Below are 144,179 nucleotides of genomic sequence, written 5' to 3' on the forward strand. Positions count from 1 at the left end.
TTTGGCAAGGAGACTCTAGCTGATATAGATGTCAAAGAAATTGTAGCAGAGGTTGGCTGACCTGTTTAGGCTGCTGATACTTTTTTATCTGAGACGGTAAGCCTTGCACTGAGTGATCATTGTTCAAAAAATTAATGGTATCCTTACCCGAAGATTCACACTGCAAGTAGGTAGCAGATGCATCTGTTCGCTGAAATAAGATGTTAGGCTTTACTAGAGGTATTACCAAGGTATATGTACCCAGAGGATACCAGATTACCTTAAAATTAAGTAGTTGATTACCCTAGAGTTCGTGTGCTTTCTTCTTTTCTAATTGTTCTCCTGACATCCTTTTGGCCCTATGCTGATCTATTTGTTTTTTTTTGTCTGAGCATGGAAGAGGATTATGTTATATGTGCGTTAATATGTCAAAGATGCACACTTCCAAGCTGGAAATATCATGAAATCTTGTTTTAATTGGATCTAATTAAATCACGTCATTTATAGCAATCAATTAATTCACATAATTTCATACACATGCCATTTTCTATATTTCTCAGAAAATTTTGTATGTAAGACTTAGCATTGATTCTAGACAATTAATCCATGTACGAGATAAAGAAAGTTTTTTGAGCTGCTTATTTCGCAAAATAGGGTTACGTGTTACTATGTAGAAATTACCTCCAACTCCGTTGAAGTTTGAAAGGAAGGATCCCTGTAATGAGTAAGACTTGTGTAGACTAGGACGTGATGAAAGTGGGTTACCAGTATAGGATGTTGTCTCTTGGAATTTGTCTACTTCAAGAAATCAGCTCTGTCACTTTGGGTTGAACTATTTTCTTCCAAGGACTAACTCCTTGAATGAAAAGGTCAGAAATGTGTAGTAGTTCATTATCGGCTTCATATATTAATCTCTTTGAGGATGAAGTTGCTTAGGTTTGGATAATCTGTTCAATTGGTTTGTCTAGGTCTTAACTGACTGTAACTCGACTAGTTAAACAGAATTGCAAAATGTTGTCGGTTGTATTACATGAATACTGAAATGTCAAACTAATAAGTATGATAGACCTACCAAAAAACTACTAGTAATAAGTATAATAGTCTTCAGATGTTGTTTTTGAGCTCTCTAAACTTTTGAAGATGTCTCCATCTTGCCATACAACGTATACAAAGGACATATATTTCTTTCCTAACCTCAGTTTCCTCTATCGCTGTTCTTTGGTCCAGTATATTTACTCATCTTCCATCATAAATGTTTTGTTGTTTCATGATGATTTCTGCTGCATTACCACGATTTGAATTTGACTTCAGGGACGAGCAAAATATTATGATGAGTCAATAGTAGGCAGCGGGATACTAGAGCAAAGGTCTACAACGGATTAAGCTGATTTGCCTAGGGGATTCCAGAGTTAACTTGAGCATCAAACTGCTGCAATTTTAACTTTGATGCAACTAAATTGAGGTGCTAATCTCTAACGTAAAATCTTGATGAGGGTATTGTTGCTGCAGAACGAATATTTGGGTACAGATCAAATGTTTGTATGAAGCTATTTTGAAGTTATCAAATAACCCAAGGAAAAAAGAATGAGAAATCTTTTTTTGCATCTTCCAAAAAATGGGAGTTGTCTTGTAGCATTATTTTTCCTTGTGGATGAACAAAATCTTGTTTTTCCAATGTGGAGTTGCTCTGTATCATTGAATTTGTTATAGGTATCGAATCTCTTTAATCAAAGGAATTAGAGAATGTTATTACATTTAATTCTTTTGCTCAACTATGTGCGTGCAATGATGCAACTATTAACCCAAATTTGTTTAGATTCAGGATATTTAAGATCTCTATTGGGTTCAAACCTTCTTTATGTTGGAATAAAAAAGGACCTGCAAAAATAATATTCATAGTAGTAGTGATAAATGCGGAACATTAAGTTATGGTTAATCAATAAGAATAAAACGAAACAATAATGACATCAAAATTTTACGTGGAAACTCTTTTAAATGAGGGAAAAACCATGGATCAGGAGGAGCAAATGATATCACTATAACAAAGAATTTTACAATGTGTAGTCATGAGTATAAATACTCCAAAGACCACTACACACTCAAAAGAAATAACACTCTTTTGATTTTGTCACCTTACTATCATATCGCTCACACTTATTTTTCTTCACAGATTATTTTCTTACTGTCTATAATATATCTCACTTTGCCCTCTAATACTCAGTATAGTTGTCTGAGAATTGGTGGGTCAAACAAATGAGTTGAATAGCTCTATTTATAAAAGTGAAGTGATCATTTCTTTCTTCCTTGCATTTAATTTAGCCGATGCCAAATTCAACCATTTGCTGCCTGCCACTTTGAAAAATTACAGATCTTGCTCATCTATGAAAAGGAAGATTTTTCTCAAATTATGGGGCTGGACTATACAAATGTTTATTGAGACGAGTCTGAAGCCTATCAATCTGTATGATATTAATTGCAAGTTTTGGGAGTTTAATCCAATATCCACAAAAATCCTATCACTTATAATATATTTTGTTTTATACCTTATCGAAAAAAAAAAACATCACAATTTCAAGTCTCTGAAAGTAGTCCTGACCCAGTTATTCCGCATTTTTATCAAATAGTAAATATAACTATTATTTAGTCTTACATAATGCATGATATGCACCTTGAGAATATTAGCTTTAACTGTAGGAAATAATTATTTAATCAATATAAACTTTTAGCGGAGAGTGCAAAGTCTATAAGAGTATTAATTGATGTGTAGACCATTTCAAGTCAAAAATTCAAAATAAAAAATAAAAAAAATGATTTGTGTGTTTTCACAAGAATGTTTCAAGTCAAAAATCCTTTAAAATTTTGGTGGTTACCTTTTGGAGTTTATATATCTTTTGCTCCCTTACCTCAATATTTCATGAAGTTCATATTGATATCAAAGCCATTTATAAATGTGCAATTTTGTAGATCAAATAGTAAATATAACTATTATGCAGTCCTACATAATGTCAGATATGTACTTTGAGAATATTGACTTTAACAGTAGGAAATAATTATTTAATCAATTTAAAGAGAGAAAAGTTTATAATCATATTAATTGGTGTATAGACTTTGACAAAAATATTTAGAAGATAAAACTCAGAAAAGAGTATTGATTGGATAACTTGATAAGAATATTTCAAGTTGAAAATTCATTAAATTTTTTGTTCGTTTATATACTTTTCGCTCTCCTGGCCTATCTCAATTTTTTCTGAAGTCCATATTCATTGGTATCAGAGCCGTCTATGGTTGTGTAGTGTTGTGGATTGTTATGATCCTAATTGCAAGGAATTTTTGGATATCAAAATGTCATTATGAGATTTTATTGTAGCCTTTATATAGCTTAGGAAAATCTCGCTCCAACATCTAGCTTTTAGTATATGATTCTTATAAACTCTTAAGGTTCATATCTCACTCAATTGTATGTCAAATTGTTGATTATGGTCCAAATTAATTTAATAGATCTAAAAAGTTGGTTATAAATACCCTCCTTGAAGATGTTTTTAGTACTGATTGATCAGTGTTGGGAAATTTGTTTCATTTAATTTGTGTTCACAAGTCAATTATTGTTTAATTGATTAAATTGTAAACTTGTAATGAAGACCACCGGAACAATACCAAATTTCATATGCGAAATACAAAGACACCCAATTCTTATATGATGAGGGAAAGTGAAGTCTAGAAGGACAAATCGATATTGAACTTACTTAAATTTAGAAAAACTTACCACACCTGATATTTATCATGGTTATATACTAATAAAATTGAGGTCTTAAGCAAAAAAAGAGTTGAAGTGAGAATACGGATTAATAATTTATGATGAATTGATAACGGTTTATTAGAGATTCATATACCATTTTCTAAGTTGGTGTAAATATAAAGTGTGAGTAAGCTTTTCATCCAAAAGTTTGATTGAAATTTGTAAAAAGTAAAAAAGTTTTTATCTCGAAGGTAGTGTCATTGCCTTGTTAGTGGAGTTTTGTCATTGAATAAAAGAACGAGGAAAGCAAAAGAAAGAATAAGAAGTAGCACCACTCTTCTTTAGCTGTTACATCATTTTAGGCCACAGAGATATTTTAAGTAGAACAAAAAGGGCTAGGTACTGTTGGTCCACTCTTTTAAATCAAATAAATGAATTGATTAGTCTATGTTATGAATTTGAAAGTTCACGGAAAAGGTTTTGCTTTTCAAAATTCTTTTTTCTTCTTTTTCATCCACGAATCTAGTCAATCTCTTTCTCTAGCTATTAGTGCTTATTAGATGAAAAAAGAGTTAATTAAAAGGATTATCACGTCTAATCATAGAAGATAACCGGACCATTAATGGTTGCGGCGGTCCCGGTAAAATGGTAAGTATCCGTTCGCGTTCATTCTTAACCGGAAGTTCCGAGTTCGAGTATTATATATGAAATCATCACTCTTCAAAGTGAAACTTTTCAATGCGAATCTGAATTAGTTGAGCCCCAAAGTGAATATCGAGACTTCATATGTTCAATGCCTTCAATATTCTGGAAAAAAAAAAAAGTTCCACGTATTCTAGCCTAATCTTAGGATGAACCTCGAAAGACACTAGACAACGGACAAAGGGTATGCCGTAAATATCAATTAGTTGAGATTAAGATTTAGCCATATTAGCACAATTCTTTAGGTTCAATCTTGGCCAAGAGGTTTTTAGTCTTTATCAAAAACTGAATATACTTCTAGTGCTGAAAAAATTACAATAACAATAACATACTCAGTGTAATCTCACAAGTGTTGAAAAAACTAATAATATATAATATTGGATGGAGAGGAGCTAGACAACGATCAAGTATCAAGACTAATAATATGGATGCCAACTTGATTGGAATTAAGACAACAAGAATGTGAAATAAAGATACCAGTCAATAGAGAATCTTTATTTTTTTTAGGACTATGAATATTTTATGGAATTAAAAAACTTGGTAGCGGCGGGAAAGTTTTCTTATAGCTCGGCTTGAAAAAGGAAAAAATAGAAAAGAGGAAAAATATAGTGTAGAACTTATAATAGGAATAGTTGGTCCATATCGTTTTCAAAGAGCAGGAAGAGAAAGAGACAACACAACTAGGTGCTTGTTCAAGCTCATGGATTAACCAGCGTTGGCCTAAAAGTAGGTTAGCCATATTGATACATAGAGTTATTTTTTTTTCATCCCCACTCTTGTTTACTTTGTTTTGGTAGTAAGTAGTAGTCCACTAGTTTATATGCTATGAGATCATTTGTACAAAACTAGCTGTATATTTTTGCTTATATATGATGAGGATTGAGGAGCTCACTTTGCCTACGTTAAGAGTATTCAAAATTTAAATGAATATCAAAAATAATATTTTACCTGCATATACAGTATAAATTTTTGAGAAAGAGTGTTAGTAATAAATTATGTTTGTTATTTATATACTTATTTTCCGGAGAGTAATTTGGTCCAACTATAGTCTTTCTATCTAGAGAAGGTTGTTGCATTACGCATTGGCAATATAATTTTACAAGTTTCAAAAATCAAACTGAGTAATTTTTTTAAAGAATGGGATGCTAATGATCTTATACTCAAAATAGTGCTTTCTACAGTAAATTTAATGAGGTTCGCTTGTGGTAACCTAATACTTCAATTTGAGAAAGAAATTATTCATAACCTAGCAACAAGAATTTGTAGATTTCACTATATATATTTATAGAAAGTTCTAGCAAAATCCTACTACAATTGTCGAATGATAAAAATTCATTCGCACCTAATATTTACATGACATTTGTGGACAAATGACATGTATTTATGCGCGTATTCAAATAACTTCTAATCTTGTTAAACAAGAACCTCAAAGAGTTGAAGATCCCGATTTCATTTTACCTTCAATTCACAATGATTTACAAATGATTAAGAAGTGGCCATATCGGAGAAGTAAAAAACAATGTCTAAGTTAAAACTTATGGATTGAAACAACCCAAGTTGTTTTTCCCCACTGTAAGGTGGCCAATGCCAACAGTAGGCATTAATACGTCTACAAGGAGGAGAGTGACGTTACATTGTGGATCATGTAAACCTAGATAATGTTTGATTGAAATCATTCACTGCCAATGGTACTTATTAGGACAAGACAACAAAATATGAATTTATTTTTGGATGCTTTCTGTAAAGGAGAAATTAACACAATATAGGGGAAGTATTGCAAAATTGAAGATAAATACTAGTGATATTACTGTGTATCTAAGTTATCACATTTACTTCACCAATTGTGTCCCATTTCTTTGTCCACCAAAATGAATAGGGACAGTGGCGAGTTCAAAATTAATATGAAGTATATACAGATTATATACGCACAAAAGGAGTCCACCAAAGAGTGGAGTATTGTATGAAATTCTTTCGCCTTAATCGGAGATTTCAAATTCAATCTTGCCAAAGACCAAGAAGTACTGGATTCTCTTTCGGATAGGCGTGAAAGGAGAAGAAAGTCTAGAATGCCAACATGCGTCTATTACATTGAATTTACCCCATAGTCCCTATTTAATTTGGGAAACGTCCAGTGCTAAAGTCATTGAATAGGTCAGTCGCGAATCCCTAAACTATGTAATGTACTTTATCTACTAGGTTACCAACAGATATTTTACCAGAGGTTTCTTATCTACCCTTGTGTGAACTTTTCAATAGGAAGTATTTTACTTTTCAGTAACCAGCTAACTCGACACAAATCCAAAATTAGTCTAATTAGTAAATTTCAAGCACCATATTGTAAAATCGAAAAAAAAATATACATGTGCTGATACGCATTGCTCGATAACTTACATCAACCAACTAGGGGAGAGAGAGAGGGGTGTGTGGGGTGTGTGTGTGGGGAGAGGGGGGGGGGGGGGGGGAAGAGAGCTTGGTTTCTTATTTCTAATTAGACCAATGCCAAGGGGACCCAAAGACCTCCAGTTTTTAAGTTATTGCTCCATAAAGAATTAACGTGTTATATATGCCCCGAATAAAAGAACAACCTCGCAGCAGTACGTGCATCCAATTTTCATGGACCAAAGTACTATCACGATTCTCACTTGTCCTTCAATATTGTTGCCAAATATTTGTACTGTTTCTACCTTTCTTTGGGTCTATTAGTTACTTATATTTTAAGCTTATTGACTCCTTAGGAAAAATATTAATTAATAGTCTTTAATCTGAAAGCTGAGCAAGCGTTTGAAGAAGAAGAAAAAGGAGAAGGACGTTTAGATTCCAAGCTGACAAAAGACTCCAGTATAGCTCCCACTGACGACAAAGTTGTGTCCAAAAAACGAGGAAGGCAATCCAAAAAAACTTCAGACCTGCTTGCAGTTGATGCATTGAGAGGAGCAGATGATAAATCTTTAATACCAGGATCAACTGTTGAAGTTGTGTCTGGAGCTTTTGCAAGATTTTCAGGGATTCTTAAGAAGGTTGACAGCAAGGCAGGATTGGTATGGCCAAGAACACTATCCTTATGTTATCCTCAGGGACGGAGCCAGGATTTCCCCTGAGGGAGTTCAAAATATAAAAAAGTAAACATACGAAGAAGCCCAAGGGGGTTCAACATTTACTATATACACATAAAAAATAATTTTAACCTTATAAAAACAGTATTTTTTTCTTCCGAGGGGGTTCGGATGAACACCCTAGGCATAGTGTGGCTCCGCCACTGGTTATCCTACCATGGCAATGCAAAAAAAGATAATATTTAGTAGAGAGAGTCTTCAAATTGGTTAACTCCTGTATTGTTTGAAAGCTTATTGATGTTAATTGCTCGAGCTATATGCTGTATCTTCCATTCGCTATATGAAAACTATTCTTTTGTTACTTGAACCAAGCCAACTGAAAAAGCAAAGTTTGTTCTTGCCTTTGAACGTGGAATTTTTCTTGCAAGAGAAATTATTGGATTTACTCTGTTTGGCAAGGAGACTTTAGCTGGTATAGATGTCAAAGAAATTGTAGCAGAGGTTGGCTGACCTGTTTAGGCTGCTGATAGTTTTTGGTCTGAGATGGTAAGTCTTGCACTTATTGATCATTACTTAGAATAATAATGGTATCCTGACCCAAGATTCACACTGCATATATGTAGCAGATGCATCTGCTCACTGAGATAAGATGTTATGTCTCAATAGAGATATTACTAGCATAATGTTATACCTAGGGAATGTCAACCAGTTTTAAATAAGTACTCCCTCTTTATCAATTTATATGAAGGTGTTTTACTGCCATTTTCTATCTTTGTCAGAAAATTTTGTATATATAGACTTGCATTAATTCTAGACAATGAATCCATGTATGAGGTAAAAACGTTTTTTGAGCTGCTTATTTTCCAAATAGGGTTACATGCCACCATGTGAAAACTACCTCCAACTCCATTTAGGTTTGAAAGGAAGGATCCCTGTAATGAGTAAGACTTATGTGTAAACTAGGATGCGACGAAAATGTGTTACTAGTATAGGGTGTCATCTCTCGGAATTTTTGTCTACTTTAGAAAATCAGCTGTCACTTGGGTTGAACTATTTACTTCCAAGGACTTATTCTTTGAGGATCAGTGGGACAATGTTGCTTAGATTTGGATAATCTGTTCGTATTTTCTGGGTTCTAACTCACTGTAACTCGACTAGTTAAATAGTATTGCAAAACATGCATTATCCGAATAGTGAAATGTCACGTAAGTACAATGGAAACAAAATACTAATTATTATAATAATCTTCAAATGTTGCTTTAGAGCTCTCTAACTTTTGAAGATGTCTCCGTCTTGCCATACAACATATACAAAGGACATATATTTCTTTCCCAACCCCAATTTCCTCTACTGTTGTTCTTTGGTCCAGTATATTTACTTATTTTCCATCATAAATGTTGATTTCTATTGCATTAGTACGTTTGAATTTGACTTCAGGGACGAGCAAAAGATTATGATGACTCAATAGTAGGCAACAGGATATTAGGGCAAAGGTTTGCGACGAATAAGTCAAAAGGCCGGATTAAGCTGATTTGCCCAGGGGATTCTAGAGTTAACTTGGTTATCAAACTACTGCAATTTTAACTTGGATGCAACTAATCAAGATGCTAATCTCTCTTAACATAAAATCTTGATGAGTGTCCGATTGTTGCAAAATGAATGTTCGGGTGCAGATCAAATGTCTGTATGAAGCTATTTGAAGTTATACATGAGTGTGTCAAATAACACAAGGAAAAGAGAATGAGAAATCTTCGTCGCAACTTCCAAAAACGGGAATTGTCTTGTATTATTTTTCCTTGTGGATGAACAAAATCTTGTTTTCCCAACGTGGAATTGCTCTGTATCATTGGATTTGTTATAGGTATCAAATCTCTTTTATCAAAAGAATTAGAGAATGTTATTACGTTTAATTTTTTTGCTCAACTATGTGCGTCCAAATTGCAATGATGCAAATATTAACCCAAATTTGTTTAGGTTTAGGATATTTAAGATCTTTCTAAATGGGCGGGTTGGGTCAAACTGTGTTGGGTTAGAATGAGTTAATGCAATGAATGAGTCAAACCCAACCCAGATATACTTAGGTCAAAATGGGTTAAGTCAAGTTGGGTTAAAAAGTAGGTTATAACTCAACCCGCTCAACTTAACTTAAACATTCCCTCACTTGTACTCGTGGACAAACACTGATTTAAGACCCGAAACAAGCTTACAAAAGCAAATCAATGCCATCTAGTACTACACCACCAGAGGAAAGGTCTCTTCTTCTTCTCTTCACTATTATCTATCTATATATAATATAAAGTTAGGCATAGACAAGGTGACGTGGAACCTCTCTATGATCACCATTTCTATTTATCTTTTTTCTCATTTTTTTTTGGCTTTTTCTCTCATTTTTCTAAATTATTTTATTTTAAAATTAAATGTCTTCTCCATAACTCACATCTCTTTATCTTCATAAATTCTACTCTTAATTGATATTAATAATATCCATAACCCTCTAAGCCTTTCATGTTCATAACCCCAATTATTTAAGTTTGCATTAGGAAATCCAATGCCAACCGTTTACTCTCCTTACATTTATCTTTTTTTGTCAGTTTTGTTGCCTATTACTTCTGTTTAACATTTAATTTTCCTCCCGCCAAAAGAAAGAATATTTCAGTTCAGCTAATTGAACAGTTACAACTATTCATAAAAGAGACAATTAATGCAAAGTGGTTGTTCGCTGCCTTTAAGATACGCAATTGATATCGCACATAAATGCAGAGCAAGGACAGGAAATAAAATTCCAATTTCTTCAGATTTTTTCACTCCAGAGAAAGAGAGCAAATTACAGGGGAGTGGAAGAACATATATATATAGAGAGAGAGAGACAGAGAGAGAGAGAACACATTCAAAAAGGGGGATATACAAGGATCACGGTATAGGGATGTACATATCAAATACTCCATCTGATATGTACATCTCTGAGTATATGACTATTTATGTTTTCCGCAGTGGTTTATGTTTCTAAACTCTCTCTTTTTCCTACAACTATTTATATGATTAGTTTAACGTCAAGAAAGTTTTGTAAGACCATGTTAGATGTTTGGTTAGTTTCTTTGATAAATAGCTAGTGTTATGCGCTATACATATTTTTAGTTCATTTGCTTATCATTTTGGACAAATATCGGGATACAAGACCATATTAGATATTGGAGAAATTTTTTTCCTAGAGTTTCTATGTATGATTGTATATTTATATGGTTTTTTGCTTTTGGATGTTTCTACTTTTGGAAAGTTTTTCAGATTTACTTTTAGGAAAAAAGTGTTTGCGAAGAAAATCTTAATCAAGGTGCTATTCACAGTAATCTTTTGCCTTTAATCCATTATGATTTCGTTATGCTTTAGTTAATTATATCAATTCTTAAGGTTGCAGTGATTTAGATGGAAATTTTCTTTTGTTTTTAGGATTTCTTGAAGTATTTTTTCCAGTTATTTGATCTTAACATTCAAACTAGTCTTTCCAGATTTTTATGATACTGACAATGACATACGTGTGGTCACAATATTGTTGACGCTTAAAGCTTTTTTTTTTTTAATGAAAGGTAGAAGTTCAAAGGACACATGTAACTAATTAAATCATCATTATACAAAATGTATTTTGTCATGTGAAGGCATGAAGCATGAATCTTAAGTTTGGTGATACCTCTTTTAAGTATATGCTTATTTGATTATTGATCAAGTTATTTTAATAGCAAATAAAATATTAATATTATGATTTATCAGCAAAGATTATTTATTTAAAATAAAATATTATGACATTAATTTTTTTATCGTATTTTAATTTGCTGTCATAACTGCGCGAAACGCGAACAAATTTACTAGTTATTAATCATTAAAGCTGTGATATCTCAACTAAGTCATTGCCGGAACTCATAAAGCGCAATACATGAATAGTTTCACTAATCACTGCAAATTATGTGCAGAAGATTTAACTTTTGTTATTTACTTAAAATCCATCAGATTAATCTCACCTAGGGGTGTCAACTTTCTTTAATTTAAATCAGTCCTTTAGTATTTTGCATATCTTAAAGTAAAATATCTGAATATTGAATATAAGCTTTAGAACTAACTCATTTCAGAAATTATCTGACAAATACAATAAAATTAGGAATGCTAATTGTTTTAACTTTTAAATTAGTTTTCTTTGGCTAAAATCCTCTTATCTTATAATTAAAGTTGTAAAATCACTTCCTGAAAACGGTTGAAAAGTTAAGTTACCCACTTCGATCCATATGTTATCGTTTGTTGTTAAATACTGGAAAATTTTGATGCTTTTTATAGCTTAAATAAAGTCTAATTACTTATTGGTTGTCCCTCTTTGTTCAGTTCGTTCATATTAATAAAATCAAACTAAGAACATATAAGCGGAGTTTGAACTAAAGAAATACTTTCCAGTTTAATAAATAAAAAAGAAGCCTTTCCTCTTTCAGCTTTTCATTTGCCAGTCAAAAAATAATAGTAGTGATTAAAATGATTATAATATGGAGCTAATAAAATGTGTTCAAGGGTGTGAGAGTGTGAGTTAGCAGTCAATTAATATATAAAAAATAATAACAGAGTGATACTTTTATTTTTTAATATTCTTTGCTTGTTTGGGTTGGGTTATATTTGACCCACGGGTTACACTACTCTGAGCGTTTTGACGGATTATTTGATGGGTTAGTTGGGGTTCAACCCATCGGGTCAACTCAACAAATGGGTCATGACCCAACCCGTAAAAATACCGGATGGGTTGGGCGGGTTAGGCTTGATTTTGACACCCTTAGTTCAAACCTTGTTTACTGAGACGAGCCTGAAGCCTATCAATCTGTAATGATATTAGTTGCAAGTCTTGGGAGTTTAATCCAACATCCACAAAAATCCTATCACTTGTAATATATATTTTGTTTGATACCTTATTATCAGAAGAAAACATGACCATTCCAAGTCTCTGTAAGTAGTCCTGACCCAGTTATTACGCATTATTGCTGTTATTTATTAAAGAGTAAATATAATTATTACGTAGTCCTACGTAATGCAGAATATGCACCTTGAGAATATTTACTTTAAAGTAGAAAACTATTATTTAATCAATTGAAATTTTTAGCGGGGAGAGAAAAGTCTATAAGAGTATTAATTGGTGTGTAGACCTTGATGAACATTTCAAATTAAAAATTTTAAAAAGAGTATTGATCGGTGTATCTTGACAAGAATGTTTCAAATAAAAAATCCTTTAAAATTTTTGTTAGTTACTACTTGATATTTATATATGTTCGCTCTCTTACCTCAACATTTCATGAAGTTCATATACCGGTATCAGAGCTGTTTTTGTAATTGTGTAGTTTTTTTAACCAAAATTAAAATATAACTATTATGCAATCCTACATAATGCAAAATATGCACCTTGAAAATATTTAGTTTAACAGTAGGAAATAATTATTTAATCAATTTAATCAATTGGTGTATAGATCTTGAAAAAACATTTCAAGTTAAGAATTCAAGAAAGTGTATTGATTGGATTATCTTGACAAGAATATTTCAAGTTGAATATCCTTTAAAATTTTGGCTGGTTAGCACTTGGTTTATATATTTTTCGTTCTCCTATATATCTCAATATTTCCTGACGTTCATACGGTCTACGATCTGTAGTGTTGTGGAGTATTATGATCCTAATTGCAAGATATGTTTGGATATCAAATTGTCACTATGAGATTTTATTGCAACCTTTATATAGCTTAAGGCAATCCCGCTCCAACATCTATTGCTATCTTTTGGTATATGAATCTTCTAAGATTTAAAGTTCATATCATAATCACTCAATTGGATGTCAAATTGTTGACTGTGGTTCAAGATTTAATAGATCTGAAAAGTTGGTTATATGTATACCTCCTTAGAAGATGTTCTTATTACTGATTGATTAGTGTTGGAAAATTTACTTCATTTAATTTTTGTTCAATGTATGTTACAATCAATTCTTCTTTAACTAATTAAGCTGTAATGAAGAATATAGGAACAATATCAAATATCAGTATGATTCATGCCTATGTACAAAGACATCCATTCTTATATGATGACGGAAAGTGAAGTCCAGAAGGGTAAAATCAATATTGGACTTACTTTAATTTTCTTTTAAAACTTTACCATACCAGATGTTTATCATGGTTACTGGTTAGTAATAAAATTGAGGTGGGAATATGAATTAATTATTTATGATATTTATAATAGTTTATTAAAGATTCATATACAGTCAAACATCTATACAGTGGCAGCGTTTGTCCAGAAATTTCATGTCTGCTATAGTGAGGTGTTGTTATGCATGTATACTGACATTCGATATTTAGATCTCATTTAGCTGTTATAAACAAAAGTACGCAAACAATTAACTTTTTATACTTTTTATGTTATAAACGAAAACAATATACTTGTAAATTTTAAAATCTCAATTGATTTTCATATCTCATAATTCAAAAATTGAAAAGACTAATAAATTAGTACTAAATCCATAACTAGTTGTACCACACTGATAAAGAATTAAAATCTATGGAACATATGCATTATAAATTAATTGAGAATTTAAATATTTCAAGTTTGACGTAAGAACTCTACAATTGTAGGTTGTTTCGTAAATTCTAGTCTCTTAGTGATAATATAACGCTTGAACTGACGAAGAATTTTGTCCAAACTTTCAGCAAAAGAAAATTCAATAGCTTTCCCTTGAAGGCTATCTAAGTACTTAACAGTTGACTCTTCTATCTCCAAATTGCAGTAAGTTGAGGCTCTTCATCGACACTTATGTTATCACATGATATATTTTTTACAAAATATTATTACACTCTATTTGAGTATGAGTGTTATAGAGAGGTAATTTTACAAAGAGTGTACCGCTATAATGGATGTCATTGTTGTTATAGGCAGAATGTTGTTATAGAGAAGTAAAATATAACATGAAAAATAGGTTCCGGAGAAAATCAAGCCGTTATAGTGAAATACTGTTATAACAAATGACAATTATAGAGAGATTTGACCGTAACATGTATTTTTTAAGTTGATGTAATATAAAGTGTGAGTGAGCTTTTCTTTCAAAAGTTTGATTGAATTTGTAAAAAGTAAACATTGCCTTGTTAGTGGAGTTTTATCATTGAACAAAAGAATGAGGAAAGCAAAAGAAAGGATAAGAAGTGGCACCACTCTTTTGTTATTTGCATCATTTTAGGCCATAGTGATATTTTAAGTAGAACAAAAAGGGCTAGTACTGCTGGTCCACTCTTTTAAAAAACAAATAATAGGCGGCCCATGATTTGTCCATATCATGAATTTGGAAGTTCACGGAAAAGTTCTTGCTTTTCAATTTTTTTTTTCTTTTTCATCCACTAATTTAGCCAATCTTTTTATCTAGCAAATACTAGTACTTATTAGTCTGCGATGAAAAAGAGTTAAAAAGGATTATCAAGTCTAATCACAGAAGATGAGTGAACCACTAAAGGTTGTGCACTGCTGGAAAACGGAATTAGCGACCGATAAAATATTGTAGCTAAACAACAAAAATTTCATGCTAATCCCATTTAGCTACAGATTATATGAAAATATAATTAGTTAGGAGTTATTTAATGACAAATTAGCTAGGGATTACCGACTATTTTCATAGCTAATTCCATGTTTTCTAGTAGTGGTGGTGTTCTCGGTGTAATGGTAAGTATCCCTACATTTTTAATTGTATATGGAATCGTCATTCACCCTTCCAAGTGTTTTCGATGCGAATCCAGATTAATCGAGCCACAAAGCGGATATCGAGACTTTGACATGCTTAATGCCTTCAATATCTGGGGGTAAAAAAAGTTCCACGCATTCTAGCCTAATCTTAGGATGAACCCCATCTGAAAGACGCTAGACGATGGACAAAGGGTAAGCCAGAAATATCAATTAGTTGAGATTAAGATTTAGCCATATTAGTACAATTCTTGAGGTCCAATCTTCGCTAATTCTCATCAAAAACTTAATATAGCACCAGATTATGTGAAGTACTTCTACGGCTGAAAAAACTAATAATTTATAATATTGAAAAAGCTAGACGACGATCACGATTCAAGACTTGTACTATCGATGCTAACTTGATTGGAATTAAGACATCGTTAATAAAAAAGAATGTAAAATAAAATGAATAGAGAACTTTTTCTTATTTACAATTATGAATATTTTATGGAATAAAAAAACTTGAAAAACCACATATCGGCCTTGTCATGGAGATCTACTCATATTTCGGCTCTTATACATGTTGCTATTATGATAGTGGTAGAATTTTTTCTTGTAGCTCGGCATCTTCCTCTTTTAAGAGGAATAAGGAAAAAATAGAAAAAGAGGAAAAATATAGTAGTAGAACTTATAATAGAAATAGTTGGTCCATATCATTTTCAAAGTGCAGCAAGAGAAAGAGACAACGTAAATAGTTGCTAGTTCAAGCTCATTGATTAACCACATCGCTGGCCTAAAAGTAGGTTAGCCAAATTGATACAGAGTTTTTTTTTTTTTTTCCATCCCCACTTTTGTTTGCTTTGTAATGGTAAATTACACGCACTACTAGTTTCTATGCTCTGAGATCATTTATGCAAAACTAGCTGTTTATTTACTTATATATGTTCAGTTCACTTTGTCTTAAGATTGTAGAAAGAACTAAAGAGCTTTACCGATTACTAATTTTCTATATATTCAATATAATTTTTCAATGAAGGATATTGGTAATCTTCTATATATTCAATATAATTTTTCAATGAAGGATATTCAATAAATTCTTTTGTTATATGTAATTCTTATTAATTCGAAGGGTAATTTGGTCCATCTAGTCTTTCTATCGAGAGAAGGTTGTCGCGTTACTCATTGGCAATACAATTTCACAAATTTCAAAAATCAAACTGAGTTAACTTTTTCAAAGAATTGGATGACAATGATCTTATACTGAAAATAGTGCTATCTAGAGTAAATTTGCTGGGTTTCGCGTGTGGTAACCTAATATTTCAATTTGAGAAAGAAATTGATCATAACTTGACAAGAACAATTTGTAGACTTCACTATAGAAAGCTCTAGCAAAAACCTATCAAAATTGTCGAATGTTAAAAATTCATTCGCACCTGATATTTACATGACATTTATGGACACATGACATGTATTTTTTTATGTATGCGCGTATTCATATAACCTCTAATCTTGTTAAATAAGAACCTCAAAGAGTTGAACATCCCGATTACTTTTTACCTTTGATTCACAATGATTTACAAATGATTAAGAATTGGCTATATCGGAGAAGTCAAAAACAATGTCCAAGTTAAAACTTATGGACTGGAACAACGTCCCAAGTTGTTTTTCCCTATTATAAGGTGGCCAATGCCAACAGTAGGCATTAATACGTCTACAAGTCAGTGACGTTACAATCGTGGATCATGTGAGCCAAGATAATGTTTGATTGAAATCATTCAATGCCCAACGGAACTTATTAGGACAACTGGACAACAAATGGAATTTCTTTTTGGATTCTTTCTGCCAAGGAGAAAAATATACACAAAACACGGAGAAGTATTGCTAAAATGGAACAACCAGAACTTGAAAAAATGAAAGTGAATAGTTAGTGATACTACTGCGTGTCTAAGTTAGTAGTATCACATTTTACTTCACCAACTGTCCAGCAAAATGAGGGAGACAGTGCAATTTGGATACGTGGGAGAGTATAGTACTCCTTCCAGTCTAAAATACTTCTACATTTTAGCAAAATTAATTTGGATCGAGAAGGTATCTTTTCTCCAAATTTACCCTTACTTCAATAGATTAATAGCTTATAAAATGGTTTTCTTAAAGGAGTGTCAAAATCGAAGATGACACTAATTTTTTACACGACAGACTAGTATTTTTCTTTTTTACTGGAGAGACCAATATTTTCCTATGGAGTGACACAGTCTATTATATGATGAGTTTAAGTCTTGTGCACCAACTAGTGTATAAATCTAAATAGCACATAACACTTTACAACAAGCCTGATATAATCGGATATTATTTTCAGGGGCGGAGCCAAGTAGGAGTGAGGGGGTTCATCCGAACTCCCTTCACCGGAAAATTACACTATATACACAAAGTTAAAATTATTTTCATGTATAGATATAGTAGATGTTAAATCCTCTTGACTTCTTTGTGTGTTTACTTATTCATAATTTGAACCCCCTTAATGAAAATCATGGCTCCGCCACTGAATATATAGCAACAACATGCTACGATCAACTAAATTGTACTAATAATTATATACATCTTTTTTATACGTATATATTGTTTAAATCGTTATTATATATATGTGCGCACAGTATGCCCATGTTAATTACAGTGAATTTGAAACACTAGCTGTCGATAACTTACATCAACCAACTAGGGGGATGGAGAGGGAGTGACCCACAGTCACAAGGGTTTTGGTTTCTTATTTCTAAATTAGGCCAATGCCATGAGGACCCAAAGACCCCCAGTTTTTAAGTTATTGTCTCATAAAGAATTAACGTGTGTGTTATTATATGCACCGAATAAAACAACAACATCACAGCAGTACGTGCATCCAATTTTCATGGATCAAAGTACCATCTATCACGATGCATCTTACTTGTCCTTCAATATTGTTGCCAAATATTTGTACTATTTCTACCTTGATATTATAGAAAATACTTTCTTCGGGTCTATAGTAATTATTACTTGTCTTTTAAGGTTATTTACACCTTAAGAAACATATTAATACTAATTAATAGCCTTTAATCTTAAGAATATCTGTCTAAATTATTTTCTCTCTCTTTTTAAAGAGTTTCACTTAATTGGCACTCAACTTATTTAAAATAACTTTTTTTTATAAACGTCAAAACTTTGAAATAAATTCAGTTTATATCAAAACGATTAATAAGTATCTCCTTTATCAGAAAGGTCTTTGTGCCACACTCATTTTGGCCACAATGCCCCAAATGAGGGTACTTCAATAAATTTACATGGGTGTCTAGGTTAAATTTAATAATTTATGCTCAGTTTATGTCATTTCTACCATTTCCTCCCAAAGTTTATTAATTCAAAATTTGCATGGAATCCTCTCTCATCAATTCAATTGTGGGTTTTTTCCCAATGCATTGAGAATATCAAAAGACGTACATAGACTTTTCTTTCTTAATTACTTAAAATATATATATATATATATATATATTCTTTATTAAAAAACTTTTAGAAATTTTCATAAATGAATTATTTAGTTACTTGTAACTTAAAATTAATTCTTAAAGTTATAACTTTAAAATAATGACATATGTTGGTCATTTTTCCTCTAAAAAAATTTAAAATGATAAATATCAAGAGTTTAAGCTATAAGTTGAATGTAACTTTATTGTTTTTTCACCGCCATCGCATAAGAGAATTCAAAATTTGACAGTCACGGGTGGATTACATTTATAGTAAATGAATCAGTAGTCTAAAAGTGATAGTAACATTCATATTCAGACGGTTCGCGGTTGATTCAATTATTATAATAAATTTTTGTTTATGAATATGCAAGCAATCAAAAAACCAAAATTTGTTGAATTTATTAGAAAATTCTCTCCCATTTTTCTTATAATGAATAAAATTTGACGATAAATGGTAAATAAATTCTTTCTATTTTTAAAATTGTGCATATTAATTAGAGATGTTTATGAAAAATCTATAGCTTTATTTTGATATATTTTGTTAGATTTAATTGATTACTTTATTATTTTTAATATTTTATGGTATTAATCTCTTTTTGTTAATATTATATTTTAAAAATATTAAGATTACTAAAAATTAGTCAAAGGCATTTTTGAAATCTATCACATTTTTACATAATCAAATCAGAAGAAAATAAATGCATAATAACTAATTAAACTCACTAGAACTATTAACAAGTTCAATTAAAATTTTGAACTCTTATTCTAAATTATGGGTGAAAGATAACTTGTAGTATAAAAGAATAGAAGAACAAGAGGAAAAAAATAGCATGGGAAAAAATAAAAAGAATACTGTAAATGAACAAAAATGTAAACAAAATAAAAATAAAAGTATGAAAGACTGAGAGGGTAGAAAGTCTGATACGTAAAAAGCAAAATTATATTAGCCTTACAAAGTTAAATTTGGATCTTGCTAGAGGAGAGGCACTTTTTTTTTTTTGTAAAATTGAAGGCACCGGTAACCCCTCACCGTTACATGTGAGTCTGTCTTTGTGTTAACAACACTTAGTTTTTTTTTTTATTATTTAATATTTTTTTCTTGATTTAATAGCTTTTTAATTATATGTATCTAATTTTCTAAGATTTGATTTATATTTTTTAAGATAAATAACTTTGCATAAATAACAATAACAGAATAGCAAGAAACTTATTTTTACTATTTCTTTTTGGATTTCAATATGTAGTATTCAAATTAAAAAATGTAACTCTGCTTAATTGATGTATTATCAAGATCGAATACTTAATTTGAAATAAATTAAAATTTTCAAACAACATGATGAGTCTTTTTTTATGTTTTCTCCTCTATTTCTTCTTAAAGTTTTGAGTTGTTAATCTTGTTGCAAAACTTTAAGCTTTGGTGAGTGATAGACTTACCAACATTTGAAGTGCGAAAGAAAAATAATCATAATGTTCTAATTCGACTATCTGATGCTTAACTAGTTGAACTAGAGATTTAAATTTATTTTTCAAGACATATTCAAATGTTTTTGTAAATATATAGTAAATTGATATTTGTTCAGATAAATTATTTATACGTATTCAACAGATTTTATAATAAAAATATAATGGAAGAATTGTTGCGCCGCGGCAAATAATCCTTCTTTATATAAATTCTTGAATAAAGTTTTTAACCAAAACTTCAATAGGCGAGATGTGATATTGACCAGAACTATATAATAACTTCTGCCCAAATTTATAGTTAAACGCTAGTTCTTCTTTTTGCCAAAAAAATATTGGTGTAGTAATAATTTTTTCCTTTGGTGGGAGGGCTGGGAGTAATTTTTAGCGAGGGAAAAATGAATAATATAATTAATTATTTTTCATCATTTTTTTAATATAATTCTTTTATGGAGGGTATGGAGGACTCATTTTAGGGTAGAAGGATAGTAGGTAGTCGCGTCTATCCTCCCTTAAGAGTAGTTATGTTGTTCTATAGTTTCTTGTCTCTTGATTTATGCGAGTATCTGTTAGTTTATAATGACTTATTTACTTTCATTGTTTTCATTTTCATAGTTATCTATAGCAGTTAATTCTCCTTTTAACATGACTTTCTTGCTTTGTTATTCCTTGCTTTCATATTGTTTTCGATACGCTTGATTATATCTAACCTTTTGTCTTTTCCTCTCTTTGTCTCCTCTCTTGAGCCGATGGTCTTTCGGAAACAACCGTCCTACATTTCAAGGTGGGGGTTAGGTCTGCGTACACTCTACCCTCCCCAGACCCCACATAGTGGGATTATAGTGGGCTTGTTGTTGTTGTTGTTGTTGTTGTTTTTAATATAATTCTTTTAATATTAGTTAGTCTTAAGAGATACAATTATTACCGTCATAATTAATAAAGGAACTCCCAGACCCCACGTTGCGGGATTCATTGGGTATGTTGTTGTATAATTAATAAAGGAAATAAAATAAATTGCAAATAAATATTAGGATTTAACATTTTAAAGTATACCTTTTTTTCTTCCATTATGTATGCCAAAAAAATCTAGTAAAAGTTCCTAGAATGTTTATAAAGTATCTGATTTCTTTTATATAATTATATAAAATTTTGGACCTATTCGTGTTTTCATATTACCTCCTATTATTTTAAGTGCTAGGAGACAATAATATTTATAAAATGAGCTAATTATTTTAATAATGATGATTTTTCTTTGATTAAAGTTGGCGAAAGGGATCAAGCAAGAAGACCATTCTATACATTATGTTATTTCAAAATTTTCTATTTATTTCTCCTTGAAATTTTCAACTAGAAATCAACAAAATATTTTGACTTGAAAAGCATAAGTTAGTGTATTTAATAGTGTATTTTGGAGGGAAAATTATTGGCGGAAAATTGTTGGTAGCAAAAATTCTACAATTAAAGGTTATGATGGTCTTTTTATAGGTGTGTGCCAAATTTGAGTCAAATTAGTGTGATAGTTTAACAACTTTTTTTTTTTTTCATGGGTAAATAAAACGATTAATATCTAGAACTGAATGAAGTGTTATAAATCTCGAAAATAGAGAATTTTGATCCATACTAGATTTGCTTGTGAAAACTTTCATGTGTATAAAAAAAGATGTGCTCTTATTTAGCATATACGCACTGTAGTTGATAACGTTTCCCCAACAGCCAACAGCATGCTATGATCTAGGAATCAGCACAATGTCCATTAGTTATGAGTTGTAGGTGACGATTGCTATTTAAGGCGAAAATTTTCTAGAAAACGTTATGGTAACGCCAGCATATTTGTAGAGATACTCCCTCCGTTCACTTTTACTTATCCATTATGAATTTTAATAAATGAAGTGCTTAATTTATCATGATATCCATATTAATTGATGTATCTTTTAAATGAATTTAAAATGAATTATTAATACTATGGGTAAAACAGGAAAAAAGAAATTATCTTTTCTTGATATGCTAAAAGTGAAATCTATTTTTAAAATACTGGACAAGTAAAAGTAAACGGAGAAAGTAAATAATAATTTATAATATCAGGTTAATCAAAAAGATGGGATGCCTGCTGTAATAGGTAAAGTGATCTTATGGTGAAAAAATTCCATACACCGACAGTGTAATATAACTCTATCTTTTAAGTGTTAGAACTTAGAAGAGAGGCGAATCCAAATTTTAAACTTAAGAAATTGAGATTTTCTAAAATTTCAGTTTATTTTCTTTTCTGAGTTCAGAACATATATTATTTATACTGAAATAAGTAAAAAATTATATTTACAGGTCTAAACTGAAGATATTTGATTCAGTTAAACCCGCTCATTGTACTATACATCTGCCCCTGGTCAGAGGGATTGTAAGATTTAGATATCGTAACTCGTAAGACACCTTAAATGCAGAGCAGTTTGGTGCATTGGTACATTGCAAGAGAGTTCGTTGGGTGGTTGAATTATCACATCAAATTAACTAGATATTGTCTTTCATGGTTTGTCAATCAATAAATAACGTCACAAGAACAAATCCTATATATTTACAAAGAATCTATTTATTACCGTACATATAGAGAAGTAATGAATTTATTGTACTACAAACTTGTCAACCTGCCACGAATTAGTAATTAGGAGTAATATTTATTCATAAAATTTCCAGAGAATTTAGAATGAAAATGGTAAGTTTCTAATCTATACAATATCAATGTTTGGTGGACTAATAAACGCGGATATTGTAACCTTTACGGTGTGTTTGATATGGAGAAAAACATTTTTCTGAAAAATATCGTATAAATGCTATATTTGGTTGGTCAATATGTTTTGAAAAATATTTTTTTTTTAGGAAAACAAGTCTTCTCCTAGCTCCGCTCACCTCCTCCCGCACGACCACCCCTACCCCCGCACACATAGCGTTTGTGCCTAGATTATATACAAAACTATTGGGACTGTAACTTAGTTATCAAATATCTAAAACTAAGTAAGAAAATCACTTATTTTCTAGACAAACATTTTATCGAAGTATATTCTCTGGGAGTTATTTTTTCTCATAGCAAACACACCCTTAGGGCCTGTTTGGAAAGCCACCCAGGTAATTGGAATTGGGTGTAATTACATAGTTTGGCCTATTTGTTTGATCAAGTAATTACACAGTTAGGTGGGAATTGGGTGTAATTATGTCACGCCCCGAACCATGGCCTGGACGTAACACGGCACTCGGTGCCTGACTGCATGTGACCGAACGAACCACATGGCTTGTTGAACTATCATGAGGCATACATGAGCGGAAATATAACGTGAATACATGATGAGCCTTTATAAAACGTAGTAAGTCATAATACTTAATAAAAACACTTGTTCAAACATGAGTGCGGAAATAACATGAATGAGCCAAAAATGGCTATACGACTCCGAATGTCTGACATAACATAACTGACTTATCTAGCCTATGAAACCCCAGCATACCTTTAGATGCATAATTAATCATAAAATAAAAGTTGACTAAACCCCGAATGAGATGGGGCTCACCAATAAGCTAATACGAATGTTGTCCTACTGAGCAGATGTGTCGTCCTGTATATCAGTACCTGCATCGTGAAATGCAGGCCCCCGGGCAATAAAAGGGGACGTCAGCACATTGAATGTACTGGTATGTAAAGCAACCGGAAGAAACAACAGGGGACATGGAATAACATGATAAGAACTGAAACTGGAAACTTGGACATGAACATGAGCATGAGCATGAGTACATATACGTATACATAACATGAGTAAAACATGATAAGTAGGGAGAGCATTTCATAAACCGACATATCATATCATATCATATCATATCACCACGTGGGTACGTGGAGTCTGGTACCTCGCCGGACCAGCAGAGCCCCTATACCTTTCCAGGGTATAAGGTAGTAATTTACCACCTGGGTACGTGGAGTGATACGATAACGGATACGCGGAAGCAATAAATTAACAAGGAAAGTAAAGGATAGATAGATTGACACAAGAAAATGGAATTAAAAGCAACCTAAAGGTGTATCAAACCTAAAGACCTCAATTAATTAACATAAACAAGCACCAACCTCTTAGGATGACCTCAAGGGAATTGAATTCCCAAGCAACCAATCCTCTCACAATCAAAGATTCAACAAGAGTCATCCATGGCCTCTCTCATAAGTTTCTCTCTCTAGAGACAACTCTCAAAATCACTCATCTTTTCTTCCAAATGTCAAAAGTCCCCTAATGAAATGAAAGACAATGTATTTATACTAACTAACTAATAGAAGACCTACATTATTACATAAATGCCATTAATGAGGCAAGGGCCTTGTTTGGCTTGTCTTGTGGAGATGGAAATCTTGAATTTCCGAATGTGGCCTCTTGCAAACATAGCTTTCCTTGCTCGTTGGCCACTTTAATGCTCTTCCATCTCCCGTCCTTCCTCTCCATGCTATCATCCAAACTTTGACTCCACGGGACGGTCCTCGAATTGTCTTTGAGGCAACTCAGCTTGTATCATTCTCCCCTTCTTGAAAAGGATTCGTCCTCGAATCTAAACCTTGAAAAACCATAAGGGAGACAAACAAAAACATACTCCTCAAGGATTGAGGGTTAGCACACAATGCAATAATCACATATTCATGCCAAAGATGAACAAACTTGTGGTACAACCACACATCTATGACAATCATGACTAACATTTGCACACATGAGGTATCAAGCAGTTGATTCGTCCAAGGTTCATGACATAAGGGAGTAATAAAACTAATGGGTTCAAAATACGAAGTATGCAACTCGACATTGGTTCTATTTGACATGTAGCATAATGTCCAAACAAGAACACTCTCATTTTTCAAACAAGGACTCCCCCAAGATAGTGCTCTCAAATCACACAAGGTGTTGCCCGGATCAAAGGGGACGAACATCCATCTAGTGTGGTCAAGAACACAACCGGCTAGATCATAAGATCCTTCTCCCACATAAGATGCACTCCCTATATGCTCAAGAATGTCATCATATGCAAACAAGTAATAAAGAAAGGTATCATGTAAAATAACTTCCTCATCAATATCACTCCCCAATGTAACCTCACCATGCGATTCAAGGACAAGATTATCCAAGGGGTTACTATGAAGTTGAACATGAAAGGAAGAATTTGCAATTTCTAGACGAGAACTACCTTCCTTTGTAACACTTTCCTTCCCCACAAATGGATCACAATTCCTCAGAGGAAGATCTCCATCATGGAAAAGAGTGTTTTCATCCCATAGTGGGTTACATATCACATTATAGCCGCCAAAGGAAACTAAACGTTCAACATTACCAAACATCCCACTAGGTATTTCACTCTCAACAGTCATGTCATCCTCAAATAAAACATTATCCTTTACAAGAGAGTAATCCATGAGCAATGAGGAGTCAAAGCATGTCATTTCACTCTCAAAAGAACCAATGTCATCTTTCAATGCATTTTCGCTCACATGACTATCTACATGACGCACATCACCACTACAAATTGGAGTCTTATCACGTGACACTAAAGTACAATCAAGAGACTCATTTTGACACGAAACAAGCAAGGGTGATATGTCATATTCTTTCAATTGACCAACTATATCAACATCATCACTAACTAGAGGTACATTAAGCACGTCACAAGGATCCTCAAGTAGTGAATTATCATTACAAACAAGTTGATCAACACAAGTTTCAACAGTAGTTGGTAGTATGTCAATATCGCAAGAATTACTAACATGGTGACCACATGACAAACTACCATTCAATTCGTAAGTGTCAACACTAGGTGGACACAAATCGATCTTGCAAGAAGAATCAATTTTGTCATCTAAAGGATCAACTAGTGTTGAGCACCTTTATTCGATAATGCACTACCATTCAAAGCACAAGTGTCAACACTAGGTGGACACAAATCGACCTTACAAGAAGGATAAATTCGGTCATCAATAGGATCAACTAGTGTGGGAACACTTTCAATAATGGCATTACCAATAGACGACAAAGAAGCTTTAGGCTTAATGCACGATAAGCTAACTTTCATACTTGACTCGGCATTAAAATCACACAAAGATATAGGAGTATAAGGATAAGTGATCTTACCTTGATGTTCACGTAAGCTCCTTTGACCAATGGAAGGAATGGTTGGGGCCGCCGTCCTTGCCTTTAAGCATGGGGTTCTCTCAAAAGAGGTACCCTTCAAAGATTTATTTCTTCTCACATGGGGCTTGGGATATTGGCCTCTCAATATCCTTTTCATGTCCTCCCAAGTCTTGATTGGACTCCTCACTCGTCTCTCACAACATTTCACATATTCCCAATATTGGACAAGCTTTGAGTCAAAATTTTGGACGGCTAAGTCCATCTTCATTTCTTGCGAATAGTTGTAGCTAGTGAAGATTTCATCTATTATGGACTCCCATTTCTTATATTCTTCTCCACTAGCTTCCTTAGCTAAGGTAGGCCATTTCACATAGGTATCTCGCACTTTTGTACTTGGACTCTTCCTAGAAAGTATGCATGGAAAGGGACGCTCATTTGACCATGTAAATTAATGGTCTTGTCCGCCGTTCTTCCTTTCAACCACTTCCTTTTCAATGCCGCCCAAATCTCACTTGGGGTTTCTATAGGAGAGGGAGTATGTTGAATTTGTGGCATCTCACCAGGGGGACTTTGCTTCTTCCCTTTTGACTTTTTCTCTTGGGAAGTGGTTTTGCTCCTATACCCCTTTTCATGTGGTTCGGGATAATGGCCTCTCAAGCTCTCTTTCATGGCATCCCAAGTAGTGATTGGATCTCCCCTCTTGTACGCCCAATAGTGTGCAAGCTTCTTCTCAAAAGTTCCAATAGCCAATTTCATTTTCCTTTCTTGGGAATAAGGGTAACTAGCAAAGATTTCTTCCATCATGAACTCCCATTTCACATACTCTTCTCCACTAGCTTCCATAATCAAGATAGGCCATCTCACATTGGGCTCTTGCACATATGGAAAGAGAGGTTTCCTCCTTTCATCCACGACATACTTATGCCACTCTTGCTCATATGGAATCTCATGCCTTCGAAACCAAGGGCCACCTAAACATACGTGACAAGTATCCATTGGAAGCACATCACACCAAACCTCCTCTTGGTACTCACCAAGTGAAATGAATACCATCACTCTCTTATCAACCCAATACCCTCCCTCGTCATAATAAGGACTTTTCCTATTCACACAAGGTAGCCTTAATTCTTCAACCGCACGAGGGGTGATGAAATTGGTGTAACAATCGTCATCAAGCACAAGGGTTCCCTCTTTACCACAAAGGTTTACCTTGGTCTCCAAGAATCGCCTCTTCATGGAGAAGTACCTGCAAAGAACACTTAGCAAACACGTTAGTAGTAAAGAATCCTCACCACACTCGTGTTTACACTCGTTTGTGCTCGGCTAGCACCACTCAAATGAACTCACGCACTCTTGCCTTTTACCACTCAAATGGATTGGCCGATGTTGATTCTCGATTGGGTTCGGTTGCTTGCAAGGTGCACAATTGCCACTTGAGATCGGAATGGATTCTTGTTGGACTCGAAGAAAGACGAACGACTCAATTCAATCTAACGGACTTGAACCAAGAAATTAACAACGAAGCAAAAACGAAGAAAAGAACGAAAGAATTGGCACGAAAGAAATGCGGACACAAGAACTAGAAAACACAAGTAGGAACAACTACTAAATGGCTACTAGTTGAGAGACACAAGAAAAATGGAATGCAAAAACCGGGAAAATAACTAAAATTTCGGGCCCGGGTAGGTGATAACTTGAAAACACGACCGGGAAGCCCCAATTGATCCAAGGTATCAATTTGAAATAACGGAAATTTTTAAATTTCTATACTTTTTTTTTTTTGTTCCCTACCAAAGGATTAGGGACGCAATACCATCAACTAAAGATCAAGAAATTTTTGTTTTTGAGAAATGAAATCAAAGAGAATAAAAGTTTAAAAACCTGAAATGCGCAACATGCGACTCGCATGTTCAACATACGAGGGTAATATGCGTTTCGCAGATGAGGCAGCTAACGGAAAAATTCTCTGTCACAGGATGCGACACGAGATGCGATTCGCATGTTCAACATGCGATGGAATATGCGAGTCGCATATGAGGCAGCAACTTTGTCAACTTTCTGTCACAGGATGCGACACAACATGCGACTCACATTTAGTGTCGCATATGGGCCAATTCGATTTTTTATTTTATTTTTTTGTTTGCAAAAATCAGAAATTTAGATCCACAAACACTTTTGATGAACTAAGTATTTCTGATTTTTTTGTTTTTGGCCCTCTAACACTTTTTCACAACTTTATTGGACAACTTTTGGATCAAATGGCCCTTTGGAGAGTCTTCTTCCTTATGAAGATTTGAAGGTCTTCAAGAACACAAGAACAATTCAAAAATTCAACTACCCTCAAATCAACTTGTTTTTCTTTCAAATTTCAGATTTAGACTCCCCAAGACTTTTAGAACAAAGCCCAATAAGTTTCAAGTCCCAATTTCACCCAACTCAACAAGACCCATTTCAAGTTCTTCAAGTTCTTCAACTCAACAATGGTGAAAATCTCAAAACAACTTGAAATGACTCAAAATTTCGGATTTGAAACCTTAAAACTCTAAGGAACTTAAACCTAACACCAGATTCAACAAAATCAACAAGAGAATTCGATTTTTTTTTTTGTTGAATCAAAACCAAGATTAGATTTGGTGGAACAAATCTAAACTAAGCTCTGATACCAATTGATACGATAACGGATACGCGGAAGCAATAAATTAACAAGGAAAGTAAATGATAGATAGATTGACACAAGAAAATGGAATTAAAAGCAACCTAAAGGTGTATCAAACCTAAAGACCTCAATTAATTAACATAAACAAGCACCAACCTCTTAGGATGACCTCAAGGGAATTGAATTCCCAAGCAACCAATCCTCTCACAATCAAAGATTCAACAAGAGCCATCCATGGCCTCTCTCATAAGTTTCTCTATCTAGAGACAACTCTCAAAATCACTCATCTTTTCTTCCAAATGTCAAAAGTCCCCTAATGAAATGAAAGACAATGTATTTATACTAACTAACTAACTAATAGAAGACCTACATTATTACATAAATGCCATTAATGAGGCAAGGGCCTTGTTTGGCTTGTCTTGTGGAGATGGAAATCTTGAATTTCCGAATGTGGCCTCTTGCAAACATAGCTTTCCTTGCTCGTTGGCCACTTTAATGCTCTTCCATCTCCCATCCTTCCTCTCCATGCTATCATCCAAACTTTGACTCCACGGGACGGTCCTCGAATTGTCTTTGAGGCAACTCGGCTTGTATCATGGAGTTGGCAGATTTGATAATTATAGTAGAAAATAACAATAATAGATGATTAAGGAAAATTAGAAATGCATTCATAGTTTTCACGATTAAGCCTCCAAAAGATGAAGCAAAGCAAACAAAAGTTTTGAGCATGATTCAAGCCTTTAAAAATAAAAGTTCACCACATGTTCAGTCTACCAAGACTCCTGGCGAGTCAGGGACGGAGTACAAGTCCAGTTCTTCAAAGTTTCTCCTGGTTCGGCACCCCGGATGATTGGTGTCTCGGTGTCAACACGAATCAACTTTTGTTGGGAATAAAAATAAAAAGAAACACAATAGTGTAAATGGTGTCAGTCTCACAACATATCTAGGTAAAGTCATGATCACATAGAGTCAAGTAAGTCATGTAGCAAATAATTCATCAAATAAAGTCAAACAAGTTGTCAAACAAATGTAAACGATTATATCAAACAATAATAACGCGTCCTAATATGCACGTGACCTCGTTGTGCCAGAGGTAGGCCTAACGTTTGTTTGAAGGGTAAAGTGTGCCATAATACGTCATCCCGTTGCTTTGATTAATTAAACAAATTCTATTTCCCCAAAATAAAGTACAAAAGCAGTGTAATATTTTTTACATGTCAAATGAATACAACATGGAGTGTTTCTTATGTCTAAGTAAAGTAAATACAATTTTCTATGTCTAACTCCTAGCCCCATTTGTGATGTCCTTGATCTTCGTCGTTTGTTGTACTCCAATGCAAATCCATATCTGTCATAGAAATGTTAGTCATTCCCTCCTTCCTAAAGTTTAATTAATTAGAGCAAATAGTCAATATTTAGGCACAGTTATCCTTCAAACATGCACATAAAGTATGATTAGTGTCACTCGGGGTCATGAACCCACTTGGACGTTTGGGTAAAGTCATCTAATGAATTTAATACACCAAGGGTATTAAACCTCCTAGGTCATGAAATGTATGTGCTTAATAAAGGGTGTTGGTTTAGCTGTATCTTAGGCTGACTAAGAGTTGGTTTCCTATGACAAAAGGTTCCCCCAAGCGGACAACTTGGGAGTGGAAAGTCCGTGGCCGTCGACTGCACCGCCGATCGACTAAATCCACAAGATCAATCCAACTAAAGGGGTAATTTAGTAGTGCACGGGCGCGAACCGCGAAGCCGTTTTAAGTGTGTGAATTGTGTGAATTTTCCAGGAGTGGAAGAAATATGAACGGAATGACAGTTTATATCAAACAAACAGTTTATATCAAACAAACAATTAATAGCATGTAAAAAATAGTTAATAAATAAATAAAGTGATTTCAAATAAGAACACAAAGCCTATTTAAACTAAGTCCGTTATGGTTAGAACCTCTCTATATCCCCAGCGGAGTCGCCAAGCTGTCATACCCCATTTTAACCGGAGAGTTAACTAGAAGTACGACATATTGGAGATTCCTGTTTTGTTGTGTTTAAGGAGTCGCCACCTAATTATTTTATGGTGAATTAGGACACCTAAAGTTTATTAAAGTTATGTTCTAAAGGTAACCCTGTTTAAGGTCTGCGAAACTTAAGATTCTAGGTAAGGGTTCAATTAGTCTAAAGGGAAGGTATTAGGCACCCTTTAAGACCCATTAACAATGGTTAACCGACCGGACTCAAATTTAATTAGGCTAAGTGTAAGTTGTAAAAAAAAATTGTATTAACCTATAAGGTAATCGATTTAAACTAAGACGAATGAAAATTAATGTTTTTAAAAGTGAAAGGCAAGGACTAAAATGTATTGTGAGGTTTTAACTCCTTGTGGATAAACTTCTTTCTTCGTTGGGTATGCTAATCCTTCTAATCCCTCACAGATAAATACCCACGTTGATTTCTTCTTCTAAACGACTAATTGAGCTTGAACCTTTGTTTAATTTCTAGTTTCTTTTGTTCCTTAACGTTACAGTACTTATTTTTTTTTTTTTTTAAAAAAAAACTTCTGCATCCTTTTATTCCTATCCCATCAAAGCTTGGGCTCCTTGATATTTGTCCACTTTTCATAAGTGTTTGTAGCTATTGTTGTTATTGCTATTTTATCAACTCTGCATCTCTCACACGGACTGTTTTACTAAGGAATGGTAACGAATAACAAGGCAACCCCTATGTTCTTTATATCGTTAGTCTCTTCTAACGGAAAACATATAATTCAAGATAAAAGTCATTCCAACATAATTAAAGTGAAAACAAGCAAAATGAATGTGACGACCCATAGCCATATCCGGCTTAGATAGAAGGACCGCATGTCTCGTATAATTCGCTGTTCAAACAATGCGAAGTCGAGGAATAGCAGGGGCGTATAGGCTCCTTATAATGGCAGTATCGTTGAGTCCCAAAGTGACTCTTCGGCTCCGGTGTTCATGCAAACAAAGAAAAGAAAAGATTAGAATAAGAAGCCGATTTGGATATGAAAAATAAATGGACGAGATGAAGTCATTAAAGAGAGACCCTCGAAATATCTAATAAGATTTAATGAGAAAACAGGAAAGTAAAAGATTATACTAAGTACACTATAATGTCTATGCATAGACCGAGCCAAATGGAAATCGCTTGTAGTGCGAGAACTCTTTTCCCAGCTCAAACAGAGTACATCAACATTTTACAGTAGCATATGGAAATCAACAAAGTGTCTAAATTTCATTCAAAAAACAATGCAAATTTTGGACTAGGCATGGTAGCATGGAAAAAACACAAGCGGTGTAATCTTAAGACTAAGCATGATGGACTAATTAATCGTTTAAAAAGATAGAATACCCATCATCTCAAGTCTGCACAATAATATTGCGCAAGTATCATATTTCAAGACGTTGAACTACCAAACCAACCATCCAGGGGAAATCTGAATCAGTAACTAGAAATATGCACTGTCATAATCGTGACCAAAACCAAATTAAACACAGGGATGACAGGTCATACCAGACTATATGGCAACTATCAGACAGGCAACACAAATGTAGCAAAACCAAGTTGAACGAATGGAACACTAAAACGCACAAAAATATAAACTGCTATAAGACAGAAGAGAACGGAGGACTGCTAAACCAAAGCTAACTCATACTTTACACAGAATATACGAACGAGCTTTTAAGTCTACATGACTAGTCCTCCAAGCACACATAAGGCTAAATGACTACAGAATCAAATGAGACAAGATAAATTACAAACCAAACCCATACATGAAATAGGCAGATTGTCAATTCATTTAACTAATGGCAGTGTTCAACAACCCTTAAGCATTGAAACTGGCCAAGCTTGGCACATTAGTGATCTATATATCAACCACCAAACAAAAGATCATGCTAACTACCATTAACCAACAAATGAGCAGAGAAAAAAATGAGTGAAAACACATAACTGAACTAAATGTGAGCTACGCTGACACCTCTATTACCTAGCAACATGACAACATAAGTAAGCTTGCCTATATAAACAGATGGCCAAATTAGCTAATTTTAGACCAACATAACAATCAAACATGTATGAACTGTCATAGACTAAACACGAACAAATTATTAATTAAATTTGAATATCATGGTTACATGAAAAAATAACTCTGAAATGAACTTAAACATGATATTTTTTTTGCCATAAGCAACTGACTAAACAAACGAAGAACCAAACAAATTTAAACTTGATGAAACAAGATTCCAATCCAAGGTTAAATATGCATCACTGTTACATATTTTCAGGAACTAAAATGCAATGATCTCAGATATTACCTTTTGTTGGTGCAGTGAACTGGTCGTCGACGGCGTCAAATCTACTCTCTCGTTACGAATAAACCCGAACACGACGAAATCGAAACCAATTAAAGTAATCAAGGCTTCAGATTGGAAAGTAAAAAAAATAGAACGATATGTGGCTATCTTTCAGAACGAGGCTATCTTATCGATGAAGATTTCAATCCCCAAATCTTGTATTTTAACAGCAAGTTCTTCCAATTTTAAAGAAAATCATAACTTGAGTAGAAATGAAGCTTAAGATCTGTGGATAGGAAATTTGTATATCCCTGAAAAAAAAACCTCTAAGAAAACCCCTTTCAAGAATCTTGATAAATCCTCCAAAATACCGAAAATCCTCTTCAATCCTCCTCCCTTTAACAGAACAATTCGCCCCCCAATTTATAGGACTTCGTTTGGTTTAAAAAAAAAAAAGAGGAGCGTATGATAGAGAGAGTGGGGAACAGAGCGAAGTGGGGGACAGTGGTGAGTGGGAGAGGAGCGGCGGAAAGAGGAAAGGAAAAGGGGGGAGCTGAAGAGCAAGAGAGAGGAGGCGGGGAAAGGGAAAGAAAAAGAAGAGAAAAGAAGGAGGCGGAAAATAGGGATTAGGGTTAAAAGGGGAGGGGAAAATGGATGGGCTGGACCGGGTCGGATAATGGGCTGGCCAATAATTCGTTTGGGCCGGTCTATTAATTTAAATATGGGCTGATATAAATGTGGGTTGGGTATTAAAATGTGGGTTGTTTATTTGGGTAGGGGATAATATTGTATTTGTATTAATGGGCCATTAATTTGGCTGAAAATTGTTGATCCTTCCTCCGCTATTTAATTATTTTTGGGCTTCTAATTTAATAACTGGTATAATATATATATTATGTAAATATGATAAATAATTCATATGTAAAAAATAAATATTTCGCAAAGTGTTGTCTTGTAATTAATTTAACGAGTCCAAACCCGAAAATGATTTGTGATAAAGTAGTGCTTATAATGTTAAAAGATAAAAGTAGCGAAAATAATAGAAGTGAAAATAAAGTATTTAGCTCGTCAGTAAATTTAGAAATCTCGGGTAAATTAAATAGGAGAGGGACAAAATTGGGTGTCAACAACATACATAATTACGGGCTACCAATATGTTGGATTTAATGCCCTAGGATTTGAACGTCATAGATTTTATAAACGGATCATGGGGAAAACGTAGAGGTTCCCACATGTGGATGGAAGTTCTACATACCTTAACCTCCCGCTTTTGAGCGTATCACAATGTCTTTCAATCCCTTCAACTTCAATCTATAGCAATACAAGTCATAGGGATTCTATATTAGCAACCATATCCATGTTTTGTTCATCTAAGCATTTTATCAAACACTTAATAGGCATGAAGCTTTATAACTCTCATTAATGGTGTTTTCTTCACCAAATCCCCATCCTTTTACTTCTAGCTAATTCTACAATCCCATTAGATGTAATTAACATCATTTTTCATCAACCATATAGATACAACAATCCCAAGTCAACAATCCAACAATTCTAGCATAATTCATATAATCATCTTCAACAAACCCAATTATTATTCTCCCAAGAATTCATCAATTCACAACTATAAGTGATTAGGGAGTAGAAATATTACCTTTTTGGGTAGTTACCACGAAATCAACACCCCCAAGTCCGATCTTTAGCTTAAAATGACGACCACAACTTGTACTACAAATTATCCTTCACGAACTTTGGGATTTGGGGCCTTAAAATTGGTTGATTTTCTCCTTCTTCTCTCTAGATTCCCTTCTCTCTCACTTCCTCTCTCTAAAATCTGAATTTTGGAGAAAAAATGGGCTGCTAGGGTTTTATTTTCTATATATACCAAGGGAAAAATGGGTTGACCCAACTTGAAAACGGGTCGGGACTGTTCTATCTTAAAACGTCCATATCTCCCTATCCCGACGTCGCCTGTGAACCCACAACCTATGGTTGGAAAGGTATTTCAATTATCTACAACTTTCATTCTTTGAGTGTTTCTAAATTCTCAACTTACGATGGGGTTATGGCCTCCCGAAGTCAGGTGACCCGAAACTCAACTGCGGACCAAAACACGCCCATGTTACGATCCCGTAACACAAGGGACGGACCGTAACGTGGCGTCGTACCTTGTCGAAAATTTCCAGAAAGTTTCTGGAAATTCTCCCTGTGTTATGGTACACTGTTACGGTCCGTAACACAAGGTACGACCCGTAACACAAGGGACGGACCGTATCCTGGGACCGTATCGTGAACGAAATTTCCAGTGAGGTTCTGAAAATTTCGTCTGTGTTACGTCTCACTGTTACGGCCCGTAACACGAGTTACGGTCCGTAACGTCACCGTAACGCAGACGACTTTTCCAGCGAACAGGCTTCACTCAAATGGGCATAACTCTTTGCACAGATGTCCGTTTAATCCTCATAATATACCGTTGGAAAGGTATTCAATAGGGCTACAACTTTCATCAAGGAGGTTCTTCCAGATTCGCAATGGATCAAGGAGTTATCGCTGCCCGAAATAAGCCTATCAACCATTTTTGCAAACGCTCAAACCTACAGTGTTTTCACTAGACTTCTAATGATATGAGCTTAAACTTAGTTCCAAGATGCGGGGTGTTACAAATTACACTCTCCAATTCTCAAGGGGGGGCTGAGAATTGGGTGTAATTACACCCTGTAATTACCGGGTTATTTTTCAGTTTGTTTATTATTTTACTTTAATTTATTTTTATTTTTAATTTATATTATTTAATTTATTTTGATTTTTAATTTATTTTTTATTTCTATTATTTTATTTTCTTTTTTCTTTTTTACTTTTTAATTATTTTTATTTTTTAAATGTATTTTTCTTTTTATATTATTTATTTTTCATTTCCTTTCTTCTCGTTCCCAACCTTTACTTCTTGTGGTTTCATGTAATTGCTCGTATTTTTTATTTTTTTATTTTATTCATTTAGCATAACCGTGTTATTATTCTAAATTTTGAAACTACACCTCTTAATATTGAAAAGAATGAGTCATTAACAAACTTGACATATAACGAGTGACGTTATTAAAGTAGAATTTCATTGTGAATGAGATTATAGACTTATATTTTTCCTTTCTTTTGAATTATTTACTTAAGTTATGTTGGAACTTACTTATGTAATGTTGGAATTTGACATAAGAGTATTATGTTGAACTTTTCTTTTGGATTTTGGATTTTGAATTTAGGTTATATTTTCAATTTTAAGTTATTTGCTTTCATATTGCATGTTGTTTATTTTTCAATTACATTTGATGGATTTTTTGTGTCAAACATTTGAATAATGTTATGGCATTATATTTATTAAAATTATTTTTTTGTCAAACATCCAATCCATGATGTTCTCACAAAAAAAGTGTTCTTTTAAATTTTAAAATTAATTAAAATTAAATATTATTAATTTGAAAAATATATATCAATTATTGTTTACAATATTAGTTACAAATATATGATTATTAATTAATGTATTTTCAAGAAACAATGTGTTATTAAATAACTAATTTAATATCATTTATAAAGGCAAATATTTTTTAAATATTAATTTTTTTTTATAATTAAATTTTATTTTTAAATTAAACTAACTGTGTAATTACACTTGTGCAACCAAACAGCACGCTTGTAATTACACTGTAATTACGTTATGACAAACAAACAGGTCGTTGTAATTACACAATAGTGTAATTACTAGGCCGTGTAATTACTACCCTAATAATTACACCAATTCCAATTATATTGTGTAATTACTAGGCCGTGTAATTAGGGTACTACCCTAGTAATTACACGGATTCCAATTACCAAGTGGCTTTTCAAACAGGCCCTTAATTTGAGCCTCAGCACTGGTCTCCCAATATTCTTCTTTTTTGTTTAATTATCCGGTATTCATTGTTAGTACTTAATTACCTTCCATTAGTCCACAGCATGCAGTAGTATTTTTAAATTTTGAGTAGGTTCTTTTTATATTTGTGCAGTGTTAAGTTATGACTGGACAACTTGTTTAATTCCATAATAATGACAAGGAGTTGTGACAAGAAGAAAACCACAAATATCACCCTAGCGGCCTAGCCAAAGCGAAGGTTCGTTAAATGTTAACAGTCAGTCGTCCCTTTCCAAGCACAGGTCCACTTTGCTTAGCTGTCTACTCTGACCACCACCTTTTATGTATATCTATAACTATAGGATATTTAGCTTATTATAATAACTTTGTATACTGCATGTGGTTTGAATATAAATGATATATACAAAAAGATAATCATGGGTTTGAGCCGTAAAACAATCTTTTGAAGAAATGCAGAATAAAGTTGTGTAGAAATTCTTATGGTCCGATCCTTTCTCGAACACCCCCACATAGTAAAAGCTTAGTATATCGAGTTGTCCTTTATACAAAAAAATAGTGCGACGATTTTTTATATGATCAATATAATTTAATTATTAAACAAATTTACTTGCAATAACTTTTAGATGATGTTTGCTACACTACCAGAACTTGAGCTCATACGACATACATTAACAGTGCAAAAATATTTTCACTATCGGTATACCTTTTTTTAGTTCCTCACTCAGTGATTGATAGCCGCTTTCAAACCTGATAATTAATCCAAAATTCGCATAAAGTAATTTCGATCAAATGTTACTTCATTTCTGATGTTCGAATTCAAAATCTCTGATTAATTTATCTTAATAATAATCTCACTGATTACTTATATTTATATTTGCGTGATTGAATATACAATCATCAAATAAAATTATACTCATACTTGCATGGTAGTCCAAAGGTATATCCACTTGTATAATATACAAATAGACCGTTGTGTATAGATCAAGGTGAAGACGAGGCATGCGCAAATTAGTTATCGACATACTCTTTATCTTTTGGGTCAGAAAAGGAAAAGGTTTATAAAGTCGGCACAGTCTACAATACACACACAGAGTAACACACACCACACCCCTCACACACTTTGGCCAACATAAAAACTAAACGAATCTCTTGCTTTTTAGCAACCCAAAAACCTTTTTATTTTTAATTTACTTGAAAAGCTTCAACTCATTAATTAACACAACTTCTCCAAGTAATAGAAAAACAAAGAACCAAGAAAGACAAAGAAAAATGAGAGTTAAAGTTCAATAAATCAAAGGGTGTAAAAATGTATATGAAATCACGTTTTTTCGTCTTAATTTATATGATATCGTTTGACTAGGACATTATTTAGAAAAATTGATGGTCTAAAACAAGTTTTTAGACGTTTATGTGACTATATTTCATCTAATTAAGGATAAAATAAAATTCTAAATTCATTTTTTTTCTGAATATAAGAAAATAATATTCGTTTTAGGACATACAACAAAAAAAAAAAATGTGCCATAAAAATGGAGAGATACAAAGTACTTACTCCCTTCGTTCACTTGTACACTTTGGACTTTTCACGATCCTTAAGAAATAACAAATGAAGTGCATAATTTACCAATGTACCAATATTAATTAGTTCATATGTTTATTGGATTTCAAAAATGATTTGAAGTTAGTAATTAATATTATGGGTAAAACAGAAAAAAATAAATTATCTTATCTTGATATGCTAAAAGTGACAAGTAAAAGTAAAAATCTATTTTTGAAATATTTGAACAAGTAAAAACGGAGGGAGTATAAGATAGTAGTTATAAGTGAGAAATTTATGATATAAAATTATAAATGATGTAAAAAATCTGTAATTACAAGTTAGAACCATTGACCTCCTCGTATTTCAGTGGCAGCTGTGTTTCCAATTCTATGGCTGTAAAGTATGTGGGTCTTTTAGCAATGGAATATTTTCTCTGTATTTACTTATACTCACCCTTGTACTTTATACTTCTGGAGTTTTACTACCTCCTTTTTATGTGTTTTTGTACGAAAAGTGCGACTAAGTTTTGCTTTACACTATTTTACATGATCATCATCTATTTACCATCATTGTGCTTATGACATTCTAAAAACCATAATGCTTAGAAGGAAAAAAGCTTAATAGACACAATAGATGCACACGATGCTTCTTGTCAAAAGCTAATAATCATAAAATGCTTTACTTTAATTCATTACTCAGTGTTTTGTGGGTCATATTAATCTCCCAAAGCTAAAGTATTTGCAAAAAGTAATAATATTTACTTGGGGGAAAAGGAGATTAAATGTGTATTGACTTTACTATTACAATTGTTGGACATATTGTGAGTATACAACGCTAATGTATGAGTCAATTTGTACATATGGTGACTTTTTAATAAGCACCTACTAGCTCCTACCAACATACATATCAGGTAACTTTGACTATAAGAAATTTAAATAAATATAGAAGAACCGCAAAGTCTATTTGCGTCAGTTGACTTTAAACCCTAATTTCGCATGATTTTCATTCATTTCATTGACCGCATGACCAGAATCGTTTTGTAGTCACTAAGGGCAAACTGCTCTAGATTTAACTCTACCATACTGACTCCATAGCGATTTTTTTTTTTTTTTAATTGCAGGACGAAATCCGACAGCCAATTGCTGACTCTAAATAACCAGCCATGCATGCAGTAAGCTCAATTCTAAAAAAGATTGTGCGGCTAAACAAAGTAAAATCTACAAAATGGGAGGACTAGATATGATAATATGTGAAAAAAGAGGACATTATGATAAAGAATCTGATATTATATTCCCCCAGTCATCAACCACTTGTAAGAAAGAAAGAAAGGAATCAGAAGAGTTTGCAGAAACAAGTAAAAACTTACATTTAATTTTCACAACCTCCAATACCAACCTACTATTCTCCCATCACACCCTCTTACCCATTTTCCCAAGCAATTCTCCTCACATCTTTCTCAATACTCAACTCAAACCCTAGAAAATTCTTTAAGATAAATACCCTCAAAATAATATTACTAATATCATCTTTCTCAGTATAGTTCTCTTATTCTCTACATGGGTTCATCCAAAAAGAAACCTTGGTAAGTCCAAAAAAAAAAAAAAAAAAAGGTTGTAGCTTTTCTACTACAAGTGAAGCCAAAATCAAGAAATGGGTAATTTATCAGCTTTCAGGTACCTTATAGTGCTAGTGTTTTACTTTTGTTTTTACTTGAGAAGTATTCAATCTGAGGAACAAGATTTTTCATTTGATTTTGAGAATTTTGGTAAAGATTCAAACTTTGAGTCTCAGTTTGCACTTTATGGTGATGCTAAGGTTGTTAATGGTGGTGGTATACAAATGAGTGGTTCAATGGGTTTTAGTGCTGGAAGAATCTTGAATAAAAACCCCATTAAGCTACTTGAGAAAAATCCAAGAAAAATGGTGTCTTTTTCAATGCATTTTGTGTTTTCATTGTCAAGTGAAAATGGGGATGGATTTGCTTTTGTGATGGTACCTGTTGGTTATCCTTTTGATGAGTTCGATGGTGGGTCGTTTGGGCTATTGGGTGTCAGAAAAATGAAGTTTCTTGCAGTAGAATTTGATACATTTATGGATGAGAAATATGGTGATGTGAATGGAAACCATGTTGGTGTTGATTTAAGCAGCTTTATGTCTGTTAAAGTGAGCAATGTTAGTTTGGGGTTGATGAATAGTGGTGAAAAGATTCAATCTTGGATTGATTATGAAGCAAGTTCAAAGAGATTAGAAGTGAGGTTAAGCAAATTAGGTGACATTAGATCTCTTAATCCATTGCTTTCTTGCTTTATTGATTTGCCAGCTATGTTTAAAGATGATGAATTGTTTGTGTGGTTAAGTTCCTCAAGTGGGAATTCCACTCAAAAATGCAATATCTACTCATGGGGATTTAAAACAAGAACTGCACCACACTGGATGCATTCTGAGCCATTGGATCCACAATCATTTGGAGAGGAAAAAAAAGAAGAAATGAAAGTACATAGTAAAAGTGATTGTGCTTTGAGAATTCTTGGTGCTTTGTTATTTGGTACTGGCTGTGGTGCATTAGGTGCATTCATTGTGATAATTGTATGGACCTTATTAGGTAGTAGAAGGCCAGTGGCACCAGAGGATTCTGCTGAAGTAATGGAACATAATAGTAAGGAATTTGATGGGTACAAAAAGTTCAAAGTAGTAGTTGTAGATAATGCCATCAAAGATGGTAAGTAAGAATTGGGTACTTGACTTTGGGAGTTTAGTTTGGTTGGTTAATTGTCTGTAATTAAGTTTTGTGCTATTGTTCTTGTTTTGTTATGTAGCTGTAATTTAATGATCAACCGTCCAAAGTGTGATTCTGCTAACTATTGCTCAAATGGTATGGTCATTAAATTACAGCTTCAGATTGGTGGAAGAAAGTGTTAGTAGTTTATATTTTTTTCAAGGTTTTTATTATTGATTTTGGTGTTATCAAGTTTCTTTGTGTACTTAATTCTTTTTAGTTTCTATCGTTCCTCACACACTCCTCCCGTTGTAGCAACTCCCTGGGTTCATTATGATTTATGTTATCTGGTCATTTGAAAGATATTTACAGGTTATGCCCGCACCCCGTAAAGAATTTATGCCCGCTAGGCATAATTTCAATTTTGAAAAGTGAAAATTAAAGACCAGCCATTTAAAGGGGAAACCGTGCAATTTCTTACTGATCTATTGGTCTACATTGGATATTAGAACCAACTCATAAATATCCCGATCTATCCAAATTTATTTGTTTGGTAATTGTTGAGTTGGATATAAGAATTCATTATTTTTAAAGAATGAAGAAGTTGAATTAAACCTAAATAATCATAAGTTTGTTGAAAGTTCCTGAAGCTAAAGAACAAATCAGTAAGTTTGGGGAAAGTTGTTGAAGTTTGTTCATTTATTAAGGATGAGAAATCATTATTAAATTGATTTATGGTGAAATTTGTTATTGCAATTGAATTTGTACCGAACACTTTGGATTACCATTGTTGAACGATCCGAAAGCTTGAGTCAAATTTAAACCCAAAAAGTTGTTATGGGATCAATTGAGTGTTTTCGAATTTGGAATTTGATGTATGACCTCAAAACACCTTTTCTATGAGAGTCCCACGAGGAATTTGAATTATAACTATGTGAGTTATGTCGAACTCTTGAGTTGTTATACAGACTAATTATAATTTTTTAGTTGTAGTCATTTGAAGTTTGTTGGTTGTTGGACTCCATCGTTTCTAGCCTAGTGAAATCAACTTCACCATTACTAAACTCAAATAGTTTCTAGGCTTTTTGGGTTAATTCAAATGGGTCGCATAATTTATGAGTTAGAGACGCATGGATCAATATATATATATATATATATATATATATATATATATATATTTTGTCCTTCATTTGGGGTGGTCTTTAATTTTTGTTCTTCAAATGGGTGGTATTTAAGTTTTGCTCTTCGCCTAATATCTCGAGGTTGTGGGTTCCAATCCCAGCTCAAAATAAAAATAAAAATGCAAGACAGAATTTTGCAAATCTGTCCATGCAAGCTGCCTTAAGGCCCAGGCAGAATTTCAAGGGCAAAAGTTAAAGATCACCATTTTGAAGGACAAAAATTAAAGACCACCCCCAGCGAAGGACAATCCTGCTAATTGCCCTCAATAAATCAATACTACTTATTTAATTAAATCCCTAAAGAGGAGACATTGTTAATCCAAAAATTAAAGTTAAGAATAATTGGGTCCAATAGATGGAAGGATGGGCAAATTAACGTTAAGGGCCACTTGAGTCAAATAAGTAGAAGATGGCCAAATAAGTTAAATTGAAACCAGATTAAAAATTAGAATAAAGTAGAAAAATGCCACAGTTAAAAATGAGAGCTTTTGCGCAGAGAAACAGGGAGAAATAAATAAAAAACCATCTCAAGATTATTGGTCCCCATATTTTTCTTTATTGAGACTTATAGTGCAAGGATAACGAGTGAGATTCATCATTGATCAAAGAAAACAAACACAACAAATTACTAAAATTAATTACAAGATAATGTCATCGAGAAATGATAATGAGCTGGTTGGATCTCAGCATAAACAAATGTTTCTTCAATCCCAGAAACTGGGAGTTCTAGAAAGATAACGCAGTTTAAAATTCTTCATCACATCATGGATCCACCACATAACTCACAAATATAGTACTAGAACAGTTTTTTCCCTAGTTTGTGATCATTAAAAAAATAATGGAAGTTTCAAAATACATAAAAACTTATATAGTTAGGAAAACAATGGATCTCAGAAAAGTGAAATACCAAAAGAATTTATATATCGTCACATTGAATTATATTCAGATATTGAGGTTTCCTCATGGATCCATCGTAACAAAACAAAGTACATATAGAACCAATAGTTTGCTAAAAAGGGAAGGAGAGTGAAATTATTAAGTTTAGACCAAAAAGTGTGATTTGTTAATCGAAACATCTTATTTTTCTTATAGAACCAATAGTTTGCTAACAAACCTAGAACCTAAAGAAACTATATATAATACTAGACGGCTTATGCGCACGGGCCCAACACTTTAGATTATTGTGCATCTATATGTATGTAGTTGTCTTTGAATAGTGATTATATATATATATATATATATATATAGAGAGAGAGAGTATATGTTATGTTTAAAATATGATTAATATAACATTGTAGTTTGTGCTCCGTATCTAAAATTTTATTATATTAATGTTTGCTACGAATACAAAATCGGCAAATTTATTAATATTTTTTAAAAGAGAAGACTTGTTGTAGAAATTGATTTTCTATCTAAACGAAGAAATACTATTTTTTAAATTTTTAGTAAATATTCTCGGTTTAGCTCATTTTACTTGTCATGTTGTCTTTTGTATTAAATTCTATCTAATTTTAAAATATAAATATTTTAAGTATATTTAGTGAACATAACAACTTGATTTTGTCAATATGGGATACTATGTTCAAAACACGATTAATATAACATTGTAGTTTGTGCTCCGTATTTAAAACTTTATTATATTAGTGTTTGCTACGAATACGCATGGTGTTTAATATGGGGCCCACATTTTTTTTAACATTGTTTGTTTTTTCAATATGAGATTCACTTTTTTTTTTCCAATATTGCTTGATTTTGTTAATATGGGGTTCACTTTTTTTTTCCATTGAGTTTGGATGTGGTGGGTTCCACTTTTTTTTTTTTAATACTGGATGGTGTTTTAATATGGGGCCCACAATGTGGGATTCATTTTTTTTTTTATATATATATATATTGTTTGATTTTGTCAATATGGGATACTATGTTCAAAACACGATTAATATAACATAATAATTTGTGCTCTGTATTTAAAACTTTATTATATTAGTGTTTGCTACGAATACGCACGGTGTTTAATATGGGGCCCACGATTTTTTTTTTTAATATTGCTTGATTTTGTTAATATGGGGTTCACTTTTTTTTTCCCGTGAGTTTGGATGTGGTGGGTTCTACTTTTTTTTTTTTTAATACTGGATGGTGTTTAATATGGGGCCCACATTTTTTTTTAAATATTAGTTGTTGTTTAATATATATAGGGCCTACAATTTTTTTTAATGGGCCTGTTTAATATGGGGCCCAATTTTTATTTTTATTTTTTATATATACTATGTTCAAAACACGATTGATATAACATTGTAATTTGTGCTCCGTATCTAAAACTTTATTATATTAGTGTTTGTTAAGAATATAAAGTCTGCACTTTTTTTTTTTGACATTGTTTATTTTTTTAATATGGGATTCATTTTTATTTTATTTTTATATATTGCTTGATTTTGTCAATATGGGATACTATGTTCAAAACACGATTAATATAACATTGTAGTTTGTGCTCCGTATTTAAAACTTTATTATTTTAGTGTTTGCTACGAATACGCACGGTATTTAATATGGGGCCCACAATTTTTTTTAACATTGTTTGTTTTTTTAATATGGGATTCACTTTTTTTTTTTAATATTACTTGATTTTGTTAATATGGGGTTCACTTTTTTTTTTCCCGTGAGTTTGGATGTGATGGGTTTCACCTTTTTTTTTTTTTTTAATACTGGATGGTGTTTAATATGGGGCCTACATTTTTTTTAATATTAGTTGTTGTTTAATATATATGGGGCCTACAATTTTTTTTTTACAATTTTTTTTATGGGCCTGTTTAATATGGGGCCCAATTTTTTATTTTTTTTATATGTACTATGTTCAAAACACGATTGATATAACATTGTAATTTGTGTTCCGTATCTAAAACTTTATTATATTAGTGTTTGTTAAGAATACAAAGTCTGCACCTTTTTTTTTTTAATATGTTGCTTGATTTTGTCAATATGGGATACTATGTTCGTATTTATATGTACTATGTTCAAAACACGATTGATATAACATTGTAATTTGTGTTCCGTATCTAAAACTTTCTTATATTAGTGTTTGCTAAGAATACAAAGTCTGCACCCTTTTTTTTTTTTTTTATATGTTGCTTGATTTTGTCAATATGGGATACTATGTTCAAAATACGACTAATATAATATTGTAGTTTATGCTCCGTATTTAAAACTTTATTATATTAGTGTTTGCTACGAATACGCATAATGTTTAATATGGGACCCATTTTTTTTTTTAAATATTAGTTGTTGTTTAATATATATGAGATCCACAATTTTTTAGTTTATGCTCCGTATTTAAAACTTTATTATATTAGTGTTTGCTAAGAATACGTATGGTGTTTAATATAGGGTCCACTTTTTCTTTAAATATTAGTTATTATTTAATATATATGGGATCCACAATTTTTTTTTTTTACATTTTTTTTTTATGGCCTGTTTAATATAGGGCCCATCAACTACGACGAAGAGGGACGATCAAACTCCCTCTTCTAAGTAGTAGTAAAGTAACAAAGTAAAGTAAAGTAATAATAGTAATATAGACACTGACGATAAGCCTATAATGTTGGAGAGGGAAATACTAGTATGTAATATAGTTCCGCTAAATTAAACGTGCACTTGTTAGGGGACTGGGCCGCTCTCCCTGGCCCAAAATTGATGGAGCAATTCATAATTGTTCATATCATTTGCACATTTTCCCGATTTTGTGCTGGGCATAAATCTATATTTTCATATCATGATATATCACAAATTATGCCCCGTGCTTTTAAAGAACTTATGCTCCACTGGACACAAGTTCGATTTTGAATGACAAAAATTAAAGACCAGCCCATTTGGAGGCCAAATCAGGCAACTTGTTAAGTTCACAAATGGCTGCCATAAGGGGTGGACTTGATTTTTTGACCCCGCTTAACAAAGTTTTTAAAAATAGCCGCTGCTTCATAATATTAGTTAGGCAGTGAACTTGCTTAATTTATCGCAACTTTTGTCTTATAACAAAAGCTAGAACGTATGCTTGATGGGAGACAGAAGCACATTTTTTATTGCTCATCGGGCATAACTTGTGGTCATAAATTAGTCTTACCTATAAGGCAGAAGTTCAGGATATTTCAAGGCAATGGACCTGCTCAATTCACTACAAGTTCTGCCGCCTTATAAGCAAAAGCTAGAACTTATGCCTAACGCACAACAAAAATACTTCCAAACGAATCTTTCCAAATCAAAAATATTTTTAAAGACCAAATTTGATAAGGTGGGATAAAAATTCGAGCAGACACTTTTGGAGATACCACACATTATTTCCCGGTGCAATTTCTTCCAAATATTGCTCTAGCTGGGCCCAAAATAAAGTGTATGAACCCGACCCAACTGTCAATACCAAGTCAAAACAACCGGGTCAAATTATCCAAACCCGTTTATAAGTCAAAACCTCTATTCTCTTTGAAAAATGACACTAAAAAGATATGGATAAACCCTAACACTTACCAAGAAAAACCATGGCAACAATCCATTTTCTTCCACAATCTCTTCCTCATCATTCATACAATTCACTAACACCCTCCAAGTTTAGAAAAAGTCCACCTAAGTCCACCACCCATGACCACCCCACCACCACCACCCAAGAACCCCCTAAACGTGGCCACAAAAAATCATCCACCCCCACAAGTTCAAAAAAATCAAGAACCACCCAAAAAGATTCAAACTTTACACAATCCAACACCCAAATTGAAAAACTTTCAAGAAATGATTTCAAGATTGATGATTATGATGATGGGGTTGATTTTCCATACCCAAATCCACCTTTAGTGTGTTGTTTTGGTGCAGCACAAAAGGAATTTGTGCCAACAGTTAGAATATCACATGAACAAATGGATAAAGATAAATATTCAGAATGGAAAATGTTGCAATGGAATCCACCTGAATTTGTTAGAGCACCTGGTGGACCACCATCTAATGTTGCTATATCACATGTTAGGCTTGGTGGTAGAGCTGCATTTATGGGAAAAGTTGGGAATGATGAATTTGGTCAAGAAATGGTTTTGTTAATGAATAAAGAGAATGTGCAAACAAGGGGTGTTAAATTTGATGATAAGTTGAGGACTGGATGTACTTATATGAAAATTAAGTTTAAGGATGGGAAAATGAGGGCTGAGAGTGTTAAGGAATCTGCTGAGGATTCTCTGCTTAGCAATGAATTGAATCTTGATGTGCTGAAAGAGGTACTAAAAGAAAATATAGATCTTTTTTATGGATAGAGTTGTAGTAATACTATCAAGCATCTTGCTGATTCTATTTGTGTAGTTGTTTTTGGCTTTAAATGTTAATAGAGGATGCATGTAACCTAATTTGCTGCGCAAACGAACCATATGGTATTGACTTGTCTTGTGCAAAATGACATATGAGAAACCCAATGGCTTCATAGATGAATCAAAGTTCGGTATAAGCGAATATCAGTAGGTATAGTGGAGTCACCATTTGTTGGTAGAAACTATTTTGCAGTCCACTTTATTGCTCTTTCCTGTTCTGAAGTTTGCCTAGTCTGTTCACTCTGATGACATTCCTTTGCATAGACACATTTGTTTTGTAGAACAAGTTGATTAATGATACACATAATTCTTGTCAACCAATTTATTTGAGTTTGACTTGTGCTAATCGTATATACTCCTTTTAGTTGCGAGTTAGTGAAAGCATAGTTCCCTAGTCATTAAATTCTAGTGCCCTGTCAACTAGTTATCAATTATCATTGGCAGTATTAATATTGTTAAGTCGTTTCATGTTTGACTAGTTATCTTATCTTCCCGAAACCATCAGATTTTTAGCTTGAAACTGGCCGATCCTTAATAGTGAGAGATGATTCAATATATTATCAGTTTTCATTCTGTTGTGATCATTAGAGAAATTCTGTTGTTCTATTGTTACCATAAGTAAGACACTGTATTCATGGTAAGTTGCATATTACATGTTGGATATTGTTAATACAGTGCTTGACCTTACGCTACAGGTAAGGATATATGTCTTCTATTAGTATTATCCTTTTCGGGGACTTACGTGCTTTTACAAATTTTGTTCTTACGTGCTTTTACAAATTTTGTTCTTACATGCTTAAACAAATTTTGCGTGCTGGTGACGTTAAAGTATTTTTAACAAATTTCGTGGTGCTTTTGCCTTCTCTCTTGCAGGCTAGGATGTTCCATTTTAATTCTGAAGTCTTGACATCTTCATCTATGCGTTCAACTCTTTTTAAAGCAATTACATTGTCAAAGAAGTTTGGTGGTCTTGTATTTTTTGACTTGAATCTGCCATTACCCTTGTGGAGATCACGTGATGAAACAAGACATTTGATCAAGGAAGCCTGGGAACAAGCTAACATCATTGAGGTCTCAAGGCAAGAGCTTGAATTCCTTCTTGACGAAGAGCATTATGAGAGGAAAAGGAATTATACACCTCAATACTTCGCGGAGACTTATGAACAAACCAAACAAAGAAGAAATTATTATCACTATACTCCTGAGGAAATTGCTCCCTTATGGCACGACGGACTGAAGCTTTTGTTTGTTACAGATGGGACACTTAGGATTCATTACTACTCTCCTTCTTTTGATGGGGTGGTGGTTGGTACGGAAGATGTGCTCATAACACCGTTTACTTGTGATAGAACTGGTTCTGGTGATGCCGTTGTCGCTGGAATAATGAGAAAATTGACGACACAACCAGAGATGTACGACGATCAAGATGTTCTGGAGAGGCAACTTCGGTTTGCAATTGCAGCAGGCATAATATCCCAGTGGACAATTGGTGCTGTTAGGGGTTTTCCCACGGAAAGTGCCACACAGAATCTCAAAGAGCAGGTCTATGTACCATCTATGTGGTAGTAGTGCCACAATGCCAATTCTCAGGACATTGTATGTTGTAGTCACTACTTAAAGTAGATTTTGTTGTAATTAATCCACAGCATTTCACAAATAATAGGTTCTTGAGGAAGTGGATTCAGGATTATAGCCTAAATTGAAGGAAGATCCAAAGTGTTTTTGTGAGTGCATGATCTTTGAAAACCAGATCCATTTGTAACTGTGATCAGCTAGGAGGTATAATTTTTTGTGCATCTCATGGTTAAAGGATGCAATAAAGATTCTACACTGTTGTAATGAGTGTGCAGTTTTCACCATTATTGTTCACTGTAATGTGCATGCTGTCAATTTGTTTTAAAAAAGGGTCAAATTATTGTTGAAGGGGCTATTTCAGGGTGTTTTATTGAGTTTTCAAGAAGGAAAAGACCTCTGGTTAGCATTAAACACTCCTGCTTGCCTAGTTTTCTTTGTTCACTGGAAGCAAAATATTTTGATAAGGTAGGTAATTTTATTAACATTGAGAAAACTCTCGTATACAAGAGGCATACCAAAATGTAGAGAATCAACATCAAAACATGATTCTCAAGGGTGCATCAAAATGTAATTAAACTGCTAAATTGGAAGTTCTTAAAAATCATTTAAGAGAATCATGTGACTTGACTTAAATGTATAGTTTTTGAGACGGCTGAATTGGAAGTTCTTAAAAATCACTTAAGAGAAATAGAGAATCATGTGACTTGGCTTAAATGTGTAGTTACTGAAACAGCTGAATAGGAAGTTCTTAAGAATCACTTAAAATAATCATGTGACTTATTAGCTTAAATGTGTAGTTGTTGAGACTACTAAATTGGAAGTTCTTAAAAATCACTTAAGAGAATCATGTGACTTGGCTTAAATTTGTAATGGACAACTGCAGACCCCTGTTCATAGTAGATATGATTGGCAACATAGCACAAAAGTGGAAATATGGTGGCATATGGAGGCCTAAATTACATGTTCATCTTTGTGTTTAATAAGTTTAGTTCTGGAGCAGAATATGTTGGGCTGATTTTAGGTGTTTGCTGTTGCATAATTAGGTATTAGAGAGCACTATCTGCCTCAAGACAATGGCTTTGCATACGCCAACAGTTCAGTTCAGTTAGGGGAGTTAAATGAGCGATGTAGACTATGTTTACGTGGGTTAAGACGGTCAAATCAATATACTCCCATATACAAGAGGTATACCAAAAAGCAGAGAATCTACATCAAAACATGATTCTCTACGAAAGACATCCAAGCATTTATATGAATAGTTGAGGGTGCATCAAAAGGGTAATTAAAAACAAATAATATTCCTCAAGTGTACATAATCATTTTCAATCCCCTCAAACGCTCACATGCAATATAAGGCAAAGTTGTTGAGACTGCTAAATTGGAAGTTCTTAAAAATCACTTAAGAGAATCATGTGACTTAGCTTAAATGTGTAGTTGTTGAGAGAGCTAAATTGGAAGTTCTTAAAAATCACTTAAGAGAATCATATGACTTAGCTAAATTTTGTAGTGGGCAACTGCAGTTCCATTCAAAGTAGATATCATTGCCATTATAGCACAAAAGTGGTAATATGGTGGCATATGGATGCCAAATTACATGTTCACCTTTGTGTTTAGTGAGTGGTTCTGGAACAAAATATGTTTCACCTTTGTGTTTAATGAGTTTGGTTCTGGAACAAAATATGTTGGGTTGATGTTAGCTTTTTGCAATGCATAATTAGCTAGTAGAGAACATTATCAGCTCAAAGACAGTAGCTTTGCATGCCGGGCAATTCGCAGAATTGCCCATCTTTTGGGGCGGTCTTTAAATTTTGCCCCTCATATTTGAAATCTTTAAATTTTGTTCTTCGGCTAAACCCCATGGATCCAAGGTTCGAACCCTCACACAGTCAAAATTTTAAAAAAAAATCGCAAGACAGAGTTTAAATTTCGCTATGCCCCCATCGGCATACACTTGTGAAGGAATTACCAAAGTTATGCCGGACCCGGCATACTTATGCCTTATGGGCAGACTTGGCATAAGTATGCTGGGTCCGGCATAACTTTGATAATTCCTTCACAATTATAATCCGTTCAATATTTGCTTTGGTCAAGATAGGACATTCCAGTTTTAGACTAAATAATAGATCATAACTCAACTCGTTCAACTCAAAATCATTTTTCATTTGTTTGTTGGTTTGTTCTTGTATAATTTGTTTGACTTTCAAATCAAGCAAATAAATTTTTCTCTGTGTTATAAGGTTATTTAAGGATCAAGGTGCGGTATACATGGAGGTCAAATTAGCCCTTTGGCTTTACCCAAGATGACCCACCAATGACATAAGCTAGTTTGCACGAATAGAATTTTCTAGTGTCATTATTTAAATTTTGATTTCGTCTAAAATAGTCTTACAAAAATAGATTTGTGGCAAAAAATTGGTAAATGTTGATGGATTTTGGCGGATCACTATGAAATTCGTCAGATTGCTCTATCATAAATTCTGGCGATTGTCAGAAATTAATCACCAAATCCTAACAATTCTGGGGATTTCCATAAATTCATTGTGTTTTCTTGTCACAAATCCTAACGATCGCCAGAAATTGCCCCTCAAATCCTAATAATTCTTGTGGGTCGCCATAAACTTGTTGTGTAGATATTTCAGTACTACACGTTTTTGCTTCAAAATCGGTCCGTATTGTTCCAAGTCAACTCCAAATCAGTCCAGATTTGATATCCAACCTTCTAATACTAGTCCCAAAAAAATTCACTTTTTGTTCAACTCAAAGCTTCAGAAAACAATAGACTTGTTTTGTGTTCTTTAACAATCAAGCTCAACAAAGTCCAACTATGGTGTTCTCCAAATTTCTTCTACGAAAACCAATCCAAAATAACCAAAGTCCACAAATAAGCAATGAGCTTTAATTATCTTGTTGATATTACTGCCTATTTTTACCGTTGTCTTTGCATCTTTCCTTGAGCTGAAAGTTAAAAAACAACCTCCCTACCTTGTGAAGGTAGGGGTAAGGTCTGCATACACTCTACCTACCTTCCCCTAGAACCACCTGATGGGAAGAGGAGAAATTCTCGGCGGATGTATATCTTCGGACAACTTTTCTTAATAGGGTCAAAAGGTAAATAAAACCTTTGAGCAGGCCACCTTGTAAAAATTGGCATGAATATATAAACAAAATAAAGTTTAAATTCTGGATCCACCGAACTTTTCAATTTCTTTCTTGGATAGTAGCAGAACTTGCTTTATGTTTGTCTAGTAGTACAATTAAAGGGATGACAAAAAAGCCGTGCATTATTTCCAGACAAATAAGCCAAACTCTCAATTCTGGTCCCTATGATTGTAGCGTGATAGCATTCTGTCAGTATTAAATTATCTCACATGGCACATATTGCTAGCTTCACATGTTCTCAGGTAAATTTTGCAGGTAGATATCCAGCCAGCCTCACTATCTATGTTCATGCTTTTCTGGTATGTTTTCCATCGAACTAATTTAATTCTTAGAAAATTCTACTAAACCCAACCAGAGGTGAAAGAAGCACAACTTTTTGATCATTTCACGTGACATCTCAAATTTTTGCTCATCTTAACTCCTATTCAAGATACTTGGCTGAAACTCGCTTTTAAATGATCGTCACAAAGAGGTTATGGTTATAATAGTATTATGTATCATTGACCAACTTAAAATCTTAAATTGATCCGGAATTAACACTTCTCATATCAGGTTAGGCCTCTCCAACTGAGTTGGGGTCCTGAATACACCAGGTTCACTATGTCCCTAACTTCTCTTTATTAAGAAAGTCGGTTGTCTAAATTAAGATCGTAAAAACATAAACTTGTAATATAGCCAGAAAAAATTCAATAAGTGGAGTCAAGTAACAACATTATGAAACTGAACCTAGCGATTAACACATAGGGGAATGGTCGCCCGGTTTTTTTTGGCTTGGTATCTAGCACCTCACGTTCAGAATATCTATATATAACTGTGCCCCAAAGGCACGATCGTAGCACGCACATCCAGTGAGTTTCTTTCATGACATGCTATTAGCTAATTTTGCCTCTCCATTGTGAATACTATTAAAATTTTGTCATGGACAGCTAGGAAATGAATTAAGTGGCAACAACTTTATTCTCAAGGTGCTTATTCTTTGCATAACCATCTAGGACCACCGTTCATGCTTCTAGCTGAGCTTTAAGGTAAGAAGCCATGGCCTAAAGAATGCCACACTGAAACTGCCACAGAATTAAGGGATAAATTACCAATCTTTTTCCAAAAAGATGGTTTAAGTATGAGTTTTCTTAAATGCAATGAAGTATAAACACAACATCTATTTAACAAAATGTAAAGTAATTAATAGGAATAACCAACCATTTAATAAAATGAGCTTTACAACCACTTTTCTTTGCATGTTAATGGTAGTGGAGAAGTTACTAGGTATTGCAAGATTTTTTTGGGGGCTTGAACAATTTGTTACATGAAAACTAGTTTCCTCTCCCTTCATTAGCATTATAGTAAATATATACTATAGCAACAACAAACAACAACATAACCAGTGAAATCCCACAAAGTGGGATCTGGGGAGGGTAGAATGTACGCAGACCAGCCCTTACGTTGGGAGGAATGGAGGTTGTTTAAATATATACTATAACAAGAAAAATATTTACTTTTACTTAATCAATTATCAAGGAGAGCAGTTCAAACTGAAACACAATCTTGCTAAGGGTGGAATGATCCAAATAGTTCTGGTATCAATGACGCACAGCCTGAAACTCTGGATAATGGATCCATCCCGTTACATTTCTCTACTCAAATAAAGGTTTTATCTGATAGGGTTCAAACCCATGACATGCGCCTGATCCGTACAACAGGCATTGTATTGACCAAAGGCCTGAGGAAGAATAATCTAGGTGGTTCCTTCAGCTAAAAATGAAGGCAATGCAAAAAATTGTATAGTAAAAAATGACAAAGAAGTGAATTATGCATCTGTGCAGATCTGTATATCATTTTCATGAATCGGTATACATATGAATCCGTGTTGAACCTAATGGGTAAACTAATCACAAAACCAACTCGGAAGATAAATAAAAATAATAAATGAATATGAAAATTCTATATTCCACCCTAAAGAATGATTTGAGTATATCTCTGCCTTGTATATGCTTCTTTTGTCCATCTTATAAACCACCATCTCTGCCCCAAGTGCTGCTTGCTTGTTACAACAATCTCACTTTCTTACTGCTAGCCGCGCAGTATGAAGGGCAACGAAAAACCCGACTTCTGGCAACCCCTTATGGGCCATTTGTAGAACAAGTGGAACAAGTATTGATATTGGACTAATCTACCAACTTATGATCATACAGATACCTATCTTTGTGAAGCAATCCTCAAACTTGGTCTCTTGTTGAGTTGCTGTTTCCTGGCTTCTTCCTCTGATCTATTACATAAACAACCTGGTAAAGGATTTGCATAAAAGTTCTCCTCTAATCTTGGTGATTCACCGGCTTGTCTGAGATAAGGTGCTCCTAATCTGTTCGATTGTAAGACCTTAACTTTTGAAGCAAACTCTTCCCAGGAGATTTCACCCTTGTCCAACGAGTCGGTCAATCTTACAAAATTGAACCTGAAATGAAGAAAATGCATTAACATTATTAGTATTATTTTGATCGAAGTTAACTAGTGGTGAAAAGGGAAGTTATGCAGTATCGAGGATAATGACAAACCTGTCAGGGCTAATGGTCTTTCGAAATCCTTCAAACCGTCTATGACCTTGCACAGCCTTAGCCATATTGCCATCGTAAGTGTAAACAAAAACATCACTTTCAAGGGCTACCATATAGTCTACAGCAGCAAGACGGTTTTGATAATTCTTGAAAGCCTCGAGTTCTTCGTTTGTTGCAAGCGTTGAGTGAGAGAACACATTCGGGTAATGTGTACGGAATTCATCCATGCTGTTGTTGCCATAAATTTCCCCTGCAACAATGTATATTCTTGTCGTGGACGGATATCCCATCGCCTTGAGAAATAAAGCAGCTTCCCTTGGAGACATAGGGCAGCCCCCTTGGAGTCGCTTTTCCTTGCTGTCTATCTCTTTCTCTTTCCAATGTTTCACTTCGTACCTCATTTGATGAAGTTCTTCAGCCTCTTCAACCGTCAAATTGTTGCTGCAGCCAGTAAACGCTAGCATGTCTTTCTCGTATCTGCACGTTCGAGCAATATGCTAAGTTACTCATACATCAGTGGTAGAGAATTTGACAAAGAAATGCAAAGTGTCAGATAGATTACCTTAAATGGAGAGCGATATATGGTTCACCGTTATCTCGAAGTCTATCGATCAACTTCTTTCCAAAATCCTCTATCTCATTCGTGTAACGCAGAGCCTGATAATTAGCTCTACATCGAAGCCTTTGAATGGACGATGCTAGGCCATTGTTAGCAAGCCTCGAATCCGTGTGGGTAAATTGTATCACCTTGTGCTTCTTTAGTAAAGAAAGTATCTCTCCTCTATAGTAACTAGCCTGCAATGAAACATCTTACTTTAGTTTCCGCCATGAAAACTGAAAGCAAGAGCTAGCACATAATAGTTTTATTTACAAACCTTGGACCAAGACACAGGCGCCTTTTGAAGGGGTTTCACAGCTGCATATTTTGGTGGCAAAGATTCAACAATCTCAATATCGTCCTTTAGAACTTCAATGAAGTGTCTCCACTCAAAAATATCTTTAAAATCACTGCACGAAACGATAAAAGATTAGAACTAAAACGAGGAGCCCTTAAGAGGGGTCATTCTCAACTGATCAGAAGAACTAAAAGAATTGTACCTAGTATCTGTCCAAAAGGATTCATGGTCAAGAGAAGGAAGAACCAGAGTGGCATTCATTATTTTTGCAATAGCTACCATATCACATATCTGCAGTAATCCACTAAACATAGTAAGCACAACATTACAGTTTCGCCTTTCGCTAAAACCCATCTAAACGATAGCTTAATGAGTGTGGAATACAGCTTTTCACTCACCCCTGTTCTCATTTGGTTTAATCCTCCATTTGCATGAACTAAGATATAGCCATTCGTTGATGAGCCAGTTCCTGGAAAAGAACTCCAGATATCAGAATCCATTACAAATAAACTTTACAATAAACACCACATAAGTTCAGAAATCGAAAATCTTGACATACTTATGCGATTCTTTGGCCGAGAAATGCATTGGTAATGGTTATCACTGTTTGGCTTCATCCATATTTCTGGTACCTGTTAAAACATTCCATACGGAAAAGTTAGATGCTTTCATTTTCAATTTCATTTTTGTTTGTTCATATATGCATAGCAATAGCACAGTCCACAATAAGTCTGCATTTAGGAAAATTTAGAGAAAACAAATGGACCACACTAACTAGAACTATGTATATGTATCAGTTAGTTACACAGATCAAAAGAAAAAGAATAATGAACATGATGAGCAAAGTTACCAAATACCGATGGTAATTACTTACTATGTTTACCTCAAATAAAACAATTTAACCTTATCAGTCACTTAGAAATTATAATTAAGTGAAAAATGTGTGTGAAAACATTCTTATATTAATTGATTCAGTGTAAACATTGAATGAAATACTAAGTACCCCTCGAGGTACGCAAACAACAATGTTGTTTTTCTTTGAAAAAAGGAAGAAAAATATAGAAATACTCCCCATAACGGGCAACAAATAATTGGAAGGACACCATCATAGTCAACATAGCCAATAGCCAACTGGCAAATGGTTCACAATTTTCAACACTGTTTTTGTTGCCGCCCACTACTTTGATTTTACCGAGTCAAACAATGAATAGAGATTTCACCATCCCCTCACACTTAAAAAGTAAAAGGTAAAAGTAAGAAAAAAAAAATAAAAAAACTCAAAATTACAGCTACCAAAATTCTCTCCTTTCAAAAAATTCACGACAAAGATAGACCAAAATGCAAAGAAAATTTGAGTTAGTACGGAAAGTTTCCATCTTTCATTCTTCAACCCAAAAACGTAAACAAAACACAGAGACTAAAGCTGCTATCTTTTTGGAAATTACATTAATATAAACGGCAAACTAAATTTCGATGATTAAAAATTCAACATTTAATTAAAAAGTTATTTTCATTCCAAATCACTCACAGAAATCCAAAAAACAACTCTAATTTACATTCATCGTCAAACATAACTCCAATTTCCAAATATCATTTTTCACTTTGATAACAAAAACTACTTTTCTCAAATACTTACAACTTTCATTGCCTAACAGGCCCTAAATTTAGGTGATTAAAAATTCAACCTTTAATATTATTTTTTTCCATATCTATCAAAATTCTAAATTAGGAAAAAAAATACAAATTTGAAAGTATTAGAAACTTACTGGTATTTCCTTCATCTGACGTTTTTGCACAATATCCCCAGAAGAAGAAGAAGAAGAAGAAGAATCTGTTTCCGAAAGAACCCTTTGTGCATTAACTAAATTATTCTTAGAATTACCAAGAACAAAAACACCACCATTCTCTTTTCTCATAAAATTCCCATTTATATCTTCAACATTGCCAGTACTCAACTTAACGAACACAGACGCCACCATTAAAAACATCAACAACCCAAAAACCATACGAACCATATTCTTTCTTGATCTCAAAACCCATTCTTCTAGTCTAAAAACAATATTTTCAGACACCCTTTTACGTACCAATAAATATTTTATTAACGGGTGATGATAATGATGAAGGATAACACAATTGTTGTTGCAAGTATCAGGGTTGTTATCATTATCGTCATCGGATAAATTGTAATCCGAGTCGTTGGTGGTTGTCATAATGACGTGGCGACGGTGGTGTGTGGCGGTGGTGGTGGTGCCACCGGTTGACATTTCACACATAGAATTTGTATGACTTGTATTCACACAGAATCTAAAGAATAATTTATTTATTTATTTATTTTTGAGAAAATTTTATGAGAGAAAGAGAAGAAAGGAGAAAGATTTGTGAACCGTTGGTTTGTTTATGTATATATTTATTTAGAGGGGTCGCGGGGTTGGAATGGAAGATTAGTGGGTTGGTTCGTTGCTCTTTTATTCCTTTTAGGTCTCTTGCTATTTTATGTTATTTCATTGTATTACGCGGGCGTTTGTACATAACAAATGTGATTTTTTTTTAAAAAAATAAAATGAAGAAGAAAAAGTAATACTTACTATTTTAAAAAAAAAAGTTGAAAATTTGATTAGAAATTGGAGTTGTATTTGGACATTAATACAATTTGAAAAAAAAAATTGATTTTTTTTAAATGATTTGAAGTGAAATATGTGAAGACATGTATTTGGAGTTTTTCAAATTCAAAAATATTGTAAAAATTGTATGTCCAAATATGATTTCGAAATAAATTTCTGAAAAATAAAGGTGAATTATCCATGGCTAAACAGGCCCCAATACTCTCCCAAGTCTCAACTTATGTTGAGTTTTACAAATAAACAAATCCGTCTCAAGCTCGAACTAAAAAGAATTATTACCATTTGTTTTAAACAAGTAATCAACTCAATTGTTATTCAAACCGTAAATGAGTACATCAACTCATAGCATCAGATATAGAACCTGCAATCTGAGCTAACAAGCGAGCACACTAATTCGCTGACGTTTAACAAAAGACAAAGGTATAGATGTATACTGATGTAAAGTTACACATGTGTGCTTTACAATCCTGCACAATAATATCAAAATAAGAATTGCTTCTCTCAGATTTTTCCAATGCTTGCTTGGCCAAATAGACAATCCATCTCAACAACAATCGGGGATGTGCAGTAGTGCTTCTTCAACCAGCTCAAAGCTTCACAGACTATTGAATTACAGCCATTAACGCACATATGAAGCTTTTAGTGGTGAACTAAATCCTCGAACAAAATTTTCATGAGTATCATAGATTAACATACCTGCTCCTACTCTTCCAGAGTTAATATCACACGAAGCATAAATGTTGCATTTCAGAATACACGGATCAAGAGGAAATCATTTAACAATAAAATCTGGTTCAGATACATAATACATATTACTACCAATAAGTGTTGCAGTCTGCTCTTGCCAGAAGCGACTGGGTCTATGTATGACAATGTGTGGCCGCATATTTTTACCATTCTAGATCAGGTTGGTGCAAGCATTGATGTGGAAATTATTATTTCCTGAATTTGATTAGGCATATATAGAGTTTTTAAAAAAAGAGCTTTTGATATATACACAAATACTCTTTAAAATTTGTGATTTAAAACATATCATGATATCTGACTGTCCAAGTACATCGTTAAGATAAACGGAGAGATATAATTAAAAAAGTTTCAAATATATAAATATATTATTCTTTGGAACAAACTAAAACCTAAAAACCTTATCATTATAAAAGCAGCAAACCCCAACACAAAATGTTGTTGATCGATATTTAACCCTTAAAAAGTATATTTTACACTAGACAAACTTGTAATTTAATTATGTCATTATTTAGAACTTTAAAATTAGTTAAGATTTTGGTTACTAAATCTTTTCCTATTTAATTAAACTATTTAGAAGTTCTACTATTAAGGATTTAAATCAATTAAAATTTAATTAATTCTTTATTTGAACAGTGTAACAAAAGTGGTAGACATTTAAGATTTCTTCCTTTGTTAAGCTAACTAAATGGGATCAACTTTGATTATTTTTAGAGTTTTATACTTTTTATATATTTTATAACTCAATTTTTTTTTGTGGGTTTTAAAATTGTATATTTATTGATGTGATGTGAGGACTCTTGCGTGTACTTAAAGACTGCTAAATTGAAGTCGATGGAGTGTGTACATATATATATATATATATATATATATATATATATGTATGTATGTATCTTCTGAATACAGAAAAACAATTAACTAAATAATTAAAATTTATAAAATTGAAGTCGACAAATTAGAACTGAAACGTAATTGAATGATTAATTTCTAGTACCATATCGTGAAAAAAGTTTTCTTTTGAGGCTTTTGAGTCATTTGGGACTGAAGGTTTCTAGTACTGTTTGTCTCCAATCAAGAACAGACTTCTATCAAACGTTAAAATCCTGATAAAAAGGTCTGTCACAATTTGGTCTCTTTTGGAAAGTGAATTGTCGTATTAGGAAGTACCTTCTCCATAAGACTAGACTGCGTATGCCGGTGCTGTGCATGAGCCCAACACTTTAGATTGTAGTGTATCTATGTATATGTAGTTATATTTGGATAGTAATAATTAATATATATATATATATATATATATAATGTTCAAAACACGATTAATATACCATTATAGTTTGTGTTCCATATTCAAAATTTTAGTATATTAGTGTTTATTATGAATACAAAGTTGGCAAAAATTTATTAATACTTTTTAAAAGAGAAGACTTGTTTAAAAGAAAACTATTTTCCTCTCTTTGAGATAAAACAATAACAATATTTAAGCATCAGTTGATACTTTGAATTTTAATTTAATTAATTTAAAGATGTAAAATATTCTATTGTTAATGTATGTAGATTAGACCTAAATAATACTATTATTTTTTTTATCAAATTTTGATTTGGATAATTCTAATTATTAAATTAATTTTACATGTTTAAAACGAAACAAAGTAGAAATTTGATTTTCTATTTAAACGAAAAACTACTATTTTTTAATTTTTGGTAAATATTCTTAGTTTAGCTCATTTTACTTGTCATGTTGTCTTTTGCACAGTTTTTTGAGGAAACGTCAATTAGAATTATAGTTTGACTAATTTACCTTATTAATTATTTGAGCTCCATTTAATATTATTTTTTCTTTTACAACATTAATCTCTTTTCACATTTATCAGAGTAAGGAAAAAATAGAAAAAGTAATTAAATTCTATCTTATTTTAAAATATAAATATTTTAAGTATATTTATTTTAGTAAACATAACAAATAAATGACCTGGCGGAATAGCAAATACATAAGTTAAATATCTAGATTAGATCTCAGGCTAATATAAGAAAGGAAAGGAAATTGTATGGTTTGACTACTTAACCTTTTGAAGAAAAGCAATAATATGGGGTCCATGTTTTTTGTTATATTTCATTTGGTCTCACTAATGGATTGATATGCATGTGGTAATGAATCCACCATTATTGACTTAATAGGGATACTATGGGAATAATATGAATATTGTTTGATTTTTTAATATAGGGTGCACGTTTTTTTTTAATATTGCTTGATATTTTTAATATGAGGTCCGCTTTTTTTACATGAGTTTGAAGATGGTGGGTTCCACTTTTTTTTTCTTTTTTTTTTTAAATGTTCTTGGTGTTTTTAGTATGGGCCCACTTGATTTTTTTTTAAGTGATGACTGACGACGAAGCATGAATTTAACCCATGCTTCTATATAGTAGTAATAAAAATGTCTGTTGAAGTGATGTGACAGACATTTGTTTTCTCAAATTAAAAATTTTCCTCAAAGAAAATATTTTTCTAAGTACAGGTAAATAATGTAGCTAGACTATATAGTGGTTTTGTATTTTATTTTTAAATATAGTTAAGAGAGGTGAGAAGCTTTAAATCTAATTATGTAGAAACTATTTATTTTTTGAAAATTCAAATAATGACCTTTTAGCTAATTTCTCAGGTTTAAATTATTAGTAGTTGTCTTAGCAAATTATTTTTTGCCGAAATATTTAATGTTTAAAAATAATAATATTACCATGTTTCTCGTGCTTCAAATCTTTTTTTTCTCTCGAGCCAATGGTCTATCGGAAACAACTTCCCTTAACAAAGGAGAATCTAGAACTTTTAGAATATGGGTGCACCACTACAAAAAAGAAGGAAAAATGTGTTAAGTAGAAATAGATCCCTAATCCTCTCTATATATAACTCAACATTCAACCAAGTGCACCATTCAGTCTTCTTGTAGCATGGTGTCGCAGGTAATGTTATACCAATTTTAAAAAATATATAAATAAAATACCTAGTTTTACGGAGAGACCATGGGTTCATGTGCCCCAATGTTAGTCTAAAAAATCACCCATGCCTCCCTACCCCGTAAAATTAGAGATAAAATCTGCGTACATCCTATCCTCTTCAGACTCCATTTGTGGGAATACACTAGCTATGTATTCTTTTTGTTGTTTTTAAACGTCTTTCTTGTGGAGGCAGTATTAAATTGGTATTCTTAGGGCAAAGGATAATGTTCAAAACTTAAAATATTTCCTGTGTTATAAACCATTTGTCAAGTTATATTTTGGATGTATTATTAATGATTATACAACTAGAAGTGTATATTGTACCACTTGACTTAAAGTGTTAAATACAACTTGCAAGTGCAAGTAGTATCTTAGTTGTGTTCAAGTTGTAGAGCAACTTGTACAAGTTATATATGTTGCAGGTTTAGAGGTAAAACTCTTTTATAAATAGGGAGCTTTGTTTCTCATTTGTAATACCAAGAAAAGTGATACTACAATATCTCTCTCCTCTCTACAAAGTTATTTTAGTTTGCTTCTCTTATTTATTTGCAATTATATAATTTCATAACACGTTATCAGCACGAGACTCAATCACTGAGTTGGATTCTAGTAATCCAAAATTGATGAGTTGTTTGGGGTACGCTATTGATCGGTACTCTCTCTCTACGAAAGCCTTTGCCGAGAGAAGGTTTGAACTTTGCATTTATAATTTATTTGCTCACCCTAAAGGTAAGTATTTTTTTATCGCCTAAATTTATTATTGTATACCTCAAATCAAGTCTAGTAGGGGTTATTGCTTATATTACTACAAGTCAAGGAATTCAATATTTTTCATAATCCTGTAGAGTTAACAAGCAATATATGGCTACCAGTAGTGGCAATATTTCATAACTAAGTTTTGTTCTGGCTAAATTATATTTACGCCTATAACCACCAGAAGTGGTAATATTTTCATACACATATTGTGATTACAATTTGAGATATATTGGAGAAAATTCTCTACATTATGTGTCTGCCTCAATTTGATCATGAAGTAGAAATATCTTAAAAGAGGTTATAAGCTATTTTATTGTGATATTCTTAAGGCACATTCAAATATGTTCCATTCCAGAAGAATGAGAGCTTTTGATAAACGTTACAAATACAACTCTATTTTCTGAAGTGAATGTGACAATATGTAGTAAAGCTTATAAATATGGACGTGCTCTTGATTGTGAAGATGTTACGACTCATCTCCAGAAGAGATAGAATAATTACAAGGAAATATTCTAAACATTCGATGATTTACTCTAAAGTAGTAAACTCAGAAATTTGGTTCCGGAGTAGCAAACTGTAAATTCTACTCCCGAAATAGTAGAACTCTTGAAATCTACTCCTGAGGCAGTAGAACTCTGAAGTTTACTCCTGAAATAGTAAATAACTTTGAAAGTTACCCTTGAAGTAGTAAGACCTTGAAATTTACTCTCGAAGTAGTAAATCTTTAAACATTACTCTTGAAGTAGTAAACCTTTAAATTTTACTCCTGAAGTAGTAAAAATTTAAATTTTACTTCTGCAGTAGTAAAACTGTAAACTTTACTCCCAAAGTGGTAAAACTTTAATCCCAAAGTGGTAAAACTTTGAACTTTAATCCTGAAGTAGTAAAACCCTAAAACTTTGCTCCTGAAGCAGAAAAAAATTGGTTATATATTTAAGAAATATTATGAAGCAATGTCTTCTTGTGCTTGATCAAAATAATGATTTATTGGTGAACATCGTATTTCAAGCACATTTGAATAATCAGGTTTCATTTCCCAAACCGAATGAAGATATACATACCTCTTGGAGAGATAAAATACAAGGATTGTACATGTTATTTTTGTGCTATGAAATTAAGACATTGCGACACGTATCTCTCGTATGTAAAAACATCTCGAATAATTTTATTAAAGCATCATTCTAAGGCAAGAGGAAGCAGAGTATAATGTTTTCTACCATTACGGTATTAATACATTATGGTTAGTTGTTATTGATTTCTTCGAAGGAAATAAACATTAATGTGTCTCTTCTTGAAGGATATGATTACTACGTGGTTGCCTCTTTGATACAAAATATTCAGATGTTAATGGTTAATCCCCTTTAAGGAGATATTTGAAATACTGAAGTTTAGAGCTTAACGTTTACTTTTCATAATTTATAGTTTAAAATTGTCTTTAAATTTCCATTTGATTATTATTCTCTTTCATGACACCAATAGTGTCTAACCAAATTTTCTTTCGTGATATCAGAAGTATCTAAATAAATATTTGGAAATAGAAACTAATGATCAAAGGATCCAGAAGAGTTAATTGTTTATCTACAAGTATCATGACATTAATGGTGTCCAAATAATATCTGATTATGGTAAATGTCTTTTGAAGAGCTTATATATTATAGTACCATTCATCCTAGATCATACTTATTACGGTTGGAACAAAAATTATAGTAAACCTCAAGTTTACTGACAATAAAAATGTTTATCATATTGAACTATAAATGATTGAAAAATTAAATATCTTCAAGTTACTACGGGTAAGAAATACTTATATAAAACGTTACTCGAGCATGATTAGATCGCATACCACGATAAATCAGAAGTTTATTGATATAAAATCTCATGCAATAGTAAACCGGGAGTTTATTAAAATAAAATAGCACAATTATGGTAAACTTGAAGTTTACTAGTACAGATAATTTTATCAGTTGACATGACGGTTTTGGTCGTCCTGATGTGCTAATTGAGTATTCGAAATATATTGAACAGCCGGAAGATTCTTCAAGATTTCTTTTGTGTCGCTTTTTCTCATGATAAATTAATTGCACCAGCCAAAGTTGGGGTTGAATCCCCTAAATTTTGAAAAATATAAAAGGTGAATGTGACCCCATTCACCCGTGATATGATGTCTTAAATAGATGCAACTATGAGACAGTCACATGTTCGTTTATTGTCAACTGGCAGTTTGACATTTACGAAGTTGCATGCTCAAAATAATTCAGTTGGAAGCACAATTTTCAGAATATGTAATCAAGACGATTCATCTTGATGATGCTGATTTGTATCTAAGTTGGTTTGGCATTGGATGCCTCCATAATATAGCTAAACCATTGCTTATGAGAATAAAGCTTCAGATGTTGGTATGAGATATGATATATTGCATACAACAACACTTATATACATCAGATCAATAGATTATGATTAATTACCCCCTCTCAATTGGTTCAGGGTCAGGAACCGTGATTGTCTATCTAATAAGTTTTGATGTGTGGTATGTGATTAATGGATCTATCACGATCCACATAGATGGTTCTCCGAATAATGTGGGGATATATGCTAGTTTTTTCTAACATGAGGGGGAGATATATAAGCAACTAAGAAATAGTTGTGAATTATCATCAATATGATCCTCATTCAAAAGATAATTCAAGTCAAATGTCGGAAGCATTTGCTGACTCAAAGTTAGTCTCACATTTCTGCTGCAAATGCTCCTATTGAATGTCCCTGAAGGACAAACCTAAAACATGCATGAAGCATGGTAGACGAATCGGTTCCAACTACAATAACCTTGAAAAAGGTAAGGAGCAAATGATTTAAAGGATGATAATAAGAAGGCAATGTGCTCTTGAAGAGCCTATGACATAACACTTCATGAAACCTTATGAGAGGTTCAGGTACCTGAAAATAATGTGATGTGATCTCAGTAAGTTATATCGAATTACGAACCGATACAAAATGATAACTCGTCGACGATATTTTTGATACAATATAGCGCGCAATATTGTATAAGGTTTTGAGGATCTATTCTACGTCCCTTAAAGCATGATGACGTAGAAATGATTACCAAGTAATATGATGCATCTTGGTAAACGTAATGCTTATTGGACCATAGTCCAGACATCAGAAAATTTCACACTATTTATACTGATGGATGTTGTCATAGTCTATATGACTTACTTGACAAAATTTATATGAAAATTTCTTAAGGAATCAAAATGCCTGAAGCATATATAAGTTCTTGGGAAACTTGTTTATAATTCTTAAATTGATTAAAATGAATCAAGGTTGATGTACTAGAATAGCCTCAATGAATATTCATTGAGGAAGGGTACAAAGATGGCTCTGTATACCCTTTTCTCTTTATAATAATCAAAATCTTTCATATTGTTTTGCAAGTTGATGACGTGAATATTATTGAGCTCTTGAAGAGTTTCTAAAAGCAGTAGATTATCTGCTAAAAGAACTAGAAAATTAAATTGGTCCTGAAGTATCATATCCTCATGCAATTAATGCATTTAAATATCTTCCTATAACGTGCACATGATAATGTTTTTTTACTCCTACATGGAGATATTGAAGTAAGATCAATTGCATCTTGCAAATGAAAGCCCTAGTATGAATGTGTTTATTCTAACACATATTGTCAAGCTTTTGTAGACGGGTTATTCATATGATCGACATAGATGTTTGATCCAAACATGTTATTTATGCCCATGAGGGGTTACTGTCATATCATGTTCCACATGACAAGATAACAACAAATTTATAAAGCAAACCTGGAATGGTCTTGATGTGGTTCCAATAATATTATATGACAACGATGCAACTCTATCAAGAGATGGTGCCATAGGTGATCAACCAATTCGTTCAAATGATGATTTGACAGATTTGATCATAAAGGTACTGCCAACCTCAACATACAATAAGTTGATATTCAAGATCAGAGTACATCATCGTCAAGGATCTAGCGATGCTTTAATCAGGGGAGTAAAATACGCGTTGCACTTTTTTCTCCTAACCAAGATTTTGTCCCATTGGGTTTTCCTGGTAAGGTTTTTATGAAGCAGCTGAAAATGCGTATTACCATATATGTGTACTCTTTTTCCTTCACTAGGATTTTCCCATTGGGTTTTTTCTAGTAAGGTTTTAACGAGACACATTATCTATTAATAAACATCCAAGGGGGAGTGTTATAAACCATTTGTCAAATTATATTTTGGATGTATTATTGATGATTATACAACTAGAAGTGTATATTGTACCACTTGACTTAAAGTGATAAATACAACTTGCAAGTGCAAGTGGTATCTTAGTTGTACCAAGTTGTGTTCAAGTTGTAGAGCAACTTGTACAAGTTGTATATGTTGTAGAATAGAGGTAAAACTCTTCTATAAATAGGGAGCTTTGTTTCTCATTTGTAACACCAAAAAAAGTGATAATACAATCTACAAAGTTATTTTAGTTTGCTTCTCTTATTTATTTGCAATTATATAATTTCATAACATCCTGTTTCTTTTTTTTCTTTCTTTGTGGAGCTGGGAGGAGAACATGGTTAATTACTTGATGGAGAAGCTAATACAACAGATTACTTTGAATAGTGACCAAAAATTAAAATTAGTAAACGTATTGTGGAAACTCACATGGATATTACTCATCCCCCCTCTCTAAAGCAAATGAATGAGTAAGTTGCAATAAAATTTCCAGTTATTTGCCAAAAAAATGAGTAAGTTGCATTTTTTGATTCATAAATTCTGGAGCAATTTATGACTACAAAAAGATAAGAGAAACTTATGGCACACTGTTGGGTTACACGAAAAGAAGGGTAACACTTTTTTTTATTTCACATAGTAATCACCAATAATGCATCTTTGACAACTTGAAGTAATAACTATTTACCAATGTACTTTAGTTTTGTAGTCATTAATTAACCTTATTTAATGTAAAATCGGTTTTAGTTTTATGCAAAGTTAAGCAATCGAGTAACTTATAACTTAATCGTAGATAAAAATTACATAAAGAGAGTGTAATATTTTTTTTTTGAACATCGAGTATAAATATTATTTCACAGCGTTATAAAACTTGAATTATTTAAGAAATAGTTATAACAGTAACGTTATATATGTCATCCAATTTAAAGTTAGGGGGGGCCTTGAATAAAGGAACTAAAATCGACACATTTTAATACAATTATACAAAGAGTCTTCCATCTAAGTGGAAACTAAACTAGCTAGATTTTCATAATATGTGTATCTTGTGTAATTGGTTTAATGGTTGACCTTGACATGTTCTAAATTAAGTTGCTTAAAGAATCGTCCATCTTAATGGAAATTTCTCTTGAACCATTGGGACCGTCATTTCTTTCTTAGAGTTCAACTTCTATTTACTAATAATTAAGTCTTTTATACAATTGGATCACTATTTTTTTTTTACAAGGAATACTCCATAATTATAAAACAAGACAAATAATTTATTACAAGCTAAGAAGTTAGTTTACACTAATAATATACAAATTGTCTAGTTTACACTAATAATATACAGTTCCTCACTTATAAATACGAAGGGTCTTTCATCTTCATGGAAACTAAAACTATACTACTAGATTTTCCTAATATGTGTATCTTGGGTAATTGGTTATTATGGTTGACCTTGACAACTTCTAAATGAAGTAACCTAGAGGAGTCTATTCCATCTTAATGGAAATAACTTTTAAAGCATTGGAACTGTGGTTTCTTTCTTAGAATTTAACTATTCTTTTTATACTATCAGGTTATAAAATAAAATTTTGAGACTGCAATTTTTTTCTTAGAATTTAACTTCTTATCTATATAATCGTGTCAACGTAAAAATAATTATAGTGAATCACACATAATTTTTGGAACTAATAATTTAAAAATAAGATAAATAATCTGCTACAATAAGCGAAATTACACTGATAATATATAAATCATATTTTATTTGCTAATGTATATTGAATTTTCTTTCCTTTAATTGGAATACTTCGGCTGCAATTGTTAGACAAGAAGTTTTCTCAGTTACGTATACTTTTTTGAGTAATCATCATCTTTAAATGGTAAAAGATATACATGGTTTGGTTTGTTTCTAATATATGACGAAAATGCTATACAAACTTATCAAAAAGTATATCACAATACTTTATCCAAAAAGGGAAAAATTAAATGACACTAGAATATTACCATATTCCCAATCCCAGTATCTCCGCGATTTCCTATTTTGTGTTTACAAAATACAAATTGATCAAAGATAAAACGAGAAAACATCTATTAATGGTAAAAAGACTCCTAAAATGTTCCATTACACTCCTAATAATTGAAATAAATCATTTGGAGAATAAGATTTACAAACATTTCTGGTAAAGAAAATGAAAGTGGGATTAATCAATGAGCAGATGTGCAAAAATATCACCAAGAAAATACCATGCTTGTCTCTTAAATAGAAATAGTGACCCTTTTTTTGTTGCTTTCTTTGGTTAATACAGTTTCTTAACATTGCACTAATAATATGTTATCCTTAGCAAGTTATCAACTAAATTATAACTAATCAATTAGTACAATTGTTAAGTGCGACTCAAGTTTTAGTCTAATGACGTGTGAGAGTTTTGTATAATAACCTCATTCGTTATACAGGAATGAGGAAAGTACTTTTAAATAAAAATTAACAAACAGTACATAGATTTCGTCATCTTCAAGAATTTTTATTCAATTATTGACAAACTAACCCATCTTCTCATTGAGAAATCCTGATTATTATTTGAAATTCTAACTTTTATGAGTGTGAGATTATGCCAGAAGTAATAAATAAACCATCCATGATTACTGATTCATGCATAATTTCCTCGATGGTGCTTGCAAACGTACCAAGAATCAGGACATAGTACTATACAATTATATATGGGATTTTTATAATGCAAAGTACTCCAACAAAACCCACAATAAAAAACATTAGCCAGTATGCAGTATATAATGAATGTATAATTTGTGTATATTCAGTGTGTATACTTATTATACACTAAACATACATCGTCGATGACTAAAAATTAGTATGACTAAGAGGATGTATTTTCTTTTAAGCGGCTGGCTAATCATGTTAAGATAATGAATAATGTGTTATGCACAATTTTGTAAAATATTGGAAGAAGAGATAAGAAAAAGTATATATGTTGTTTAGTTAACGTTAACCTGAAGTTGTTTCAGTTAATGGGTAAAATATTTTAGAATTCGTGTTGCGAGCACTAGGACATAGTGCCGCTATTTTATTTTACTTTAATTCTACCTACGGCATTAAAAGCACCATATACTAATAATTTAATTAATAATCCTTATGACTTACGATCTAGCACAATGGTATAGGCCGCTATTTAATTTATTACCTACGTCAACAAAAGCACCAATACAGGGATTTTATGATCGTTGTAATATAAAGGTTAACTTATCATTATCAACAAAAAAGGCTACTAATTAATTAGTTCAACGGGTCTACTTGTTTACGTGATTGAAACTGCTTATAATCAGCCGAAACGGTACAATTAATTAAAATGGATATTTTGTTTTCTTGATTAGAGAGGCATAAACTTTAATCTAAGAAAATCTAATAGCCAAAAAAAGTTCCAGTAGGGGAATTTTCTTAATGAAGTGGTGGAAATTTTAAAAGTTACCCTCAGGGGCTTTACTTTACTGACTTAGAAGTCGTGAAAAGGTCGATATTGAAATTTGTTTGACTTGAAAGGTGACAAATTACGACATAAAATTACTTTGATTACCCTTCAAGAGAATTCAAATCTGTTATGAAATATAGTAAATATAGAGTATGGATGTCCACTACACAAATATAATGCCTCTTCCATTATCTTTCACCATTTTAATGGATCTTCCACCATCTTAATGGTTCTTCCATTATCTCATATATTGAATGCATATGTAGCACTATAAATAGAGGCATAAGTTTTCATATGGGATATACTTGAACACATTTGGATGAATAAGAAATCTCTCCTCTCTTGTCTCTCTATTTCTATTGTGTTCATCCTTTACTATTGTGACTCTTTTAGCTTCATTTTACAACACGTTATCAGCACGAGTCTCTAACTTCATTACCGTCGCTCCAATCACTCCAAGTTGAATCTACTTTTTCATCTGGTATGCGTTTTTACCACCCTTCTAATATAAGTTATGCAAACAGAAAGTTAATTAGCTTCTAAGTCATCTGCCAATTCTATTTTTATGCAAATATTTTTGTACCATACATTTGGTCTGTCAATTGATATTCCGCTGCCAATTCGCTTTTAGTATTCTCATGAAATAATAAATCTTTATGTGCTATAGTAGTAAACATTTAACAGTTAACAACACTAATATGGTAATTTTTATAAAACAGTACTTTAAATATATATATTGGTTGGTGGCTGTGGATTAGTTGTTCTTTTAATAAGACCATGATTATATGTTACTGTTAATTTGATTGGGTTATATTGACTACAAGTTTGAGAGAAGAAACAGGTTGTTTTGTGAAAAAAAAAAAGTATTATTTGAAAAAAAAAATGTTTTTGTGAAAAAAAAAAGGAAGGTACTGTGTTTGTAAAAAGGTATTGTTTTGTGGAAATTAAACTTACTATTTTTGAGATTATGTTGTTTAACTGTATCTAACTCAAATATTTCTATGATAGTTTTGATCATCATGTCGAATTTGTCGAAGCTTGAGTTTGTGGCACTTGATATCTCGGGAAAGAATTACCTATCATGGGTACTTGATGCTGAAATTCACCTAGACGCCAAAGGTCTTGGTGCCACTATTACTCAGGATAATACAACATCAAGTCAGGACAAAGCGAAGGCAATGATTTTCCTTCGTCATCATCTGGATGAAGGATTGAAGGTTGAATACCTGACAGTGAAAGATCCACTTGAATTGTGGACTGGTTTGAAGGAAAGGTATGACCACATTAAGGTAACGGTATTGCCCAGGGCTCGTTATGAGTGGATTCACTTACGGTTACAAGATTTTAAAACTGTATGTGATTATAACTCTGCTGTCTATAGAATTACTTCCCAACTGAAATTATGTGGGGATAATATAACTGACGAGGATATGTTGGAAAAGACTCTTACGACTTTTCATGCCTCCAATTTGGTATTACAACAACAGTACCGTGAAAGGGGTTTTAAAAAGCATGCTGATTTGATATCATGTCTTCTTGTGGCTGAGCAGCACAATACCCTTTTATTGAAAAATCATGAAGCCCGTCCCACTGGAACTGCTCCATTCCCGGAAGCGAATGTGGTAGCAACACATGGCCCAACTGAAAGAAGACAAAATAATCGAGGCCATAATAATGAGCGTGGGCGTGGCAGGGGCAAGGGACGATATAATAATCGTCGTGGTGGTGGTCACCATAAAAGGGAGAACAATATGGGTTATCAAGGCAATCCTTCAAGGAACAACTGTCATCGTTGTGGTTTGAAAGGTCACTGGAAAAATGAATGCCGGGCGCCTGAACATTTTGTCAGGCTTTATCAAAATTCCTTCAAAAGAAAGGCAAATAGAGGTGGTGCCTCTTCTGCTAATGCCCGGGTGGAGTCACACATGACTTTTAAAAATAACGATGAGGCAGGGCCTTCACGAAAATATGATGATAATGTTGAAGCTAATTTGGCTTTGAAAGATGATGATTTTGATGGGCTTGATGATATTACTCATTTGGAAGTTGAAGACTTCTTTGGAGATCGAAATTGAGATTTGATCGTTTCACTGGGGAATGTGTTATGTTATTATTTTTATTTATGTGTTTTAAGTTGTCTTTATGTTGTTTTATTTTCGAGAAGTACTTAAATTCTCTATGTTGTTTTATCTTCTAGATTAGTAATTAAGTTTTATATTGTTAGTTTCCGTATTTCTTACGATGTATTTTTGTTTTTATGAAGATAAATAAAATTCCCCAGTCTTTAATTGGATCCAAGATGAGTAATAGAGATATGTGCCTTTTGGATAGTGCTACAACTCACACTATATTAAGAGAAAAGAAATATTTCTCTCATTTGGTTATGAAAAGGGCTTGTGTTAATACAATATCTGGTAGTACAAAATTAATTGAGGGCTCTGGAAAAGCGACCTTATTACTACCTGGAGGAACAATATTGGCCATTAGTGATGCACTATATTGCAGCAAGTCTCGAAGAAACTTATTAAGTTTCAAGGTTATTCGCCAAAATGGTTATCACATTGAGACTGCCAATGAAGGAAAAGTTGAGTGCCTTTATATTATTACAATGAAAGCTGGGGAAAAGTTTGTGCATGAAAAATTACCCGCACTTTCTTCCGGGTTGTACCATACAAGTATTGGTGCGGTTGAAACACATGTTGTAGTAAATAAAAGGTTTAATGATTCTAATGATTTTATCATTTGGCATGACCGGTTGGGCCATCCCGGTTCTAGTATGATGCGCAAAATAATTAAGAATTCACATGGGCATACTTTGAAGAACCAAAAGATTCTTCAATTTAAGGAATTCTCTTGTGCTGCTTGTTCTCAAGGAAAATTGATTATTAAACCATCAGCAACTAAGGTTGGGATTGAATCCCTCGCATTTCTGAAACGTATACAAGGTGATATATATGGGCCAATTCACCCTTCATGTGGACCATTTAAATATTATATGGTCTTGATTGATGCATCTACAAGATGGTCACATGTGTGCTTATTATCAACTCGCAATATGGCTTTTGCGAGATTGTTGGCTCAAATAATAAGGTTAAGAGCACAATTTCCAGATAATGCGATAAAGAAAATTCGTCTTGATAATGCTGGTGAGTTTACATCTCAGGCCTTTAATGATTATTGTACGGTCACGGGAATAACAGTTGAACATTCGGTTGCTCATGTTCATACTCAAAATGGTCTGGCAGAATCAATGATTAAACGCCTACAATTGATAGCTAGACCATTGCTAATGAGGACAAAACTTCCTGTTTCGGTATGGGGACATGCTATTTTGCATGCAGCAGCACTTGTGCGTATAAGGCCAACCAGTTATCATGAATTCTCCCCATTACAATTGGCTTTTGGTCAAGAGCCAAATATTTCCCATCTTTGAATTTTTGGATGTGCGGTATATGTTCCAATTGCTCCACCACAACGCACAAAGATGGGTCCCCAAAGAAGGTCGGGGATATATATTGGGTATGAATCTCCTTCAATTTTAAAATATTTAGAACCGATGACTGGAGATTTCTTTACAGCAAGATTTGCCGATTGTCATTTTGATGAATCAGTATACCCAACATTAGGGGGGAGAACATAAGCAGTTGGAAAAGGAGATAGATTGGAATGCATTATCACTATCTCATTTAGATCCTCGAACAAATCAATGTGAGCAAGAGGTTCAAAAGATGATTTATTTGCAAAATGTCGCAAATCAACTGCTAGATGCATTTACTAATCTTCCAAGAGTTACTAAATCTCATATTCTAGCTGCAAATACTCCAGTTCGAGTTGATGTCCCGGTAGGACAAACGGTTAATGCAAATGATTCCAGGCCACGTCTGAAACGTGGTAGACCAATCGGTTCCAAGGATAAAAATCCTCGAAAAAGAAAAGAAATAAATGATCAAGATGATCATCCTGTGAGGGAAATTGCTCAAGAAGAGGCCCGAGACATAATAAATGATAAGCCCACAGAGAAGGTCCAGATACTTCAAAATAATGATAGTGAAGAGATCTCGATAAGTTATGTCTCGGCGGGGAAAAGGTGGAACCGAAATGATATTGTGGTCGACAATACTTTTGCATATAATGTTGCTGTTGAGTTAATGCAACAAGATGAGGATCTTGAGCCAAAATCTGTTGATGAATGTAGACAGAGAAATGATTGGCCAAAATGGAAGGACGCAATTCAAGAAGAATTGACTTCACTTGAAAAACATGAAGTTTTCGGACCAATAGTCCGAACACCTGAAGATGTCAAGCCAGTGGGGTACAAATGGGTGTTTGTGCGAAAACGAAATGAGAAAGGTGAAGTCGTAAGATATAAAGCACGACTTGTGGCACAAAGATTTTCGCAAAGGCCTGGCATTGATTATGTGGAGACATATTCTCCTGTGGTGGATGCAATTACCTTTAGGTATCTAATAAATCTGGCAGTTCGTGAAAAGCTTGATATGCAACTGATGGATGTTATCACAGCCTATTTATATGGCTCATTGGACCAAGAAATTCTTATGAAAATCCGTGAAGGATTCAAAGTGCCCGAAGCATACAAAGGTTCGCAGGAAACCTGTTCAATAAAACTTCAGAAATCTTTATATGGATTGAAACAATCAGGGCGGATGTGGTACAATCGTCTTAGTGAATATTTGCTAAAGGAAGGATATAAAAATGATCCTATTTGTCCTTGTGTTTTTATAAGAAGATATGGGTCTGAATTTGTCATAATAGCTGTGTATGTTGATGACTTGAACATCATTGGCACTCCTAAAGAGCTTTCAAAAGCTATAGAGTGTTTGAAGAAAGAATTTGAAATGAAAGATCTAGGTAAGACAAAAATTTTTCTTGGCCTACAAATTGAGCATTTGACAAATGGAATATTTGTCCATCAATCAACATACACTGAAAAAGTTTTAAAGCGCTTTTACATGGATAAATCACATCCGTTGAGTACCCCGATGGTTGTGAGATCGCTTGGCATAAATAAAGATCCATTTCGACCTAAGGATAATGATGAAGAGCTCATTGGTGATGAAACTCCATATCTCAGTGCAATTGGGGCATTGATGTATCTAGCCAATAATACCCGACCAGATATATGTTTTACAGTAAGTTTATTGGCAAGATTCAGCTCCTCCCCAACAAAAAGACATTGGAATGGTGTTAAGCATATATTCAGATATCTTCAAGGAACAATTGATCTGGGATTATTTTATTCTTATGAATCCAAGTCAGATATGATCGGTTATGCAGATGCAGGATATTTATCTGACCCACATAAAGCCCGATCTCAAACAGGCTATTTATTTACATATGGAGGTACAGCTATATCATGGCGTTCAATGAAACAAACAATAGCTGCCACTTCTTCAAATCATGCGGAGATAATAGCCATTCATGAAGCTAGTCGGGAGTGTGTTTGGTTGAGATCAATGACTCAACATATTCAGGAAATGTGTGGTTTTATTTTGAAAAGGGATATTCCAACTATATTGTACGAAGATAATGCTGCATGTATTGCTCAACTGAAGGGAGGATACATTAAAGGAGATAGAACAAAACATATTTCACCAAAGTTCTTTTTTACTCATGATCTTGAAAAGAAAGGTGAGATAGATGTTCAACAAATTCGCTCGATCGATAATTTGGCGGATCTGTTCACTAAAGCATTACCAACCTCGACATTTGAGAAGCTGATATACAAGATTGGAATGCGTCGTCTTCGAGAATTAAAGTGATCTTTTCATCAGGGGGAGAAAATACGCGCTGCACTCTTTTTTCCTTGGTCAAGATTTTATCCCATTGGATTTTTCTGACAAGGTTTTTAACGAGGCAGCAAATAATGTGTAACGAGGCACATATATGGACATCCAAGGGGGAGTGTTATGAAATATAGTAAATATAGAGTATGGATGTCCACTACACAAATATAATGCCTCTTCCATTATCTTCCACCATTTTAATGGATCTTCCACCATCTTAATGGTTCTTCCATTATCTCATATATTGAATGCATATGTAGCACTATAAATAGAGGCATAAGTTTTCATATGGGATATACTTGAACACATTTGGATGAATAAGAAATCTCTCCTCTCTTGTCTCTCTATTTCTATTGTGTTCATCCTTTACTATTGTGACTCTTTTAGCTTCATTTTACAACAAAATCGTTATTTTTGTTCTTACGTTTTAATATTTGATTGTCTCTCTACCTCACCCAAAGTAGGGGTAACATATGCGTGCAACCCACCTCCCTAAATTCCATATGCGGAATCATCCTGGGTATGTTGTTGTTGCTATTGCAATTTTTATTGTTATTTCCCTACATTATCGAGTTTTTAGGAAATTACTTCATTTTCTCACTGAATTTAGCAGGACGTTTCGTTGGAAATTAGCCGGTCGTTAAGGAATTGTTGCGAATTTCCAGCGAGACGTCCGTCAGAAGATTTCCATTAAAAATTTGCTCTTTTTAGTTGTGTACTAGATGCAAAAGAAATTTATGTAATTAGTGTGTGAAAGTTCTAAATGTTGATTCAACAGTTCGACGTTTAAACTTTATAGACGTCTTTCTACAACATCTTTTTCGAAATTTGAAAAACTCTTATAGTAAAGCTATAAGATTATATTGATACTATTTCTACTATATTAGAAGCACCGGTTGGTGCTTCTTTCGTCGTCCGTCTGTGGACCCCCCCCCCCCCCCCCCCCCACATAAAAAAAAATAAAACATTTGGGCCCCATATTTTAAACAGGCCCTAAAAAAATGTAATAAAAAAAAATTGTGGGCCCCATATTCAACAACATCCAGTATTAAAAAAATTATGGGCCCCATATTAAACAACATCCAGTATTAAAAAAAAAAGTGGAATCCACCACATCCAAACTACGGGAAAAAAAAGTGGACCCCATATTAACAAAATCAAGCAATATTGAAAAAAAAAGTGAATCCCATATTTTTGGGCCCCATATTAAACAGGCCCTAAAAAATAAATGTGGGCCCCATATTCAACAACATCCAGTATTAAAAAATTGTGGGTCCCATATTAAACAACATCCAGTATTAAAAAAAAGTGGAACCACCACATCCAAACTCACGGGAAAAAAAAAGTGGACCCCATATTAACAAAATCAAGCAATATTGAAAAAAAAAAGTGAATCCCATATTTTTAGGCCCCATATTAAATAGGCCCTAAAAAAAAAATTTTAAAAAAATTGTGAGCCCCATATTCAACAACATCCAGTATTAAAAAAAATTAAAAAAATTGTGGGCCCCATATTCAACAACATCCAGTATTAAAAAAAAATTGTAAAAAAAATTGTGAGCCCCATATTAAACAACATCCAGTATTAAAAAAAAGTGGAACCCACCACATCCAAACTCACGGGAAAAAAAAGTGGACCCCATATTAACAAAATCAAGCAATATTAAAAAAAAAAGTGAATCCCATATTTTTGGGCCCCATATTAAACAGGCCCTAAAAAAAAATTGTGGGCCCCATATTCAAAAACATCCAGTATTAAAAAAAAATTGTAAAAAACAATTGTGGGCCCCATATTAAACAACATCCAGTATAAAAAAAAAAGTGCAGGCTTTGTATTCTTAGCAAACACTAATATAATAAAGTTTTAGATACGGAGCACAAATTATAATGTTATATCAATCATGTTTTAAACATAGTATATATATATATATATATATATATATATATGTGTGTGTGTGTGTGTGTATGTGTGTATATATATATAAAAATTGGGCCTCATATTAAACATGCCCATAAAAAAAAATTGTAAAAAAAAAAATGTGGGCCCCATATATATTGACCCCATACTAAACAACATCAAGCAATATATAAAAAAAAAAGTGGAACCCACCATCTCCAAACTCACGGTAAAAAAAGTGGACCCCATATTAACAAAATCAAGCAATATCAAAAAAAAAAATTGAACCCCATATTCAAAAAAAATAATGTCAAAAAAGACTTTGTATTCGTAGTAAACACTAATATAATAAAGTTTTAGATACGGAGTACAAATTACAATGTTATATTAATCGTGTTTTGAACATAGTATATATATATATATATATATATATATATATATATATATATATATGTGTGTGTGCATAAAAATAATGCAAATTAATAATGTCCAAAAAACAAAAGTGCACCCCATATTAAAAAATCAAACAATATTCATGTAATTTCCAAAGTATCTCATTAAGTCAATAATGATGGATTCATTACCGCGTGCGTATCAATCCATTAGTGGGAGCAAATGAAATTATTGTACAGTAACATACTTAAAATACTTATATATTAAAATAAGATAGAATTTAATTACTTTTTCATTTTTTCCTTACTCTAATAAATGTGAAAATAATTGTAGGCCCATATTAAACACCATCCGTATTTGTAGCAAACACTAATATAATAAAGTTTTAAATATGAAGCACAAACTACAATGTTATATTAATCGTGTTTTGAACATAGTATCCCATATTGACAAAATCAAGCAATATATATATATATATAAAAAAAAAAGAGTGCAGACTTTGTATTTTTAGCAAACACTAATATAATAAAGTTTTAGATACGGAGCACAAATTACAATGTTATATCAATCGTGTTTTGAACATAGTATATATATATATATATATATATATATATATATATATATATATATATATATTATATACATAAAAATAATGCAAACTAATGATGTCTAAAAGGGTGGGCCCCATACTAAACGACACCAAGCAATATAAAAAATAAAAATAAAAAAAGAAGAAACAATGTTAAAAAACAAATGCTTAGAAAATCAAACAATTAAATCAATAATGATGGACTCTTTAGAATAAGGAAAAAATCAATTTCTACTTTGTTTCGTTTTAAACATGTAAAATTAATTTAATAATTTGAATTAGAATTATCTAAATCAAAATTTGATAAAAAATAATAAGTATTTTATACCGTTAAATTAATCGAATTAAAATTGAAAGTATCAACTGATGCTTAAATATTACTATTGTTTTATCTCAAAGAGAGGAAAATAGTTTCTTTTTAAACAAGTCTTCTCTTTTAAAGAGTATTAATAAATTTTCGTAGCAAACACGAATAAAATAAAGTTTTAGATACGGAGCACAAACTACAATGTTATATTAATGGTATTTTGAACATAGTATATATATATATATATATTATCATTATCTAAACACAACTACATATACATAGATACACTATAATCCGAAGTGTTGGGCCCGTGCGCAGCACGGGCATAGGCCATCTAGTTATTTACATATCACTAGCTAAATCTTCTAATATGTACTGTAAATTATATATATATATATATATATATATATATATATATATATATATATATATATATATATATATATATATATATATATATATATACATGAACCCCTACATTTCAAGAGCTTTTCGATCACTTTGCTGCTGCTCAAAATGAATATTTAAAAATAAGAAAAGTGGTCATAAAAAAGTTTGATTGTTTTTCGAAAAGGCATGGAAAATTATGTAATTTTGGTGGAATGTCGGCGAAAAGAATGATAATTGATGAAACCGTGTGAGATCTTGCAGTTTAGATGTTTTATCATACTATAATAATAATTTGATTTCAACTAACAAAATATATATTACAATTTTATGAGCACCTTTTATTTTTTTTCTCCAATTTGTGTCCACTCGTAGTACGTACGTTAGTCAAAATGTCAACATACGTGACTGTGATGCGAATTGCAAACTAACGAACCTTCTCTTCAATTTTGATTGTTCAATTCTTCATGGCCCACGCGTCATATTGTTCCCATTCATTATTTTTATTTCCATTTCTATTTTTCGAGTCGGTTGCTAATTGGAATATCTTCCTTTTTTATATTTCACTAACAATACTTTCTCGCTGTCAATTTACAATTCATAATTTGATTAAACACAAAATTAGTAATAGAATTTATGATTTAATTATGATATAATATTTATGTGATTATAGAACTTTATTTTTAAAACTTAAATGAAATTATTTTTAAATTTGAAGATATGTTTGGGAACGAACTAAAAAATTTGTTATTAGATAAACTAGAACGGCGGGAGTAGTACAATTTCATCTAATCGAATGTGATTAATATAATTCGATGGACCAATTGAAATCAGTCACTAGACCAAAATATAATTCGCTATTATATCAACCCCTTTCAAGTGTAACCTTTTTAAAATATATTACGGTCAAATGGTTTTAGAAACCAATGTTAAGCACTTATTTAGTACTTTTAAAGTATGACGGCTATCGTTATTATTGCTTGGGCTGCTTTAAACATGATTGTGACTTGTGAGTACTATTTTGCCGAAAATATCTAATTTTTAATTGTATGGTTCACTTTATTCTATATGGTAGGAATAGGACTTGGTACTTGACAATTACTTGAAGGACACATGTCCAAATACCAGCATAATTCACATTTTTTTTCTTTTCTTTCTCCCTTCTTGTAGGACCTTGAATAATTCCTAAGTGATGTGAATGAAGACCATCTTCGTAAGTATAATGGGACACCATAATTAAAATTAAGCAGATCAATTATGAAGATAATTTATTTTGTTCTATTGTATTTGTGATATGGTATCTGAATTAGTGTTTGTTGGGATTTTTATTTGTCTGCCGAACCAAGGCAAGAAATCTCTGTATGACATATGCCTAATACCTTCTTGATATTTGATGAAATGTTACGCTCAACTTTTACTCATATCTCATAATATCTTTCAGTACTCCATAGAATTATTTTAAAGGATTTTTATTTTTTGAATATTCATTTCATTTTATATGAATTTTATTAGGACAAATGATGACTTTTATCTAATATATGTAGGGCTGAACACACCATTTTCTTTCAAAGATATTTAATTATTGACCGGAAAAAATGTGAATCTTAATCAGGTTACATTTGACTTGTCTTTAGCAAGGTGTATTGAAAAAAAGATGTTATATTAAAACTTGCGTGTCAGTATATTCTATATAGCGTATAGCACCAAAACTACAATATGAACATAAAGGAGAAGTTGCTTTGATGATCGAACCAAGTTTGTTTAAAAACATATATAAGCATCTGGTTTCAAAATTTGCTGAATCAATTAATTCAGATTTGTATCGCGTAAAGCCTCATTTAAAGAAGAAAGAAACACTCCCTGAATTTCTCCATTCAGCCAAGTCTGAATTGAGTTTGCTACTATAAATTGAGTTCCCACATCACGTGGGACGTAAAACTTTGATCTCCTTATATATATGGTCTTACCTAATTTTCACCTCATGAGCTAACTTTTGATATTAAGTTTAATATAGTCTAAAGTCTATTTATTTATTTAGTATCAAAGCTTGATTTACCCGATTTTAGGCCTTCATCTTGTATTTCCACACTCTAGATGTCCAGTTTGGAGAGTGTGGTTGTTGAGTTCCCATAGGTAGCAGATTAGCAGGTGGAATGTGAAATTGTGATCTCCTTATATAGTCTTGAATAAATCTCACCTCATAAGCTAAGATTGAATGAGTTAGACCAATATTCATTTGTTACTTGAAACAAACTTAACATAGATCTCTATTCTTTTGTATTCGAGTTTGATGCCGAATAATTAGGTAATTACAACTTTTGTTAACTTCAAAAATATGGAATCAAACTCTTACTAATCTAGATCTAGAGATGAACTTATTATATCGAAGAAACAACCTTCGTTAAATTTAAAGAGCACATATAAGATATTACTTCGACCATTTTGTGTTGCAAAATAACAATAAACTAATTTTCTTTTTTATATGCGGTTGAAAGGGACTATATTATTCCGCCTAACATGCTTGTATCAGCCTAGAGAAATAAATCATGCATGGAACGGTCATAATAATACATATGATTCATGGATTTAAAGTAATTCCCTATAATTGCTCTCGAAAATTGGCACATGTAAAGTCACAACTTTCCCGAGTTTTTCTCAAAACTTTCTCTTAACCATCTATTATTGACGGAAAAATATATTTGGCACAACAACAAATGACACAACTTGACACAACTCCACCTTTTTAGGGGTATTAATGTAAATTCAAGTGGACTTTTGTTACAAATTGCACAAATGCCATCATTGTCTATTACGTTTATGCTCTTTCTGAAAATTTTAGAAGCAAATTTCAAATTCATTCAAATTTTACTCTCTTCACCCAGGATCATTATTACATTTTTCTTCTCAATGACAATCACTAGAGAAAACCGTGCATTCTTTTTGAATGTATACTTTTCTTATATAGTATATATATATACGTATATTCCTATTTTCTATTTATTTATTTATTCCTTGTTGTTTTATTGGTCATCGCGTTTACCAATTACCTAGTAAGAAAAAAAGTAGAACCTAGTAGACAACCTATATATATATATATATATATATATATATATATATATATATATATATATATACGTATAATCCTATTTATTTATTTATTTATTTATTTATTTATTTATTTATTTATTTATTTCTTGTTGTTTTATTGGTCATCAAATAGATGATGACCAATTACCTATAGTAAGAAAAAAAGTAAAACTTATTATACAACCTACTTTTTTCTTATGCAGTATGGTCAAATTTTTGCATGCCTATTTTTCAAAACAATACTATTAAAAAATATCTTCTTTGGTGAGCATATCTTCTTCCAATTCCTCAAATCTATATACCTCTGCACTCTTTGATATAAGGCTATATATGTGGTTACATAAAAAAATGTTTTAGTAAAAATAGAAATAAAATTATTAACAAAGATTTATAAAAGTACATACTAACATGTATATAAATTCTTCATTTTTTCATTGGTCATCACAGAGATGGGAGAAGCTTATATTTTCTTTTATTTCTTTTTATGGATTTTTTTTTAAAGATTATGATGAAACAGATTCATCTTTAACATTGATGACCAACATTCATTTACCTTCTTTTCTCTTCATCTTTTATTTTTTCATTTATTTCTTTATGGTTTGACTTTAATTGAAATATTAAATTAACTCAATTTAGCTAAACATTAGATATAATTGAGTAACAATTAACAAATTTTAATTTAATTCAATCAATTTTTTAAAAAATAGTGGATGTAACAACTCAATATTATGGTTAACTTTAATTGAAATATCGAAATGCTTCAATTTAACTAAGTATTACTTATATAAGATTGAGTAAAACAAATTGATAACTATTGATACAATTTCATCAATTAAAAAAAATGTGGATGTAACAAGTAGTCAACACTATGGTTTACTTTAATTGAAACATTGAATTATCTCAATTTAGTTACATATTAGATAAAACTGGTAACAATTAATAAGTTTAGATCTAATTCAATCAGTTTTTCTTAAATAGTGGAAGTAATAAATAGTCAACATTATGATTGACTTTAATTAAATTTCTTTAATTTAGCTAAGTATTATATATGATTAACAATTAGCAACTTTTGATTTATTTAATCAATTTTTTTTTTTTAAAGATGTAACAAATAGTCAATACTATGGTTGATTAAGCAAAAACTTTGGGGCAGTACGAGAGACCAGCCGAACCCTAGAGCTTCTCTCTCTAGGCGATTGTCGACCTAGTGAGAGAGGACAACTTTCAGGCCATTCATGGCCTCTCCGGCCACCATGCAGCCTCCACAAGAGGCTGCACAACCTACATTGCCTTCAACACATCCCATGCAAACCCTAGACTATGCCAAACTATTGAAACCTTCAACTTTGAATGCTACTGATTCAAAACAACCGACTACCATGATTGTTCTACCTATTCCTATGAAATCTATTGTGTATCACCATGGTGAACCAACAATACAATATACCATGGAAGAAATAGACAGGATGATAATTCATGAGAAACTACAATATGCAATAGTGGGGAAATTTAGCTATGGACTGCCAGATCTGCATGCATTACATATGTTGATTCCACAACAATGTGAACTAAAGAGTACTGCCACCATAGGACTACTATGCAATAGACATGTTCTGATCAGGTGTGAGTTGTTCGAAGATTATGTAACATTATTGTCGAAACTAGCCTTTTGGATCAAGGAGAGTGAAGGATATTATCCCATGAGGACACTCAAATGGGATCCATGGTTTAATCCTGAAGAGGAGACTTCCATTTCCATTGCTTGGATCACGTTTCCTACACTAGCACCAAACTATTTTGGTCAGTCGCAGCTATTTTCTATGGCCTCAGCAGTAGGCAAGCCATTGACTTTGGATGTGGCAACCAAAAATAAAACAAGACCAAGTTGTGCTCGTGTGAAAGTTGAAGTGTATTTGTTGGTTGAACATCCTAAAAGAGTGCAAATACAGGTTGTGGATAGCAAAACTGGAGAAATTAAATCAAGGTGGGTGAAAATTCACTATGATTTCATGCCTAAATATTGTAAGGAATGATGTTTGCAAGGCCATGATGAAGAAGGATGTTTTGCATCCTGATTTGTTCCTACAGAAGGAGAGTGAGGAGGAAGTTAATGGTGTTAATGGAAATAAAGGGAAGCATGTTGCAGGCCCTAACAATGTTAAGGAACCAAACAAGATGGAAAATAAGGTAAAATAGGTTAATAACAAGCAGTCATACCATGCAAACAATAAAAATCCCAGACAAATAATTAAGGTGTTGGAGAGTGGCAAGGTAGTTGGTAATGTGTAGAATGTGTATAAATGGAATACTAAGAATGGAAAGAAGCAGGTTGAGATTGGCAGCAATGCTCAAAACCAGGCTGCTTTGACAATAACAAAGGAGAATGGTGGTGCAAAGAGAGCAAGTGAAGTACATAAATCTGATGTTGTGCAAACCATCAACAAGTTTGTAGCATTAGAAAATGATTATGGTATACAAGAAGGTGATGTTATGGCCTTAGATGAGGTACAAGTACAACAAGAGCATGCAAATGCAGTAGACACTCAGAAACAGTTGGTTGTTGCACCTGGGTTAATGAGGTAGTAGCTGATGGTGCAGAGAGGGTATTGAATACCAATGCAGCTGTATTTACTCCTAGTAAGCCGCATTCTTTACCTATTAAGACTAAAGAATGGGTTGAAACAGTTTTTCAATCAGGAGTAGATAAGGTCACCATTAACCAGGCCTGTCATGATATTCCTTCAAATACATTTGCTGAGGCTGGAGGCACTAGTAGTGCAAGGAAGTTGTGGAGTGAGCAGGTAGAGGAAGATGGGGAGGAGGGTGAAATAGTAGGAGGAAAAGCTGATGTTATTCAGTCTATTGACTCTATTTCATCCTCCCAAGAAATCCACAAGATGGTTTATAAGATGGATGATGCTGTGGATACACAGGCCACTCAAACTCCATCAAAAGGCCCAACCAAAAACCAACAAGTCATGCATACAGATGTAGTGCATGAAGCTAAGAATAGTGCAAAGAGACAGTCTTATGCCTTTAATCAGTCCATGCATGGTGGACAGGACAATGCTGAAGTTCTTAATCATCAACAAAGCCAAGATAATATAGGTGGAAAGCAGAATCAATTGGCATTACAACTATCAGAAGGGCCTATTATTCCTAAGGTTGGTAACTTGCAAGTAGCAACAGTTGGAGGGGAAGAGCCCAAAATAGACTTAGATGAGGAGTCAATTGCTCAGAACTTTATGAATGTTGCAAGGGAGGGGGATTTATCTCCCAAGCAGGTAGAGAAGTTTATTGGCAAAGGAAGGAGGAAACCTGTCAAAGAGAATCATGCATCTCATATCATTGGGGTGCACACAAAAAGAACTGCATCTAAATCCCAACTTTAGTGATGAATGCACTAATTTGGAACATAAGATCAGTAAACACTAAAAAAGCTTTTAAGAGGCTTTTAACAATGCATACAAAATATAACTTCTTTCTTATAGGTTTGATGGAACCATTTCAACAGGCTTATAAGTTAGAATCTTATAGGAAAGGCTGGGAATTACGACTGCTATGAACAATGTATCTGGAAAAATATGGGCTTTCATTGATGAGGAGTATGAAGTCACAGTGTTAATGGACACTGACCAGCAACTTACTTTGAAATTATTCAATTGGAATACTGATTTTGATATGATAGTCACTTTAGTTTATGCTAAGTGTGACAAAAGTGAGAGAATTGAACTGTGGGATTCCATGTATAATCTTGCATCAGACATGACTCTTCTTTGGCTGGTTGGTGGAGATTTCAATGTCATTGTAGAGGAGGAGGAGAAATATGGTGGCTTACCTGTAACTTTGAATGAAGTAGAGGACTTCAGACATTGTATTCAGTCCTGTAATCTTAGTGACTTGGGTTATAAAGGAAGCATTTTCACCAGGTGGAATGGAAGGGCTGCAGATGAATATGTGTTCAAGAGGCTAGATAGATGCCTTGGAAATTTTGAACTGCAACAGCAAGTTCCAAGTCTGGATGTTAGTCACTTAATCAAGTTGGGGTCTGATCACTCTCCACTTCTAGTAGAATGTAAACAGGAGGTGCAGCAATTTAAGAAATCTTTTAAGTTCTTAAATTTCTAGACAAAGCATGCAAATTTTCTACAGCTTGTGAAGGACAATTGGCAGACAGATGTGGTGGTCAATTCTTTCATGACCTTTAATGTCAAGCTTAAGAAGCTGAAGAAGGTGTTGTCTCGGTGGAGTAAAATAACATATGGTGATTTCTTCCAGAATATCACTAATCTTGAAGAAGTCATCAAAGCTCATGAGGCATTGTTTGAGGCAGATCCTTCAAATGCCAATAGGGAGAAGCTTCAAAAAGTGCAAGCTGAGATGACAAGAGCATTTCATATAGAGGAGGAATATTGGAAACAGAAATCAGGCATGACATGGTTCCAAGAAGGAGATAAAAATTCTATATTCTTTCATGCACATTTAAAGGAAGGAGGAAAAGGTTGCAGTTGAAAAGAATATAGGATTCTTAGGGTCAATGGCTTGAAAATGAACACCAAATTGCTGAGGAGGTTGTTAGGTTCTATTAAGCTCAATTCCATGAAACAGTAGTTCCTACTCAGTTTGACATTTTGATGCATGTCCCTTGCATGGTCACAGATGAACATAATGAAGAATCGACTGCTGATCCTACTATGGAAGAAGTCAAGCATGCAGTTTTTGGCTTGAATGATACAAGTGCTGGAGGGCCTGATGGTTTTACAGGCATGTTCTTTCAATCATGTTGGGAAATTTTTGGAGGGGATATATTCAGCATGGTTTGGGATTTTTTCAGAGGACATGAACTTCCAAGGTACATAACTCACACAAATCTGGTGCTGTTGCCTAAGAAGCAGAATGTGCAGACCTTTGGTGACATGAGACCAATAAGCTTGAGCAACTTTGTTAATAAGATTTTCTCTAGAGTTATACATGAAAGGATGGTTCACCTACTTCCTGATTTAATTTCTCAGAATCAAGCAGATTTTGTGAAGGTAGGAGTATAGTAGAGAATATCTTGTTGACACAGGAGATTATTACTGATATTAGACTCAGAACCAAGAAAAGGAATCAGGTTGTACCTAATGTAGTGATGAAACTAGACATGACAAAAGCCTATGATAGGCTGTCATGGATATTTCTCACAAAAGTGATGAGGAAAATGGGATTTTGTGAGATGTTCATAAGTTTCATATATGAACTAGTTGGGAATAACTGGTATTCTGTGCTTATCAATGGCCAACCACATGGTTTCTTTCACTCAACTAGGGGTGTTAAGCAGGGTGACCCTTTGTCGCCTACAATATTCATCATAGCAGCTGAGGTTCTGTCAAGGGCCTTAAACTCACTGCATAATAACTTGTGGTTTACTAGTTTTGGCTTGCCTAAGTAGAGTCCAAAAATCAATCATCTTGCCTATGCAGATGATACCATCATTTTCATATCATCATGTGAGATTTCACTTGGCTTGATCATGAGGGTCTTGACTGAGTATGAAGTAGCCTCAGGACAGTTGATCAACAAAACAAAGAGTTCTGTGTACTTACATGATAGGGTAGAAGATGAGATATTTCAAAAGGTGGAAAGGGTAACTGGTATTTCTAAGAAGGAGTTTCCTCTGATATACCTTGGCTGCCGTATATATTACAGCAGGAGTAAGATGGAATTCTACTCAGAACTGCTGGCAAAGGTAAGAAACAGGCTGCAAAGTTGGAAAGGAAAACTTTTGTCCTTTGGAGGAAGGGCATTACTCCTACAACATGTGCTGCAGGCAATGCCTATGCACATATTGGCAGCTGTGGATCCACCATCTTTTGTAATAGACAAGCTGCACAAGATCTTTGCTTAGTTTTACTGGAGTAATAATATAGGAGAGAGTGGCAGGCATTGGGCAAAATGGAAAAAGGTCTGTCTACCTGTGCAGGAGGGAGGTTTGGGATTTAGATCAATTGCAGACATGTCAATGGCCTTGTTTCCTAAGTTATGGTGGAATTTCAGGACTAAACCATCCCTATGGAGTGCTTTCATGAGCAACAAATATTTAAAGAAAAATAACTCAATTCTTGTCCCTTGGAAACAAGGGTCTCATGTATGGAGGAAAATGTTGCAGGCTAGGGACCCGATGGATCATCAAATTTAGTGGCAGCTGAGAATGGGCTCTTCATTATTCTGGTTTGATAACTGTACTGGGCTAGGTCCATTATATTTCATTGTCCCTCCTGAATTTCAATGTAATGAAGCCATAGAGAATGTTTCTGATGTAGTTACTGATGGTAGGTGGCACGTGCCTGCCATCAGAAATAATTTGCCTGAGGATTTGGCTGACCACATCTTGCATGAAGTAAGCCACCTGCTAAACCTGGAGAGATTGACAAGCCTTGGTGGATGTTGGAGCAAAATGGAGAATTTACTGTCAAATCTGCATGGGAATATTTAAGGAGCAGAGGTGAAAAGAAGGAGGTGTACAAGAAACTTTGGGTCAAGGGATTGCCATTCAAGATAGCTTTTCTGATGTGGAGAGTATGACACTTCAAAATTCCTCTTGATGAGGTAGTAAAGAGGTGAGGATATCAGATGCCTTCCAGGTGCTTTTGTTGTGTAGAACCAAAGGAAGAGACTGTCCCTCATATATTTTTGAGAAGTACCACTGCACAAGCAACATGGAAATATTTTTGTGCAGCAGCTGGAATAAATGTTGATGGTATGCACTTGCATCAGGTGATTATGCAATGGTGGACAGCTGATGTTCCAGCCAGACTTCAGAATATCTTCTATGCTATCCCATCTATCATTGTTTGGCAGCTTTGGAAGAAAAGAAATGGAGATAAGCATAGGGACAAGGTGTCAACTATCAGAGTTATATATCAGGCTTCTACTGATGTTCAACAGTTGGTGACAAGTAGGAAGCCTGGAATCAAAACAATTCCACATAGGTGGCATGACATTCTGAAGATGTTGGAACAGTTTGTGCCAAAATTACAAGTCACCAAGGTCATATGGAAATTTCCCAATGGGGTTGTTTGGAAGTGCAACACAGATGGGGCAAGAAGAGGTAATCCAGGCATAAGTTCCTTTGCCTTCTGTGTGAGAAATTCATCAGGGGATCTGATACATGCAGAGGCTAGGAAAATGGGAGAGTGTACAAATACTGAATCTGAGACTAAAACACTGCTGCAGGCTGCAAGATATTGCTTGTCTAAACATGTCTATTCCTTCATTCTGAAACGGATTCTTTATTATTAAAGAATATCTTGGATAGAGAGTGGAAATCTCCATGGAACATTACATTTGAGGTAGAGGAGCTGCTAGATATCATGGACCATGCAAAGGTACAGGTTTTGCATATTATGACAGAGCGTAACCAGTTGGCTGGTCATCTTGCTAACTATGCCCTTGATCATGGAGAGGTAGAGGCCAACTCATTTGCAGAACTGGATTCAAAGGGAAGAAAGATTCTTAATAGTGACAAGCTGCAGTGTCCCTATTTAAGAATCAGAACAAAAAGGAAATATTGAGGATGGAGTCTGATGTGGATTCCATCATGTCTCATTTTACTCAAGTCCATTTGGGGGAGAGTAAGATGAGATGTTTTATTTCTAACCAGGTGTTCTTTTTTTTGCAGGTTACAAAGTTAGCAGAGAGAACAAGGTACAAGGCATCAGTAAGATTCAGACTTTGAATCATATTTGTCATGATATGGAACAGAAGTGGTTCAATGGAGAGGAGATCAATGCTACTTTGATTCTTGCACAGAATATGATAAGTATGCATTTTTGTCAGTGTACCAAGGGCCAAGGTTGCCGGTTTTTCATGGATTCACATGTGGAAATCCTGGAGAACCTGATACCTTTGATGATTGCAGTATGGAAAGTGCAGAAACATTGCACACACATGAACTCTTTGGTATCAAGACTGCAGTGTGTGGTATTAGCACTTGGTGCTCATTCCACTGCATTTTTAGTATCAAGGAGGGAGTGGTGAGATTCATGAAGGTTTTGAAGGCAGGAGGATAGATATTGATAATTCAAGTACAGGCAGCTGGTTGGAATCTAAATTTGAGGGATGGGATTTAAGGCAATGTTATACAAGGTCAACCAGTCTTTATATGTTAGCAAAACTTCATGCAGTGGTATCAGCACTTTGTGCTCAATCTGCAGAAGAATTGTCATCTATTAGAGACTGCCTTGGCTGCATCAAAGGGATTTATGCATTAAGAATACAACTACATTGATGCATACATAATTGCAGGAAGGTATCATGGAACAATAGAAGAACAACAAGCAAAGGACAAACTTGGGACACAACTACATCAGTAGCAGCTGTATGGCCATGCAGAATTGGTTTTTCTGCATTTATAGATGACAGGTTGTGTGCGCATATCTTACAGGGTGTAAATTCACACAAGGAACCTTAGAGGTTGTTCATCAACACTCAGATCAATAGGACCACTCTAATATTCGGCAGTATATCATGTGTATATTGCAGTATATCAGTTGGTTTTTTGAGTGCCATACATGAGTTATGGTTAGTTAAAGGTTACATAATTGCAGACATGAGGTTAGGCAAGATTGTAGGGGCTGATATACACATGTATCATGCTGGTATACACAAATATACTGCTGATATACATGACTGATGACCAAGTTGTGCATCAAGGTTTCAAATTTGGGACACAAATTAGTTGACATGCAGGAGATTATCATTCACATTGGCTTACAGGATTGGATTAGCAGATTTCTTCTTCAAGTTTTAGTTTTTTACTATTTTGTTATTTTAGTCAGTTGTAGTACCAACTTAAGCCATCATTTTAGACTTAAGTTGGTCATTAGATTAATCATGCTTTCTATTGGTCTATATGACCACCTTTGTAAAGACATTACCTTGCTTTGTTTTTGATAAAATATATAAAAGCAGCCCTAGGCCACAAACCTAGTGGAATTTACTAAAACAAAAAAAATACTATGGTTGATTTTAATTGAAACATTGAATTATCTCAATTAGCTATGTATTAGATAGAATTGAGTAATAATTAGCAAGTTTAGATCTAATCCAATCAATTTAAACAAAAATAGTGGATGTAACAAGTAATCAACGATGCACGTTTAGCTAGGGTTTACTAACGTACACCATGGCTCGTCACCGCTGCCCACCTGCTGACCCAACCCCCCACCACAACTTACACCACCACAACCCACTCTAAATTTTAACCCAACGCCACCCCCTCCACCTGATCGCACACCACCACCACTAGATTCCCCAAGGAGGACGGGGATACCAACTCGAATGATTACTCCGACATCTGGAATCGTATAACCTCTAGCCCCAATGCAACTATTACATTATATGCCAGGGATGGGCAGTGCTCCCACAGTACTGCAACCACTACCAAGCGCGGTGTCGTCACTAACTGCCCAATCGGAGACGAACCCTACGATATCTGCGCGTAAATTGACCTACTCAAAGGAACCAGCAGAAAAAGGTAGATCTATGGCTGAAATGGTTAGAGATAATCGAAAACTAAACCAAGGTCTGAAACTCAAATTCTTCCCACCTGAGACAAAGGATGGTCGTAAAGTAGTTAAGCTTAACAAGGAGGAACTTGATAAACAATGCCAGAAATGGGAAACATCACTGATAGGATACGTGATAGGAGGAAACCCAACATTCAAGGAGATTTTGAAGTTCGTCTATGGCGTCTGGAATTTCATGTCTACACCTAAGGTACTTCTCCATGATGAGGGTTACTTTATTTTTAAGTTCGAATGTGAGGATGAAAAGGATGAGATACTGCAAAATGGTCCATATACTTTTAATAGTCTTCCTATAATATTGAAGGATTGGAACCCTAAATTCCATATAGATGATGAACCTATGCATGTAATTCCTTTATGGGTCATGTTCCCAAGGCTTCCAATTCACTGTTGGGCTGAGGAGAACCTCGGTAGAATTGCTAGCTACCTAGGAAAACCATTATGCATTGACAAACTCACTGCCCAGTATGATCGCATTTCATATGCACGAGTGCTGATTGAGATGGACATAACCCAGGAGCTGCCTGATGAAATGCCTATTGAGTTTCCTGATGGGAGCATATAGTGCCAGGACATTGATGTGCCGTGAATTTTGGCACATTTTATGTCTTTGTAACTAGAAGTGTTTCTTGTTTTTAAGTGTTTTTACATCGTTTCTTATGTTATTTTTGTGTTTTATAGGGTTGGTTGACTAAGGATCGGAAATGATAAGAAATGCTGAAAAACGGACAACTTGGAGCTAAAAGTCGGTCCGTAACTCATGTTACGGGCTGTAACGTGATCCGTACCAGAGAGGATACATGCCGCTATAAAGGACGGTCCGTAACTCGTGTTACGGGTCGTAACATGTACCGTAAGCTGAGGAAAATTTCCAGAAAGTTGCCTAAGTAATGTCACAGGTTACGCCCCAGAAGGACGGTCCGTAACTTAGGTTACGGGGCGTAACGTCATGGCGTAACGCATTGTCCACTGAAGATTGAGGCCATGATCCGCTGGGAGATACGGACCGCAACCTGTGTTAAGATCCGTCGCATAGTAGCCGTGACATCATGATGACAAAGGACGAACCGAAGGACGGACCGTAACCTGTGTTACGGTCCGTAACGATGCCGCGTAAGGGTGTTTTTGTCCAGAAAATTGGCGCGACTTTTGGCCCTATAAATACTTAAAGTAGGGTTTTTGATTCATTATTCTAATTTTTCTTGAGGAGCATTAACTTTAGGTCTTGAATATTTGAAGTGGTTGGAGCATTTAAAGCAACAACTTCACTTTCATTCTGTATTGTATTAGCATCGTAAGTATATTATGTTAACTTTTAAGCTTTCTTTGTTAGCCAAAATTATGAGTGGCTAATTTTAATTCTAAGGTTGTGGATCCCATGATGGATATTATGTGAATGAGTTTCTACTATTGATATATGCATAATGGTTGTTAGTATTTATTCTATCTTTGTGCGTTAGCGTTGGGTAATGATTGCAAGCATTAGCCTATGCCATTATATTAACTTTTCTTGGAAAAGAGAGTTAGTATTAGTAAAATTGAATAACAATGACTCGGGGCGTTAACCCTCATTTAATATATTAACTTAGGGATAAGAACAAGTCTAAATTGGCATTATTGGTCGCTCTTCGATTGCAACTCTTTTACATTTGGAAGAATCATAAAGAGAAATACGGCCTAACTGTTGGGAAACATTCGGAAGTCTTTAAGAGATCAAGTGCATATTCATAGAATAACCATTAGAAATATATCACATGGAAACCTGAAGCATAATATCTAATCAAAATGGGGAACACGTCCTTAGTCTCTCTCTCGCATTAAGTGTCACACCCCGAACCATGGCCTGGGCGTAACACGGCACTCGGTGCCTGACTCCATGTGACCGAGCGAACCACATGGCTTGCTGAACCATCACGAGACATACATGAGCGGAAATATAACGTGACGTGCATGATGAGCTTTTATAAAACATAATAAGTCATAAGATTAAACATAAATGAGTCAAAACGGCCAACCAACTCTGGAAGTCTAACATGACACTTGTCTTGTCTATGAAACCTCTAACATGAGTCTGAAAAACACGTAACATATTTGTTGGGACAAGGCCCCCAGCATACCTTTAGATGCAAAACTAGATAAAGAAGGATAATGCCTAAACCCCGAATGAGATGGGGCTTACCAATAAGCTGGTGCATGCAGATCCTAATAAGCAGAAGCGTCGTCCTGTAAATCCGTACCTGCATCGTGAAATGCAGGCCCCCGGGCAATAAAAAGGGACGTCAGCACATTGAATGTACTGGTATGTAAAGCAACTGAAAGAAACAACATGGGACATGGAATAACAAGATAAGAACTGAAACTGAAAACCTGGACGTGAACATGAGCATGAGTACATATATGTATATATAACATAAGTAAAACATGATAAGTAGAGAGAGCATTTCATACACCGACACATGATACGCGAAGTCTGATACCTCGCCGGACCAACAGAGCCCCTATACCTTGCCAGGGTATAAGGTGGTAACGTGCCTGATGGATCCATTCAGTGTAAAATTAAGGTATCGTCCTAACTAGGTGGATCGATCCTTGTCCTATGGTGGCTACATAGTTTCAGGCTATCTGAGCCTTCTCGGTAATTCGTGCAACTCCCAAAAATATGAACATAATATAATTGGCTAAGAAGCCCATGATTTTCGTGAATTAACTTGTACTTGTCTTGTAATCATGATTTCACGAAATAACTTGTAAACATGGTTTCATGAAATAACTAGTAAATATGGTTTCATGAAATAACTTGTAAATATGTATGTATCTTGTATCATAGCATGAAAGTAATTATATAATATAGTTGCATGAAAACTTGTAGACATGTAGGATATTCATGAAACAATCATTCTTAATAAAAAACATGCATGCAAGAACCCATGGAATACAAGGTATGGGTTTTCATAGATTACGGACGGATTCTCAATAATCATAAAGAAATATTAAGAACTAAATAATGGAATTATAACAATTCATACATAATATAATCATGGGCATGGACCTAGGGTTATCATGAGCATGGTATAGAAATTCTAGTTTTTAGTAGAGAATCATAATTTTATGGATTATGAGGCGTGAGGAAGAACAATGATGTTCCTACACGTAGATAGTAACTCTACATACCTTAGTCACTCCACAACTTGAATTAAAGACTTGAGCTTTGAAGAAGATTTTCAAAATCTTGAATTCTTGAACCTTGAGATGGGTTTTCTTGAAAACCCTAATTTTAGAATGATAATTTCTTGTTTAGATTACAAGGATAGGTATCAGAATTGAGTTGGAATGATTACGGTAGGCTTACCTTGGTGTTCTTGATGATGGAAGAGGGTAGGAAGTCGTTCTAGGGCTTGAAGGAATGAAAAATAATGATTTGAACTGGTATGGACGAATATATACTGTCCTGGGAAAATGCATTTTACGTCCAGCACTATGCTGGCCGTATTTTCAGTTTACGGGTTGTAAATTGCAATACGGGTCGTATTTTGCAATACGGACTACACTGCGTCTCTTCAGTAAAATGGTCATAACTTTTTGCACATATGTCCGTTTGACCCCTATAATATACCGTTGGAAAGGTATTTCAAAGATCTACAACTTTCATCAAGGAAATTTGCCCAAATTCCAAATACATTTTGAAATACCTGTAAATCGAAATACGGTCCGTTTTTAACCATGTGACATCAAAATGCCAAATTCCAGAATGTTCAGAAATTCTTGGTTTCAGTTTACGATTTGAAATACGGGCCGTATAGTGAAATATGGTCCGTATTTAACCATATGACATTCAACTGCCAAATTCCAGAATGCTCAGAAATCCTTGGTACTTGTTTACGACTTGGTTTACGGCCCGTAAACTGAAATACGTCCACTGTTCATGGGCGTAAACCACTATCTCACCACTGAACAAAAAAATTCCAATTCCCACATTCTTTATCTGATTTTTCAAGTCTAGGATCATGGTTAATGCTTATGTTAAAGGTACGAGGTGTTACATTAAGTACAATTCAAGTCAAAGTATTCAATTACATTATTCAACAAATATTTCAAACTATCAGGAATAGGATTAAAAGCTAGTATCGCATACAATTAGTATCCTTTTCCCTCCATATTCCCTGTGGGATACGACCCCAACCTCGTTTGGGTTACTATATTTGACAACGTCCGTTTTACGCCATTAATAGGTGTAATTTGAGCGTATCAAACATGGACTATGAATGGAAGCCAAGATTTTGCCAGGATTGTAATCACTTTGGTCATAATACTGGTACTTGTCGTGAGCCTGCAAACCCACCTGAGAAGCCACTAGCTCCTAAGAAGAAACGTTAGCCAAGAAAAAAGGTTAAGCAACAAGAATAGAAGCCTACCAATCCCATGAATGGGAAGGCAAATGATGTAGGTCCTAAAGAAAAGGTGGAAGACACCACAACACCAATTGAGATTGGTATACATGGTAAGAAAGTTGTAATGTATCATGGAAAAAACCATGATCTAGTTGATCCAATGGAGTTGGCCAGAAGGACTCAATAGGGTGGTGCAATAAGAGACTGAACTAAAGGTTGATCCTCCATTAAAAGGGGATAAAAGGAATGTACCAAACACCTATCCCTCATCATGTTAATCTGCTCATGGAATATTAGAGGAATTAACATGTATGTTAAACAAAGAGAATTAAAAGAATTCTTAAAGAAGAATAAAGTGGACCTGATGGGCTGTTATGAAACAAAGGTTAGAGAAAATAAAGAAAGCAAAATTCAGCATGCTCTTGGCACAGGATGGAGATTTGCTTGCAATTATGGCTCTGCTGCCAAGAGCAGAATTTGGTTAATTTGGAATGCAAGTGTGGACCTGCTAGTTATGAAGGAGACTAACCAAGTTATACAATGTCTTGTGCATGACAGGAACTCCACATTTAGCAGCACAATTACTTTTATCTATGGACTATGTACAGTAGCTAATAGACTAACACTGTGGTAACCATTGACAGATATGCACAATACTATACAGGGGCCATGGCTAATTATTGGAGATTTTAACAGTATACTCATAGTTAATGATAGAATTAATAGGGCACCAGTGCATCAGGCAGAAATTACTGATTTCCAGGACTGTATGGAGGACCTGGGATTAGGAACACTAACTAGAAGTGGATGCTCATATTCCCGGAGTAACAAATGGGATGCAGGTGAAAGAATATATAGCTTAATTGATTGGGCATTGGGGAATGCTGCATGATTTCACACTTACATTGTCATTGGCTCCTTATATATGCTACCACAATGCTCTGACCATTCCCCTATTATGCTGAACACTACCTTAAACAGGTCCTCTAGAAAAACACCCTATAGATTACTAAAAGTGTTGTTGCAGCAAGATCAATACAAACAAGCTGTTAAGAAAATTTGGGAAAGGAACATACTAGGATTCACCATGTATAGCATATGGAGGAAATTCAAGCTTTTGGAACTATATACTAGAGATATGCACAAGGAATACTCATCCCTAGAACTAAGACTGGTGGAACTCGAAAGGAGATTAAAGGATATACAGGATGACTTGAATAGAGAAGGAAAGAACTACCAGTCAACAAATTGTGAAATGGGATGGTATACATGAAAAGGTACTTAGATAGAAATCAAGAGCAACTTGGATTAACCTTGGCGATAAAAACTCCAAATATTTCTATGCTCAGCTGAAAGCTAGACAATCCAGAAACAAAGTCACTAGCATATGCACTGAACAGAACACTAGACTAACTGACCCTGATCTTATTGAACAGGAATTCAGAGGTTTTTTTCCAACAATTGCTAGGTGCAGTTGCTCAATCATTGCAAGGCCTAGATATAACTGTTGCTAGAGAAGGCCCCTGCTTGACTCATAGTCAACAACAACAAATGGTGCTGCCAATAACCAGAAATGAAATACTAGATGTTGTTGCTGATTTGCCCCTTGATAAAGCACCAGGCATTGATGGTTATCCAGCAGAGTTCTTCAAACAAAATTGGGATGCAGTAGGAGAAGATGTTATAAAAGCAGTGACTTAGTTCTTTGACTCAGGGAAACTCCTTAAAAAGGTTAACTGTACCACAGTCAAACCTATTCCAAAGGTGGAAAATCCTACTTATATAAAAAAATTCGGACCCATTGCTTGTTGTTCTACTATGTACAAGATTGTGGCCAAAATACTTATTGCCAGGCTCAAACCAGTAGTAGACTACCTAGTAGGACCATCAGAGTCAGCTTTTATAGAAGGAAGAAATATTCTTGACAATGTGATTCTGGCACATGAAATTTTCAAAAGCTACTCCCAGAAAACAGTTTCTCCTAGATGTGTCATTAAAGTGGATATAAGGAAAGCCTATGATTCAGTTGAATGGGAATTTCTAAGACAGCTGCTGATGGAGTTTGGTATTCCTACCAAAATGGTCAACTAGATTATGGAATGTGTTAGTACTGTCAATTATTCCCTATTGATCAATGCAGTGTTATCTCCCAAGTTTGAAGCAAAAAAAGGACTAATGTCACCTTATCTCTTTGTCCTAGTAATGGAGTACCTCAATAGGACCTTGAAATAGTTGAACCAGAAAATAGACTTCAAACACCATCCTAGATGTGCTAAACTGAAAATTATACATGTGTGTTTTGCTGACAATCTATTGATGTGTTACAGGGCAGACTACCCTTCTATCAAACTCATGATGCAATCTTTTGAACATTTCTCAGTAGTGTCTGGTCTAAAGGCAAACATGGAGAAAAGCAATCTTTACATAGTTGGTGCTACTAACCAGCTTAAACAACAATTGATTGATGAGCTACACTCCCTTTCAAGTATTTAGGTGTTCCTCTATCTTCTAGGAAGCTGACTATCAACCAGTGCCTCCTACTTGTAGATAAAATGGTTGCCAAAGTGAGATGTTGGACCTCCAAGTTTCTTTCATACTCAGGAAGATTACAACTCATAAAGAGTGTATTGTTTGAGATTCAAACATATTGGAGTCAAGTCTTCCTCCTACCCAAGAAAATACGCAAAATAGTGATAGGAGTGTGCAGGAACTGTTATACCCTATTTCAACCGGAGTCAAAATAGTTTACAACATCTCGGTAATTTCGGGGTTATTTAAAGTAAGGGAGTCGCCACCTAATTATTTGGGGTGAATTAGGGCACCTATGGTTAATTAAAGTAATTATCTAAAGTTTATTTTATTTAAAAGTCTACGAAACCAAATAATTCTAGGTAAGGGTTCAATTAATCTAAAGGGAAGGTATTAGGCATCCTTTAAGACCCATTAACAATGGTTGACCGACCGGACTTATATTAATTAGGCTAAGTGTAAGATGCTTAAAATCTAGGTGCTGAGAGGGACATAATTAACTAAATACGTTTAAAGAAAGGGAACATTTGTATCAATTTCGTTTAAAAAGGACCCTATCGTGACTTACAAAAATATATCTTTCCATTTGAAGATGACGTAGACTATGGCCCTTTGATTTTATAAAATACCCAGTTCTGTCGTGGAGGGACTTTGAAGTAAAACTCTAAGGTGAATCTGGCCAGGAAAGGAAGGCTACTTAATAAGATAAACATTTAGGCAAATCCCAAACCTACAATAACTTGTTCATTATTAATCAAAGTAGAACTTTAAATGACGCTGGCCATAAATCATAGTAACTTAGGCATTGCTAATGTATTTAAACAGTCACGACGTGAGTATATCTTTAGTCTTTAGGATTGCTAATGTATTTAAATCAACTAACAAAAACGAATGAGGTGAAAACCACCTTGTTATGTAACTAAAATAGCGAACAAACCAGAATACAAATAATGGTCGCATAATTCAGCAAAAAATATCGTCGAAGCAAGCGTGACACAAGTAGAAAGCAAGCAGAAGCAGAATAATCTATTGACTCTCAACGGAGAGATCAGATTTTTAGTTCGCCTTTTAAACGACGTAAATCTGGGAACAAGCAAGCATGTACGGGCTCCATTTGATAGCAGCATCGTTTAGTTTTGAAATGAAACTCTTCGGCTCCGATGTTCATGCAAAAATAGGAACGAGACAAAATAATTAGAGGGGAAATCTGATTTGGAATAATATATATGAAGATGGGAACTGAAAAATCACACGACACTTAGTTTTTCAACTTCAATACCTAAAAAAAGACATGATATTTATATAGCACAGGGACGAATGCATGCCATCATATAAGGTAGTAGGAAAATCTCAGCTGATCCCTTAAATATTTACACTACGTCACATAATGTCAATTTGTTCTCGCTAAAGCTATTCTGATATAACTTTAAGTATTCTAGTACAACTTTAAGATTTCAGAAATTGTTCTGGTGAACGTTAATGGACAGGCCCAAAACACATCATACTTATGTCCAATTCACAAAATGAACCCATAGTATATATAAGGTATATTCTCATGTATACATCATAATGTATACATGAGTTTCACATTCATGTAATAGACAAACTACAGATTCTCATCATGCTAATACAGATTAAAGAAAAAGGTTTATCAGAATGCAAAGAGATTTACAATATGGGAGAAGGTTGATTCTACATTTTTCATAGACCAGAAAAGCTATGCAACTTAAACAAACACATAGTTCACAGAAGAAGGTTCAAACCACTTTTAGACCTAGCAGGAGTAATTTAATCTCAAGATAGGCATAAAGAGTCTCCTAACGCAACAGGAAGGCAAAGTAGCAGTACCATTTATTTTAGAATATGTAACTACTCGAACCAAAATAAAATGAGTTAAAATATATATAAGGTGGATGAGATCCTTAACCATGTTGCCAACACATCATACTAAAACACAGAAAATTTATTCGTTTAGCTAGAATAACAAGATATTTACTTAAGAATAGTTTCACAAGGCATAATTCCTAAAATGGCTGAAAGCTAAAATATTATCAAATGACATTTCATATTCCGAAACTCCAGAATCAGCCTTGACATGATTTATTGCATGAACTTTCAAAAACAAACACTCGGATATACCCAATATCAGGGTCTAAGACCTGTCTATTTTCACATAAACATACTAACAAACTGAACATAGAATAAGATCTAATACATAGTTACTAATAGGGCTAAACACAGAACGCGGACTTGGGACCAAATAAACTCAATAACCAATATCGACATGTTGTATAATCATTTCATCATATCTAAAATAAACAGAGTAATCCTTGCTTAAATTTCATAACACGACATAAGTATCGACAAGGGAAATGGTCGACGTCTCTTCACAAAATACATCGACGCAACAGATGTCAAAATATCAACACAAACATTAGATGTACAACATTAACATGCTCCGAAGGTATGATTTTACACTAGTGAACTCTAATTCACGCTTTCATTTCAAACAGACAGATTCATTACACACATGCCAGTGAAAGAAAAAAACAGAGGAAAGATTAAAGCTTAAGATTCACCGACCTTTTGTAGGTGCAGTGAACGGGGCGTGGATCGCGGTTTACTCTCACACTATGATTAGATTCAGGTCCCGATATCGAATCAATTTTAAATCGCTACCACAACTAAAGTATGTACCTGTCACGACCCAGCTAGGGGCCGTGACGGGTACCCGGGGCTAGCCACCGAGCACCACTCGTTCTAATACTCATCTTACTCATTTAATGCCCTTTTACCCATTTTATACACGAATTGTAGGAAAATCATATTTTATAAGAAACATAAATACTTATATACATTTGCCTCTCGGTCATCAAAATAATATATACATAATAATAACATCTTGTGAGACCATCTGACCCACACTGCGTATCTGCGAGCCTCTACTGACATACTAAACATATAGACGGAACAAGACTCCCTCGTGTCCAAAATATGCATATATACCAAAGAAGAATCATAAGCACCTCCGGACAATGGAGTGCTCTCAATCAGCTGACAGCTACTAAGGGTCTGGACCAAGCTCACCTCCCTGTCTACCTGTGGGCATGAACACAGCGTCCAAAGAAAACGGACGTCAGTACGAACATTGTACTGAGTATGAGAGGCATAAATAATAAAGAAAGACAGTGATAATATAATGTGATCATCAATATGAAACATCTGAATCTGAATGACAATCATAAAAGAAGTAATGCATGCTGTCTTACTCATACTCATCATAATTTCATATATGCATAATATGCAAGCTGCCCGTCCATATCGGAACGGTGTGATAATCAATAACATTAGCCCGCGTCCAGGCCTCCCGCGTCCGGGGTACCATCTCATGCCGCCCACTAGTGGTGTCTGCCCATGCCCAAAAGGGTCATGGTGTATCCGTATAGCTGCCCGCCTTGGCGGTGACTGCCCGGCCAACTAGGCGCGGTGTAATATGATCATGACATGCTCATAAAAAAAATACTTGTAATAATATGCTTATCATAATATGCTTATCGTAGTACATGCATAAGACTCAAGATCAACTATACTCTGTCGGGGTGGCGTAAGGTCGTGATCCCCCGATTTCATTATGGAGTAATTATTGACATTCTGCCTCACCTTGAAGGAATTTGTACATAAGGTGAGTGTAAGAAATAAATAGCATCATTATCAATATGGCATCATCATATCATATCTCTTATCTCTTATCTTATATAGACATTTATGGACTTAGGCTTCTAGCTTTCCGGAAAATAGGAACTCATGAAGAGGAAAAGAACTTATGCTATAGGATTCATGCCATTAGAAAGAAAGGACTAGCCTCACATACCTTTGTCGTTTAGCTATGTTGTCGTTCACTTTACCTCCCCCAATGTCACGTCGTTACCTTCACGGGAGAATTTGTATTAACATTAGTTAATCGACTATAAGAAAGCGTCGTAAATTCTAGAGAAAATTGGGCAGCATTTCCCCTGTAAACTTAACAATCCTCGAAATTCCAACTTAGCCAAACGTCAATCAAATACCAACAACAACAATACCAACAATTTCATATCAAACTAGACTTAAATCCATTCTTAAATTACTCCCAAAACAGCCCAATATACATTCGGATGCCAATGCTTGTATACACTTCTTTATTTCCGTATATCCATAATATAACAACAGCAACTACAGCCAATCCTCCGATATTCCAGCCCTCAAAACAGTCTATAACGACCATAAAACAGTCCCCAAAATATCATCGCAAAACAACCACAAATATTATACCAAACAGCTCCAAAATATAGTCACAAAATAACCACAAAAATTACATAAAACAGCTCCAAAATATTGTCACAAAACAGCCACGAAAATTACATAAAACAGCCCGGTATACGCTTTGTATACAATATCTTTATACACTTTATTCTTCCAAATTCAAGAACAACATCAACAACAATATCAACAACCTCATATAGCAATATAAGCACCTAGAAATCTCTCAAAGTTCCAATCAAAAACAACCCTCAAGGCAATCATATCAACCAACTAATCTATGACTTCATAACATAATTCCCTTCACTTTAAACTAGGGAATTCTCCCATGAATAACTTAATTAACAAGAATAGAGTATATTACATGCCTTATTGCCCAGAATACTCAACTAAAATCCTAGCTCCAAGCTTCAATAATCAGCCACACATCAAGCACCAAATACTATAATCCTTTCTTAACTAGTTTCCAATTCCTAAGATGAAATCTTGGTTTGATTTGGAGGACTTCAACTTGAAAAATTTAGAGAGATTTTAGGAGGGTTTGGGAGGGTTTAGAGAGAGTTTAGGGTGAGAGAGAGAGGTAAAAATGAAGAAAAAAAATCATGGACTCAATTTTTTTTTTCTGTTCGCCGTGTTACTATTCATCCGCGTCTACTGTTCGCCGTGTTACTGTTCATCCGCAGAATTATTTCATGGACTCAATTTTTTTTTTCTAAGGTGTAACAGTACCGAACCTGAAAAGGTAATTTTTAGAAGCTAAAAGGGTTCTAAAAAATATGCAAATCATTCTTTTATTTTGTGGTATTTTCCCCCAATGTTCAAAGAGAAAACCCCCAAAGAAAAAAAAAGGCTCCTCTTCGGCTGATGCCTTAAAGCCATTTTATAGTAGACGAACTAGGGTTTTCACCCGTTTTTGGGCGGGATTTGAAGTGGGATAGCCGTTTGAAATCAAAAACCGAATCTCTAAAGTTGATTCCTTCCAAAAAATCAGAAAGCGTTTTGGCCCTTTGTGTTATGATCGTTGAAGATAGGAGAGAGGGAAGGTATTTGCACGAAAATGGTGTGGCAAAGATCTGCCATTGTTGAGGCAAAAATGAATTTTGTTTGGAAAAGGAAAGAGGGGAGAGAGATGGTTATGCGCGGTTGTCTTTTGTTTTAGGGTTGAAGCATGGTGGATGAATTTTAAGAATATGGGCCGGGTCGGACGGAAGGTGGGTGATGGGCTGGTCCATTTGAATTAACAAATGGGCTGCTTTGGATTAAATGTGAGCTCTTGATGGCTGAAACTCCTCTTCCATAAAATTTCATTGGGTTTCTAATTTAACGACAAGTGCAATATATTATTATGTGATGGCAATCGACGATCAATACATAGAAAATAAAGTACTAATATTATAATCCCACCATGTATGTTGATACTAATAATGTATGGATTTAAAATTAATTTAACAAATCGAAATCTTGACATGAAATAACCACAATCTGTTAAAAAATGGTGATAAAATAATACTAATGTTGTTGATAGTAAAATAGTCAAGATGACAATAAAAAGGATAATAGTATTAATAGTAGTAGCATTGAAATAGTGATGAAAATAAAGTATTTAGCTCGTTAATAAATTTAGAAGACCAAGTAAATAAATTGGAAAGGGGGGACGAAATTGGGTGTCAACAGGAACTACCTCTGGAGTGGGACAAATGAGTATGCAAAAAAAGCACCTATTGCCTGGGACACCTTATGTCAGTCCAAATCTTCAGGAGGGTTGAATATCATACAGTTTGAGCAATGGAATAGAGCTGCCATTAGTAAACTCCTATGGGCAATTGCTAAGAAAAAGGACAAGTTGTGGGTACTATGGGTTCAGATACACTACATTAAGAGCAAAGATATTAAAGACATGGTCACTCCAAAGCAGGATACATGGTTAATTAGGAAAATGTTTGATGCCAAACAATGGAATGAGCTAGGAGAACTTGAGAAGTGTACAAAGAATGGAAAGTTCAGCATTAAACAAGCATACCTCTCAAATATGCCACAGCAACCCAAAGTACAACGGAATCATTGGTGTTACTCAAAAATGTAATCCCCAAGCAACAGTTCATATTATGGATGGCTGTCCAGAATAGATTAGCCAGAACTGACAGATTAGCTGCTTGGGGAATACAGGTGGATCCTATATGTCAACTATGTTCAGCAGGAGAAGTAGAAACACACAAACATCTGTTCTTCGAATGTAACTATGCAAGTTTTGTCTGACAAACTCTCCTCCACTGAACAGGTATCAGGAGACAGATTGGGACATGGGATGAGGAAGTGCAATGGATGTCCAGAAGAGTAACTAGTACTAGTCCTAAATGGGCTATCTTGGGTTTTGTCTTCACAGTTGCTGTCTACCATATTTGGATGGAAAGAAATGCAAGAAGATTTCAACAACAACACAAAAGCAATGTGGATAGGACTAGAGAAATATCTTTACAATTGCATATTGTAGGCCAAAGTAACTGTAAATGGAGTAGGAGGTTAGCAGACCTCAACAGTTTTCCTTGTTAGCTTTGCTACATAGGCTGTTACAATTTAGAGTAGCATAGAAAGGTTATTTTGCATAGGTTTTGCTTTGAGAGTCCTGTCTCTATAGTCCAAAAGAGCAGGTTGTGTACAAAGATTACTTGGCTTAATACAAATTTCAGTTTTAACCAAAAAAAAAAAAAAGTAGTCAACACTATAGTTGACTTTAATTGAAACATTGAATTCCTTCAATTTAGCTAAGTATTAATATAAATTATTGAGTAAAATGTTTGGTAAGTTTTGATTCAATTATAAAAAAAAATTATATGTGAAAAAGTTGACACTGTGGTTGATTTCAATTGAAATATTTAATTATCTCAATTTAACTAAATACTAGATAGAGTTGAGTAACAATTAGTGAGTTTAGATTTAATTCAATCAATTTTTTTTTAAGGTGAGGATAATAAGTAGTTAATACTATGATTGACTTTGATTGAAATATTGAATTGCTTCAATTTAGTTAAGTATTGTGTAAGATTGAGTAAAATGTTTTGCTAAGTTTTGATTCAATTCAAGATAAAATGTTTATAAAATGTAGTCAACACTATGGTTGATTTTAATTGCAATATTGAATTATCTCAATTTAACTAAGTATTAGATGCGATTGAGTAACAATAAGCATGTTCAAATCTAATTCAATCAATCTAAAAAATACAGTGGATGTACCAAGCAGTCAACACTATGGTCGATTTTAATTGAATTGAATTGAATTGCTTTCAATTTACCTAAGTATTCTACGTGATAGAGTAAAATGTTTGCTAAGTTTTGATTTAATTCAATCTTTATTTAAAAAAAAACAAATATAGATGTAACAAGTAGTCAATACTATGATTGACATTAATTTAAACATTAAATTATGTCAATTAGCTAAGTATTAGATGTAATTGAGTAACAATTAACAAGTTCTGATTTACTTCAATCAGTTTTCTTTTAGAAAAATAGCGGATGGAACAAGTAGTCAACATTATGTTTGACTTTGAATGAAATATTTAATTTAGAAAAAAATACAGATAAGTATTATATATGATTGAGGAACAATTAACAAGTTTTTGTTTAATTTAATTAATTTTTTAAAAATGGCAAACAATATATGAAACAAGTAGTCAATATTATGATTAACTTTAATTAAAATATTAAATTATTTCAATATAGCTAAATATATTATATCGAATTGAGTAAAAGTTTTTACTAAGTTTTGATTTAATTCAATCATTTATTCTTATAAAATAAATGAAATTTCGCCAAGAAGTAGACAAGTTTTCTATTTAATTTAGTTTTTCTTCTTCTATTGTTTATAAGTAGGGAGCTTTGTTTCTCATTTGTAACACCAAGAAAAGTGATAATACAATATCTCCCTCCTCTCTACAAAGTTATTTTAGTTTGCTTCTCTTATTTATTTGCAATTATATAATTTCATAACATCCTGTTTCTTTTTTTCTTTCTTTGTGGAGCTGGGAGGAGAACATTGTTAATTACTTGATGGAGAAGCTAATACAACAGATTACTTTGAATAGTGACCAAAAATTAAAATTAGTAAACGTATTGTGGAAACTCACATGAATATTACTCATCCCCCCTCTCTAAAGCAAATGAATGAGTAAGTTGCAATAAAATTTCCAGTTATTTGCCAAAAAAATGAGTAAGTTGCATTTTTTGATTCATAAATTCTGGAGCAATTTATGACTACAAAAAGATAAGAGAAACTTATGGCACACTGTTGGGTTACACGAAAAGAAGGGTAACACTTTTTTTATTTCACATAGTAATCACCAATAATGCATCTTTGACAACTTGAAGTAATAACTATTTACCAATGTACTTTAGTTTTGTAGTCATTAATTAACCTTATTTAATGTAAAATCGGTTTTAGTGTTATGCAAAGTTAAGCAATCGAGTAACTTATAACTTGATCGTAGATAAAAATTACATAAAGAGAGTGTAATATTTTTTTTTTGAACATCGAGTGTAAATATTATTTCACAGCGTTATAAAACTTGAATTATTTAAGAAATAGTTATAACAGTAACATTATATATGTCATCCAATTTAAAGTTAGGGGGGGCCTTGAATAAAGGAACTAAAATCGACACATTTTAATACAATTATACAAAGATTCTTCCGTCTTAGTGGAAACTAAACTAGCTAGATTTTCATAATATGTGTATCTTGTGTAATTGATTTAATGGTTGACCTTGACATGTTCTAAATTAAGTTACTTAAAAGAATCGTCCATCTTAATGGAAATTTCTCTTGAACCATTGGGACCATTATTTCGTTCTTAGAGTTCCAACTTCTATTTACTAATAAGTAAGTCTTTTATACAATTGGATCACTATTTTTTTTTACAAGGAATACTCCATAATTATATAACAAGACAAATAATTTATTACAAGCTAAGAAGTTAGTTTACACTAATAATATACAAATTGCCTAGTTTACACTAATAATATACTGTTCCTCACTTATAAATACAAAGGGTCTTTCATCTTCATGGAAACTAAAACTATACTACTAGATTTTCCTAATATGTGTATCTTGGGTAATTGGTTAGTATGGTTGACCTTGACAACTTCTAAATGAAGTAACCTAGAGGAGTCTATTCCATCTTAATGGAAATAACTTTTAAAGCATTGGAACTGTGGTTTCTTTCTTAGAATTTAACTATTCTTTTTATACTATCAGGTTATAAAAAATAAAATTTTGAGACTGCAATTTTTTTCTTAGAATTTAACTTCTTATCTATATAATCGTGTCAACGTAAAAATAATTATAGTGAATCACACATAATTTTTGGAACTAATAATTTAAAAATAAGATAAATAATCTGCTACAATAAGCGAAATTACACTGATAATATAAAAATCATATTTTATTTGTTAGTGTATATTGAATTTTCTTTCCTTTAATTGGAATAGTTCGGCTGCAATTGTTAGACAAGAAGTTTTCTCAGTTACGTATACTTTTTTGAGTAATCATCATCTTTAAATGGTAAAAGATATACATGGTTTGGTTTGTTTCTAATATATGACGAAAATATTGTAGAAACTTATCAAAAAGTATATCACAATACTTTATCCAAAAAGGGAAAAATTAAATGATACTAGAATATTACCATATTCCCAATCCCAGTATCTCCGCGATTTCCTATTTTGTGTTTACAAAATACAAATTGATCAAAGATAAAACGAGAAAACATCTATTAATGGGAAAAAGACTCCTAAAATGTTCCATTACACTCCTAATAATTGAAATAAATCATTTGGAGAATAAGATTTACAAACATTTCTGGTAAAGAAAATGAAAGTGGGATTAATGAATGAGCAGATGTGCAAAAATATCACCAAGAAAATACCATGCTTGTCTCTTAAATAGAAATAGTGACCCTTTTTTTGTTGCTTTCTTTGGTTAATACAGTTTCTTAACATTGCACTAACAATATGTTATCCTTAGCAAGTTATCAACTAAATTATAACTAATCAATTAGTACAATTGTTAAGTGCGAGTGTGCGACTCAAGTTTTAGTCTAATGACGTGTGAGAGTTTTGTATATAGCCTCATTCGTTATACAGGAATGAGGAAAGTACTTTTAAATTAAAATTAACAAACAGTACATAGATTTCGTCATCTTCAAGAATTTTTATTCAATTATTGACAAGCTAACCCATCTTCTCGTTGAGAAATCCTGATTATTATTTGAAATTCTAACTTTTATGAGTGTGAGATTATGCCAGAAGTAATAAATAAACCATCCATGATTACTGATTCCTGGGTGTGAGAAAAAACTTTAGGTTGGGAAAATGGACATAATTTGTAGATTTAGCATGATTTCATGCATAATTTCCTCGATGGTGCTAGCAAACGTCCAAAGAATCACGACATTGTACTATACAATTATAAGTGGGATTTTTATAATGCAAAGTACTCCAACAAAACCCACAATAAAAAACATTAGCCAGCATGCAGTATATAATGAATGTATAATTTGTGTATAATCAGTGTGTATGCTTATTATACACTAAACATACATCGTTGATGACTAAAAATTAATATGGCTAAGAGGGTGTATTTTCTTTTAAGCGGCTGGCTAATCATGTTAAGATATCATTATAAATCGATTGTAATAGTCCATCTTAATGAAATTCATCAACTTAAAACCCCATTATATATTAGTCATTAATTACTCTATTCTCTATTTTGTTTTTCCTTTTCCTCCGCATTGGTATTAGCAGAATGAATAATGTGTTACGCACCATTTTTATAAGCACAATTTTGTAAAATATTGGAAGAAGAGATAAGAAAAAGTATATATGTTGTTTAGTTAACGTTAACCTGAAGTTGTTGTTTCAGTTGATGGGTAAAATATTTTAGTATTCGTGTTGCGAGCACTAGGATATAGTGCCGCTATTTTATTTTACTTTAATTCTACCTACGGCACTAAAAGCACCATATACTAATTATTTAATTAATAATCCTAATGACTTGCGATCTAGCACTATGGTATAGGCCGCTATTTAATTTATTACCTACGTCAACAAAAGCACCATATACTATTCTATAATCCATACAGAGATTTTATGATCGTTGTAATATAAATGTTAACTTATCATTATCAACAAAAAAGGCTACTAATTTATTAGTTCAACGGGTCTACTTCTTTACATGATTGAAACTGCTTATAATCAGCCGAAACGGTACAATTAATTAAAATGGATATTTTGTTTTCTTGATTAGAGAGGCATAAACTTTAATCTAAGAAAATCTAATAGCCAAAAACAGTTCCAGTAGGGGAATTTTCTTAATGAAGTGGTGGAAATTTTAAAAGTTACCCTCAGTGGCTTTACTTTACTGACTTAGAAGTCATGAAAAGGTAGATATTCAAATTTGTTTGACTTGAAAGGGAGTTCAGAGCCTAAATGACACTGAAATGCTCATGAAAAGGTCGATGTTGAAATTTGTTTGACTTGAAAGGGAGTTCGGAGCCTAAATGACACTAAAATGCTCAAAATAAATTAAATGGGGTTGTCCTTTCCGCAATATATGAAAAGGGGTATAAAGTGGAGAGGGAAATGTTATACCCCAAAAAGAATTACCATGTCAGACAGAAAAAAAAAAAAAAAAAAAGATAAGTAAAACGTGGACAAGTAAAACGTGGACCAGCCAACGTTTTACAAAATATATATTTTGTGAATTGTTGGGCTGTCCACGACTTTAGATAGAAACCTCAAAGCTTCATTCAGCCCTAATTTTCCATCTTCCTCCTCCGCCTCCTCCACCATTACTGTCACGACCCAACCTCGTAGGCCGTGACTGGTGCCCGAACTGGGCACCTGTATACCAACCTGTTACATATAATCAGACTGAAACTACGACAATATGGAAACTTATAAAGGAACTCCGAAGTTCATAACATCGTCATATATATATATATATATATATATATATATATATATGTACACTTCCAGATCAGCTGTCTCCTGAGGAGTCACAACTAACCACATCAAAAAATAATACGCAAGCCGACAAGGCTGCCATCATATATCAGTATCGTATGCAAGCCGACAAGGCTGCTACTATAGACGAACAACATACCACAGCACATCGTATAGACACAGTTGAACAGAATTCATACACAACTCACACATATGTCTACAGACTTCTAAGAGTACGAATAGCGAAATATGACGGGACAGGGCCCCGTCGTACCCCTGGATAACATATACATATATATCATAAGATTTAAACCAAAGGTCTAGACTCCGGAGCAACGGAGCTCTCCAAGACAGCAAAAAGGGAATCCTAAGCTAGCGGATCACCAAAGCGAGTATCTGCACCTGCGGGCATGAAACGCAGCTCCCCGAAGAAAGGGGGTCAGTACGGAATATGTACTGAGTATATAAAGCATAAGAACATCAAGTACAGATGAATCATGAAAAACAGTCTCAATAATTGAATGCATCTGTGACCAACATGTGACAATATCTGCATAACTCTATATAACTGAATTTGACTTTACGGCATATGACAGGCATAGATTATAGTGTAACTGTTAGTGCTGTGGAACGTACAGCCCGATCCATATATAATATAATAGTGCCGAGGAACGTACGGCCCGATCCATAAATATAGTATGTTAGTGCCGAGGAACGTAAGACCCGATCCATAAATATAATATGATATAATACATAGGCATGCATGTAAAACTCAGAAAAGGATACTCTGAACTCTTCTGGTGACATAGGAAGCTAATATGAAAAGTCTCTGGGAATTATGAACATAAACATAAGAGGCCAACGATAGAAACATCTCTACACTCTCTAAGAATAAAGTCTTATATATATCGACTACTATCCAACGCATAGAAAATTTGAGAGGGAAGTTCATTCATTTTAAGAGTTCTAACATCAAGAAGTGAACAGGAATCATGAATCGCACCCGAGACTTACGAGTAGAGTTACCCCAAGGTTCATATCGATTATCACTTAAATCTAAGACATGCCAAAAGAAAGAAGGGACAACTTTACATACCTGTTAGCGGCTATTCGTAACCCGTTCGTCTCGTCGCTCTTTTAGCCTATTTAATACAAGAGTACCGTTATCTTTAGTAACCATATTCTCTAGTCCACAAATCTATATCCCATTTCTTATAGAACGTATATTTCAGCTTATATATTCTCATTTAGGGTTTTTGTTAGTTAGGGACTTAACGAAAATCGGGCAGCATTTCCCCTATATATTCGCCTAACCCGAATTTCTAATTGTCTTCCTGTCAACACAGAAATACCAACAACAACGATATACACATAATATTCTCACAATTAAGCCCATAACAATTCTAACAACCCAACAACTTCTCTAAATCCATTTCAACCCACAATTTCATATAATATCAATTTTATTCATTTTCTTACTTCCAATTTCGTTCAATCCAATTTTAATAACTCCATTACAACACTTTAATAATATAAGCGGAAACTTATACATACCTTAGCAGAATATCAATCACCAAAAATCACCCCCCAAGCATAATCATTAGCTTAAAACGATGACAACAACTCGTACTACACTTTATCCTTCACGAGCCTGGGGATTTGGGGCCTCGAACTTGCTCGATTCTCCACTTTATCTTTCTAACTCTCCTCTCTCTCTCTCTCTCTAAAAGTTTGTTGACTGTTTCATTTGTAAAATGAATGAATTTCTATGTATTTTGCCCTTATATATGGGTCTTGGGTCGGTTCCCACCGACCTTGAGTCTGGTTGGGCCGAGCCCACGGTCCAGCTTGACCTTTCTGTATTAAAACGTTCATATCTCCTTATCCCGATATCATTTTGACGAGAAGTTTGTTGAGTTGGAAACTAGACTCGATGAGATTCATTTTAGGATTTTGAAACACCTTAAAACTCCTCATATACGAGGAGATATGCCTCCAACAATATGGGCTAAAAATCTGGTCCGAGATTTTACCGAAGTTGTTCCGATTCATTTCGTTTAGATTCGTTTAACTTCTAATCCTCTTCCAAACCTCATGTAACCTCTTATACATACATATACATACTCATATACATACATAATAATCCATACACGTCTCGAAGGGTTCGGAGAATCACAATAACCTTAAACATAACTAGAGAACTTACAAAGCTTCGATGAAACTCCAATCGCAAAAGTATATTCATATCTTTTGTCCATCTTCTATATTGTTACTAATAATCTTAAATACTTTAAAAGGGAACTCGCATTACCTCATATACATACTCATAACGCGATTTCAAATCCTTTAGGTTACCATGTCACCTCGGGATACGTAAGACAACCATATATATAACGATATTCTTACTAACTCAATTAACTTTCCTTGAACTTTCATAATACATTCTTTCTTGTCTTAATTCAAGTAGTACGGACTCTTACGGGTGTAACAATTACTTTCCAACTTACAGAAGTTTTCTCCAAAAATCTTATCCTTCTCCTTCTTCTTCTCCTTCATTTTTTTTAAACCTTGCATTGCGGTCTAATTTTTGGAGCAATTTCTTCATCAAAAACCTTTTGTTGCTATCTAAATTAAGGTTTTTTTTTTCTAACTCATATAATATTTTGTATTTATGGTAGATGTAGGATATCTGTTTATCTTATATATCTTGATTGTATGTATTCTTTAATTTTTTGTTTGTGTTATTTTTATCTGAACTTTAGACATGATTGTTAGAAGCATTGTTATATAAAAGGTCTGATTTGTTAAGTAGGACTTTTGAAGAAATTTGTTCTTATTGGGTTTGAAAGAGGTACACTTCAACAAGAAACAATGGTAGGAGTTGGTAGCCAGTCACATAACTTTGGTTGGACTGTGCAGAGTTGTGATATTCCTGGACCGAGTAGTGCTCCAGGTACAAGTGAATTAGGTGGCAGCAGTATAGTTCGATATAGCCTTGCTCAAGTGGAGTCATTTACGGAAAGGTAAATATAACGATGTTTTGTTCACTTAAACTAGGAGACTTATAACTAATTGTTTTTGAGATTTGAACGCCTTGAATTTTTCTATGTTTGTAGATGTAACGATTTTGAAGAAAACCCTGTATTGACTCAGCGAACACAAATTGTGAGCAACAACGATGTAGCTAATGACTAATCAGATGAGTCAGATAGTGATATCCCATTAGATCACACAGAAACAAACGATGATCACTCATCTGATAATGATGACCATTCTTATGAAGAAGTTACTGTCCGAGGTGATAGTAACGTTAGCTATCATTCTAATGCGATTCAATATTTGGATAACACAGAAGAAGGCCCGAATGATTTTGCCTTCATGAGAGATGACGGACCAGTTCAGCCTGCACTATGGGATCGTAAAAAACCTGAATTTATCAATTTAGGTTAGTATAGTGGCAATGGATATTCATTTTGTTTGTTGGCCCATTTTTAGGGGGTTGATAATTTTCCTTGTATTATGCAATGAGGTACGTTATTTCATAACAAACAGGAAATGAAAGGCGCGGTGAGAATATATTGTCTCAAAAAAAAAGAAATAGTTCATTTGTGATCAATCCAAAGGTAAATTTTGGAGGGTTATTTGCAAGCGTCATATGTTGGGATGTGAGTGGATGATCCGTTTTAGAGAAATTTCAAGTGGTATGTGGAAGGCAGGCAAAACGGTTCTCCAACACAGCCGTCTCACGGATGATTACAGGAAGGATCATTCCAATTTGAACAGTCACCTGGTTGTTACTACGTTGATACCATATATTATGGTCGATCCATACATCAGTATTAAGTCGGCTCAGGAAAAAATTAAAAGGGTTATAAACATTTGCTCCTAGTTATAGAATAGCACAAAAGGGGCGTAAGAAAGCTATTGAAATGGTATTTGGAGATTTTGAAAGCTCTTTCAAGAAATTGCCCCGATACATGGCTGCCCTACAATATTTCAATCCAGAGACCGTTGTTAAGTGGGAGCACCAGTTAATGATAACGTCCAAATCCACCCTATTAATTAGAATGGGCACGGTCGTATGCAAATATAATTTACCCAACTATGAGTCGGGGTCGAATCCCACAGAGAACAATATGTAGGTGATTTAAGCAGATTAGGAATTATCACTAACAATAGCTATGCCCGAACGCATCAATGGTGGTTTTTTTTTTATAAGGTTTTGATAAAATACGGAAATATAAATTCTAATCTAGAAAGCAAGTAAATTGATCAATGGCAACAAGAATGGAAGGAGGGAAACTACTTCTCAAGTAACGATCCAATCTATTTCACGAATTGTAAATAATAGCAAGTTTATGTTATTTAGCCTCGGATAATGACTCTAAATTAACTTCTTCCGAAGATTAACTAGACTACCCAATTGAAGATCCCTCAAGCAATTAGGAGCATTAAGAACACCCGAGTATGGCTACAAGTGGTATTGCCTATTCCTAGGTCAACTTCCATTAGATGAGGGTTAACGCCCCAAATTCATGTTAATTATCCTATCCCAACTCCGTTTTTCCTCTTCCGAGTTTCAAACAAAGTAAATGGGCGAGTTCAAAGGTTAGCTAATCCCTTGAAAACATTCATGAACAAGAATAATTAAAATAGCAAAAACTTACTTGATTAAGAACAATGCAAATGAATAAATAAGCACAACAAGAGTATCAATCTTAATTGTCACCAAGAGATTTCCATCAACAAGGATTAAAAAGAAGAGAGAACATTTTTGTAGGAACCCTAGCCTCCAACTTGTGGGAGCTGCCAAAAATCCGTAATATTTTGCCCTAGTTTTCTATTTATATGAACTGGAATGGAAGACATTGTCAAAATCCGAATTCTGGTCGAAAATGCCGAAAAATCCTTCATCGCGATCGCGCCATGTGTCTGCGCGATCGCGTAGATGACGTCAATCTCCCCTGCTCCCTTCATCGCGATCGCACGTCGATCCTGCGCGATCGCGTGGAATTAATGCCGCGCGTAGGCGCGGTCGCGTTTCATTCCAGCGCGAACACGTGGATTTCAATTCCCGCGTGGGCGCGATCGCGTGGGTACTCTGCGCGATCGCGCAGAGCAATATTTCGCCAGTAATTTCCAGAACCTCCAGTTATTTCCAGTTTTGCAACATTTTTGCTTGTTTTCCACACTTTGGCTCCAGGGACCTCGTATTACCTGAAACATGACAAAAACTACGTAAAATGACATAGACTTGCTTAAAAACAAGTAAAACTTATAGTTAAAAAGCATCGATTGTGGCGTAAAATCACGCCACATCAACACCCCCAACTTAAAGTATTTGCTTGTCCTCAAGCAAGCCATACAAAACCATGACTCAATCTAACACCTAGATATTATAGAATAACAATGTCTACATTGGTTTTGACTTTGAACTACCGGCATGCATGTTTTTCTTCCAAGGACCACCCCAATTTCTGTTTTAAAGCAACATACGCAACTCAAGAACACTACAACTAACCATGAAGCTTCAATGAATGACATCATATTATCGAACATATTATGGTGCACACAAACGCTACTTTAGGCGGTCACTTTATTTTGTTCAATTTTCATCCTTATGCCCTCACATAGACCAAAGAATGTCCCAACACACATATATACGACAAGAATGGGACGAAGACGAAAGAGAAGAGAAAAACACTCACACTCACAAAGAAAATTCATATTTACACATGCAAATACCATAGGCTTGCCCTTATTTTCTATGTTCTAATCCTAAGCTCGTTCGGTTGTGATCACATTAGGACTTGTTTCGGGTTGTAATGTAGGTTTAGGGACGGGTCAGATACTTTTTGGATATTAGTGACTCACCCTCCTTGAACACTACAACATCTTGTCACCTTAATTCGCCTCTTTTCTTTTCACCCCTTTATTTTCTTTCAGTTTTCAACCTCGATGTGGTTTTACTTCTAACCAACTTACAAATCTTTTTTTTTTTTTACAACAATTTGGTGATTTTTTTTTTATATATATATATATATATATATATATATATATACGCAACTACCACATCGAATCTCCACTAGCAAACTCCACCACCCCCAACTTATGTTTTTAACATGTACTCCACATTTAGTTCACCCCCAACTTAGGCATTTTGCCTCATCTAACTAGTAGCATCAAGGAGGGAACGGGTGCGAAGATGGATTAATTTCACAAAGGGTAAGGTTTCATAATTGGCTAGCCAAGAAAAAGGTCAAAAAGGCTCAAAAGGGAAACTAAGGGTATTTAACACTTTTGGTAAGGCTTATTTAGGCAAAGTGACTATTTCAATCAAAGAAAGCCTAAGATCATCTCACAACCAAACTAACTTTCGGATTTCATACAAGACCAACCGGGCAAGTTCTAGATTATACATGCATAAACAGAATCAAACTAACAACTCACACACACATCGGCATAAGGACAATAATTTTTACACTTGTGACCTCCTAAGTAGTAATTCATCACACACAACACCCCAACAATCATAATGTCATATAAAGAATCAATCATGTCAGACAATAACTGTTCTAAGTATGCATTTTTCAAAATTTCGAGGGGTCTAAAAATTTCAACAAAACACAATACATGCCATTAGTTACCAAGTAGTACCAAATAAAACAAAATTACTCTATTCAACCTAGGTAACATCCTAAACATGCCAGTTTCAACAAAATAAAACCCCCTCAAGAAAAGAACTCTGGCAAAGAAAAGCCGAGGAGGTTCCTACCCCTAACTAAAAAAACTTGCAGTGTCCTCACTGCAGTACATCAACACAGATTTTTTTTTTTCATACCTCCTAGCACTGCGTGCTAATGGTCATCTCTGCTCACCCTCTGAACTGGAGCTGCTGGGCTCTGGCAGGACAAAATCGTCCTCATTTTCCTCCTCTTCATGTTGTGCTCTGCATACACTCCTCAGAATGCTCATCATTTTGTTCAGAAATTTGCTTTGCTTCTTGGCGTGCTCTCTTGCCTTTTTCTGCCTCCTCTCTATCTTTCCCTGCTTTTCTTTGATATGCTTCATGTCCTCCACCACACCTGCTAATGTCGGACCAATAGGAACAGAGGGAGCTGTAGATGTGCCTTCTCCATGTGGGCCCGAAGGGAGACTAGCCACTAGCTGCTGGATCCGATTGTCCACCCCATGGACCTGGGTGGAGATATATTGGAAAGGCCTGGCGGCTTCTTGCAGTGGTGGCAAGATTGGTATAGCCATGGGAGGGGCAGATGCCCCACCAATCGAATCTGATGCAGTAGATGTGAACTGCTCAAATGATGATGGTGCTATATCAATCTTCCTTTTCTTCTGTACATTACCAGGCCCTCACTTTTTCAACGGATAAATCGGTCCAGCAGGCCCTTTTTCTCTGTCGCCTGGTCTTGTGGGCACTCCATCAGTGGAGCACAAGTAAGTGATCAATGATGGGAAGAATAAGCTCTTGGTCCGTTCAAGCACCACCTCCCGGATTTCCTGCATAATGAGCCTCCCCACGTCAACAGGCAATCCTTCCATCACAGCACAAATTACTTTAGCCCTCTCAAGTGGCACCTCTGAATCATGTTTTGAAGGCAGCACCCTGGATGTGACAATATCAAGCCAAGTTTTGGCTTCAGCGGTGAACTCTGCAGAGTCAATCCTTTTCTGCATTGTATTGAGCCACTTTGGTTGTTCCCCACCGTGAAGGTGGGTCACAAACCATTGTTGCCGCAGGTTTTCGTACATCTGTGCCATCTCGCTGTTGTCACCATCCTGCAGATTATAATAGGCATTGATTCTTGAGGCATTGCACAGAAAATCCACACCTCTGACTTTGACAATTGCCCTATGTGTAATGTCTGCCTCTGCAGCATTTGCGTAGAATTCCCGCACCAGGGTATGATTTGCCCTGATTGGTTCATCTGCAAAGCGTATCCAGCCGCTTGTCACCAACCTTCCATAGAACTCGGGCATCTTTTCTTCCAAACTCTCTGTTACAAAGCCCCTCTCTTCAATGAAGCTCTTTCTCAGCAGTCTATCATATAGCTTCGAACATTTTGCTGACTGGAAGGTGGTGGTGTCATAATATTCAATCAAGGGTACTTGGGCAGCACTGGATGATGAAGCCATTTTTTTTTTTGAGTTTAAGTACCTACAAAACAAACACAATGCATATGAACACCTACAATGATGTATAATGAGGAGTTGGGTTAAGGACATTGGGCACCCAAGTTTTGAACCGCTCTGTGTGAGCATTCTGTTTGTGAACTGGGTTTTTGCCTTCAGCGCGATCGCGTGACAAAGAGCCGCGATCGCGCCATTCTGCTCTATTCCTTCAGCGCGATCGCGTAGGGAACTGGCGCGATCGCGGAATTTTTATGGGTTCCTTAACCGCGATCGCGGATCAACAGTACGCGTTCGCGTCAGTTTTGGTCGATTATTCAGCGCGATCGCGGCCTGTAGTAGCGCGATCGCGCTAAATTGTTTCAGATTCAGCGAAACATTTTCACAAACAGGTTATGGGCATCAATTTTGGGGCTTCAATTCAACGATTTTAAGCTTGTGTTTTGCCCAATTTTTTTTTTCTTATATCAGCAACCAACACTCAACTCACATCACTCAACAACAAACAACAATTTATATAACAAGAATTTCAACAATTTCATCACATTTTCATGCTTAAATAAATGGAGAAAAAAAATTAACTCACAATTTCTAACATGGAAAGATGATAAAAACAACCCTAGGAACAAGATAATGGAGGAATCACATACCTTGTGGTTGCAAGTTGAAGAAATTTTCCGAAATTTTGAAGTTGAATTTGAGAGAAAAGTGAGATTTTTGGAGGAAAAGTGAAGGAAAAGGGGGGTTAAGCCGTTTTGCCCTTTTAATTCTGTTTTGATACCTGGACACGCGCCTCTGCGCGTTCGCGTGTCCGTTCCGCGCGATCGCGCAGAGTTAATTTTTTTTTTTTTTAACCGCGATCGCGTTGGGTTGTTGCGCGATCGCGTAGAGTAAAATTCGGCAAAAAAAAAACAGCAGTTCAGAAAATAAGCAGAAAAAACCAGCAGCTACTGATTTGTGGCTGTTCTGAAAACTCAACCTATTCAAAACAACTCCAAAAATTGTGAAATTTTGCAGATTAGTCACAAATCATAAACTAAACAATTCTAAAAAATCAAATTTCAAAAATGATTAAAAAGTTTAAAAACGATGGGTTGCCTCCCACCAAGCGCTTAAGTTAACGTCGCGGCACGACGGATACCAACTTTACCGCTTTTCTCGCCATTTGGAGCTTTTGAATTGGGCACCTAACTTGGAATCAAGTTTGTGACCCCGAGCAGTGGGGGGTGGTAAATATCTGATCACGCCAAGTAAAATATTGTTCATTCTACACTTCTTGGCTTTCAAGTGAGGAATGTCATTTTGCCTTGTTGAATTTTCAAATTGCAGAATATAAGACTCTTGAACTTTTTGAACTATGACATCCTTTTTTTCCCCCGGATTGGGGTCAACACCAACCATATTGTTCAGAATAATGGTTGACTCCCATTCATTTTTTTCTTTGGCATTCCCAATAAACTCATCTTCATGATTTACCCTTTTATCTTGAGCATTGGGTAGTTCATAATGATTTGCCCGTGGAGGATTTTCTTCTTCTTTCATCAAACCAAGTTGGAGGCTAGTTTCCAAGTACTCTTCAAAAGCTTTTTGGTTTTCATTACCCTCACCTAGTAGACACTCCATCATGAATTTGAACTCACCAATTTGGCCATGCTCACAATAAAAGTCATTACTAAACAAGTTTTCATGGAAAGATGCCATTTTTTTTTATATATATAAAATAAAACACAGAAAACAACTACACAAATATTTACGGGTTCGGATCAAAGCAAGTTAGCTTATTTCCTAGATTAGCCAAAATACACCAATTGTTCCCCGGCAACGGCGCCATTTTTGATAACGTCCAAATCCACCCTATTAATTAGAATGGGCACGGTCGTATGCAAATATAATTTACCCAACTATGAGTCGGGGTCGAATCCCACAGAGAACAATATGTAGGTGATTTAAGCAGATTAGGAATTATCACTAACAATAGCTATGCCCGAACGCATCAATGGTTTTTTTTTTTTTATAAGGTTTTGATAAAATACGGAAATATAAATTCTAATCTAGAAAGCAAGTAAATTGATCAATGGCAACAAGAATGGAAGGAGGGAAACTACTTCTCAAGTAACGATCCAATCTATTTCACGAATTGTAAATAATAGCAAGTTTATGTTATTTAGCCTCGGATAATGACTCTAAATTAACTTCTTCCGAAGATTAACTAGACTACCCAATTGAAGATCCCTCAAGCAATTAGGAGCATTAAGAACACCCGAGTATGGCTACAAGTGGTATTGCCTATTCCTAGGTCAACTTCCATTAGATGAGGGTTAACGCCCCAAATTCATGTTAATTATCCTATCCCAACTCCGTTTTTCCTCTTCCGAGTTTCAAACAAAGTAAATGGGCGAGTTCAAAGGTTAGCTAATCCCTTGAAAACATTCATGAACAAGAATAATTAAAATAGCAAAAACTTACTTGATTAAGAACAATGCAAATGAATAAATAAGCACAACAAGAGTATCAATCTTAATTGTCACCAAGAGATTTCCATCAACAAGGATTAAAAAGAAGAGAGAACATTTTTGTAGGAACCCTAGCCTCCAACTTGTGGGAGCTGCCAAAAATCCGTAATATTTTGCCCTAGTTTTCTATTTATATGAACTGGAATGGAAGACATCATCAAAATCCGAATTCTGGTCGAAAATGCCGAAAAATCCTTCATCGCGATCGCGCCATGTGTCTGCGCGATCGCGTAGATGACGTCAATCTCCCCTTCTCCCTTCATCGCGATCGCACGTCGATCCTGCGCGATCGCGTGGAATTAATGTCGCGCGTAGGCGCGGTCGCGTTTCATTCCAGCGCGAACGCGTGGATTTCAATTCCCGCGTGGGCGCGATCGCGTGGGTACTCTGCGCAATCGCGCAGAGCAATATTTCGCCAGTAATTTCCAGAACCTCCAGTTATTTCCAGTTTTGCAACATTTTTGCTTGTTTTCCACACTTTGGCTCCAGGGACCTCGTATTACCTGAAACATGACAAAAACTACGTAAAATGACATAGACTTGCTTAAAAACAAGTAAAACTTATAGTTAAAAAGCATCGATTGTGGCGTAAAATCACGCCACATCAGTCAACTACAATGCAAGGCGAACACATCTTCAAATTTGTTTTCTAGGCTTATAAACCAAGCATCGATGGATTCAAAAATTGCAGGCCGGTCATCTCAATAGACGACGCTCATCTGTACGGTAAGTATGAGATGAAACTGTTAATTGTTGTTGGAATTGATGTGAACAATAATATTTTTCCACTTGCATATGCTATTGTTGCACGCGAGAGCTTTGAGTCTTGGACGTGGTTCCTTGTGTTGTTGTGGAGACATGTTATTTGTGGGAGACAAGGAATTGGACTTATTTTTTACCGTCATCAGGGCATCTTGCAATGTGTCCAAACACATGATTGGTTACAACCACCATCCACACAACATAGGTTTTGTGTTCGGCATTTGAAAAGCAACTTTAATAAAAAGTTCCTCAACAGTGACCTTGAGCAGCTAATCTGGTTGGCGGCTACAGAACACCAGAAGAAGAAGTATAAAATGAGGATGGAACAAATCAAAAGATTGTCACCTCCAGCGCATCTATGGTTAAATAATCTTCCGAAGGAGAAATGGACATTTAATAAGGACAATGGTCATAGGTGGGGGGCTATGACAATGAATGTCTCTGAGTCTTACAACGGTTTATTGAAGAAAGCTCATGGATTGTCCGTTACTGCCATGGTCCGTTATACGTTTAAAAATCTTGTTGATCGATTTGTTGAGAGAAGCACCCTAGCTGATTTGTTGATTGCGGATAAAAAGTTTTGGCCGCTCGTTGTTCAAAAGAAGTTTGATGAATACTGGGAGAGGTCTCGAAAGCATACTGACATGCAGCAATACAATGCAGCTGAAAGGGTCTTTGAGATTCTGACATTTGCACATGAAGGTAAGGGCGGAAATATCCATAAAGTCTCTGCCGAAGGGAAAAAGTGTTCGTGTGGGAAGTGGAGAAACTACCATATGCCATGTTCACATGCCATTAAATTTTGTGATACCCGTGGAATTCAGCCAAAGACCTATGTTAGCAAGTACTACAGTTGCAGGTATTGCAAGCAAACGTACAGTGAAAAATTTTCACCGTTGGGTGATGAGACATATTGGCCACCTTCTCCCTTCAGTTTAATTGCAAACACTGAATACGAGCGAACTTCAGGAGCGCGGAGTACAACTAGAAGGAGGAATAAAATGGATATAGCTCTAACTCGCATGGCTAGGAAGTGTAGTACGTGCAAGCAAATATGTCATAACAAGAATCAGTGCCCTTCAGAAATCAGTAGTTGTTGTTGCTTGTTGGTTTTTATATTTTTTCCTAAGTTGTACGATCGTTATTTCCTTATGTAATCTTCCAAGAATATATAATATGTCTTGTGTTGTTTAATAACATATTTAATTTAACGTTTACTATCCAGATAATGTGTGATGTTTATTTAACTTATATTTTAGTATTTTTTTTATGTTCACATATATCACACATTTTTAATTATTGTATGAGTTAATTATTATATGACTTGTGGCGTATGTTTGAGTTAAAAAATAAAAAATCACTGATTTTTTTTTTATAAAAAAACAGCTGGATATGATTTAAATCTGGCTAACATTTTACAAAAATTGTTGTTTTTGTAAACGTTGGCTGGCCAAACAAAAATCAATTCTTGTAAGACGTTGGCCAGCCAACGTTTCACAAAAATCAAATGTTGTAAGACGTTGGCCAGCGAACGTGTTACAAGAATTGATTTTTGTAGCCAACATTTTACTTGTAATTTTTTTTTTGTCTGACACGGCGATTTTTTTTTTGGGGTATAACGTTGCCCCATCCACGTTATACTCCTTTTGGTATATTGTGGAAAGGACAACCCCATGTGGTTTATTTGGGCATTTTAGTGCCATTTAGGCTCCGAACTCACTTGAAAGGTGACAAATTACGACATAAAATTACTTTGATTACCCTTCTAGCTAATTCAATCGTTATTTTTGTTCTTACGTTTTAATTTTTGATTGTCTCTCTACCTCACCCAAAGTAGGGGTAACATATGCGTGCAACCCACCCTCTCCAAATCTCATTTGTGGAATCATCCTGGGTATGTTATTGTTGCTGTTGTAATTTTTTGTTGTTATTTCCCTACATTATCGAGTTTTTAGGAAATTACATCATTTGCTCATTGAATTTAGCAGGACGTTTCGTTGGAAATTAGCCCGTCGTTAAGGAATTGTAGCGAATTTCCAGCGAGACGTCCGTCAGAAGATTTCCATTAAAAATTTGCTCTTTTCAGTTGTGTACTAGATGCAAAAGAAATTTATGTAATTAGTGTGTGTAAGTTCTAAATGTTGATTCAACAGTTCGACGCTTAAACGTTATAGACATCTTTCTCCAACACCTTTTTCGAAATTTGAAGAACTCTTATAATAAAGCTATAAGATTATATTTATACTATTATTTACATGTCACTAGCTAAATCTTCTAATATGTACTATAAATTAATATATATACATGAACCCCTACATTTCAAGAGCTTTTCGATCATTTTGCTGCTCAAAATGAATATTTAAAAATAAGAAAAGTGGTCATAAAAAAAGTTTGATTGTTTTTCGAAAAGGCATGGAAAAAGTAAGTAATTTTGGTGGAATGTCGGCGAAAAGAACATTTTGGAGGGTGTGATAATTGATGAAACCGTGTGAGATCTTGCAGTTTAGATGTTTTATCATATTATAATAATAATTTGATTTCAACTAACAAAATATATATTATAATTTGATGACCGCCTTTTATTTTCTTTCTCCAATTTGTGTCCACTCGTCGTACGTACTTTAGTCAAATGTCAACATACGCGACTGTGATGCGAATTGCAAACTAACGAACCTTCTCTTCAATTTTGATTGTTCAATTCTTCATGGCCCACGCGTCATATTGTTCCCATTCATTATTTTTATTTCCATTTCTATTTTTCGAGTCAGTTGTTAATTGGAATATCTTCCTTTTTCATATTTCACTAACAATACTTTCTCGCTGTCAATTTATATTTCATAATTTGATTAAACACGAAATTAGTAATAGAATTTATGATTTAATTACGATATAATATTTATGTGATTATAAAACTTTATTTTTAAAACTTAAATGAAATTATTTTTAAATTTGAAGATATGTTTGGGAACGAACTAAAAAAATTGTTATTAGATAAACTAGAACGGCGGAGTAGTACAATTTCATCTAATCGAATGTGATTAATATAATTCGATGGACCAATTGAAATCAGTCACTAGACCAAAATATAATTCGCTATTATATTAACCCCTTTCAAGTGTAACCATTTTAAAATATATTACGGTCAAATTTCTACTATATTAGAAGCACCGGTTGGTGCTTCTTTCGTCGTCCGTTGTGACCCCTCCCCCCCACACCAACATAAAAAAAATAAAAAATTAGGCCCCATATTAAACAGGCCAAAAAAAAAAAAATTGTTAAAAAAAAAATTGTGGGCCCCATATTCAACAACATCCAATATTAAAAAGAATTGTAAAAAACATTGTGGGCCCCATATTAAACAACATCCAGTATTAAAAAAAAGTGGAACCCACCACATCCAAACTCACGGGAAAAAAAAAGTGGACCCCATATTACAAAATCATGCAATATTGAAAAAAAAGTGAATCCCATATTTAAAAAACAAATAATATTAAAAAAAATGTGGGCCCCATATTAAACACGATGCGTATTCATAGCAAACACTAATATAATAAAGTTTTAAATACGGAACACAAATTACAATGTTATATTAATCGTGTTTTGAACATAGTATCCCATATTGACAAAATCAAGCAATATATATATAAAAAAATGAATCCTATATTAAAAAAATAAACAATGTCAAAAAAAAAGTGCAGATTTTGTATTCTTAGCAAACACTAATATTATAAAGTTTTAGATACGGAGCACAAATTACAATGTTATATCAATCATGTTTTGAACATTGTATATATAAAAAAAAAAAAAAAAAAAAAATTGGGCCTCATATTAAACATGCCCATAAAAAAAAAATTGTAAAAAAAAATTGTGGGCCCCATATATATTGACCCCATACTAAACAACATCAAGCAATATATAAAAAAAAAAATGGAACCCACCATCTCCAAACTCACGATAAAAAAAAGTGGACTTCATATTAACAAAATCAAGCAATATAAAAAAAATAAAAAATTGAACCCCATATTCAAAAAAAATAATGTCAAAAAAGACTTTATATTCGTAGTAAACACTAATATAATAAAATTTTAGATACGGAGTACAAACTACAATATTATATTAATCATATTTTGAACATAGTATATATATATATATATATATATATATATATATATATATGCATAAAAATAATGCAGATTAATAATGTCCAAAAAAAAAAAGTGCACCCCATATTAAAAAATCAAACAATATTCATGTAATTTCCAAAGTATCTCATTAAGTCAATAATGATGGATTCATTACCACGTGCGTATCAATCCATTAATGGGAGCAAATGAAATTATTGTACAGTAACATGCTTAAAATACTTATATATTAAAATAAGATAGAATTTAATTACTTTTTCATTTTTTCCTTACTCTAATAAATGTGAAAATAATTGTGGGCCCCGTATTAAACACCATGCGTATTTGTAGCAAACATTAATATAATAAAGTTTTAAATACAGAGCACAAACTATAATGTTATATTAATCGTGTTTTGAACATAGTATCCCATATTGACAAAATCAAGCAATATATATTAAAAAAAAAAAAGTGAATCACATATTAAAAAAATAAACAATGTCAAAAAAAATGCAGACTTTGTATTCTTAGCAAACACTAATATAATAAAGTTTTAGATACGGAGCACAAATTACAATGTTATATCAATCGTGTTTTGAACATAGTATATATATATATATATATATATATATATATATATATATATATATACATAAAAATAATGCAAACTAATAATGTCCAAAAGGGTGGGCCCCATACTAAACGACACCAAGCAATATAAAAAATAAAAAAATAAAAAAGAATAAACTATATAAAGCATGAATTTAGACTCATGCTTCATCGTCAGTTGTCTCTTTAAAAAAAAGGAAGAAAAAAAAGTGGAACTGACCACATCCAAACTCACGGGAAAAAAAGTGGACCCCATATTAACAGAATCAAGCAATATTAAAAAAAATGTGAATCCCATATTAATAAAACAAACAATGTTAAAAAACAAATGCTTAGAAAATCAAACAACTAAATCAATAATGATAGACTCTTTAGAATAAGGAAAAAATCAATTTGTACTTTATTTCGTTTTAAACGTGTAAAATTAATTTAATAATTAGAATTAGAATTATCTAAATCAAAATTTGATAAAAAATAATAAGTATTTTACACCGTTAAATTAATCGAATTAAAATTGAAAGTATCAACTGATGCTTAAATATTGCTATTGTTTTATCTCAAAGAGAGGAAAATAGTTTCTTTTTAAACAAGTCTTCTCTTTTAAAAAGTATTAATAAATTTTCGTAGCAAACACGAATAAAATAAAATTCTAGATACGAAGCACAACCTGCAATATTATATTAATCGTATTTTAAACATACTATATATATATATATATATTATCATTATTCCCAGCATGCACATCTAGTGTAGCATGGGCATCTAGTGGTTTTAGAAATCAATGTTAAGCACTTATCTAATTAGTACTTTTCAAGTATGATGGCTGTCGTTATTATTGCTTGGGCTGCTTTAAACATGGTTGTGAGTACTATTTTGCCGAAAATATCTAATTTTTAATTGCATGGTTCACTTTATTCTATGTGGTAGGAATAGGACTTGGTACTTGACAATTACTTGAAGGACACATGTCCAAATACCAGCACAATTCACATTTTTTCTTTTCTTTTCTTTCTCCCTTCTTGTAGGACCTTGAATAATTCCTAAGTGAGGTGAATGAAGACCATCTTCGTAAGTATAATGGGACACCATAATTAAAACTAAGCAGATCAATTATGAAGACAATTGATTTTGTTCTATTGTATTTGTGATATGGTATCTGAATTAGTGTTTGTTGGGATTTTTACTTGTCTGCCGAACCAAGGCAAGAAATCTCTGAATGATATATGCCTAATACCTTCTTGATATTTGAGGAAATGTTACGCTCAACTTTTACTCATATCTCATAATATCTTTCAGTACTCCATAGAATTATTTTAAAGGATTTTTATTTTATGAATATTCATTTCATTTTATACGAATTTTATTAGGACAAATGATGACTTTTATCTAGCATATAAGGCTGAACACACCATTTTCTTTCAAAGATATTCAATCGTTGACCGGTAAAAATGTGAATCTTAATCAGATAACATTTGACTTGTCTTTAGCAAGGTATATTGAAAAAAGATGTTATATTAAATTTTGCGTGTCAGTATATTCTATATAGCGTATAGCACCAAAACTACAATATGAGAACATAAAGGAGAAGTTGCTTTGATGATCGAACCAAGTTCGTTTAAAAACATATATAAGCATCTAGTTTTCGAAATTTGCTGAAACGATTGATTTGTATCGCGTAAAGCCACATTTAAAGAAGAAACACTCTCCACCAGAATTTCTTCATTCAGCCAAGTTTGAATTGAGTTCCCACATCACGTGGGACGTAGAACTTTGATCTCCTTATATATATGGTCTTATCCAATTTTCACCGCTAGCTTTTGATATTAAGTTTAATTTAGTCTAAAGTCTATTTAGTTATTTGGTATCAAAGCTTGGTTTACCCGATTTTAGGCCTTCATCTTATATTTCCACAATCTAGATGTCCAGTTTGGAGAGTGTGGTTGTTGAGTTCCCATAGATAGCAAATTAGCAGGTGGAATGTGAAATTTTGATCTCCTTATATGGTCTTGGACAAATCTCACCTCATAAGCTAGATTGGATGAGTTAGACCAATATTCACTTTTTACTTGAAACAAACTTAACATAGATCTCTATTATTTTGTATTCGAGTTTGATGCCGAATAATTAGGTAATTATAACTTTTGTTAACTTCAAAAATATGGAATCAAACTCTTACTAATCTAGATCTAGAGATGAACTTATTATATGGAAAAAACAACCTTCGTTAAATTTAAAGAGCACATATAAGATATAACTTCGACCATTTTTTGATGCAAAATAACAATAAACTAATTTTCTTTTTTATACGTGGTTGAAATGGACTTAATTATTCCGCCTAACATGCTTGTATCAGCCTAGAGAAATAAATCATGCAAGCAACGGTCATGCAACGGTCATAAAGTAATACCCTATAATTGCTCTCAAAAATTGGCACATGTAAAGTCACAACTTTCCCGAGTTCTTAGCGTTCACAATTTTTTTTTTCCTCAAAACTTTTTCTCTTAACCATCTATTATTGACGGAAAAATATATTTGACACTTACTGATCCATTTAGATTTGCACAGCATTAATTAAGCTCATCTATCAACCACATTTCCTTGGTAATCTAATTTTTTATCGAAACTTTAGGAATTCTAAATTTTGCTCCTGGGAAAGCAAAAAATAGAATTTGTGGTGACATCTTGTTAGGATTTTTTTAAAGGATGCAAGCTGCAAGAAGGTTCCCATAAACAAAGCAATAGAATCATATTACCACTAAAATATCAGACTCTTATTACAAATAAAAAAATAAATATTTTAGTAAATCAAATACTAGACTCCTCATCTAATTATTTAAGAAAAACTGTAGCAGTAACAAAAGTAACATCCGACACTGATAAAATCATTTGGTTGAGTGATTAAACAAATTCTCTTAGATTCATTTTTTAAATCTGTATTTTCCCCTTGAAAATAATCATTTTTGATGTTCCATTATCGTTATTGGCAATTTTATTTTCCCTTATGAATAGAATTGACTCTAAAGGCTTAAATGAGAGAACAAAAAAGGTACGTGGATATATGTGTTCTTTTATCTAGTTTGTTAAAAGCTATCTCAATAAGGGTGGCAAAAATGCAAAAAGCACCTTTGCCAGGAAAAAATTGGTGTAAAGCCACAATATCTGCATAGACTTTTTCTTTATTTTTGTGGACAAGGAATATACGTAATATAAGACAAAGTAGAGAACATCATTTACTTGTGAATCTTTTAAGCTGAAATTATGAAAAAGGATCATGGTGCAGTTGGAAAACATTCTCAAAGGAAAAAAGGGAATTTTTTAAAATAATGTGAGTACATATAAATTAACGCGGAGAATAAAGAAAAAAGAATTGTGAAAAAAGGGTTAGGCAGATTCCTAGGTTTTAATTCAGCCTGTCAACAACTTTACTCCTGTCACGCCGTATTTTGCTTTGTTTCTTCTTGTGTTTTTTTTTTTTTTTTAAAATAATATTAATTTTAAGCATCTTTATTTCCAGCCATATAATTATTGGTACATGATAATATTTACTAAAATATAATTCAATTAATCTGATTTATACATGGTAATATCTGTAATAAAACGATATTAAAACATTTGATAAAAGTACCTTTTAAAATTCTAAATGGTTCAATAATTTAAGTTAGTTTAAAATCAATTTAATTATTTGTTAAACAAAATGTAATTAGTAATATGGCGTCAAATATTTTGAAATATGAGGGAGGATCTATTCATGTGGCCGCTTAGCAGGCAAATGACAATTCTAATCATTACCAAATTATTACTAAAAAAAGAAGAAGAAAAAGAACTAATCATTGGGATATGTCACAACAAAATGCTGACACTTCGAACATCTCTATGTTATTTTTTTTTTCGAAATATAATTGTTTCTCCATTATAATTGGGTGACACACTATAGATACGGGCCATCTTTTAATGGCATTTGGTCAAGTTATAATATAAAATGCAAAGAAGGAATTATTATATTTAACTAAATATCCGACCAACTGACAATAAGTGGTGCACGTCTCAAATAATAACCAGTTAGGAAAAATAGGTTACAAAATTCTCGACCTAGAGAATTAGATAACAAACTGAACGAGGGCTACAAGATTAATGTTTCCTAATATTTACACAAAATGCATAAACAAATCAACAATCATATTTTCATAGTCGATGCTTACTGAAAAGTTGTGTTTAGATGTGAAGTTTATGGATCATGAATGTCATCTAATATATAGCTCGTCTTAATTATTGGGTTTGCAATTAATTTTTCTTGCATATTAATGGATTTTCTAATACAAAGATAGGGTCTCTAAGCAAACATTATATTACTGAATTTGTTCGAACTCATAAGTAATACTCTACCTCCACCTCTGCCTTTATTGCAACGAACGTACTTATATAGTAAAAATTTGTCAGCTCACACTAATTTATTATTCTTACATTAAAAAAAAGTGAGAATATGTATCAATTAATTATAATTTAATGATAAAATATACTTAAAATATACTCACTCCGTTTCAATTTATGTGAACCTTTTCGGAGTACGAGGGTCAAACTTTATAACTTTGACCTTAAATTTTGGCATAGACTTTTCAAGTTTGTAAACATAAAATTTATATATTTAGAAACTACATTAAAAGTACTATAAGTCATGATAATTTATAATTCAAATAATTTAGGAAAAATAAAAGGAAAACGTGGTCAAAGAACCACCTCGTAGACTTTCCAAATAGTAAAGGGTTCACATAAATTGAAACAGATGGAGTATATTTTATATATTTATTAGGTTGGTGTAAACACGAAAACCATAGTAACCTAATATGATAATTACATCATTGATGTGGCAACCTCTTGTTTTAATTGCGCTTGTAGCATAACAGCACTTGGAGTTATTATCAAATATCAAGAATGGAAGGTGAATTTTTTTTTCTTTTTCTAAGTTTATTTGTAGCAAGATCAAGATTCTGCCGAATGCCATCCTATAAAACTTTGCTGCTTTGTTTTGTCAAGTAAACTATAGACTTCGATAGTTTCAGTCCAATAAAAACAAATGGAGAAATATATTTTTTTTCTTTTCAAAAAAGAATACAAATTCAACAAGTTGATTCAACCGAAACCACGTAAGCAAAGATAGTGATGAGACAATGTTTTCCAGCTTTACTTCATTAGGGGAAAAAAGACAGAAAACAGCATTGTGCCATCTGGGAATTTTTATCTCTAATAAAATGTTTTTGTCGAGTAGGTTCATTTTTTTTCCCATCCGGTAGGTTCATCACTTGCAGGAAAAGAAAAAAAAAATCATTAATCATGATAAATTGATACGATATAATAAATATTATTTTTTAATAACATATGATGGATCTGAACTCTGTGCTTAAATTGTGCAGTGTCGTAACCATAAAACTACAAGTTTAAATGCCGCGTGATCCAATTTGTAGCGTCGTATAAGCACTTTTTATGTGTTGAAGTTCCTTCTATTTTTTGTTTTTCTATTCAAATTAGTTCAATTTGTCGTAACATATTCTTACTTTTGCTTATTGCAAGATAGCTTTTCTTTTTTGCAAGTATGCTCATTTGCTGATTTCGAACTTTTGGCACTTGATGAAGGTTTTCTTGGCACATTTTTTTCTAACAGAAAAAATGGTTGTTGAATATTGAAGGATTTGTACTAAACAAACATGGATACCAAAAGAAACATATCAGCCCAGCCCAATATGGCTGCTAAGTCCAACTATGGATTTTTACATTGTATAGCCGTGCACCAAAATAATGGCCGGCAAATATATATATATTTTTTGTATATTAATATATAACATAGATTTTATACATAATTAATGCACATCTTTCATATATTTGGCTAGCGACCGTAAATGAATACAATATAGTAGCTTTTTACCATACATGAGAGCGTAAATAAGGCCAAAACGAAAAATAGACTCACTTTTTTAAAATGATATTGACACCTATATACAACCTCCCAACCGTTATTGGCATAATTTCGCCAAAGAATATATTTAGCAACTGAAGCCAAACACAAAATTGGCATTGAATAGCCTTATCGAGCGAAAACCCACTAGATATTAGGCCATTTTGAAGAATCTCCTCCTAGTTTCACGCTTGAAATATATATTCTCTTTCAAAAATAAACGTAGCCATTTCCATCTCAGATTGGAGAAAACTAGAAGCAAGAATCAAGAGAAAAGGAAAAAAGCAAATTTATTGTGCGTGGTATACATCATACACTAAGTGATATATACATGTCATAGGAGCATTTTCTAGGTATGATTAATGTATAACGCATCACTAGTTAAGGGGCTGAAGAAAACGTGTGTTAATTGGCCAAAATTGTAAAGTTCCTATAAAGAATTGGACTGAAGTCTAAGCCCAGTGTATTTGGTTTGGATATAAATGAAGTGATTGCAAAAGATGCATTCTAGACCCAAGGGTAAAAAGAGAATCCATTGACCCATTTCTATGCTATATATGCTAATTTTTTCCCCCAGTACGCTATTGTAACAAGAGCAAAAGCTCCGTTACTGAATTTGCAGAAATGAGAAAGAGAGAATAGAAAGAAGGGAGGGAAATATTGATTTCACATATGATAAAAGACTCTGTTACAATGCCGCTGGATTATGAGCCCGTTTGGATTAGCTGAAAAAAAGTGACTTTTAAGCATAAGTACTTTTAAGTGCTGAAAGTTATTTTTATAACGGAAAAGGTCCAAAAATACCCCTAACCTATTGAAAAAGGTTCATAAATACCCTCCTTCCACCTTTTGGTCTAAAAATACCCTTAAGGTTTGTTTTTGGCTCAAATATACCCTTCAACCTATTGAAAAAGGCTCATAAATACCCTCCTTCCACCTTTTGGTCTAAAAATACCCTTAAGGTTTGTTTTTGGCTCAAATATACCCCTCAGATTTTTTAAAATCTGATTTTTTTTAAAAAAAACTGGATTTTTTTTTTAAATCTGGATTTTTTTAAAAATTCCGTAATTGGTCAATAATAAAATTTCATAATTTAAAAAAAAAATCCAGATTTTTTAAAAAAATCCGTAATTTAAAAATTCCGTAATTGGTCAATAATAAAATTCCGTAATTTAAAAAAAAAATCCAGATTTAAAAAAAAAATTCCAGTTTTTTTTAAAAAAAATCTGAGGGGTATATTTGAGCCAAAAACAAATCTTAAGGGTATTTTTAGACTAAAAGGTGGAAGGAGGGTATTTATGAGCCTTTTTCAATAGGTTGAAGGGTATATTTGAGCCAAAAACAAACCTTAAGGGTATTTTTAGACCAAAAGGTGGAAGGAGGGTATTTATGAGCCTTTTTCAATAGGTTAGGGGTATTTTTGGACCTTTTCCGTTTTTATAAATAAGCAGTTACGTGTTTGGATAAAAGTACTTAAAGGGTTTTTAGAAGTAAGGTTAGTATTGAAATTAACAGAAAATATAAAGGATAAAAGGGTAAAGTTGTTGGTCAAACCAAAATGACTTTTAAGTAAAAAAAAAAAGTTGAGATTGAACAACTTCTTGGTTTTGACTTATTTTAAGTACTTTTTAACTTAATTTAAGCTGTTTTCTCTTTTTGTCAAACACTCAAATACGTTAAAAATGGCTTATAAGCTGGTTTGACCAACTTATAAGCCAATCCAAACGGGCTCTATATAAGCAATCCAGAAATAGAATATAACGACCACAGATACCTAAGCACTTGTCCATTTATCACCTGGATACTTGTCCTATTGAGTAACAAACTCTAGGACTTAATTGAAAAATACCAAAAGCTACTTAGCTAAACTTAAGTGACTAAAATGTAAATACGAAAATACAATTAAAAATCTAGAATCTGATTTGAGTTTCCCTCCATTCGTGACAGCTATATATGTTAATGACTTGTGAAAAGTCATGTTCATAGCAGTAGTTATTACACCATTGGATGTAATTATTTTTATGCTTGTTGCTGGTAATCTACTGATCTTGAATGAATTGAGTAATAAAGCTTTTGAACTTCTCTATCACAAGTTATCCATTCCAATTTGTTCATTACAATGTGCATGGAGGTTTTTTCAAATTTGGAAAAAAACTGGATAAAGCTCTCCACAGATGCTGCTAATCTATATATGGCAATTTGCTAACAGGGTGTAGAAAACATATAAAAGATTGGCTAATAGTGGGCTATCCCTATGGGGTAATTACATGGGCTAGGCCCATCAAACTAGTCCAGATTAAGAACCACGGAACTTACAACTTTCAAGGGTCCTTTCTATTGTAATGACCAGATTAAAATAAGAATTGCAACAAAAATGCGAATTTAACTTAATTAGTATAAGGAAAGCTACATCTTATAATAGCATAGGTTCAGGTTGAACAACCATTAATTACTACAATTACGCTTCAATCCCGAACATGAATTAGCTTGCATGTCAACAACTACTTGTTACAAGAATTGAGTAACAGTTTAATTGTATATTTATGAAATGTGCGAGATGTTAGATATATTCTTATCCACTTTAATTCTGCTTTCTCTCTCTCTCTTTTTTTCTTTGAATGAATTGCAAGTGACTAAAAATGCTATTTGCATTAATGTTGTTACAGAAAATTTCTTCTCAGCAGCAATTTACATAGTTTTGGCAGTTTTGGTATCAGTGTATCACCACTCAAGAATCTATATAACTCTGGAGAGTCAAACTTTATTTTACAAACAAGCATCCTCCACCTCCAAACTTTATTTTACAGAAGTTGTTAAAATATTATAAGTCAAAACTACAATTGGGATGATTTTACCTCTTCATGACATTTAACAGCATGGGTTAGCAGATTAAAAGTAGTTGATAAGTATCATAAACAACACTTTTAGGTGTTGAAGCTGATTTTATAAATGAAAAATAATTAGCAGCTAGTGTGTTCGATCAAAAGGTACAGATAAACACTCCTCTATTAATATGACGGAAATGTCCTTAAAGCTATTTATCAAAAAACATTTGCATAAAAAGGGACGAATGGCGAAAATAGAATAAAGAGATAATTAAAAATTATGTTTTAGGAAGAGTACTTTGGAAATTTGAAAAGATATTAGAGATAAAATCGTAAAAGGATTAGTCAAACCAAAAGTTCTTACAAGCTTAAACCAAAAGTTCTTACAAGCCGTAAAACTATAAATTGAGGCCGAAGGCAGGGCTAGTGACTGGAGTGAAGTCGTAATAAAGTACCTGTATTGGAAGGTGCGGCTGGATCACCTCCTTTTCAAGGAGAGCGCTTGTTTGGTATTTTGGTTTGACACTGCTTCACACCCAAAAAAAAAAGAAGGGAGCGTCTGAGTTAAACTTGGAGATGGAAGTCTTCTTTCCTTTCTCGACGGTGAAGTAAGACCAAGCTCATGAGCTTTGACTTTTGGTTGATTTTAACTTATAAACATTTGAATTATAAGTGTTTTTAGTTTATACCATACGTTTATATAAATCAAATGATACCAATAAGTTTATTTTGACCAACTTAAAAGTTCAGTAAAATACCGTGTAAACATGCTAGTAAGATGCATAAAAGATACTCCAATTAGAGGTGTTAAATATCAACTCTTATTAAACAAATCAACCACTATTATTGAAAAAGGATTAAAAAAATGACCAACTTGTATTTCAATTAGGATCAAGAAAGAGCCTCTTCCTTCCTCTCAACTTGCAACTTTTCAATAGTGTTAGAAAAAGTAGTAGGGAAAGCAACCCTGCTTTCCTTTACCACTCTCTTCTCCAATTTCTCAAGAACTTTTCCAAATAATTCTCTTTTCACACTCTCCAATGCTGCATCCAATCTCTCTAAGACCTTCATAGAATTATTGTTATACATAAACAAACCACTATACAAATCAAAACTATCAGCAATTGTATTCTCCATCAAATTCAGTAACTTCTCATACCCTTTTGTGTTTATAGGAGTTGTCTCTGGTCCAAGTTTTTGTAACACTCTGCCTATGCTATGTGTAATAAATTGTGAGTCAGCAGCATACTTGTCATGTTCAAAACAACTCATTTCTACCATCCTACAACCTTCTTTCTCAAAAATATTTATGAAATTGTTGACCCTTTTAATCCTTGACTCTTCTTGGCCAATTCTAACTTTGTCAAACATAAATGGTAGTCCTTTCCAACTGTCTTTACCACTAGTTGGACCAAACATAGGATGAGTGCATAAAATGTCAAATTCTTGAGGTAGTGATTGAAGGAACATATTTTTTGGAAATTCTTTGACTGATAGTACGTCTACGAAAAGTGTGTTACGTTTAAGCTTTTGGATGGGAAGGGAATGAATGACTCGTTCGAGGGAATTAATGGAAGTGCAAAGTAAGATAATGTCAGGATGTTGCTCACATAAGTCACTGGGATCTTTGAAGAAGTTGACATTAAGGGATTGTGCTACATGGGAATAGTCAGTACGGGAATGAGCTAGTACAATGTGTCCTTGTTGAATGAAGGCCTTGGCAATGAATTGTCCAAAGTTGCCAAAGCCTATAATAGCTATTTTAAGCTTGTTGGAGTTGGAAAGGGGATGTGATGATGTGTTCGCTTCGATTTTCGAGAGCCTCGGTGATTCTAAAAATTTGGAAAGTCTGGTAACATTGTCATCAAGACTTGGAATTGAGACATAGTTATTGTTGTTGGTGGTAGTTGAGCCGTCAGTTTGGGCACATGAAGAGAAGAGTAGGCGGTGGTGAAGTCGAGGTGACGGTCGAGTTGAATGATGAAAACCATGATGGTGGTTGTTGAAGAGTAGAGATGAAGATGATTGAGTTTGAATATTGTTAGATAGTATAGACGGAAGGGAAAACATGCTTTGATGTATATACAAATGTAATAGAAAGTGAAACTTATTCTTCTCTTCTGATACGATTGGAGGCCCGAAGGAGTAATTTTTCACCCTCTTGTTGGATAAGGGGTATTGAATGAAAAAGTAACTTTTCAAGAAGCTAGAGGAGAAAGAATTAAAACAGCTTTCAACTAAAGACGTGGACAAAGAGAGAAAGAATTGGTTTGATGCAAAGTTAAGATGGACAGCTTAAGGGTTTATATAGGGATATTTGCTAATTGCTTACATAGGGTGGGAGAAAGGCGACAGACAAACTATAAATAAAAATTTAGTCAGTGCTAGTTAATTATTCAATAAAGTGGACTGGAATGGGAACTATTCAAAGCATTCGTAAGATAATTTGTCTTGAATTGAAATATATCTTTATTTTATTGAAGACATTGTTGACTTCAGAAGTCTTGGTCAATGATGTTGTTGGCTGTAGTTTATTTATGTATAGCAAAAAAATAGTACTATTATTAGCACGTGAAGTTATGTCGAATTGGAGGGCTGCTGATTTTTTTTAATTTTTTATTTTCAAGTGGGTTCTCATGTGATATTCCTAGCAGGTTCCCAACCTATGAACATTGCACATATACTGATGGGTCCAAGGAAATGACAAGATTGCAAAAGCTGCAATCCATCACTTTGGAAAACTCTTTAACACTCCTCATGATTTTAATGATTTTAACATTTTGGATTATATTAACCCTTGTATTACAGATGAAGACAACAACAAACTTATTGCAATCCCTAATGTTGATGAGGTTAAGAATGCAGTTTTCAGTATGAGTGCTTCCAGTGCAGCAGGGCCCGATGGCTACTCAGGTATGTTTTTTCACAAATGTTGGGATATTATCCAAGATGATATCAAGAACTATGTTCAGGAATTCTTTAGAGGGAAGAAACTCACTAAATTTTATTCTCACTCTTGCCTGATTCTTATCCCTAAAACGGATTCTCCCTCTAATTTCTCTGAACTTAGGCCTATTAGCTTGAGTAATTTCACCTGTAAAATCATTTCCAAAATTCTTTCTAATAGGCTTAACCCTCTATTGGGAAGATTAATTTCTGAAAATCAAAGTGGCTTTATTAAAGGTAGATTAATTACTGAAAATGTTCTTCTTGCTCAAGAAATTGTTCAAAGCATTAAGCAATACAACAAAGGTGGGAATTTGATTATGAAACTTGACATGGCCAAGGCATATGATAAAATGTCTTGGAAATTTTTAATGTGTGTTATGAAAAAGTTTGGATTTTCTGGTATCTGGCTTGACATGATTTGGAGAATTATTGCCAATGTCTGGTATTCTATTCTCGTTAATGGCACCAGAGTTGGGTTTTTTTGTTCCTCTCATGGCCTAAAACAAGGTGATCCCCTTTCCCCATCTTTATTCATTATTGGATCTGAATTGTTGTCTAGAATGCTAAACTATCTCAACTTCAATGAAAACTTCACCCCTTTCAGCATGAATCACAATGGTCCTATCATTAACCATCTAGCTTATGCTGATGACATAGTGATATTCAGTGGGGGCAACAATAAGTCCATCAAGCTCATTAAGTATCAAATTAGGAGATATGAAAAAGCTTCTGGGCAGAAAGTGAATAATGATAAGAGTTTTTTCATTACTGCTCCTAATACTGCCCCCTATAGAATCAATAGAATGAGAAGGATGACTGGCTTCATGGATAAAAGTTTTCCTTTCACTTACTTGGGTTGTCCAATATATAGTGGTAGGAAAAATATTAGTTACTTTGATGGCATGCTTGCCAAAATTGTTAAGAAGCTTAATGGATGGCAAAGTAATATGCTTTCTTATGGGGGAAAGATCACCCTCATTAAGCATGTCCTTCAATCCATACCTATTTACACTCTGTCTGCTCTCAATCCTCCCAAGGGCATCATTGATCTCATGGAGAAACATTTTGCTAATTTCCTTTGGGGAACTAGTGATGGCAAGAAAAAATACCACTGAAGTAAGTGGGAAAATCTTTGTATTCCAAAAGATGAAGGTGGCATTAGTTTAAGAAGCATGAATGACATTAGTAATTTCTTGATCCTTAAGAGATGGTGGAGGTTCAGGACTCAACCATCTTTGTGGGCAGAATTTTTAACCAAGAAGTACTGCAAAAGGTCACATCCTGTGGGCAAAGTTCCCATATCTGCTGACTCTCATACTTGGAAAAGTTTGATGAAAATCAAAGCACAAGCAGAACCTCATATCATCTGGAAAGTTCAAGCAGGAAACTCCAGCTTCTGGTGGGACAACTGGACAGGTATAGGGGCCTTGGCCAAGCTATGCCAAGGCCCAGGTAAGTCTCCTAAAATTCTTATCAATTCCTTTATTGATGTTAATTCTTGGAATATTGACAAATTAAACACTGTTATACCCAATCACATTGTGAATGGATTTCCAATATTGTAATTGGTAATAACAGTGAACCGGATTACCCCATATGGAATCACTCTGACAATGGGATTTTCACAAATGATTCTGCCTGGCAAATTGTTAGAAATCATAGGCCAAAAAATAATTTCCTTAACAATATTTGGCATAACAGAGTTCCTTTTAAAATTTCCTTTTTGGCATGGAGGACATTTAAAAGGAGGTTGCCTTTTAATGATATTATTATCAAATTTAATATTAACTCACAAACTGATTGTTTTTGTTGCAGGATTACACAAAATGATACTATGCATCATGTTTTTGGAGAAGGAGATGCAGCAAGATACATGTGGAATAATATGGGAAACCCCCTTGGAATACAACATGCAAATCAGCCCATTGTCAACATCTTCAACAATTGGTGGAGTAGAAAATCTGAAAATAATGTTCACAAGATTCTACTAAAGATCACTCCTAACTTCATTTGCTGGGAATTATGGAAGCAGTGGTGTGCTTGCAAACATGGTGGCCAAAGACACTTCCTTTATAGCAGGATGTTTTATCAAGCTTTTGGTCATATCAAAGTTGTTTTGACCAAGTATTTTCAGAAGTTGCAAGATATCAACCACTGGCCTACTTTTTGTCTTATAATAGAGAAACTTAGGCCAATGCCCAATGCATATGGTGAAGCAAGTTACTTGGATCTGTCCTCAACCTAGAAGTATCAAGATCAATACAGATGGTAGTTACTTACATAAGAGTGGCAGGGCAGGCATTGGTGGAATTGTAAGAAATAGTCAGGGTGAACTAATTATGGCATTTTCCATTTCTGTCAACTGTTGTAACAACAATATGGCGGAGGCTTTAGCAGCAGAGTTTGGGGTAAAATGGTGCTATCAACATGGATACACGAATTTTACCCTTGAACTAGATTCTAAGGTCATAGCTACTATGTTGGATAACAACCTTGTCACTAACATGAAGCTAAAACAAGTTCTGGACACCATCCGAAGTATCAAGAACAGAGTTGGGATTCAAGTGAGCCATTGCTTCAGAGAAGGGAACCACGTTGCAGATCTTTTAGCAAAATTTGCTTCCACATCTACTCAGAATCTCCTCACTCAGTCTCTCCTTCATTTGCCTAGACAAGCAAGAGGCTCTTTTCAGTTAGATAAGTGGCAACTGCCTAGTCTTAGGTGTAAATATGACAAAGCCAATTTTTTTGTTAGCTAAATTGGTTTGATTAGTGATATACCAGAAGGCGCTCTAATATATTGTTTTGTAAGCCTTCTGGTCTCCTTGGGGTGATTTAATCACCTTTGGCTGTGTTGTATTGAGGTCAGGTCTAGCCCCCCTCTGCTCTTTTTTGCTAATACAACACGACTCAGAGCTTATCTGGGTAATTGATAAAAAAAAAAAATACTACAAAGTGTTGGATTATTTTAGCTTCACTTTATTTCTTTGCGGTTTGTATTAGTGCAGCCTTTCAAGTTTTTTATTAAAGTAATAATATATGTGACAAAGTTTGGTAGTTTTGTGATTTGATAAATATTTTTGTAGGTAATGAAACTTTTTCCTCTTTGGGAGGCGAAAAAATAAACAATCTATCTATAGCAAGGAATAGAAAAAATGTCACTAACAACCTCTCTTTGGCAAAGGGCCTAAAATGCCCTTAAATTATGAGATTTGATACAAAAATGTCCTTCGTTTGCGTTTACGCTCTAAAATGCCCCTCCTTCAACCTACTGGTCCTAAATTGTCCTTATTTTATTTAAAGAAAATGACATAAGGTATCTACTTAAGACTCTTTATTACAAAACATAACGATAGTTTTCCTTATTTACAAAACATAACAACAAATTTACAAAATATAACAGATTTTCATTTTCCATACTTTTTTTTTTATTTCTTTTTATTTTTAATTTTTAATTTTTTTTATTATAATTTTTTTCGCTCAAGGTCTAAAAAATTCACTCAAACTTTTATGTATGAAAAATGTGTGAAACGTGTATATGTGAGCAAAATTTTTAATACAATTTTCATACACAAAATTTTGAGCGAACTTTTAAGCCTTGAACGAGATATACACATTTCATACGCAAAATTTTGAGCGATTTTTTAAGCCTTAAATATTGTATGAAAGTTGTAACAATGTTGTTGTTGTATTAATTTTTCGAAAACATAACTTGAACTTTATACACGAAAGATGTGAGCGAAATTCTAAGCCTCGAGCGAGATATACATATTTCATACCGTTTTCATACACAATTTTGAGCAAATTTTTTAAGGCTTGAACCAAAATATACACATTTGATACATTTTCATACACAAAAATTTTGAGCAAACTTTTTATGCTTGGAGCGAGATATACACATTTCATATATTTTTCATATTTTGAGCAACTTTTTTTTAGCCATGAGCGGGAAAAATAAATTTTTATTTAAAAAAATATATATTTAAAAAAAAATTGGAGCGAAAATTATATATTTTGTAAGAATATATTTTTATGTTTTGTAAACTGAAAAGTTCCATTATATTTTGTAAATACTTTTCTTATTATGTATATATAAGTCAATCGCCCTATTTTTTAACCGGGGGCATTTTTGGCCCAATAGATGGACGGAGGGCAATACTGTA

At 33.7% G+C, this 144,179-nt stretch overlaps 7 protein-coding genes and 2 non-coding genes across 9 annotated transcripts in view; 5 read left to right on the forward strand and 4 right to left on the reverse strand.

Moving 5' to 3' along the window:
- Positions 1-1,738, forward strand: part of LOC132630621 (uncharacterized) — a 6,274-nt gene extending 4,536 nt beyond the window's left edge. Inside the window, exons 4-5 of the mRNA XM_060346185.1 lie at positions 1-96; positions 1,291-1,738. The exon at positions 1-96 is cut by the window's left edge and continues 21 nt beyond it. Coding sequence (XP_060202168.1) covers positions 1-60 — 60 coding nt within the window. The 3' untranslated portion in view covers positions 61-96; positions 1,291-1,738. The remainder of the gene's footprint in view (positions 97-1,290) is intronic.
- A 38,233-nt stretch (positions 1,739-39,971) lies between these two features.
- LOC132630622 (probable L-type lectin-domain containing receptor kinase S.7) lies at positions 39,972-41,654 on the forward strand. The gene has a single exon (XM_060346186.1). The coding sequence runs from the start codon at positions 40,324-40,326 to the stop codon at positions 41,398-41,400; it is 1,077 nt and encodes a 358-aa protein (XP_060202169.1). The 5' UTR covers positions 39,972-40,323; the 3' UTR covers positions 41,401-41,654.
- Positions 41,655-43,090: 1,436 nt separating this feature from the next.
- LOC132634550 (small nucleolar RNA snoR26) lies at positions 43,091-43,175 on the reverse strand. Its single transcript, XR_009580268.1, has one exon. It is a non-coding gene; the product is annotated as a small nucleolar RNA snoR26 (small nucleolar RNA).
- A 70-nt stretch (positions 43,176-43,245) lies between these two features.
- On the reverse strand, positions 43,246-43,345 carry LOC132634551 (small nucleolar RNA snoR27). Its single transcript, XR_009580269.1, has one exon. It is a non-coding gene; the product is annotated as a small nucleolar RNA snoR27 (small nucleolar RNA).
- Positions 43,346-47,024: 3,679 nt separating this feature from the next.
- On the forward strand, positions 47,025-49,765 carry LOC132630623 (fructokinase-like 1, chloroplastic). The gene is made up of 2 exons (XM_060346187.1): positions 47,025-47,816; positions 48,777-49,765. The coding sequence occupies exons 1-2, from the start codon at positions 47,094-47,096 to the stop codon at positions 49,467-49,469; spliced, it is 1,416 nt and encodes a 471-aa protein (XP_060202170.1). The 5' UTR covers positions 47,025-47,093; the 3' UTR covers positions 49,470-49,765.
- Positions 49,766-54,433: 4,668 nt separating this feature from the next.
- Positions 54,434-58,511, reverse strand: LOC132630624 (O-fucosyltransferase 19-like). The gene is made up of 8 exons (XM_060346188.1): positions 57,849-58,511; positions 56,642-56,714; positions 56,481-56,551; positions 56,285-56,373; positions 56,062-56,194; positions 55,749-55,981; positions 55,187-55,663; positions 54,434-55,086 (listed from the first exon to the last, which is right to left on the reverse strand). Exons 1-8 carry the CDS (start codon positions 58,353-58,355, stop codon positions 54,831-54,833), a joined length of 1,839 nt encoding a protein of 612 aa, XP_060202171.1. The 5' UTR covers positions 58,356-58,511; the 3' UTR covers positions 54,434-54,830.
- Positions 58,512-71,918: 13,407 nt separating this feature from the next.
- On the forward strand, positions 71,919-72,974 carry LOC132630432 (uncharacterized). Its single transcript, XM_060346003.1, has one exon. The coding sequence runs from the start codon at positions 71,919-71,921 to the stop codon at positions 72,972-72,974; it is 1,056 nt and encodes a 351-aa protein (XP_060201986.1).
- A 13,950-nt stretch (positions 72,975-86,924) lies between these two features.
- On the forward strand, positions 86,925-89,250 carry LOC132630433 (uncharacterized). Its single transcript, XM_060346004.1, has 6 exons — positions 86,925-87,449; positions 87,516-87,864; positions 88,023-88,274; positions 88,376-88,725; positions 88,795-89,091; positions 89,173-89,250. The coding sequence occupies exons 1-6, from the start codon at positions 86,925-86,927 to the stop codon at positions 89,248-89,250; spliced, it is 1,851 nt and encodes a 616-aa protein (XP_060201987.1).
- Positions 89,251-137,870: 48,620 nt separating this feature from the next.
- On the reverse strand, positions 137,871-139,282 carry LOC132630626 (arogenate dehydrogenase 2, chloroplastic-like). The gene has a single exon (XM_060346189.1). The coding sequence runs from the start codon at positions 139,135-139,137 to the stop codon at positions 137,959-137,961; it is 1,179 nt and encodes a 392-aa protein (XP_060202172.1). The 5' UTR covers positions 139,138-139,282; the 3' UTR covers positions 137,871-137,958.
- Between the last annotated feature and the right edge of the window lie 4,897 nt (positions 139,283-144,179).

The sequence above is a fragment of the Lycium barbarum genome, chromosome 3 (genome assembly GCF_019175385.1).
Source record: "Lycium barbarum isolate Lr01 chromosome 3, ASM1917538v2, whole genome shotgun sequence".
Taxonomy (NCBI): Eukaryota; Viridiplantae; Streptophyta; class Magnoliopsida; order Solanales; family Solanaceae; genus Lycium; species Lycium barbarum.

What these genes read in the sequence shown, in the direction of transcription:
- LOC132630623 (XM_060346187.1), top strand. Translation starts at nt 47,094, where the DNA reads ATGGCAACAATCCATTTTCTTCCACAATCTCTTCCTCATCATTCATAC. An exon ending in ATCTTGATGTGCTGAAAGAG is followed by an intron (nt 47,817 to 48,776) that starts GTACTAAAAGAA and finishes TCTCTCTTGCAG; the next exon opens with GCTAGGATGTTCCATTTTAA.
- LOC132630626 (XM_060346189.1), bottom strand. Translation starts at nt 139,137, where the DNA reads ATGTTTTCCCTTCCGTCTATACTATCTAACAATATTCAAACTCAATCA.
- LOC132630622 (XM_060346186.1), top strand. Translation starts at nt 40,324, where the DNA reads ATGGGTAATTTATCAGCTTTCAGGTACCTTATAGTGCTAGTGTTTTAC.
- LOC132630624 (XM_060346188.1), bottom strand. Translation starts at nt 58,355, where the DNA reads ATGTGTGAAATGTCAACCGGTGGCACCACCACCACCGCCACACACCAC. An exon ending in CGCCTGTGTCTTGGTCCAAG is followed by an intron (nt 55,982 to 56,061) that starts GTTTGTAAATAA and finishes GTTTCATTGCAG; the next exon opens with GCTAGTTACTATAGAGGAGA. An exon ending in AAGACCATTAGCCCTGACAG is followed by an intron (nt 55,087 to 55,186) that starts GTTTGTCATTAT and finishes TCTTCATTTCAG; the next exon opens with GTTCAATTTTGTAAGATTGA.
- LOC132630433 (XM_060346004.1), top strand. Translation starts at nt 86,925, where the DNA reads ATGAACAATGTATCTGGAAAAATATGGGCTTTCATTGATGAGGAGTAT. An exon ending in TAGTAGAATGTAAACAGGAG is followed by an intron (nt 87,450 to 87,515) that starts GTGCAGCAATTT and finishes AATTTTCTACAG; the next exon opens with CTTGTGAAGGACAATTGGCA. An exon ending in GCAGAATGTGCAGACCTTTG is followed by an intron (nt 88,275 to 88,375) that starts GTGACATGAGAC and finishes TTAATTTCTCAG; the next exon opens with AATCAAGCAGATTTTGTGAA.
- LOC132630432 (XM_060346003.1), top strand. Translation starts at nt 71,919, where the DNA reads ATGTCGAATTTGTCGAAGCTTGAGTTTGTGGCACTTGATATCTCGGGA.